The sequence below is a fragment of the Oreochromis niloticus genome, linkage group LG20 (genome assembly GCF_001858045.2).
Source record: "Oreochromis niloticus isolate F11D_XX linkage group LG20, O_niloticus_UMD_NMBU, whole genome shotgun sequence".
Taxonomy (NCBI): domain Eukaryota; kingdom Metazoa; phylum Chordata; class Actinopteri; order Cichliformes; family Cichlidae; genus Oreochromis; species Oreochromis niloticus.
Genome location: NC_031984.2, coordinates 19,867,674 through 19,979,381, shown reverse-complemented (window position 1 = coordinate 19,979,381; position 111,708 = coordinate 19,867,674). Strand labels below are relative to the sequence as shown.

Genomic DNA, 111,708 nt, shown 5'->3' with positions numbered 1-111,708 from the left:
TCTGAGAATACCCTATACGTCTGCTTTGAAATAGATTATCAACCATACATGCTGTAATTAGTAAATTGAAATATTGTCCTTTTGTGTTTTCCAGGTGTCTGTGTATACTTATGAAATTAATTTTCTAAATAATTGGGGGGAAAAAAAAACACTACCATCATCGGTTTCTTTATTTTCCACTTTGCGTTGATTGTTGTGAAAGCAGATTCAATTACTTCAACTTAAAGGAAATGTTTCAACAGATCCTCTGAGCTGCCCCAATTGTCTAATGAAATTATGGCACTTCTACCTAATGTCATTCAAAGTCCCCCGCCTGCTACAGCAAATCTCCACACCACCTGATTTATTTTTAATGATATTACACCCCTCGGTCGCCTGTGTCATGGTAATAATCGGGGCTGCTCCAGCTGCCTCTAGATCACATTAGCCAGGCTTAATATTGACAGTGCCGGGCCCACTGAACAATGAAGCTATGGGGATAGAGGGAGCTTAGAGGCTGCCTAGCCAGTGGGTATTCTGCAGGAGGTAGTGGAGATGCAGGCCAGGATGCTCCAGTTCCCTATGCCCCGGAGGACTAGCACCATCATTAGGCAGCATCTTCTATAGTCCTGTGGAGATTTAAACCCACCACTACCAAATCCAGACCCCACCCAGGCCCAAGACATCAAAACCATACTGACAGGGAACAATGAAACTAGTGGCAACTTGATTCCCTGCTATTTCTTCACTGGAAGGAGAGACCTGCCAGGACAGCAGCTCAGCAGCTGCACCTTGTAGGTTCCTGCTGTGACAGAGTATTTGGATAAGGTTCAAGGAGAAGCAATCTGCAGGGCTCACCTTATAACATCATAAAATAGGCCGTTAGAAGTTCACCCTAATGGACATACAAACCTTTTTTATCTAAAAGAAAAGAAAAGAAAGAAGTATAAATAATTACATAATATCATGGCTAATGCATATATTATTTTGATTTATTAACTGATTTTCCTTTTTTTTTTTAACTAAATGTATTATAAGAAAAAGAAAAACCTTTTGCATCCAGATCTGATTAGAAAAGTGCTTTTATCCGTTAGACAAATTTATGTTGTAGGCTTGTCTAGTTGCTGTATTTGCATAATGGTCACACTGGGATTCAGACTAGGCCACTTGTGGGACACTTGCACCTGATCACAGAGACACTATGGCTCTTTGCCAATCACACCTTCGCAGTTGATTCTCCCAATTAAAAAATCACCTGAATTTGTCATCACGTTTATCAGGTTGTTCAATGTCAGTTGAATGTCTGTATACTCCGATTTTATCGTCTATCCTAAATTGTTGTTTGGATCGAAGGGGATTTTGTATTGGGGGCCCACAGATTACTGCCGTTGATTAGTGGTTGGGTGTAATCCTTTCAGACCCTCTCTCTCCAAAACACCCCTGGGATATGCCCATCTCCCAGAGGACCGGCAGCATGGCAGATGGACCCCCCCCTCCCCCTTCGGCCCCCTCTAACAGCACAACCAAAAACACTGTTGATGTCCTGGGACGGAGGTTGTAAAGTATCCTGAATATGAAACCACAGGCACCTTTGTTTAATGGCTCTCTCCCCACTTAGTGAGAATTGCCCTCAGGCCCGATTCCCATTCTGTAGGCACATTTCTGCTCGATTGGAATGTTTTCCAAATCCATTAGCCCAAAGGAAGAGGAATAAGCTGCAAACAATCTACTCATATTTTGGAGATGAAATGCTGCCTGATCTTATCTAAATGCCCTTTGTGATCCAGGAGACTCTAATTTATTGGCACCATATGGATATGACAAGGGATTTTCCAGAAAAAAAAAAGGTATCAAGTTGAACATGGAATTATGTTCAGACACAACAGGATAAATAAACCGTACACTTTTCTGTGGAGCATCACTGCACATACACCTTTATTCAGTCTGCCATGCTGAATGTCAGCAGTATGAAGTTCATCTAAATGGGCCACAGTCGCCAAAGTGTGAAAACTTAACATTTGAGCTCTGAGCTCTTTACATTTAATTTGCACAATTTAATTTGGGAGAAACACTTCATTTAAAGATCTTTCCAGTTTCACCAAAAACAACTGAGCTTAAAAGTCTACAATAAAAAATTCTGAGAAGTCTGCTGTGTAATTGTATTTAGCCACGATGAACAGCAAATGGAAGGAAGACCAAGACTTCTTAACACGCAACATAAAATAACTTGAAATCAGTTGGATTAAGTGCATGTAAAATAGATGCTGACAGTCTTAGAGAGAAAACTGCATCATACACAGTAAAAATGGGCTCAGGACACTAAACTTTGAACAGTGAAGTTTCATCTCTCTCTAGCCTAACCACCCTGTGCCACATCACCCCGACTCCTTAGCATGCCAGCTCCTCTCACAAATCCAAGCTTGCTGCATCTTTTAATGCGTACAAGGGGGCTCAGCTTTCAGGAGCGAGCCAGGGAGCATGTGTGTGGAGCTTTAATTCCTATTGTATTCGTGCAGTCTTGGTGTGTGTGAGTGTGTCTGTGTTTTAGCAAAAGAGGGAGCGGGAGATAGAGATGAAGAAAAAGACAGGAACAAGGACCCATCTGTCAGCACAGTGCACCAATCCCTCCCATTCCACTCGGAGTCCCAGGGGACAAGAGCGCGAGACAACTCACTTGTGGCAGTGGTTTTTTGTAAGGAATGGGGTTGCCCCCATTAATACCAACAACAGCACTTAAAAAGCTAAAGTGGGGCTGGTACTCTTTTAGTCGTGAACATAAACTTGTCTTGGACAGCTCATGCCAAAGCTGACTATGCATTTCTTTTTTGGCCAACCAGTCAAACCAAAGCATACGTTAAAATCTGATTTATGTTCACAAAATCTTCATTTTTAAAATCCATCCTTTACATCTCTTTGAAACACAGTACGTCAGTTCAGTAGACTGTGTAACTTTACTTGTTGCAAAGTTAAATATGTAGAACTATCCCAAGTTCAAATCATGCAAACTCATCAAAAGTTGGTTCAGATCATCTGTGTTCACCATGACCTCTTCCGGAAGGTTGGCTTTCTATGTTATTGCTTAAATGGGAGCAGGGCAATTCCCTTTCCGTTAGTCAGTCAGTCATTTGGGAAACCGATGGGGATTGTCAGAGACTGCTAGGCTCCAATTCCCCATGCAGGCTGCAGGTGTGGCGTGGCCATACTCACACTCCTGGGACAGAAGGAGAGTGTATGTGTTTGGGGGTGTAGAAGTGCATCCACCAGGGGAGCTTTGGGCACATCATATTAGCCACATACACAAAGGACAAGGCTTATCTTTCTGTCCACATACCTTTATGGCCAGTGCAATGACCAGGAGTGATTAGAGAGGTGGATAAATACTGTTTCAAGCACAAGACATCTTCTCGCGAGTGACGCCTGAGCATCCAAGCAACAGATGCCCCCACCCCCCAGTGCCTCCCATGTTCAGCCATCTGTTAGCCTGTGTCTAATAAATCGTTTGATAAGTGCCTGTTTTCAAGCGCTTCTTGTCGATTAATCGCGTGATTATATCTTTTCCCCCGGAAATACTGCATATCGCTCTTAAAAATGTAGCCGAGTGGTAAATTAATAATAATATTTTCCATTTAAGGTTCAAAAAGGGGTCTTAAAATGTTGTTTCTTTGTTTCCATGTATGGTAAGACCAGAATGTTATTGAGTAATTTAATGTTATTGCTTGTGCTATTTCTTTTGTTATCTGCATGTTGTGTGTACTTGAAACTGTTAATTTTATAGGTTGGTGTAGTTGCATATTGTGGTCACTGGGGGGTGGCAGTGCTTAAGGGTTAACTGCAGTTTTCCAAAAAAAAAGGGACTTAACAAGAAATGCATCTTGGGACTTCCTGTTTACTGTTTTGTTGTGGATGTGTAACGGGAGTGTTGTGAAGGAGTTAAATTGTTGGTAAGGAATTGTTAAATATGCACGTAACTCATTGAAACATACTGGTATAATTGTAGTGCAGTGGTAAAACGTCTGTATTTTAACAAGATGATGTATTTCGGGAATGTATGATGCAAAGGACCTGTATGTGCAGCGTGGAGCGGCCATTTTCTCCATGCAAGGAAGAAGTTGCGAGATTGTCTGTGTGCTCCAGTATTCCAAGTGAGCTGAGATTTCTGTGGAATGTAAGTGGTTATAAAAATGTATGTAACACTTCCACATTTTCTAAAGGAGCCTTGTGTGACTTAGCTCTTTGTATTTTGTTCTGCACAGACAGAGGCCACTGCCGTATTTTTGTGTTTTGTATTTCATTTCATTTCCTTTATTCCTGGTATTGTATTGGCGCATTTTTGTTCAATCGGTTATTCTGTTACTTCGCCACGTTACCTCTCGTGCTGTCGATGTTCAGTACAAGTCCATATGGCCGCCGTTTGACAAAAGTAAAGGTCAAAGGACATTTTTTTTTGTTTATTTTATTGTCATTGATAATAAAACTGCACATTAAGAACCCCAGCAATTGTGTCCTGTGTGGCTAACCATTTCCCAGGCTACACAATTTTGGTACCAGGAGTGGGGTGTGCATCAGAAGGAGAGTTTTAGTTCACTTCACTAACTTACATCTGGCGGCACAGTAGCATGTTATTTCCTTTTTACTAAAAATACGAAAAATACGGCAGTGGTGAAGACTACAGGGACCAACTATCAATGCAGGAGGACGTGTGGAGGTGGTGATCCTGCAGAGTTCCTGGTGCGGCGCTTGAAACAGAACCCATCTGGACCTGGCAATCTGATAGCAGCGAATAAGATTTATCTTGTTCCCTGAACTGGACTTTTTCCATAGTATCCTTATTATAGCTAAACTATACTTAAGCTTGGACTGTGGACTGAATTAGAAGCGCCATGTCAAGTGCTCCAGATGCTGGGGATAATGCCAGTGGTGGGGATTTATCCAGTCAGGGCCCATTAGAGCCGGCAGGACCAAGTAGGGCTCCAGATGATGAGATACAAAGCCAGCTTCAGGAGCTGACGAGGTTGAGGGATGACCTTATTAGATTAACTGATGAAACAAGGGCTCAAAGGGACAGTGCTAGTCGTGCCCTTAACCGTTCATACATTTGTGTTCCACGTGAACGCCAGGTCCAAGTCTTTACGGGGGAATGGGGAAAGGATGGGAGGTCTGTTGAAGAATTTATTGAAGAGGTTGAAAGAGTGACAAGGTCCAGAGAACAGAGCACAGAGGAACAGTGTGATTTTATAATTTCATTGTTGCGTGGGCCAGCACTTGAGGAAGTGAGGTTATGTATGAGGGGTCAATCAGTTGGGCCAAGTGATCTATTCACCTATCTAAGAAATGCGTTTGGTGAGAGGCGTAGTGTCACACAGCTCCTGCAGTCTTTTTACAACCGTAAGCAGGCAGATGGAGAAGATCTCCGTGATTATTCCCATGCACTTTCTCAGATACTGAGCTCTGTAGTAAAACAGTCCACAAATGCAATATCTGATGAGAACACTGTCCTAAGGGATCAGTTTATTGAAGGGTTAAAGAATGCCACTCTGAGGCGTGAACTAAGGAAAATGGTCAGGGAGAGACCACACTCTAGTTTGCTAGAGGTGAGGGATGAAGCTCTCCTTTGGGAAATGGAGGATTACCGATCTCATTCCACTAAAGGGTTGAGAAGCCATATGGTTCAATCAGAAGCCTTAGAGGCCCAGTGCTCGGTAACTAAAACCGCTCCAAACAACGATCCCCCTTCAGTGTTAGAGGAAGTGCAACGGGCTGTTGCCCACCAGGGAGAGCAGTTAGCAGAATTAGGAAAAGCACTGACTGCACTATCAACTGCTGTAGGGGAACTGTGTAGACGTGCCCCACAGACTCCCCCAGACCCCAAGCCAAGAGTTAAACCACAGCCTGCATTTACACCTGATGGTCAGCCGATTTGTTTTAAGTGTAGAGGGGTTGGGCATATTGCCAGGAAATGTCCACAAATCAAACTCGGGTCTAGTGATGCTGCCCCTGTGTCTCCTATAGGGCAGGAAAACTGGAGCCCTCGGTTGTCATGAGCCAAACAATTCGAGGGGAGGCAACTGGCTCACAAACTAAAACACTGAACAAAGATGTAGTTTTAGAGAGGGCCGTTGGGGAATGTAGGACTGTAGAAATCAAACTACAGGGAGTGGAGGTATCATGTCTCCTCGACACTGGCAGTCAAGTGAGTACCATCTCAGAGGGGTTTTTCAACAAACACTGGTCAGCAGAAGACACAAATATCCATTCTACCTTTGAATGGCTGAAGATCACGGCAGCTAATGGACTGGAGATACCTTATTTAGGCTATGTGGAGCTGGAAGTAGAGGCGATGGGGCTGACAATCCCAGAAAGGGGGTTTCTTATAGTCAGAGATTCAGCACAGTCTTGCTCTGTGCCTTGTCTCCTTGGAATGAATGTAATTAAAAAGTGCCAAGAATTAGTACATGGAGAGTTTGAAACCACAATGAAGGGTAGCCTTGACAGTAACTGGAGACAGGCTTTTCAGCGAGTACAAACGGTTTGTGTAGCAAACAGACTTTCATGTGCCAGGCTCGCTGGGAAAGATGCTGTCCATGTCCCAGCCTCATCTGCGGCTACCATCATGGCCAAAGGGCTCAAAACTGTCAGTGAAACAGGTCCTTTAATGCTACTTGAACCTGGCAATGCCCCTTTACCTGGAGGTTTGGTAGTTGTGCCAACCTTGATAACATCAGAGAGGCATATTTTTCCTGTTCAGGTCATGAACTTGTCTGATGAAGACATCTGGTTGCAACCCAGGACTAGACTTGGACTTTTGACTGAGGTTGACACTGTAGACAATGACCAGTTGTGTAAAGTTCAGTTTCAGAGAATTTCGGCAGATACAGATGAAGTGAGCGTAAGCACGCAGCCTGAACCACCCACAGATGTTCAGTCCATTCTACATAAAGTTAAGGTTGGTGGCACTACAGACCAGCAGGCACAACTAGCTTTGCTGTTGGGAAAATACTCATTTGTATTTGCAACAGAAGATGAAGACCTAGGGTACACAGACAAAGTGCAACATGAAATACACCTCACAGATGACATACCTGTGACACAGCCCTACAGACGGATTCCCCCCACACAATACAATGAAGTGAGAGAACACATTGGCAAGTTGTTACGGAGGGGAGTAATCAAAGCGAGTTCTAGCCCATATGCTTCCCCAATAGTGCTAGTCAGAAAGGTTGATGGTAGTCTGAGGCTGTGTGTTGACTACAGGAAGCTCAACTCAAAAACCAGGCGTGATGCTTTTCCCCTCCCAAGAATCGATGAGAGCTTTGATGCGCTGAGGGGTGCTAAGTTCTTCTCCACAATAGATTTAGCAAGTGGGTATCACCAGGTAGCCATGCACGAACGTGATAGGCCCAAAACAGCATTCACAACCCCTTTTGGCCTTTATGAGTACGTAAGGATGCCCTTCGGTGTGTGTAACGGACCCGCAACATTTCAGCGACTCATGCAGGCTACAATGAGTGACCTCATTTTCCAGATGCTTCTTGTGTATCTTGATGACATTTTAGTTTTTTCTGAAACATTTGATGAACATCTCCAAAGACTTGAAACTGTACTCAGACGCTTGGCTGAAACTGGTCTTAAGGTGAAGCTCGAAAAATGTGCCTTTCTTCAGGACACAGTGAAGTTCCTGGGACACCAAGTGTCAGCTGAGGGGGTGGGGACGGACCCATCAAAAGTGTCTGCTGTTAAAGACTGGAAGGTCCCAACCACTGCCAAAGAGCTCCAGTCTTTTTTAGGGTTCTGTAGTTATTACCGGAGGTTTATCAGAGGCTTCTCACAGACTGCAGGGCCACTACATGACCTGGTGAACAAATGCTTAAGTGCAAAGAGATCTGGATGGGCAGCACGCCATTTTGATGCAATGTGGACTCCCACGTGTAGTTCAGCTTTTGAGGGGTTGAAGGAAAAACTTACCTCTGCCCCTATTCTTGGTTTTGCTGATTTCACACAGCCTTTCATACTGGAAACAGATGCCAGTCAAAATGGTTTAGGGGCGGTATTGTATCAGCAACAGGGTGACACAAAGCGAGTCATAGCCTATGCCAGTCGCCGGCTACGCCAGGCTGAGAGGAATGACCGTAATTACAGCAGCATGAAGCTAGAGTTACTAGCTATGAAGTGGGCTGTTGCTGAGAAATTTAGGGGATACTTACTCGGTTCGAAGTTTGTTGTGCTCACTGACAACAATCCCCTTTGCCATCTTAAAACGGCTAAGTTGGGCGCAGTAGAGCAGAGATGGGTCGCCCAGTTGTCAGTTTTCGATTTTGAAGTGAAGTATCGACCTGGGAGTTCTAATGCTGCTGCAGATGCCCTCTCAAGGCAGAAGTTTGCAGGGGAGCCGGAGGCTGATCCAGATTCAGAATTTGATGACTGTGTCCCTGTCTGCAGCCTGGTAAGGCGAGGGACTGCTCTGGAACCAGATCTTGTAGCTAAAGGTCTTGAATGCTGTAAGGTGAGACAGATACGTGCCTGGGAGTCAGGCTCAGGAGTGGTGGCAGAGCAAGGAAATACTCCTACACTCCCAGGCTATACCAGAGAGGAATTATTAGCATTTCAGGGCAGTGATCCTACCATCACAGGGTTCAGAACCTTTTGGGATCGTGGAAAGAAACCTAGTTACAAGGAAAGAGCAGCCTTATCCAACCTGGTGAGACGACTTTTAAAACAGTGGAACCTTATTCAGGAAAGGGAAGGTTTGTTGTACAGGGTTGTTCCAGAGTCCCCCCATGGGCCAGTATGGCAGTTGCTTTTACCTGTTTGCCTCAAAGGTCAGGTCCTAGAGAGTGTCCACAACAAGATGGGGCACCAAGGGATTGAGCGCACGGTGAACCTGCTAAGGGGAAGGTGTTTTTGGGTAGGTTACTATGAGGATGTGGAGAACTGGGTAAAGAACTGTGAAAGATGTGTCTTGTCTAAGATGCCGCAGCCAAAGATTAATGCCCCCATGCAGGCATTTCTGGCATCCAGGCCATTGGAGGTAGTAGCTGTGGACTTTACTGTCCTTGAACCAGCATCAGATGGTCGGGAAAGTGTGCTGGTTGTGACTGACGTGTTCACAAAGTTCACACAGGCGTTTCCGACTAAAGATCAGAAAGCCGACACTACAGCTAAGGTTTTGCTCAGGGAATGGTTTATGAAGTATGGAGTGCCAGAAAGACTCCACTCAGATCAAGGACGAAATTTTGAGAGCGAGATTATAGCAGAACTTTGCAAGTTGTATGGTGTTAAAAAGACCAGGACGACTCCATACAGACCACAAGGAAATGCTCAGTGTGAAAGATATAACAGGACTCTTCATGATTTACTGAGAACGCTTCCACCTGAAAAGAAAAGAAAGTGGCCAGAATATCTACCTGAGCTTGTGTATGCTTATAATGCTACTCCTCATTCAACAACAGGGTACTCACCCTACTATCTTCTTTTTGGTTTTGAGCCTCGCCTTCCAGTTGATGCACTGTTAGGCCGTGAGTGTATATCAGACAACGGTCAGAACTGGCTCTCTGTTCACCAAGAGAGACTTAAGCAGGCCCACACGCGAGCCAGAGACTATTCGGAGCAAAAAGCAGCAGAACGGATTTCATTTCAAAACAAGAAAGTCCATTGTCCCCCCGTTTACATTGGGCAGTTTGTTTTTCTTCGCCATCGGCCCTTGGGGAGGCATAAAATCCAGGATGCTTGGGGGCCCACTATTTACAAAGTAGTGGATGTCCAAGGCACCACACACACTGTGGAACCTTTTGAAGGAGGGCCAACGAAGAATGTTCATAGGTCAGAGCTGCGACCCTGTGCAGCCCCGGTTCAGAAGCCCAGAACTCAAACCGAACTACAAACCAATGCTCACCCAGTGGTTGGAGAGGAACCAGTGGTATCTGAACCAGACTTTGTCATTGTTGAGGAAGTTGATCGTCTACCTTGGTTAGATGTGCCACAAGTGTCCTTATGGTCAGAGAGCGACATTTTTCCAGTGTCAGCACAAGCAGATGGTCTCGGGTCAGAGGGACCTGAAACAAGTTTTACTGACATGACTAGGAGAGAGAGAGACTTGGGGACTTGTTCCGATGGTGGAGGCAGTGACTTCCCTGATTCCGACTACACTGGGCCAGAATTCAGGCCCAGGATTGACGTTGAGTGTAGCAAGGGCTCTAAGCCTGTTCCCGCTGTCAGGAAAAGTGAGCGGAGCACTGCAGGGTCACATTCGAACCCATTTCATTTGCCCAAATCTGCCTGCAATGCTGTAGCAATTAGCACTGACATGGAATCTCAGATTTGAACAATTCTAGGGGCAGTTCTGTTTGGAAAAGAACAAAACAAACGACACTGCAGGGAGTTTTCCATTCAGTCGAGGTTTAGTAGTCACCGAGGGCGTTGACTGATTGCAGGGGAGAATGTAGCCGAGTGGTAAATTAATAATAATATTTTCCATTTAAGGTTCAAAAAGGGGTCTTAAAATGTTGTTTCTTTGTTTCCATGTATGGTAAGACCAGAATGTTATTGAGTAATTTAATGTTATTGCTTGTGCTATTTCTTTTGTTATCTGCATGTTGTGTGTACTTGAAACTGTTAATTTTATAGGTTGGTGTAGTTGCATATTGTGGTCACTGGGGGGTGGCAGTGCTTAAGGGTTAACTGCAGTTTTCCAAAAAAAAAGGGACTTAACAAGAAATGCATCTTGGGACTTCCTGTTTACTGTTTTGTTGTGGATGTGTAACGGGAGTGTTGTGAAGGAGTTAAATTGTTGGTAAGGAATTGTTAAATATGCACGTAACTCATTGAAACATACTGGTATAATTGTAGTGCAGTGGTAAAACGTCTGTATTTTAACAAGATGATGTATTTCGGGAATGTATGATGCAAAGGACCTGTATGTGCAGCGTGGAGCGGCCATTTTCTCCATGCAAGGAAGAAGTTGCGAGATTGTCTGTGTGCTCCAGTATTCCAAGTGAGCTGAGATTTCTGTGGAATGTAAGTGGTTATAAAAATGTATGTAACACTTCCACATTTTCTAAAGGAGCCTTGTGTGACTTAGCTCTTTGTATTTTGTTCTGCACAGACAGAGGCCACTGCCGTATTTTTGTGTTTTGTATTTCATTTCATTTCCTTTATTCCTGGTATTGTATTGGCGCATTTTTGTTCAATCGGTTATTCTGTTACTTCGCCACGTTACCTCTCGTGCTGTCGATGTTCAGTACAAGTCCATATGGCCGCCGTTTGACAAAAGTAAAGGTCAAAGGACATTTTTTTTTGTTTATTTTATTGTCATTGATAATAAAACTGCACATTAAGAACCCCAGCAATTGTGTCCTGTGTGGCTAACCATTTCCCAGGCTACAAAAACAAGGAAACTCCACCGGATAGTCGAAAAAGTTCAGTCACGAGCACAGCTGTGTGCAATCGCGCGCACAATTGGGATCAATGCGGGGGCACGTGCGACTCGCGAGACCCCGTCTGTCAGTGGCCGGTCGTAACAATAGACCCCCACTGAGCTGCGGCTCGCCACGCACGACGACTGGCGGGCGTTTCTCGTGCTGTGGCATTTGTACTGAAAAGTGTGCAAAATGACCAATATTTACATTAGATTTGTGAAGCCTAATAAAAGATCACGTGGTCTACGCTTTTGATTCAAAGGCTCTACTGAAAAGTTAAGTTGTACGTGTTTAAAGTTTAAACAAAAGACGAACAAACAAACAAAAAACGGCATAGAAAGCAAAGCGTAAAAGCAATTAGTCATAAGCCAAATGTATCATTGGTAATCTAGTAACTAGATGGTGTAGCTGATTACATTTACAAATTGTTTCTCATAAGGATAAGATAACTGATCTAAATGTGTCTCGATCGCTGGACCAATCGACTCAGTAATCAGATTGCTAACTCCTTTGGGCCAAATATGACGCTAAAAATTGAAGGAAACAATTGAATGAGTGGTTGAACAGCGCACACACCTGCTCTCCGCACACCACGCTGTCAAAATCACTTAAATACGCACACAAGGAAGAGCGTCTCTTAACTCATTGAAGATCAAGCCCACACTGCGTTTAATGAAGTGGAAAATGTATAATCCAACCGACTAATGAAGAGATAGACAATCGATTACGATGGTTAACACACTCACGCAGTAGCAAAACAGTCCAGTGGATTTTACGATTTCTGTGTTTTCAGATTTGAGGGCAACAACAAGAGATCTTCATTCAAGTCAGATCTAATTGGAAATCTAACAGTAAACTCCTGCGTAATGCTGAAATCTGTGATGGGAAATTATTGAGATTATTATCGAGTTTGAGTTTTTTTTTCTTCTTTTATTAAAAAAATAGCTTTAACATATATTTAAATTTGCGCGCAATCGTGGTACGTGTAGGCCTATAGGGGCATTAATTTTGCAACACAACTTAAAATTAGAAAAAAAGTAGGATAAGGCGTGATTAGCAGAAGGTTAGAAAATGATTAGTTGTGTTTTAGACATAAATATATTTTTAGATGGTGGTATTCTAAGCAAAGTCACATTTGGGGAAAGAGTATTATGAAATCTGACCGCTGGAAGGATGTGTATAGGCTATAAGATGCAAAATAACATTGCATATGCTCCTTAAACTGCTACCAAGTGTTTTCAAGTTCCTCTTTGTTGGCCGCTGTGCATTTCTGACCTCCTATACACCCATCCTTTCGTAGTTCACGGACTTCATGATTTAAAAAAAAATTGTTACGCATGTACCCTGTCGCACTCTCTCGCTCGCTGCACATTTGCCAAAACTTCTGGTCACGAGCGCGCCACGCGCGTTTGGATAAGTTGACGGTGGGTGGGGCGGCAGAGGGAGGGACTTACCCGGATAAGGCAAAAAGAATATCAGCCCGATCGTGTCATTTGGAGATGAAAGTTCCAAGTGTACTCATGGCCATCTGAGGGAGCAGAAGATTAAGGGACACTGGCCGGTGCGCGAAGAAAGAAACACAGCAGTTGTGGACTTATCACTCTTTTATTAGTCTGTTAAACATTTAAAAATCTGTTGTGAACGAAGCGAAAACGGATCCCAAACAGGTGAGTTGACATTTTATGTCCAAGTCTTGCGAAATAAATAGAAAAAAACCCCATATAGCTATTATTCTAAATATGAATCACATTAGAGCAAATACATTTAACACATGCGATTTTTGCAGAAAAAACCTCTTAAGCTTATTTACAGCTGTGAAAACTTTTCAAATCACCCAAGCATCATCCTATTATTTACAGTTCTATCTTTTTTTATGTTCAGTGGGATGTACAGTAAAGACAGAATTACGAGCCCAAAGTTCACTCTACAAGTTACTTTAAACTGTCTCACAAAGTAGGACTTTTTTTGCACAACAAAAGCAAATATTCTTCGTTTGACTTAACATTAAAGTAAAAAATAACATTTAAAATATGATTTGGGGGCAATATAGATTGCTCTGCAAAAAGTATACTACTACTACTACTACTAATAATAATAATAATAATGATAATAATAATAATAAAGGTATTCTAACAGAGAAATGTGTGTGTGTGTGTTGGGGGGGTTGCATGTTTGTTGATTTGTATGTTGCCTGTTTAATCTTTGAGCTTTATATACTGAGTAAATCCTGTGGTGTCCCAGATTGACAGCGTCTCTGAAAGACTGGAGAATAACAGCAGGGAACCATTCATCCATCTCATTCTGAAAACAGCCATGTATTCATTAATATCCAAATTTCACAGTGAGATTGGTTTTAAATAATTACTGGATTTATTTCAGAACTGTTATGCGACAGAGGTGCTTGCACTTCATATAAGTGATCTGTCCATACTGTCCTGCTGAAATGAGAGCACTCTCAGTCAGTGTGTGCTTCTTCTGGTGCCCATCAGTATGAAATAATAATACAATTTTATCACGTTTTGGGGGAATAGCCTCAAGGATTTACATTCACAGACACTGAATCCTGAAGTATTGAATTTGTTGTGTGGGCTCTTTTTCTTTAGATCAAAATGATGACCAAATCATTTGGGAATAGTGGGGATGTGAGTGAGCTGGTGAGCTCCCTCAGCTGGCTCGATGATGACGGCAGCTCACAGGATGGAGATGAAAGCCCAGAATTGACGGGGCGCCATGGCCTGACTGTAGGGGGCCGCCTCCGCTCCTGCACAGAACTGGGTAGTGAGGATATGGAGGAAGAGGAGGAAGAGGAAGAGGACGAAGAGGCTGGACCAAATGCAGAAAATGCTCCCAAAAGGAGAGGCCCTAAAAAGAAGAAGATGACCAAAGCTAGACAGGAGAGGTTTCGTGCACGGCGATTAAAGGCCAATGCCAGAGAACGTTCTCGTATGCATGGGCTAAACGATGCTCTGGATAATCTGCGCAGAGTGATGCCTTGCTACTCTAAGACACAAAAGCTGTCGAAGATTGAGACTCTGCGGCTGGCCCGCAATTACATCTGGGCTCTATCGGAGGTGCTTGAAAGTGGCCAGTCCCCAGAGAGTCATGGATTTGTGGAGATGCTGTGTAAAGGTTTGTCCCAGCCTACCAGCAACCTTGTGGCTGGGTGCCTGCAGCTGGGACCCACTCCGATGATTCTTAATAAGCTGGAAGACAAGTGTGGAGGTCCAGGAATGGGTAGTATGGTGGCTGGCCATCCCCTCAGCTACCCATCCCCAGGCCTTCCCAGCCCACCCTACGGCTCCCTCGAGGCATCGCACCTCCTCCAAATGAAAGGATTCAAGGGGCCCGTATATGACAACCCCTCCCCTAACGAGTGCAGCAGCAGCACTCCACCATACGATGGGCCCCTCACTCCCCCTCTCAGCATCAGTGGCAACTTTGCCCTGAAGCAGGAGCCTTCTCCGCATGAGTCAGAGAGGAACTACACACCCCACCATGCTCACTACCTCTCATCCCACCATTACTCCACTTCCACGACAGGCAGCCTACCAGGGGGGCCTCAGGCCCACCCACTCTTACAGGCTTCTCGCTACGAGCTGCCCCTGGATGTGGCCTTTGACTCCTTTGCTCCGCCTCACCTCATCACCTCTCAGATGGGTACCATCTGAAATGTGATAGTACCAGTGAATGACTGTTATGAATAGCCAGAGCAGAAGCACTGCTCCTGTATAAACTGCTGTAAAAAAGGATGACTGTGGTACTGAGTGTATAGAGAAAAATGTTTGCTTTTATGTTGTCTAGTACTCTGGGAGAGCACTGAATGCTCAGAGAGAAGACTCATCACCTCAACTCAATCTACCTGATACAAACATGCACCCATGACATTTATTATTTTATTTATTTCACTTTTGTTTATATGTTAATCTTCTCTTGAACACGTCGTTCTGTCAGTTGTTAAAAAGTTGAAGTAAAAATTAGTTTACCAAATCAGATGTCCTTGCTGAAGCATTATGTTTGAACAAATACTTTATTATTTACACGTCTACATATAAAAATAAATTGATCAAAAAGTCACCCAATGTGCACTGAGGCCTACAGCCAATTTCCTTCTGAATTTAAGAAAAGCAATGCATTTATTTATATCTGTATTTAATATTTATTTTGATAATGTCTTGTCTGTTTTATATTTTTCTCAGCACAGTTTCTGTTTCACTGTCTTGGTTTGATGCCAGCCACTGGTAGCTGTACTGTATTTAATTTATTTATTTTAAGTCTTTCAGGTACTTGTTCATTTGGTGTCACAATTTTTGTCATACTGTACTGTTAATATTTTGCTGTTTCGCACTTAATTAAATAAATATTCTTATATTATATGCTATTTCCATAGTAACACGTGTGCCATGTCTTTTTGTGATGTTATGCTGTCATCCATTTCTTACATTTTAGTTTAACAGAAAGACATACGTATGCACTAATTGGCTGTAAACACAAGCTTGGTACGTTGATGTTTTCATTAATTTAGATTTCTTTTTGCGTTTTGTATTGCACTTATATTATAAAGCGCAGTGGATAATACAGAGGTTATTCTTTTTGCTAAGACCTCACATCAGAAGACGAATTCTTTTCATTAACTCGATTACAATTTCAGTTAAATTACAAGTTCCGGCTTTAAAAAAAAAATTAAATATGAGTCAGCGACAGCTGTTACATAACTCTCAGTAGCTTTGTGCATCGTTTTCAGAATATCCCTGTAATCTGGTCATGATTAGCAGCAGGTGTAGTATTGGACATTTTTCTGTACTCATAAGTGCATTTTTACATGCAAAATACGTATATAGTTAATTAGTATATTCTGATTTCTGTGGCTCTAAATCATTTTACATTAGAAGAGTGTGCCAACTAAAAAAAAAAAGGAAAATCGGCAAGACTGGATGAAGGAGTACTTTGTGGCTGGGAAATAGAGATCTGTTGCAGGATATGAGTGAGTGCATGTGTGTGTGAGAGAGAAAGAGTCTGTGCATGATGTCATTCAAAGGCTTGCTCCGGGGTTTCTATCGGGTCAGGCGGGAGGCTGTTGTGGGCCATGGGAAAACAGCTCCGGGGAACAGGTGAATGTGTCACAGCTCTGAGCCTCTGTCGTTGGCTTTCTCTTCCATGTGTCCCATTTTCCCATCTAGCTCATGCCAAAACACTGAAGGGCAAGAACTCATTTTCCAATAATTCATCCAGTTTTACTGAATGATAAATAACCTGGGTTTTCTTTGAGACACAGCACATGTGTATGAAGGATGCTATATAGTAGCTAAGAAGATTAGCTTTTACGAATATTAAAATAACGCAGTCTCAACATATTATTGCCGTAAATGGGTAAAAGTTCAGCAAAGCAGCAATAAGGATACATCAATCCAGAGATAATGTAAAGCTGGCAAAGTTCCTAAAACATTTATATCACTCAACTAATGACCGGAGTATCAGTTTTGACTTTCATGATTGTGCTGAGGGACATGATGGCTCTTGAAATAAACAAAGAACAGGGCGACAGAGTGCAAAGATGAAGTGCATGAGTGTATTTATCCTTGTGGTCCTTTGGCCAATTGTAAAAAAAAAAAAGAAAAAACAAAAAAAAGGGGAAGGTGCTTTTGGATGCTGTTCTCTAAGAGGACTCCCCCTTTGTTTCCTTCAGCTACCCCTCCAAAGATTTGTCATTTCCAGTCCTGGCAACAGTGGAGAAGGGCTGGAAAAGAAAAGGGAATGATTGTTTTAGTGGGCGCCACTGGTCTATTGTGAACGCAGCCTGTTCTTTCTCTTGACCTGTGACCTGTATTGTTGTTGGGCTCCTCGTTTGGGGAGGTCAGACAGCTGGGGGAACGGCGGGGGGGCTGATGGACAGCTGGGCCAATTTGGGGAGAAAGAGCAGAGAGTGAGAGCATAAAAGAGAGAGATGGGAGAGGCAAAGGGAAGTAAGTGTGTTGTGGAAGAGTGGAGAAGAGCAGAGAGGAGGAGAGGGCAGCAGAGGTGACCGAGGTCCTTGCTCCTCAATTGTAAGTTTGTCCCCTCTGCTCCTGTGTGTCAGCCGTGGTGAAGGAATGACACATAGCTCTACACGCAGGCAGACACAGTGTGAGAAAGTACTCGCAGAGTAGCTGATGCATGCTCTTTGTGTCCTTGCTATTTGGCTACAGCAAAAGCTGTGTGTGTGTGTGTATGAGAGAGAATGTAGTGGTTCTTTTTTTGGTGGGTGGGTGGGTGGGTGGGGGTTACGACTTATCCTCCATAGTCCAAATAATACATGAGTGGGTGGATATGGAAATAATCCCTATAAATTGACTTTGGATACAAGATTAGAAAACACAGGACAGTCCTGCGCATTGGAGCATGGTGGAGATTTTCATGCAGCAATTTCAGAAGATTTAGAAATATTTATATATATATATATATATATATATATATATATATATATATATATATATATATAATATAAGCTTTTAAAATGTCATTTTTTTCTTGCTAGTTTGCGCAAAGAACCTAAATTATTTTAAAATGAAAAAACAACAACAACAATAATTATTGCGATAAAATACTTGAAAAATAGTAGAAAGGTTCATAACTTTACAGTACCATATAACACAGGCGTCACACACACATCAAGTGGCTCTTGTCTATAATAAGGGCATGATGATGAGGGTCTCGTAATGGGAAGGGAACACATGCTCTGTGATGCCATCTTGGCTGAGGCGACAGGCAAGGGAACACAACCTGTAGCTCAACCCCCTGGGAGAGTGAGGTCATGTCAGATATCAGCACACAGGGGTTATGGGAGCTGCACTTCAGCTAATGATTTCTCAACTTTAGTACTTTTTATTGATATATAAATATAGCCCAGTAGTTGCTGACAACATGAGCCTATGTGGCAATATAAGGTGATAACCTTGAGGTTAATTATCTTTTCCAGAGGAATCCAACATTGCAGACGCCCCCCCCAACCCCCCCCAAGTACCATGTCTGAGCTGAGTTTGTGAAGTGCACTATAAAGCACAGTTTTCCCTCTAATTCACTTCTCTGCTTATATTTTGTAGTTTTCGTGTACAGCATGCCTAATCCGCTGGCTAAACAAGAGTCGCTCACAGTAAAATGAAAAGGTCCTGATCCATAGGAGGTAGATGGAGGGATAAAGCATTGTGATTAAGACTGTATTAATGGGGCCATAGGACACTGGAAGGCTTTAATCAATGTCTGTGTGCCGATAATCCCTCTGCCTTTAAGCTGAGGGTGAACACAGTGATTTCCCCTCCTCTTGGGCCTCAGCGCACATGCATAAACACACATGCTTGCTTCTGTGGGGTGCATAAGGCAATGGGTGGCTTGGTTGAGATGTGGAGCACCCCCAAAACAGAGACACCCTACACTCAGGAGCAGCTGGTAGGAGGAGGACCAAGATGATGGCTGGAGAAAAAAAGGTGTGGGCAAAGACAGAAAGAGAAAATGGAGCAGGGTGTGATTGAATAAAATAATTAAAAAAAATGTACTGAGCCAGAGGTTTAACTTCATTTATTTATTAACTACATTCTAAGTAAGGTGTTTTTAAAATGGCAGCTTTCAGTCATAAAAAGTCAATGTTTTTTCCCTCTGATAAAACACTAAAACATCAACTGAAAGTTTAAATATCTATATCAATGTCAGCAAAATAATAAAGTAGAATTTAAGGGCTCATTCTAAAATGTGAAACGTGAACTCAGAAATGGAGACATGCACAGGAGGAGAAGAAAGAGGGTAGCTCCCAGGTTCATTACCTATGGAAGTGGGTGTAAAGGTGACATTGTGTGCATGTGGATGAGGGGTGGACCTTCCCCTCCCAGACTTCTCTCCGAGCATTAGGGTGTTAGAGTTAAAGAGCTTCTAATGGGATCTGGATGCTGTCGTGTTTACCCTGGCCCCCCTGCACACGCCCACTGCATTGTGGAAGTTTCTGGGCTTAGGGACACCACAATGGGCTGAGTGTGGGGACAGATGGAGGTCCCTTTGGAACAGGGCACAAAACACAGCCAAGGTAGAGGGACTGCGGTGTCTTAGAGGAGAAGCAGCCGGCATGCCGTAGAGCCAGAAATGAGAGAAAATTTGATGGAAAATGAAATGAATGTTTATTTTTTTCCCCCCTTTGTAATACAATGAACAGTGCAACTCATTGTCCTTAACCTGGCAGTCTATCAGCAAATTCATCATTTAAACACACTCACAGACTGTGGTCCACAATCACAATGGAGTCTAAGCTTCTGTGTCAGCTGGCTTCTTTACATGCCAGTCATTTATCCTTTTTATAATATTCCCATCAGAACTTTTCAGACTGAGACAAGAGCGTGAGACTATAAAAGTTACATTAACATCACCCTGCCTTTCTCAGTGTATCTATTGCGCTCATGACATCTTTTGATTTGCTCTTTGTTTATGAGGGGTTAAACCAGGTCATATGAGGGGGTAAATGCTGATGTCATTCATTTTGGGCACTATGGAGAATCGAAGATTCAGTGATAGATGCTGATGAGAAGCATTGGAGGGTAGAGGGAGGCACTGGTTGCAGGAGCAACAGATGGGGCCGGACTGGAAAGCCCAGGTTGTAAAGTTTCTGTTAGTAACATCTGTCAATTTGTCCATCTGCTACACTTGCCGCTTACAGTTTATTAAGAGAAACCCATTCATGACAAATCCTTTCCACAGTTATTAATAAGTTTAGAATTAGATCTGCATGTGTCATAGTGCTCTGCGGACTCCCATTTTATACTGTAATTTGTGAGGTGTATTCAGGTCTTAAATAACAGGGTGGGAAAAAGTGAAAGGGCATCTTCCCAGCTCAGTTATGATGCAGTAATTTAAAATATTTCACTCCATTCCCACAGATAAGCTCATCTGTTACATCTGTGCCACTTGAGGACAGAAGTCATACCAAGCTATTCTCTTTGTTCATTTTCTGGAGCACACATAAATAAGTGGATTGACACAGAATGTGGGTATAAGCCCTGATTAGAGTTACATTAGCAATTATTGCACACATCCCCCGTATGATCCATGTATTCACGCAAAGCCACACCACTTACCCAAGCACCTCATCAGTAAAAAGCCTGGATCTTTCCCCATACTAACCCAACATACACCTTCATATCCTTTAACTTTTTAAAAATGAATGCATTTAGCTTCAAGAACAAAATATAGTTTGAGGAAATATTTTACAACAGCACTGCAAGAGACCAGAGGAAATGATAGAAGCAGAACAGTTTTATTAGAAATGTTACATAACCTATGGGCATTTTACTTTAGTTTTGTCTAAAAATATTCTCTTCAATTTGCTCTGCAGTGAGCGGATAAGAGAGAATTAAGCATCTGATCCGGGCTCAGTGGCCAGAGTGTTACATTAGACATTAATCCAGAACAGTGGAAGGTTGGGGAAGGGATAGCATCTCTTAATCCTTCGCGTCATCCAACCAAGCCTTCCATAAAACACAGTGAGAAACAAACAGAGCCCTGCATCATGTTTCTCTTGCATAAAGACAGGAGGGAAAAAAAAGTCAAATGATTTTAAGAGTTAAACTGTTGTTCTTCAAGTGCAAAACAAACCCAGTTAAGTGCTTATCATGCAACAATCGTTCCCACACCTTCTACTGTCAGCTGCAGCATCTCTTGAACTTCAGTCCCCCTCAGAGTTAGAGAAGTATCCTGGCAAGCCCTCAGTGCACTGTCCCCCTGTATGTAACAGATGTTACTGGGGCAACAGTTGGTATTGAAAAGGAGGGGCTTCAGGCCATCTGTCCAGGGTCAAGGTTTGAAAAGGGGTGGTAGGGATGGTGGCACGTTCAGGGAAACGTTAAGTAAGTGTTTGAAAAGAAGGAATATAGCCCGCATTGTAATCCAGCTCAATGTGCGCTTTCATTTCAGAGTGAGGTGCATTTGTTAAGGTTTTGATGAGAGATCGGGAATTTCAGAAAGTGTATCGGCGTTATAGGAAAACTGCAGCTTTAACACAAGAGCACCATCTTGTGGTCAAAGACGGTACTGTAAACAAAGTGTCGCATTCGCCTAAGGCTGAATTTTATGAACTGCTATCCAATCCGACCAGTGAGTCAGGCTGCAGGTTCTTGTTGAACACTTAAGACTGGTATTGAAATAAAATAAGATGCAATAAATAAATGCATAGAATCAAATTTAGTCCAGCTGAGATTTAAGCGCCTCAAGCGTATGGTCTATGGCATCCCTCAAAAAAGCCATCTTCTTGTGACAGACCTTTTTCTAAAGGGAGAATGTTGGGAAAAGAAAAAGGGTAAGAATTGAGGAAGAGTTAGTGTCTTTGCACACAGCCTACTGAAGGGCACTTACATAGTAAATCTTTAGCCTTTTTTCTTCCAGGTGACAGAATTCAGCCATTGTTAGCTTGGTGAAGTCTTTCTTCATGGTTAAGAAGCCACAATTAGAACGTCTCTCATGTTCCAACCTTGTCAGATGTACATAATAAGCAAAAACACCATTAAAAACAAAAACAATGCTGATTAAGCAAAAATCAGGAGCCATGACTTATCAACTTCATGTAGCAGTCAATCGTCTGCTAACACGTCTGAGTATTCTAGATAAGAATTAAATGTAACTACCGGACCCCAGGTAGTATATAAGTGTACATACACATATATACATATACACACACACACACTTTTTTTTTTTTTTTTAAATATCCCCCCCCCCCACACAAATGTTTTTCTTACCAGGGATCATCATCTGGTTCCCAGCCCTCAAGCTCGAGCAGACAGAAGAAGCAGCAGGCAACATCTGGCTCATTCTCAGTGGGGCAGTGGACAAACCCAGCTTTGGCCATCTGCAAATGTAAAAAGCAAGACACCATAATGTCTGAAACCTTTTGTTGCCAGGCAGACCAAGAATTAAGAAGTTTTTCTGCAAAGGAATAAGTTTCATTGAAAATGAAACCTGACGATGGTCTCCTTTTGACTTAAGAGGGTAACACGGCACATGGTGTTGCTCATAAAGCAAGATGTCAGCAGCCCATTTATCATGACAAGACTAGAAGGTAACGGGACGAGTCCGTGCACTGGACACTTGATGAAACTGAATCTGGCACCTGCCTAACCATAAATCTCACGCTGCCAGTCTTTCATAAAAGTTTGTAGTGGAATACCAATGATTATATTCATCAGTTACAATTATGATTCATGGAGATGAGTGTAAATACTCCTGTGTACATGCACAGTTTGAACCATCTACACTTAGACTTAATTGCATATTCCCTTTAAATACTTTGTGTCAATACAAAACAGAGTCATATTTGGAAAGCAGCTCAACTATTTAAATTAAAAAATAAAAAATAAAATTATTTTCCTAAGAAGTACCGGTTAAACCGACCTGCTAGAAAATAGATTTGACCAAAGGTAACAGCCATGCAAATCCATAACATGTTGTAGATACAACAGATATGATGGAAACAAGCTAGGTAATCATGTTCCAAAGCATCAGGATTTCAGCTACTTGCAATGGGTGTCATACCTTATCAGGCGTGCAGTTGCATTCCTCTCTAAATGGCCAGTCTACAAAACTTTGCTCACGTAAATCATGACTGTACAGTTTGCCAAATGAGTAAAACCGTTTTGCCAGCACATCAATGCTCGCCATAATTTTACCAAGAACGGACTCAGCCTGACATGTGCTTAAATCACTGCCATGCACACTTCTGCAGCTGTTTTCACTTTTCACTGATTAAACTCTCCCCAGGTTCAAGGCTGTGAAGATCTGTTTAAACTTGCTTTTGTTATTATGTTCTACCGTTTGTTTTGTTGTGAATATCTTTATTATATTAAGCTTGAAAGTTGTTATACAAGTAAAATTTTACTTACTTACAACTGTGGGCAAAATTAGGTAGCAGGCCCTGCTAGTAAAGAAGAACCACTGCAGATATACATTGAGGGAAAAGCAGTGAATGGGAATGAGTCAAAAGTTCTATTAAAAATCATTTAGGTAAAGAGAAAAACACCAAAACAAAACAAAAATTTAACTTCTGAATTGAGGTTTTCCACACCGACACCTAATGTTTTTCATTGTTTGTCTTTGTCTTTATTGTTGCAATAAAATTGGCAACCTAACCCGCCTTGCCTTCTCTCCTTCCCTCTGGCTTTGAACCAGCTTACAGTATTAACCACAAATATGATCAAGCATTCTTACTGAGAAATTATTAATATGGTTGAGTTTTTTCCCCCCACATGTGCATGTGTCAGAAACCTAACAGTAAATAGAGACACACTAGCCATTAATGGTTTTTGGTGCTACTTTTAATGGCATGTTTATTGCTGAGAGAGACGGGGACAGTTTTTGTCCGCAGTGAGTCTCTGTTACTCTGTAACGCTACCCCTGAGGCCCCTGGGTGCTAAAAAATGCTTACATCTGTAAACTGCTGTCCTTTTCCCCTTCTAACCTTATCTTTCTGCAGAATGCATGGGGCGGTGGGGGCTGCAGTGCCTGCTTATAAGGCTGTGAGTGTGTGACTTTAATACTGCATGCATGTCACACTGTGTACACACTCGCACTCGCACACTAATCACTGGAGTCACTCTAGGAAGTGATGCTGTGTAAGGACATATCAAACAGTAGGTTTTGAATGAGTTGGACATTCACTGTACAGCTGATGTCACATTAAGCTAGCTTCAGTTGGCCTATGTGGTGGATGACTGCTTACTGCAGAATAGAATTTACCTCTAAATTTCTGCATGTGAGTGTTATGTTGTCACTCTGCTTTTATTTATATCTGAATTTTTGCTTTTTTTTTCATCAGCTGCTTTAGCTTTTATTCAACACTGCTTTTGGTTTGAGGTACAGCAACTGTGCTGTGATCCAGTGGGACCACAGGGTTTATTTAGAGGTTGAAGAATTTGCAGATGTATAAAGGCTTGTGTGCTTAAAAATGTTGGAGAATTCACTCCACATGCTGTACCAAAAATCCTTTCACGGGTGGGTAATTCTCATCTGTTGGTATTGGACCTGACTTATTATTCCTCACGCCTTCACTGACATTTGACTCCCCTTTCTGCCCTCTTTCCTGCTGACGAGTCCCCGCTACAGCATTCGGCAAACGGCTCGCTCCTTCCCCGACACGACTGCTCTCACCAGGTCTGTCAAGATTAGCTGCTGTACTCTCCTGCTCTCGCTTTGTTTTCACACAGGGCGGACAGTAAGAGGGAGGGAGGAGGTATGATGTAGAGAGGTGGAGAGGAGGTGACAGAGGCAATGTGTATGTATGCGGTCTCTATGTCCACATGTCCTTCATATTACTCTAGTATATGCTGTTTCCTTTCACTGATCTTGGGAATCTTTTCAAAATAATGAGAATTTAATCATTTTTCTTCTACTTGCAAAAACCCAGATCAGTTTAATTGTACAAGGATTCGACAAAGGAAAAAGTTGTTTCTCATTTTACCTAGCTAGTGTTAGAGACTGGACCCAGTCATTAAGAGCAGGAGTAGCTGAAGTCAATGTGGAGCACAGGTAAGAACTGAACCTAATATCATCTGTCTTCTGCAATGTGTCTTCTTCCATTTAAAATGATAGAGTATGCTTGACTTTTATTTTTCTTCCATTTTAATTCAATATTGCAGCTGTGTGGTGCAGTTTTTGGTTTTATAAATATGCCTTGGTTATCTCAAATTAGATTATATTTGGCAAATATGTGAACAGGTGTGCTTGAAGGTCACTGCTTGAAGGTCTTTCCTTTTCTCAAGTATACATCTGTGGAGATGAGCTCTGTCCTGACAGCTCCACCTGTTTCCTGCTGCTCTCACATCCAGACTGAGCTCCACATGAGTTTGCTCAAATTTCACACAAACATTATTCAAGGAATACATATTTGAGTGAAACGTGTCCCCGTTAACGAGTAACACCACTTCTGTTTAACTGTTAGAAAAAAGCTAACTAAAGAATCATTTGCACACTTTCTTCATGATGATGTATGATGTATGCTAGATTTGAGATGTTATCTGGTTGACCCATGTTGAGCTTTAATAATAGAGGACTGGCTGGAGAGATGATAATTAGTCTAAATAACAAACACTGCTTATAATGTGTTGGCTTAGAGCAGAATAATGCTAATCATCATAGTAAAATTTCAGTAAATAAGGAGTTGTGATGCAAGTGTGTGATCTGAATATGGCCGGAAAGAGAGGCGCCCTGTGCTCCTGTGGTGCTGGTGTAAAAGTGTCAGGAAAGTGTGAGAGTGTGACAGTCAACAGCGACATTCTCCACCTCCGCAGGCAAGTGTGGATTCACAGGACAGGCACACCCACCTGTGTACACACATCCACATACAGTGTTCTCACAGACAGTAAGTCTCTCTTTCTCTTTCTGTAGGAGAGAGTCATTGAAACTTTATTAACTTTCTTTATGAAAACAAATCATAACAATCATCTTGATAGTTTGATCAAAAACATGTTGCTAAAAGGTAAAGAAATAAAGGTTGTAAAAACAAGGCTACATGGTGAATAAGTAAAATAAAAACAAGCTTAAAACATTTTTATATTTATAGAAATACTCTAAAACACTTCATAGTTTAATTCAAAATTAAGGGAGAAAATTTGTACACAAGGGCACATGTGTATTCTTCTCTAATAGTGTGTCTGATCAACTGTTGGAGTCCAGCTTAAAGGGAAAAAAATGGATTTCATGCTGGTAAATTATTTTTTTCGTACTGTATCTGGAGTGACAGGAAAACATTTTTCTGTTCTTCTGATCTGTGTTTTCTGAAGGGGGACAAAGAATTCAAGCAACATGGCCACATTTCCTGCACATATCCACACCTGATCAATAGTCTAAATTTAGTGGGATGATTATCCCTCACATTTGGAAAGTGATATGCCCGTCAGACTTGCAGGCTCAGGCCGATTCAAGGGGAATGCAGAGGTCCTTGTGCTCCTTCTCAGCTCCACTTACTCACCAGACAGATTGTGTCCCATGACAAACTCATTATTTGGTTAAAAAGAGAAAGATTGCTGTTTTCCTTTGACATGGTGACTTATTTGTCACATTCTAAGGCAAAGCCAAAGTACGCTGATGGCACCTGCCTGGCCGGCTCACTTTTGACCTTCATAGGCAGCCTCTAAATTCACCACCGCAGTGACGAGAGGCACCCAAAGCCGAATATATGAGCGAAGTTGGGCCTGTATATCAGCATCACCATGCAAAAAAACACACTTTAGGAGAAGAAAAGAGAAAACTAACATGTCTGGAGAGTCACATACTGTAGTGCCTGCAGGACCTGGAGATGAAATATGACTTGAATTTATGATCAAAAGAAGCTGCATTTTGACTGCGCTTGAGCTCTTGAAGAGAAGTGAGTTACAGTCAATCTTGCAAATTTCAGTGAGTGTAGATTTATTGTGTGTTCCCCCAGTAGGATAGGAAGAGGAAGACTTATCTTGGCATTATTTGAAGGGTTGAGTTAGATGTGCACTCGCTTCCTCAGGTTTGATATACAGTATTTCTCACAGGCTGTTGCTGAACATCATTGGACGAGTATTTATAAGCCTTTCACACTCAGCAGTCATTCCTTTTGTATCTGACACTGGCCTCAACAGCTTTGTCTGTTCAACAAATCTGTTGTATATATTTTTTCCACTTGAGTAAGGTGTACCTGTCTCAGTTTGACAGGCTTTAAGACCATAACCAGTTGTGTCGGCTTTCTGTTTGGTTCCCCTATTTACTTCTATGTGCGCTGATGTGGCTCTGGGAACATATTAGCCTTTCACTTTACATGAGATCATTTTACATTTTGGAAGTTTTCCAAATGCTTGTCTAGTACCAGAGCGGATATTCTGCTCAAACAGAAGCAAGGCACCCTGTATTAACAGGCTTACACCAATAGAGGGTAGCATAGATTAAACATGAACTAGAATTCAGATTTACTTCTGCACACTCTGGGACTGCACCTTCAGACCTCGAAGGAAAGCAGGTCTTCAAATGTTAGCCTTATATTTTAGGGTAAGGGTTTCTATGGTTACTGTTAGGCTCACTTTAAAGTGATGATGAAGTTCAGTATTAGTCTATTCTGTGTTAGCACTTTAAAAAACACATACCGCTTAAAAAATAGAGTTATGTATAAAAGTCAAAGTTAGCGTAAGCCTACTTTAGATTCAGCACAGCGTCCTCAGAGGTAAGTGAAAGCTAACTGATAGAAACGGCTCAAGAAACAGAGTAAAAACAAAGTATGTTAAATATTTTGTAAACAAGTTGCAGGATTGTTGATATCGTCCTTCAAAACATGGTATATCAAAGTAAATGTTCTATTAATCATAACAAATCTCAAGAGTAATAAAAATGATAATCTTAAGAAGCATTTCTATATTATATGAAGTTAACTGTCTTCTAGACTACTTAAATTATTGTACTCTTCTTTAATCCTGCCTTATCTCAGCTATTGCACTGACCTATGGGGTAAATTATACAACATTCAACATACAACGCACAACATATGTATTATGATAATTTACATTACCTTATTATAAATTATTAGTTTGTACAAAAGGCAGGTGTACGACTTTCTTCTTCCTGCACCTTTTAGTTGACCTATAGTCATTGTGATTTTATAACTTTTGAAATAAAATCAGAAATAATGATAATAATATTTTTAATCATTGAAGGTACAGATGCATTTTTTACACATACATTTTACACTTTCTTGCAATACTTGCAATACTCTATGTAGTGTGACCTAAAGGTTTGTAGCAGTAAAGCACAACTTTCAAACTTGGGAAATCTGACAATCTCAGGGACACGTTTGAATGCAAGCAAATTCCTTTAAATGCTTGCTAAAAATGACTAGGCACTTTAAAGTTGAAAAACAAAAGCAGTGTCTAGCAGTTAATACTCTGCCAATTAAATCATTATAATTAATTGCTTGTGTAGCGAACAGATGTTTCAGCTGAATGCAACATTGTGTCTGTTTATATACACGGAGCTAATTTTTAGGAAATTCCCCTCCTCTACGATTTAGTTTCTGTAATCGGATCACATTGTTCGTAGTAACATTTTTAGAAAATAGTTTTGTAACTATAGAGATGTAAATTAAATATGACCATATTTGTCATTTCCTCCGCTGATTGTGAAGCAACATTAGTGAGTGAAACACCTCTAGCAACACAAGTGGATGGGAGGTGAAATGATGTCAGTTCATTATTCATTATTATCATTCATTATAACAAGTCCCTGGTGGACAACAGAGGCATAAGTGTCTCTCTCATCGAGAGGTGACAGAGATTAGCTTTAGAAGGCTCTATGAACAAATAGAGGAACCAATCATAGTAGAGCAGCTTCCTCCCTTCTTGCTCTCTTTACATTGTGTTTCTCTACATCACCTTTCTCCAAGCACACCAGTCCAATAATACCATCTGTCCTCTCCCCAGTGGCCTTCACCTTATCCCTGAGCTTCTTACCCCTGTCCCCCTCTCCTGCCGTCTGCTTTGGCCTCCCTTCTTCTTCTTCTTGTCTTTGGACGATACAGGATCTCCACGCTCCAATTTCACCCTCTCATCATGACATCCATTAAAGTGGCGCTGGGCCCTGGGCCCCCGTTGGCCCGACAGCACATTAGCTCTCGGCCCATTGAACACCAACAAGGACCGGCTCTGAATTATTGATACCAACACAACTAATGAGGAAACACTATCTCAGCTCTTTTGCTGACACACAAAAACACACACACACAAATGTTGACAGAACAACTTGCAAGCACAACTATATTAATAACAACTATTGTTCCAGCTGCTAGTGTCCCATTTTCGAAAACTAATATTTTCTGTACTCAGTCCATTTCCTGCAGACGTAATGTATGTCTGCGTGGTTTGTCCAAGGAGCCAGAGGCTAAAATTCTTCTTCTAACCTGTCTGTTCCTTTGCACTTAAAAAAATGCTTGTTCCACATCAGTAAAGTCCATTATTCTCTCTGCTGGATGTGTAAGATCTTGCTTGCAGTTATGAAAGAGGGAAATTTTCTGTGTCTTTAAGAGCTACCATATGTTCCATAATACCAGCAGTTTTTAGTCACTGGATTTTATCCAAACTTAGAGTCTGTAAGAATTTGCGTGGGTGTTTGTGGCACCTTTGACTGCCAGTGTTTACATACAGTAGCCTAAACGTATGCAGTGGAGCTGCTGTGAAGAGAGGTATTGGAGGTGTCAGCCAGCCTCCTTAGTATTCACTCCAACACCCTGTGACTCACAGCCTCAGCCTGAGAGCGTGAGAAGGGTAGTGGTGGGGCTAGAGATAGAAGAGAAAGAGGGAAAGAGAGAGCAGGACAAGAGGAGGCACTATGAACATCAGGCAGCATTTTTTGTAGCCCCAGGCTCACGTGTTTATATCTGTATGTGTTTGCAAGCATGCCCGCCCAAGGGGATTAATTTTTTGACAGCTTTGTTAAGCCTTCTCTTAAGCGCTGAGCTTCTCAATAACATCGTGGCTGTGTGATTTTCAGAACGTCTCTCTGTGATTCCTCTTCACAAGGGAAGCTGGAGAGAGAGACAGAAAGAGAGAGGCAAAGACTAGTGCTCAACATGACAGCAGGCATTCTTTGAGTGGCTCCTCGGTGTGGAGGAAGTGGACCATAAGAAGCTGGCTGTGAAGCTCCTCTTCATTCACTGACTGCATTGCTATGGTCGATAGTTAGATTTTTCCGCAGCCCATTTTCTGTGTCCGACTCTGTCTGTCATTGTCTCAATATTCAATCCTTCTGGTTGTCTCTTCTTGTCACTCAGCGTCTCTTCATTCCTCTGTCAGTTTGTATTTAGTTTAATCTCTGCCCCTCCTTCTTCTGCTTCCTCCGCTCTGTCGCTTTCTATTTAATCTCTCCTTTTTGCTTGCTCCCCCCTCACTCCCACTCCCAGTCTCAAGTCCATCCCCTTTGATGAAACCGCAGATGTTGATAAGAATGTGTAACTTTGTCTGGGTAGGTTGAAAAGATGGAGGGAGGAAAGGAGAGAAGCACAAACGCGCACAGCTAAAAGGTTAATCCCCTTACAAGTCCACACACACATGGAGTCAAAGGGTAGCGAGGCGGAGGTAATAAACAGCGAATGCAACAGACAGACGCAAAAACCAGGCTCACTGTGAGGGGGAGATGGGTGAGGAGTGTGTGGCAAATAAAAGTGAGAAATTGGTTTTGGGAGACAGCATTTTCAGTCAAGCTCTGTCTCCCCTTCATGACTTCCACTCTGCATGATGACAAGTGCCTGCTGCTGTTCCCATTGGTCGAACCTGCCACCAATCAGAGCAGAGGCATGTAAGGTGCCTTTAGGTTATATCCAATCCCTAAAAAACAAGGAGCAGAGAGAGGGAGAGAAAGCCAGAATGGGAAAGGGAGTTGTGTGCTTCATAGAGAGAGACCAAAGCAGATGTTGACTTTAAAGTAGATCGAACTGCTTTCCTTTTGAAGCTGTGAAGTGATACAGTAGAGAGGAAACTGGTTGTCAGCTGTTTGTTGGAGACCACACCACAATTCCTCCTGGCTGCTGTGGAGAAGAAGATCTTGGCTCTGTAGTCTCCCCCCCTGCCAGCGTGATTGGCTGTCACACTTTAGGCTCCCCCTTCTCTCTTTTTCTTTTTCACTCTCTCTCTCTCTCTCTCTGTCTCTGTCTCCTCTGTACTGTCCTGAGGCTTACCTGAGCCACCACTGCAGAAAAAGAGGACCCCCCTCCTCATACACACACACACACACTCGCACTGTTTCTCTCTCACACACTCAGTTTTTCACCTGGAGAGAGCAGGCGCAAGGGACGGCATGTGCAGCAGCAGCAGTCTCTCCTCACATCTAGCCCTACCTCTCTGAGTTGCCTCTTTCTGGAGAGTGGAGAGCAACTCTGAAAAGACATTTTGGAGCCATTGTACCCTTGGAGAAAACAGGAGAGACGGGGGGCAGTGAGGGAACACTTGTCAACCCAGGGACACCAAAGGCAACGCATAGCAATGATTTTGGGTGAGTTGTCGCTTTTTGGTGCATCGGATTTTAGAAGACATCAGTCAGGCTGTTGTATCACTAATCCCTGCTTAAACTTGGCCACCAGCAGCTCTGTTTTATTTATTTTTTTAATAGTCTGCTTGGTTTTGATTGCACAGAGACATCTGTCAATACCAAGCGCCTGGATCAACCTTTAAATTACGGATAGTGTGTGTAATTACGCTAATAGTGTGCCATTTATATGGCAGGTGTGAGTGATGACATGGAAGGTCAAAGCATTTGCCGCTGGACTGTATCATTATGGTCTGTTTGGTCACATGACCAGACTCCACCACTCTCATGTTCTGTCAGAAGGGGCTAAGTGACAAAGATGGTTTCACCTGAACTTGGTGATAACTGAGGCATGCAGTTTTATACAAACAGTCAGTGCAGAATTCATGACTTTCTTTTGATGATGTGTTACTGTGGCACTCAATTTCTCCTCAACCTTGCATTGCTGCCATCCTGACTAATGATAAGCATCCAAGTCATCAAACACATAGCATTTTAAAAAGAAGATTTAGTCCTTAGCATGCAGGAGAGTATAGATTCCAGTTACTAGACATTGTTGTGTTCTGAGTCAGCCAGCACTTTCTTCTTTAGTATGCTGGTCTCATAGTGGCCATGTCTAGGAGAGGGGATTCTGTGTGGTCTGTGTGCGCTTCACATTCGGCTTGTAGATTCATACAGAGGAAGGGGAGCTTGCCACTATCAAAAAGTCCAGTGATATGACCAATCCATGGCGTGCTGCCCTGTGGATATACAAGGAATGTCAGCTTGTGAAAATGTTCTAGAGTCTTCTTATTTGTATATGGCCATGACTGTGAGGCCGTGTGTGCTTATTGCCCATGTATTACTCCGAAATGTGTGTGCGCGTTGCCGTACGCTCTCCCGGAGAGGCCACTTTGTTTTAACGCATGCCTGGGCTGATTCAGGCGCAGTTCTGCTTCTCTGCTCTCCCGGCAGGCATGTTTTTCAAGCAGATAACTTTAATGATTATGGGGAGTCATGCAGTCTGAGGTGTGGGAGCTCAAAGTGTGCGTGTACCTGTGAGCTAAAGGTTTTCAACCAGTCACTCAAGTTTTTTAGAACAGCCATCAAAGAGATAACTTTTTCACTTTGTCAAGGTTTTTATTTTTATTTATTTTTTTGTTAAATAACATTAAAATGTATCTCTATTTTAAGGGTTATATTTTGCGCTTCTGAAGCTAGTTAAAAATGAACAATTACTCGACTTGAGCCTCATGTAACAGACAAGTACTGTCTTGATCAGGTTGCAGGTGGTAGCAGCTCCCGTAAATGATATTTGGGTAGGATATCTTAACACCAACATTCCCCCCCTCAACTACAACTCTACCGATTGAGACTAAACTTTAGGGTAGTTATTGGAGTGTGTGTGTATTTGAATTTTGGTGGAAGCAATATCACATGGAACATAACTTCTGTTGTGCAGTAACATAAACTTGGCCTTTGCGTAAAGACTAATATCAGTGTTAACTGCTTACACAGATCTTTTTTTTTTTTACAGAAACGGTGATAATGAACTGTAGCTCTAACGTTCAAAATCTGTGTTTCTCATTGCATCTAATGATTTGTCAAACCTTTCCACTTCACACCTGCTGAAAACGCTGACCCAAGGCTTCTGCTTATTAAGTTGTCACTCAGATAGGCATCTTTCATTATTTCTGTCTGAACACTGAGATTTTCCCGTGCCTAACATTCTGCTCCATTTGCATGATGATGTGGCTACTGAGTGATTTGACATTTCTAGCTTTCTTCTTCTGAAAAGGGTAATGTCATTGTAATGACCTTTACAATTCTGGCACTGGTTGATGTCGACCTCCAATCAGCAAATTTCCTGATTAAGCTCCCTGATATTAATCTGCAACGTTGTGATAACATATCTCAATTGGAAATGTGTGTCGTTATAAAAATGCAGTTAAAGAAAGAAATGTGTTTTTGAGTATGCCTGCGAGAACCGCATGCTCCAGCAATTGTGTCTGCATGGCTACTGGTGTTTTTCTCTTTCCACTGTTTTCTGTGACCTTGAGCAAACAACCTTTACCAGTGCGGCTCTGTCCCTGATGCTGTACACAATTCTTTTGTAATTAGCTTTGTCGGCATTCTGGAGGCCTGACAGAGGCTTTTGGCTGCTGTAATCGTAATGACAATTCTGAAGTTGATCATTGCAATGGCAGTGTGCTTATATACAAAGCTGCAGGCAGCCAGCATAGCTGTCTGTCTGCTGTCTGTCTGTCTGGCATGGGCTCTGCACCGAGGTATTGGTATGAGACTCCTGCTGGTCAGTACATGCGTGTGTGCGCATGTGTGTGTGCGTGCGTGTGTGTGTGTGTGTGCATGTCTGTGCATGCGTGTGTTTGTAGATAAAAAAGAGAGAGAAACAGCAAGAGAAGAATGGCGAGCTAATAACGAACATGATCACTGGGCTCCTGTTAGTGTAGAGCTTCTCAGTTGACTGTGGCGTCATGGTGATCAGCCGCCATGATGTCTAGCACAAACCATCTACGCCTGGAGTGAGCTCCTGGTGTGGAGTCCACATTTAGACAGGAACTGTCTGTATTGCCCTCTTACTGTCACCAGATATTGCATGGTGACTGTCTGACAAGCATTCCTGGTAAAATCGACTTTGTTAGCATCATCGCAAAGTTTTTGGGGGAGGACCTGTCATGTCATGAGCAGTTCATGTTTAAACGTTGCTTCACGTCTCATCTGTCTTGTCTGTTTGAGTCAGATCTGACCTCCCGAGCTCAGGGCCATGCAGCCAATCTGTCTCTTTGTTTTTGTGTTTGAGCGTCCACTCCTACCTCATCTGTCTCCATAAAGTTTATCTTTCTGTTGCCCTGTCTGCATAGCTATTGCTCATTCCATTCACCGAGCTCTGCAACCCCCGTCTTTTAATTGACTGCACAACTCACCTGGTTCCAGAGGTCAAGTCAAAGACATCATAAAAAATTGTGTTTGAGCAGATCAGCAGTGCCCCCTCATCCCCATTTTCTCCATGACTGCGCTGCTCTCTTTGTTTATGTCAAAGTGACATAGTAATTATAACTCATTAATGAGCCAGATATTTGGTATTCATGCCCCAGTTTTTTTCCTCTATGCTTCTTTGCATATCCATGATATAAGGGGAATACTTGAGAGCCGCTGGAACTGCAGGAATTCTGCAACCCCATTTTCTACCTTTCTGCAAAGTGGACCTCTGGTTTCACCAGTTTGTTTTGTAGAATATCATGATGCCTTTTAGCAGGAAGAGGTAAGACTATGGCATTGTGCTGTGTGATCTGTGTGATGAGTAGCTCAGTGTGCTTGACCCACTTCACCTTTATAGCTGCTCTGCGTACCAAGGCACAGAATAAAAAAGACTTATTCCCATGACAGTAATTACAATATGCCACAAAGGTCAGGGCTGACCTAGCATGTAAGATAAATGTGGCACTCATTTGTAGGGAGACTGTATAATCTGTGTGCGAGGGATATTAGGTGGATATATGTGTGAGCAGGAGCAAGTGGGAGGCTTGCCACTTCTTTCTTTAAGTCTAGCTCACCCCTGGTTTGTGGAGATCCCTCTTCCATCAAAAAGCTGCTAGGTCTCTTCCCCTCCCTGCCTGGCTTTTCTCTGTTGCTCCATTTGTTTATGCTGGAGTGACTGTGTGTCAGCAGGTTGTCAATACTGTCTGTAAGAGACTCTAATGAATAGGCCTGTTATTGGACTGGTGGGATGGAAACCCATTGTGTTTGTTTTTGTGTGTGTGTGTGTGCGTGTGTGTGTGGGGCACACTGCAGAGCCGCAAAAGGTAAAGGTGTGTGATTTTCTGACTCCCATGTTTCCACTGGTCTCACTGCAGCGCCCTGTATTAAAGGTTTCCTTTTTAGTAAAAATTAGAATGATCCTGGAGTAAACATGGTATTTTTTGTACGTTATAGTCATACAGTTTTAAAACAATTGAAAATAAAACTGATTTGTGCCGTTTATGCAGCACCCACTAGGGCCCACGGCACCTGCCACCACCACTAAAAAAACCTGGCGCTTTGCTGCTGCGCTGTGAAGCACAGAAATGCACCTGTGCGTGATTATGGTGTCACATTAGTGCATTCACCAAGGCAAGCTGGCTGACTACTTACTGGGAATCCTGGGGCTACAAGACACCTGGGAGTTGAAGCCTGGAAAATGTTCTGTATGCTTCAACAGTCTGTCTGATCACAAAGTGGAAAGAGGCACAGATGATTCTTCACACTGCAGCTCTCTAGTGTTTTCAAAGAGACAGTGTTGCCTTTATCATGTAGAGGTGTAATATTTTTTGTCATCTATTTTTTCTGAAGTCTTTGCTTAATTATGCTCTTTTTTTCATGACAAAGCTTACTAATAACTTTATTGCAGATTGTCTTTTATTTCATTTATGTTCGTGAACTGTGACTTTCTCTTCTGTAGGATTTCCTGTGTGCAACACTAAATTGTTAATAAGTTTATCCACATTCCCTATGTGTGGTTGCTTAGCATTGCACAGGTGTTCTCTTTTGCCCATACTGGTATCGAATTACCTTGTGTCATACAGCTGCTTTGATGAAAGACTGGAGATCAAAAGCTTTGCTTCCTGTTTAACACTGAACTGCCACTGGTTAAATATTTAAGCAATCAGTGTTTTTACATTACATGAAAATATAAAAATTCACATTTTCAGCTCTCTCTTTTAAGATACATAGATATATATTTATATATAAGGGTTAGTGAATCATAACTGAGTTATAAGTTCAAAACAACTCCTGTGAAAATGCTGAGCACTTACATGGCACTCTGTTATGCAATGGTTTATTTTATTCTTCTCTAACATAATTTGAAATACTTGGACTATTAGGACAGTGCAGTGACATAAATCTATAATAAGACCATTTTTATATTCACTGCTTGTTGAATTTTTGATTTAATTGCACACGAATTCTGCAAATTAAATTGAAGAGATCTGAGTATGGACCGGAGACATTCAGTGTATACTGTTATTATCTGATTCAGCAGTTTGTATGTCATATATGAAATTGTGAAAAAATTCCTATACTCAAATGTTCATTTGATCTCTTATTCCTTTTGTTTTCTCTTTACTGATCACGCTCATGTATAGAAAGAGTCAAGCATTTATGATGATGTGATGATCTGATAATTCACTTGCAGTGTTGTAAGGTTCAAATGGCAGCCAAGCGTAAGAAGGTTGAGCAAAGCTAACGTTTGGCTGCGATAGATGTTGCATTAATCATGCCTGTTCTATTTCTGTGTGCTCAAACGAGAAGAGAGTAGAAGTGGAGGGGGAAGAGAAAGAGGAAAGCGCATAGATAAAATGGAGTGAAAAGTGTCCTCATGAAAGAGAATTAGCTCTTTCCAGCTCTGGGGGGGAAGAGGAAATTCCTCAGAGTGCTGTTGAGATAGGGTTTCACACAAAGACAGAAGAGAAATCAATTGAGTTGCAGCAAGGTCATTTCATAGGAGCATGGCTAGCAAGGAGGAAGCTAAAGGGTAGAAGGAGGATCTCCATGGAGCAAGCACAGAATGAGAAGCGGGATTGAGTGAGTAGTGTAGGAGGACTGGGACCTAAGGGATAAAGAAGGAAATGAGGAAACAGTGAGATGAGGAAGACTGGATGTGGGGTGGAGTGACAATTCTTTGGTTACAGCTAGGCTAAAGGGTGAAATCCATGCTTTCTTGTGACAGCAAACATGGAGCACTTCTGTCTCTGTATCATCTGACTCATACCGAGAGGAAATATGAGCAGTATATCTAACATACTGCCGTCCTAAAGCTCTGCCTGAACTTCACTTATAACCACAAGGACATGTCCTCACTATGGTACCTCAGTCATCCAAACGAATCTTACTTTGCTCTACTACTTTACTACTGGGCACACAGACTGAATGAATGCTACCAGCGTTTGGTTCCAAGAAGCCTTAAGCTAGCTTTTAATCCTTAATGTTACATGAACAGCTCAAAATAGCTTAAATCTCCACCCCTAACGCCTTCCCTCTGCCAACTAAATCTCTTCCAGCATGTTTAAATGTATGTATGATGCTTGATGATGAGTAGCAGAAAAGGCTGGGTGACAAAAAGGCGTCAGTAGGTTGAGCTCCGACCTGCCCTCTGTGGAGTCTTGCCCATTGACAGCTAGTGTAGCTAGAGCTATCAGAAGGGTTTAGCGCAGTCTTGGATGAGTGCCGGGGAAGCCTCACTAGCAGGTAGTTATGGAAACCGCATGGCGTAGGTCTTAACACAGGCGTCTGGTATGCACACCTGTCTTTGAACAAGTTCTCCCCTGAACATGCGGCCCTACCCCTAAGTAGGAAAGCTGGAGGGATGATGAGGGACTCTGCCGGGACCTGCACCACAGCTCCCTGCCCCTGCCTTGGGGGTGCACAGGGAAGGTAAAGAGAGGTGTGGATTAGAAGGCTGTAAGGGACACAGGGGTGAAGAGGTACCTGAGGTCATTCATGTGTGTTTTTATCTGCTGGAGTCGTGTATCTCATAGAAAAAAACACCTTTTTGCATTTATGCATGTAAAGATTTTCCACTGGGCAGCTTTGCCTAATGCAACAGCAGCACACACTGTTGTGGGATGCACAGATGGAGGAATGGTTGCTTATATATTTAACATAACCTTCAGCTAACATGCAGTGGCAGTAAATGTAGTTCAAAAGAGCACTGATAAAATGTAACAAATGGAACCGAAGAGGAAGGATGGAAACAAACATTTCCATAAAATTAGCATAGTCAGGATTGGTGCACTTGTCCCAGTGAGACAGGAATTACCGCATGAACATAAGCGACTTCACATTGCATTTTTCAAATCTGAATAATGGTGGTTAATGTTTGGGCTTGTAGTGGTTTTGCTTATTAACTGTAGCATGAGACGTTTGACAGTACAGCAAAGCAAAACATTTGCCAGCCCATACGCTATAAAAGCAACATTTCTGCCTCCAGCCTAAATTTTCTCATTTTCACCTGCAATGGTTTGTGTAAATGCGAGGTTTTATTTACAGTAGCAAAAAAGATGGCTTTTGTGTTCGTTCTAGGCCAATAATCACCAGGCAGCCACTGCCACAAATCTTCATTAGAAGATTAGCCTGCAGAGAGACAGCTTTTGTGTATTGTTTATTTACTTTGGGGGTTTTTGCTGTTATTAGTGGTGCTGCATACACCAACATCAGCCTTGGTTTCAGACTGCTGCCAGTTAAAATTTGTGAATATGAGCAAAGTTCACCTGAGACTCGCAGTCTTCAAAACACATGCACGACATGCACACCAACAGTCTGTCCTTGTGGTGTTTTATTTTTCAAATCTTTACCCTCCCCTGTCTGTCTTCATCTTTCCCATGCGTATGCTCAAAACAATACATATATAATGCTGTCAGCTTGCTCCCTTAAGGTGCATCAGCTGCCCAGTAGGTACTCATACTCAAGACAGAACAAATTAAGGTCACAGCAGGGAGAGGACAATGCCATGTGTGTCTGTGTGTGGGTATATATATATATATATATATATATTTTTTTTTTTTTTGTCTTTTCCGACCTCCAAACAGTGGCATGACTCCAGAGAGTGGTGTTGTCAAATGGCTCCTGTCCCACTCAGAGGACACTGACCCTCACTGCACCATTTTGCAGGATAAAAGGTGCCATCCCCCACATTTGACTTGAGACTAGGAAACAGAGTGACGACTGAAGACCGTGGTATTAAATTTCCCTTTTGTGCCTGCGATTGTTGTTTCTCATCCTCAGCTATTAGTTTCATTGTACCTCTACTAAGAAAACCTATTGTGTTTAATGTTTAAATTTAATAACACTTTCAAAGCGGTGCCAGTTTCAGCAGCACCTGCTAAAAACAGAAAAATAAAACCTTTTCTTGAAATTGCTTTTTCTTTTTTCTAAATTCACACACCATACCAGATAAAAGAAAAAGGTAAGAAAGAAGTAAAAGAAGGACAAGCTGGAAACTGAAGCATCTTCTATCATCTGCAATCGGTTTTATTCTCCTTCACTAAAAAAAAATAGTCATATTGTCCATATATGTCTGGGTCCTAACTACCACATTGTGGACCTCGACCCTTAGCTGCTAACTGGTTAGTTTAAGTCTTTTCACATCACACAGCTGAACGCTAAAATTATGACACTTTAACAACTAAATTCCTCTCTAAAAAAAACAAAAGAAAACCCTTTTGATTCCACTGTTTTATCCTTTATCCACTGGCAGTTTTTCACCCGGCCCTAAGCATGAAATACTTGACCCATTTCACTAGAAACCAAAGATGACTATTGATTTTAATCATTTTAGACCAGCCTTGTATTCTTCAGAGCGCTGAAACAGGGCTGGTCAAAGTAACTAATGACCTTAACAACAGCCAACTGTTCACTGCTAATTTTCCTCAACTTTCGCCCAGTTTTCAGTCAGTCTGAATCAAGCAGAGTTATTGGACAGACTTTTTTTTCGGCAAATGGGACTCATTTGTTAATGATAAATGTTTTTTTCTTCACCTATGCCGCCCACGTGATATGTTCCAAAAGCCTCTATCCATAGCCATTTCCCCCCCTCTGTTTATATGCTTCCACTGGAGCATATTATTAGAAAGCACAGTATTGATTTTTCTTTTCTATTTGTATGTACTGCATCTTCTACTGTAGCTTCCATTTAAAATGACTATACAAAGCAACCAAAAACAACCAAATCTGTCATCTTGTCTCTTTGATTACTGCCATTCTGCACACTAGCTGGACTATTCAGCTTTATTGCTCCATTGTTATGTTGATCTTCATGCTGATCTTCAAAAGGTCTTAGTTGCTTTTTTTTATATTGTCACATCTTGATTATTGCAACTCATTATATTGGATTGTAAGATTTTGATGTTGTTGATCATTATAAAGCACTTTGCTGCAGCTTTACAACCATGTGTGAAGCCTTAACTCCTCAGACAGGGTTCTTATTTCTATCCATACCTTTTTTCTGTTTGCTTCTTCTCTTATTAATATTCTTATTAATGTTTTAAGTAGCTTCTATTCTTTTATGTAATGGTGGGTTTAATGCAAAATCATTGTTATTCCTACAGTATTTGTATATATAGTTGTATATTTATTTAATTCTTTCCCACCACTGAATGGACTAATGGATGAATGTATGAAGTGATAGACTTCTTGTGGTTTTAATCTATTTATTTTGCTCCTTTCTATCCACCTACCAACTCTTGACATGAGGTTGCTGGGTTATCACACTGGCTGGTCCTGGTGGGTCCATAAGTTCCAGAGGGCTTGTCTCTGCCAACCAAAGCCTCAGACCTCCCCTCAAGGGCAGTATCGTATTCTGCCTGACTGTGCGTGCCTGTGTAATCCATAGCTGCAGGGAGAGTGACCTTCACAGCAGGCAGCCTCGCAGTAGGCTGCGTCGCATGGGCTCAGGAAAGAGGACAGGCTGGACAAAAAGGGTGCTGAGGGCAGGACACAGCAGTTCTTAGATAATTAGCCTTTCATATTACATTTTTCTACATGTTGGTTCCTCTTTTCCTAAAGGAGCAGATATATATTTTAGAACATTAAATTTCAGGGGGATATGTTTTGGTGTTTCCTTTAAATACATTTCCTTTAATTGCTCTAAATTACAGCGAGTGTCACTTGCTTTCGGTCCTTTAAAAAGTCTTTTGTATCATTCACTTTGTGCCACAGATATTAGATCCCATGGGTTTAAATAGTGAAATGCTCAATCTTGAACATTATGAGGAAATGGATTCATCACCACCTCGTCTGTCTTAAAGCAGCTTTCTGCAGTTTGCGCTGTCTCTAGGACAAAATGCTATTTATGATGTAAAATTTGCTGCCGGCGTCCAGTGCACCCTCCTGAAGTAAAGGTGAAGCCACAGCCGGGAAAAAGTTATTGACAGTTATGGGAGGAGATGACGCAGCCAAATAAGTCTCTGCTCATGAATGATGCATGTCCTCACTGGCCCTGACGGAGAAAGAGAGTGAAGCTGGATGACAGCTGGGGTGCTGTGTGTGCATGGTGCAGAACAAGGTGAGACGCTTTACTGTACAGCCCAGCGCCCTCCCTTCCTGTCTGTTCCCTCTTTCCTTCCTTTAGTTTCTCTTATCCAACTACACACAAATATATACAAAATCAGGAGGCGGAGCTGTTACTCTCCACAGTCTTCGGTGTTCCTGTATAACCAAGCAGTGACCTTTACAATGCTCTGATTTCCTGCGTTCTCCTACCCCTTGCTCTGTCACTCTTAGAGACCGCTCTCTTTTGGAGTGTCCCTCTCACGGAGCCCCTCTTGTTCATCAGAAACAATCATTGTGTTTTTCTTCTCACTGCCCTGCTCTGCCGCAGTCTGAGCCTCCAATAGCAGGATGGAGAGAGATGAGAGTAAAGGGGGTGGGTGTGGGAGGTATGCAGCATGCAGGGTACAAACGGGAAAGTCTACATAATGGTTTGTTGTCGTCATCACTGTAGCGTCACAGCTGTCTATCCTTTTAGCAGCAGCTAGAACACAAACGCACTCTGCATCATCGGCGTGCCATGGAAACTCAGTATAAGAACAGAACCAGACATGAGAAAATGACACCTCTGATTTAAGAACTGTGTAAAGCTGTGGTCAAACCTTTAGAAACTGCAATAGCAGCCTTTGATAGACACATGACATTTGGCCACAGTGCAGATTTTCAACAGAGCACGTTTGCATAAAATGGGGAATCAAATCGAACTGAAGAGAGTTGTGTTATTTGGTTGTGTTGTAAACCATTGTGTCATTTGGTTCTCTTGGTCCTCTTCTTTAGACAAATGCACCTGCATACATATGTCAGCATTGACCTTAGGGGTTGCATCAATTGTCACAGAATCTGAAAATCTGACGTGTCCTGTTTGCTATGTTTGAGACAGTTGAGAAAGGGTATTACTTGGAGGATAATTGCTGGTGACAAACTACCTCTTCAGACATGGCTACATTGACTTGGATAGAGTATTTGTGCAAGGGAACCTAACAGTGATAGATCTAAACACTTTACGAACGGACCCAGCGAGCATCTGAATAAAACATTGTGCATGGGAACCACATCACTGGGGAAAGCCATTAATTCTCAGATTAGTAGCAAGTGGCTAATGTAGTCCATCACTGTGTAAAGCCGCGTAGCCCTGCACCACCCAAACAAACACATCAATCTGACTAACAGTGTGTGTCAACATGCTCCTTGATTACCATGCTAATCCCAGAGCAACCCACAGGAGCCCAAAGGAGATCATTAAAATCTGACATGCACACTTGAATATAGCTTCAACTCAAATTTCATTTTTTACACACACACACACACACACGTTCTCTAATATTCGAAGTTTACAGGCCATAGGTAAAGTGGTGTTCATGACAATGAGTTCGATTTAAATGAGTGCTCCTGTTGTGCGTTGCTATTGCACAGATTCCTCCGTACGCAGAAACAAATGATGCATCTCAACAGTTGATATTCAGGCACAGATTTTATAGCACTTCAGCGGTAATGTCATGTAAATGTGTTGTGAGTGTCAGAGATTTCGTGTTGTGTTAGTGGAGCAGAGTATGCCTGGAGGGTGCAGCAGGATGAGGGTGTGCGTATGTGTGTGCACGATTGAGTGTCTCTGTTGAGTGCCTAGTCTTTAGGTGTTCAGTGTTTTAGGCTCGAGTTAAGATCATTTGGAAAATGTAAAGTTTTAGGGTAATAAATAGCTGAAATGTTGGTTTCATGTATAACAAGAAAAAGGGAGGCACATATAGTGCAGGGTAGGTATTTGACCTGGTTCAAAATACTATTTAATATCAAACCACAGTGTTCCTGTGAAATAATGTTGCAACTTAGCTTTCCTACCTGATAAAAAACACGTTCTGTCAAGAGCAATGTGTTTTTATTGGAGGAATGCAGACCCTGTCTGCACTCTGTATTCCCTGTCTCCTAAAAAGTTTTCATATAACTAAAGAAACTAAAGTTCTCAATTAACTTGGAAGAAACACAATTTTTTATCTAGACCTACATTTGTAATCAACACATCCTTTCCATTTATGGTCTTGTTTTCCTGCTGCTGCTGCTCCTTTTTAGATAACTAAACATACATCAAATGGAGCTGCATTCTTGTCTCACATAACTCAGAAAATGGAGGAAAAGCTTCAAATGTGACTAGCTTTATAAATAGCTCTATTTTATTTTGAGCCATGATCTTTTACTAAGCTCACCTAACTAGTTTCCGTGCCTAAGTCTAACTGAAGAGTGTGTGAAAATAAAACTTGAAAGTATTTATGAGGACCCAAAAGAATTGGTGAAATAGATACTGATGTTATCTATAGTAAATATACTATAATCGCAATGGGATGTGATGAGGAAAGCAATGTTGCAATGTTGTGCATTTTTGTGTTGTGCATCCTCCTTTGCTTGCTTGACATCTTTCATTGTCACCTGGCTTCCTTAGGATTGGAAATATGCTGCCACTGCACATGGTAATCTCACACATACACACACATGCACACTCACTCACCATGGTACCATTGGGCTGTCTTCCAACGTTAATACACAGGGCTGACGATGCTGTGGGACTGCGTGCACGTCACACTGTCACAGCATAGCAAAGGAATAGAGAGCGAGGGAGAAATGGAAGGAGGAGGATTAATTTTGGATGCATGGCATGTGGAGTTAAGATAACCATCTTTTTCTGCGGCTCTTCTCCAACACATGGTTTGTTCAATTACCATTTACTGCAGAGACAGAGAAGGGCAGATAGAAAGAGATGGAGAGAGGAGAACAGTGAAAGGGAATAGCGGGAGCCGTGGAGGAGGTGGAGGGGAGGCGCTCAGTGATGCAGGGGATGAGGAAGTAGACGTGAAAGAGTTGGAGAGAAGGGAGTGAGTGCAAAAATAGAGGAAGACAAGGAAAAAAATAAAACCATTCTGTAAAGGGGTAAGGAGAGAGCATAGGACACGGAGAGGGACGTGTGGTGTGCACAAACGCGTCAGAGAGAGTGTCACGTCCTTACCTGACACCACTCTACCAGCGGTAAACATAACATTTCTGCATCATGGTTTGATTGTGTAACAGCTTCGTAAAAGCAGGGCTTCTGTTATGAAACGCTGCCGCTGTTTTTGCTTTGATAAGTGTCAAAAGCTGCGAGTGTAGCTTAAAAAAAATTACTTATTCAAACAGACTATTCCCACTGCTCTGCATGGGGTACCAACTGTACCAAATTGAGATATTCTGAGATGGAGCTCGATCCACCAGCCCCTCTCATCTCCCCCTTCTTTCCAGCATCCCCACTTTTAAATCCTAATCCCTCCCTCCTTATCTTTCTTCAACCCTCCCCCCCCCACAACTATTTTCTCCCCCCTCTCTCTCTCTTTCTCTCTGTCTCTCTGGCTTTCTCTGGGTCCAGTATATGGAGCAATTACAGAGATGATATCCACTGTCAGTCAGCGGCTCACAGATGAAGCTGGGCCTCTTTAACATGCTAATGGAACGCCAGATTCAATCAGGGCTTTGTGTGGCAGAGGGGAGGGCAGAGCCGCTCATTAAAAAATAAATCATAATAACAAAGAGGCCCAGGCAGCAAAGGCAAGCAGCACCTACACTGCAGCATCGGACTTGGTTTTCCTCTCTGCTTTCTCAGAACCCTCTCCTTGACTACTGTCCCTCTCTTTATGAGATTATGTCAAATCAGCACTTTGTCCTATCAGGCTTTGTTAATCTTTCTCCCGCTCTTGTCACTGTGTTGGATATGTAAATTTTGGAAAATTTTACATGAAGCCAGTGAAGCCAACATCTCTTCCTCCCATTTTCAGTCTTTGTGACAAGATGAGCAAAACTGGAGCTTCTCCATATGGAAAAGAAACTGAAAGAAGAAAAAAGGAGTTTATTATTTATTTGTATTTTATCTCTGAACATCTCTTTGGCTATATACCACAGTTAGCTCAGGAACGTGGCTCCTTTTGTCATTTTGCACATACAACATTAACTCCGGTTTCTTTTTTAGTTAAACCTTTTGGATGAGTTGGACTCCCATTTGCCTTCAGAACTGCCTAAATTCTTTGTGGCTTAGATTCAACAGTGCTGGAAACATTTCCCACAGATTTTGGTCCATATCAACATGATAGCATCACACAGTTACTGCAGATTTGTAGACTGCACATCCATGATTTGAATTATCCACACACATTTTAAAGGTGCTCGACTGGTTTGAAATCTGATGACTGTGGAGGCCATTTGTGTGCAGCCAACTCATTGTCATGTCCGCAAAATCAGTTTGAGATGATTTAAGCTTTGTGACATGATGTGTTATCCTGCTGGAAGCAGCTGTCAGAAGACGGGTACACTGTGATCATAAAGGAATAGACATGGTCAGCAACAATACTTAAGGTAAGCTGTGGCATTTAAATGATGCTCAGTTGGCTGACGGGCCCAAAATGTGCCAAGAAACATCATTACACCACTACTAGCAGCCTGAACCACTGATACATGATGGATGTATCCATGGTTTATGTTGTTTATACCAACATTTGTTATCACAGTAGACAAAGCAACATTTCATCTAATGTGCTGTTTTAATTTTAGTGAGTCTGTGCAGACTGTGCCTAAATGGACAGAGTTAGTGTCATGTGATTTCCTGATTAGAGTAAATATATGCATCAATGAGCAGTTGAACAGGTGTACCTAATGATGTGCTTGATAAGCATGAGCTTAAAAGAAATAACTTGAAAAAAGAAAGAGGGGCCACATGTATAAGTCATACAGAACATGCAAGCCTTACATGAAACCTAAGTATTTACTATTAGACAGCATGATAAATGATTTTTATTTCTATTCCTTTTGCATATTGATAAAGACATTTATTGACCTTTTTGGATAGATCTCTCCTAAAAAGCAAAAAGGTGTACTTTCCTGCTTGATAAATTGATGTGTATGTTGGCAAAAATATAATTCTACCAAACTGAAGGTAAAACCTCTTAAGCACCTTACAAAGTCAAAGAGGATATTGTACAACTGATGAGCAAATTGATTTAGATGCATAAGCACTGGCAGGTTACCCTTTAGTATCTTATGGCTCTCCAATTGGAAGCCGGTGTTGCTCATCTCCAGGTGTCCCTGCTACCCTGTTGTAGATTATGATTGAACACAGCTACAGTAAGGTGTCGTCAAATGTCAGCATGAATGTTTGCTTCACAAGTCTTTTGCTTCACAGGGACGAAGCTCTGATGTAATTCAGCTGTCACATTTAACAAGCATATTGCACCACATTCAGTGTCTGATATCCTCATTACTCTCATTACCATACTGCTTTGGATTGCTTCTCAAAAGCCAAGCACTCCTTTTATCCATAATGCGCTTTGTTTAAGATCTCTCCATGGAGGTGTGATTCATGGATGCTCAGTTCCTCTTTATTCATCATGCATCAACACTAAAAAAAGAGAGGCAAGTTTGTGTGTGTGAGAGTGTGTGTGCCTGTATGCCTTTTGTGCTTCATATTTCTATAGACCAAAGATTTATTATAGCCAAGATCAACCTGAGCTCACTGAATAATGCATCACCTGCTATCATGGAAAAATATGCTGAATATGTCTCAGCTGAGCTTAAAGGTGTGGAAGTGGGAATGAAAAGTGTAAAGCTCGCTCTCGACTTAGCTTGTAAGTACGAGACAACCAAAGGAAAGCGTTCCTCTCAGCTTTGACAAACGAGCTTGGGTCTGGTTCACAGAGGTTTCCCTTTTTCATAAACGGAGCACCGCCATGGGAATTAGCATCCATGCGGGGAGTTTTTGTGTGGCCAAATTTATATTAAAAATCTCTTCAAGAACTTTTTCAGCTCAGCATTTTGAATTTGAGAATTTCAATTTTATGCCTAAAATTCCTTTGTGGCTTGCCTTCCATATCTGACTGTAGTTCTCATAAAAAAATGAGGTGATGAGTTCTGATTTAAACGAAATTGTCATTTCTCGACCCCAATGACAAATGACATTACAGCAGAGACCCCAGAGCACTTAAAGAGATTGAGCCGTGGTAGGATTGCTCAGAACTGGACAGAGAGGCGCGTGTTAGAGGACATGCTCGTTAGTTATCATATTCATAGAAATGGCACTGCAGGCCTGAAATGAAAGCAGCGCTTGTCAACCTCATAAAGTATCCTCCCCCACTCTATTAGGCTGATAGCATATTGCCCTCCATCCTCCTTGGGGAATGGAAGTCAGTGAAATAGAGTGGCAAACACAAGCAGGGGCACATTATGGTTGCTGCTCCTCAAACACTGCAGCTATATAGTGTTTAACTCCCAGCCTCCTCCTTCCTCCAAGTCATCATGCCTCCTTCCTTTCTCTTCCTTTGGGGTGGGGGTCTAATCTCAGAGAGAATCTCATGCTTTTGTCGATCTCCTCCGAAGTGTATTTGGGTTGATCCACCTGTTTATTGTTGAGTGATAGAATTCCATACCTGAGGGCACTAGTCTCTGAGCGGTGCATGGGAATGAAGTCACAGGCTATTGTTCCACCTGGGTGTGTGACTTGAGCCCTGAACAAGGGAATAAAGGGAGGAGATGGGGTGGGGGCGGTGGGTGGGGCTGGGTGGCATGGAATAAATGGGAAAATGGGAGCAAGGAGGAAAACAGCAAACAGCCAAGGACAGGTAGAGAGAAGGGAGATAGAGGAGGTACATGCTCCAGTGTGCTTCCTTCCCAGAAGAAGAACGTCATCTTGTCATCCTGCCTTCTGTCCCTCCTCTCCCTTTCTGCATAGGTGTAAGCGGCTGTTAATACGGTAAATCAGTCTTTTTCAACAGACACAACAAAGCAATGCCCCCTCTCCCCCTCATCATCCAGCATTCCAACAGTCCATCCATCACTGACTCAGACTTTGCCTGCAGCTAGTGATACTCAGATGCATCTCCTCTGGACAGCAACTGTGATCATCTTACTAACCTGACTTTTGGCAAGGGGAGGAGCATTCATTACAAAAGAAAACTATATGAAAAAGGTAGAAACCTGAGAAAGAATGAGAACAGACAGCAGACAACTTGAAGGGAAGCATGGCGGAATATAGAATTTGCTCTGAAGGTTCTTTTAGCTTTTATAAAAGTGTTAAAAATGTTAAGGTTTGATCCCTGTAAGTGCTCACATTCATGTCATAGTTGTCAGTTACAACTGACCAAATACAAAATGCAACTGCACAGTATTTTTCTTTGTCTCTTTTAGCTCCACGACAAATATCTTTTGATGATCAAATGTGACTCAAACGATGGCAGCTTATAACATCAGTATAAATTCACAACAGCTGCAGTGTATTATAATGGAGGGTTACATCTCAAAGAGTGAAAACCCCTTAGGAGCTTCATATAGTGCATATAAAACAGCACTCTTTGTAAAGCTAATGTTCATGTATACAGGCAGAAATTATTTAAGACTGACATTTGGTGGCTTTTTATGAGAGTTACAGCAACATAAAATATTTTTGGCTTATTTGTAGAAGCCTCAGTTCTACAAAAAAAGACTGAAACTGAAATTAGTGGATGCAAATTGCTGTGCTTTGCATTTGCCATTAAAGGTGCTGAAGCATTTAGAGTTTAGTTTAACTGCCCTTATTTGCATCACCACAGGTGATTCTATACTTGTGCTTGGTTTTTGTGTTTATATCTTTGACACTAAGCAAACTTCCCAATCATTACTCACAATTAAGTGATGATACTTTCATTTTAAGTGAGGCTGCAAAATATTGCACCAAGCATGCATTGTATGCTTTTGTATCCATGTTGAACTGGGCCTATGGCTTAAAGTTAGAAAATAAATTCAAACTGATTCCCTGACGAGGGCAGCCACACAGAGAGTGTGTGTTTGCACATAGAGTGTTTGTGTGTTTGCTTTATGCTCTCATTTTGACCCTGTGTGCCTTGTCTCTAGCTTCTGCCTGTGTTGAATTGCACAGCAGTGTTCGCTCTGTGTTCTCATCATCCCTGGCTGTCCCCTCCCATTAACCCTGACAGCTATTCGTCTGTCATTATTGACCTCAAAACAGCACAAACGCTCACTGTCATCGCAGACACTCGCATACACACACACACATAGACAGACATGCACAGACTACACACTTGCTAAGCCTTGCCCTGAAAAATCATTTTACGCTTGTGCTATAGTTCAAGTTAAATTACATAGCACTTTTTATGACTGTCGAGATAAATATCACACTGGAATGCAATGAGTCTCAGGCCAATTCAGACTTATTTTCATTAAGTCAGTTCCTCCTCCTGCCCTGAATGGTTTGGTGCAGGTTGTAACATGAGAACCAGCAAGTGGCTACCCCACCAAAGTGTCTCATTTTAAGTGCCATCATTGATTTAAGGTGGAACCACACAAAAACTGTATATTAATCATGTCAAAAGTAACAGAGAAACATCATTTTATTGGACCACCTTTACTGGGAATTTTTTTGGGAGATTTGAATTTCTAAAGCTGATGAAAGCCCTAAAATATATACATTTAAAGTCCGTGTAGATAGACCATCCCACTTGATCTTTGTTCATGCATGTCTATATCAGTGTGTGAGTGCCTCTATCTACACATACCCTACAAAAAAACAAAAGCCAGTAGCCTCCAAAAGTTCCGTTGCCAGCAGGAGATTTATCTGAAGGATTAAAAGGGTGTGCATCTGCTTCTGTGGATCAAGCACGTGCACTGACCCTCGTATGTATTGGCCTTCAGTGTTACCCAGTGTCCAGAATTGGACACTGGGTAACACTGAGTTGTAGATTGGCAGCAGGGGGTAGGTAGGCAGGGATCTCAAATGCAGGCTGTCTTCACCTCATTCCATGCCATTATTTTTGCATTATACCTCCTCCCCTAGTGCCCATCTTTCTTCTCTCCATGACTCTTGGAATCCCCAGTCAGCTCCTCTGCGTCTAACGAAGAGACAGACTGGCAATTAAATCCTCCCAGCCTTGATTCAGCTACTTAGAAGAGATCAACGTGGGATCTTTTGGGGGGCTTTTTAAGGCCTGCCACTGTCATATTATCTCAATAGGGTGTCATTACCATCCCATCCAGGCTATCATTAAGCACAATATTCCCCTCTGGGAGAGACGGAAGGTTTACCTAGCTGTATATCAAGTATGTCTAGTGCATGTGGGATTTTTTTTTTTCTGAGGAGGAATAATGTGCCCGATTTTATTTGTAATATTTTAAAGGAAAGCTTGGCTTTTAGTAGATCTTGAGTTCCCTGATCAGATTGGAAAAGACAAGACTTTCTGGTGTGCATTTGTGTGATCAGGATGTGGATGATGAATTCATGTTTGTTTGTTTGTTTGTAAAACTGCATGTAAAGCATGGATCACTCACTGAAAGCTAGTTTAACTTTGTTTGACCTTCAAGTTGCTGGCATTTTTATTTTTATTTTTTAAATTTGAGCCACTCAAAATAAAACCATTACTGCTGTAGCATGTACTTTTCTTGTACTTTGCAGTACAATTACAGTAAAAATGTGAAATAGCTCTTCTCCAAATTGGTAGGTTTGGTTAAAAAAAAAAATCTAACAGACCTACAATTAGCAGAGAAAATTTAAGCTTCTGCGACCAATGCAGAAAAATGTACACAAATATGTGTGAGTCCCTGCATGTGTGTGTGTCTGTGTGCTCATAACTCTCTTTCCAGTGTATTTTGTATTCAAGACTGAGGCATGTCCTAACTGATACCTAACATTAAAGTCTTGGAGAGCAACCACTGTATCCCCTTTGCAGAAACTAATGTCTCAGATTGTTTTTATACGACCTAACAGGGAAGCACACATCTTTCTTGTCAAAGACAAACACACACAAACATACCTTATATGCAACGCGAACACAAACAGAGAAGCCAACTCTCATTTGTGGCAGTGAAACAAGTTTCAGCTTCCCCAGCTTTCCCCCTGCATAATCCTCCTATTAAAGCGTAGCATAACACCAGCAGTTCCAGGCAGCAAATCAAACAGATCTTAATCTCCATCCACCTATCTTGTGTGAATGTATTAACCTTCACAGGAAGCTAGAAATTAGCATTCCATGATTATAAAAGATGGCAGAGATAAGGTTTGATGCAAACTTGCAGCTTTTATACTTCATAATCATTTTAGGTGCTAAACTAGGAGCTTGATGTGACTGCTTTGAAATATTCAGATGCACTCAGCAGCACACTCTTGTGGTTGCTTGCTATCAAAACTGCTCATGTTTTCCAAGATTTTGCATTGTGACACGTGGACCCCTATACGAGCCTTGCTGCATTCGGTGCTGTGTCCGATGAACCACATCGCTACCTGTCATTCACACTGTGCGAATCCATAATTCATTCCTAGCGCCAGCTGTGGCAGCTATCTGAAGGACGGATTCTGCTGGCACAGCTGTCTGTGAAGAGAGCATTGACAGGTAGACAGAACAGGATACAGTCTGTAGCAAGTCACTTGGGGCTAATGACCTGTACAGTGCCCATTGCTGCAAGGATTTTGAGGTGACAGTTGACATATCAAGACAAACCTGTGTTACAGGTTGCGGAAACATCGCCTGTTGGTGTATGTATGTGGACGTAAACGTAAAGGTTCCCTTCTCTATGAAGGACACAGCTTTAAACTCACGGACACAGGTGACTCAAGGGGAATTATGCCCTTCATGAACCCGACAGGACAGTCTTCTACTTGTGTAAAAGTGGGTGTTAGAGAAAAACTGCATTCAGTCTTTTAGAAAACTGTATGTGCGCACATGCTTGTTTCTTTGATGTGCATTGGTTTGTCTCCTGTGTGTGTATGAATCAGCCATCTGTAGAGTGTGAGTGACTTTTTTTTTTCTTTATGCATTTGTTCAGGGCTTTTGGCCAAGCCTGTGATCCTGCTGATTGCGCTTGTGGTCAAGTGAAAGCCAGCCACAGTGTCCTGTTGGGGCTGAGACTGGAACAGGAATGGATAAGGGTCAAAATTTCATTCTTTCTCCCCTTCTTATACCCTGTGCCCACTCTCTATCATGCTGCCTCCATGGCCTGTAATGAATTGGCTATTCTTCCAGACCTGGGCACAGCTGTGTACAGCACAAAATTCACACTGAGCTGATCATAAGGCAAACAAGGAAGGAATAAGAGTAAGAAATTTAGAAAACAAATGGAGACAGATGACCGGCTGCTGGTTGCACGCTTTAGCCCGTGTGGAATATGGAATTGTAAACTAGCCTTGATCCCACATCAGCTCACAAATAGTTAAATAATAATGAGATTTTTATTAAGGTCACTATACTCTCCTGTTTACTGGTTGTGAAGACAGTTGTCCATCTGCAGTACTTAAATCTGCTGTAAGCGTGTCCATTTTCAGGCAGAAATCATCTTCTGAGTGTCAGACTGGACTGACGAGCATTTATGGTCTGTTGTGAACTCCTTTTTAAGAATCAGAATACTTTATTAATCCCTGATGAAATTTTGTGGCCACAGTTGCTCTAAGACAATAAGAACAGTTACTGACCAAACTTAATTAAATAATACAATGTACTACAAGGTTACAAAATACAACAAAATAGCTCAATTATAAATATCCCAGTATATAGCAGAAATTAAATATATATGGGTTGAAGCTGAGGTGCCTCTCTTATTAAACTTTTGGAGCTCTGGTCTCTTTAAATGATGTCGCTGAATCAGAGATCTTTAATCTGAGAACTCAATGGACCACATGCATACAGGCGGTAAATAAAATCACAGTTCATTATTGAATTTACTTCTTCACATAAAATGTTGAAATCCCAAATTATTTTTCTTAGTTGTCATGGCACGCCATTGATTTCAGTCAGGTGCTATGCATCCAGACTTACCAACACATCTGTTGCTTATATTCCTGCATCAAACATATCTGCGGCACTGATTATAAGTTCTGATGTCTCTGTTCCCTCTGGGCAATGAGGAGGACAGGTGCCAGCTTCAGAGCCCAGCAGAAGGGCAAGTTGGCATCCTCACCGTTTCCACCTCCTTCTCCCTGCCCCCACTGCCAACAACCCTGGCACATCTGTGGCCGTCCAGCATGGCTGGTGCCAACTACCCTGCGCCCATTGTTCTCCCCTGAATGCATCCAACGCCCATGGGAAAGAAGGCTGAACACAGTGTGGCGCAATCTACACGGCCTGTTAGATAATCTCAAGACATGAAAAGATTCTCTTAGCCTAGATTCTAGAAACAGCTCTTTGTCTAGCAGAACGGGGGAAGGAAAACACACGATGGTGTTTTCTCCAAAGATTCTTACCAAATCAGCTCTATTTCTTTTCTCTTTTTCCCCCACATTCACTGGAGTAAACAAAGCCTTGTATGAGCTTAGTATTACGTTTTACGTTTGCATTTTAAATTTTATTATATGTAAAACACTGGTTATCGTATGAAAAGCATCACCCTTAAACATGTTTTCCTTTTTGATTCACCGATTGATTGAACTGATTTTGAAATAGCTTCTGTTCTTTTCACTATCTTCACATTAGTGCATGGTATCATCATTTTGGGTGGGGTGGGGGAGGCAGGATCAGGAAATACAAAAGAAAGACAGTAACCACATTAATTTGCTCTGACCAACCATCAGTTATGTGTACTTGAATTTTCAGTTTTGCCTCCACTTGTTCAACCCCAAACAGAAACAGCTTTAGGGATTAAATGTGTCACATGGTGAAGCAGGACTGAGGGTCATTTATTAGTGCGTATGCATAAATGGAATGGTAAATAGACTGGTATTTACATAGCACTTTTCTGCTCTAACTGAGCACTCAAAGCTTTTTTTTTGCTGCAAGCCACATTGACCCATTCATACAAACATTCATATAATGCTTTTTTCTATGCATTTAAGCATTTCTCTAAATAGCATGCATAAACTCACATCTAATGTATGAATGGGGGGCAGTTCAATATCTTGGCCAAGAACACTGACATTCAGCTACAGGAGGAGTCGGCGTTACCTGCTGTTGTATTTATACAGTGAAAGCATGGGTGTGTTTTTTAAGTTTTGGCACATATAACTACTTGGAGTGGTGCTTCTTTTCATGCTGTCTCTTGCCCTCAGTAAAGTTCATAACCTAGACCTAACTCGATATTCTGACTAAGGTCCTCACAACAAGTGAATAATAAAGGCTCATATGAAGACACACACTTCAAAAAAGCCTGCAACACCAAGCCTTCTGGCAGCGTCCCGCAGGCTGTTTATGAGCTCTGATTATGGCCCCTGTTAGCCTGGTAGGATTCCTGGCATGTCAGAGGGTTTAACAACATCCAAATCACTGTCTGAGTTCTCTCAGCTCTTCCAGGCTGCCCTGTCTGTCAATTTCTACCGCACATACACTCACACAGAACAGGCTCCAACAGCCACAAGGGAGTACTGAGGAAGGGAATATCAGAATACAGTGAGCAAAGATCCTGTTTTGTCATCACTTACTTTTGCATGCTGTAATTAGTTTTACTAATAACAGTACACATAACAGTTCTTTGATGAACTGTCAAGGACTTTTGCGATTTAAAGTAAATTGATTTGTTTTTATTTTAGTCATTTAAAGGGTAGAAAACGCTGTAAAATGGCAGTCACAGACAGCCAAGTTGCTTACTCTGTTTGTCCTCCGGTCTACAACAAAACAATTATAGTTATTTTCGTCAAAGAGAGAAAAGCAAAAAAAAACCAAAAAATTAATATATGTGTAGTATTTGCACAGAAGCCATTAGAGGAGACTTCTTGTTATTACTCATTTACAATTTATTGTTTTATCAGCTCTGACTTCACTGAAGTCTGGTCCTTAAAAGCCAAGTGGGAGCACTTAAACACATGCACTTGTTTACACACTGCACATAAAATGCCCATATGTTTGCGAAAATGCATTTGTGCACTTGTCATACTCCTGCACCATACAACAATTTGTTCAGTTAACATTGTAAGGAGATCCCCAGAGAGAGATTAATTTAATAGGATAAATATATGGTGCAGCGACGCTCTGATTTATACACGCTGACAAACACACATATGTCCTGGGCTCAAGGGACGACTGCTCTTCTCGCTCCTGTCTGGTCCTCAGCTCCATTCACTTCCTCGGATTTCAGCTCCTTGTGCTGCTGCAGAGACACGTTTTGCCCTCCACTCAGCCAATCTCTCTGTAAGCCTGCCAGACACTGCCTGACCCGCTGCCAGTAACGGTCTCAGTGTTCAAGGACAGACTCACTGGGGAGCTGCAAACATTACTGCTGTGCAATTTCAGCTAACAGTGTCACTCCATACAAGCAAAACACACATTCACACATGAACTTGTACAAAGATGCTAAAGGAGACGATGTATCGAGACATGGCACGGCGCCATGATAAATGCAGTGAAGAATCATTGTATTAGTGGTGCAGCCCTGATAAAGGACAAACTGGCATCATCAGTTACTTCTAATCTTCTCTCATCAGAAGAAACTACATTTACGAGGAGTTTAGATTAAAGGGTGATCTCTGCATATTTACAAGTGTACATATTTAATTAGGAAAACTAAAAAACCTGTCACTTTTTTTAAGCCTAAGTTAAAATGAAAGAGCTTAAGATTGCTGAGTCAGACTGCACCAGCTGGAAAACCAGCAGGCAAGAAGCCTCAAACTTGTTTCACATGTTGTAAGAATAATTGTGTGGTTTTGTGCTTTCATACACGTGTTTGCATGTGTATATGTTTGGTTTGTTTAGACTAGAAAATTTAAATGCTTAACTAGAGGTAATGATGCAGTCCTCTGCACCTCGAGGCCTACAGATGCGTAGCAGAAGGCAGCTGAGACAGCACTTTCACTCCAGCCCGACAAAGTCAATCCCCCCCACTCTCCTCTCTCTCTCTCTTTCTTATCCCTTTCTCTCCCACTCCCTCTAATCCAAACTTCGGCGACTCCATCTGGCAACATAGTCTTCAAAGCAGCAGTCATAATATTTTCTCTGTTTACATTCAGTTGACATAAAGCTTGATGAAATCGCAGAGGTGTCAAATAATGCCCAAATTAGCATGTGAAAGTGTGGAGGAAGGTAGAAAAGCACTGCTGTGGGAACCACGGTGAGGGATGGCAAGTAACAGAGCAAAAAAAGTAGCTTAGAGCAATCCCGAAAAGGAGAGCAGCAGAGCTTTAAGTCTCGGAGGAATTTGAAAGCCATAGAAATCCAGCTGCGGATATTAAGAGGCTTAATCTAAGAGCTTGCTGAGGCTGAGTTTTGCTGTTTGGGCCCCATCACTATCATCCTTGACAGAGGTTAGAGAGGAGACGAGAGGGAATAAGGAGGAAAAGGAAGAGAAGCCAGATGGGAGCAATGGGGAGAATAGGAAGCTGCGTATCATTAAGGCAGCCTCACATGTTTCTTATACGCGAATTAAATATTGGCTTAGTGCACATTGTGTGTGTGTGTGTGTGTGTGTGGGTGGGTGGGTGTGTATCTCTCTGTGTGCAAAGGTACCCTTGCAGTAGTTTTCTTAAGTGACTGCATTTTTCAATTTCTTTAGAAATCCAGCCAAATGAAGTATGTGGTACTTCTTCTTTCATTCATACTATAATTAGACTCAACTAAGTGATCCAGCTGTAGTGCACAACACAGGATGACATAAAGCAGCGCTGCCTGAGATGGAACTCATTATCATCAAGCTGCAGATGTCTCCCAGGAGAGGAGAGAAGAAGAGAGCACACTGGCAGACAGGTGGATAAGAGGAATCCCCTCTGCCTCTGTGGCATCCTTTTCTTCTTCATGGCATTCCTGTTTCGGGGATGTGAATTATACAAAGTCAACAAAACCCTCAACATCACTCCATATTTATTAAAGCAATGTCACACTTTGTAGATTCAGTCTTGCCAACACGTCTGGTAAACCAGAGCATCTGTGCAGCAATCAATGAAAAGCCCTTAACTGACCAAATGCATCTTTTTTCCTCACTGTGTAGAAACTGTATGCTTCTCTGGGGCGTCACATAGCTTTGTTCTGTCCACAGAGAGATAATTGCTTTTGCAGTGAAATTATGCTTTATTGTGCATTTTGGAATTCAGCTGCACATTCCAGGAAACAACTGTACACAGTCTGTTATAAAAAGCACATGTTTTTGTTGTTTTTTTCCTCCACTCTCTCTGTGTCGTGCTTTAATTTGTATTCTTTAGGTATACTATATCACCTAAAGACGCTGTTTAAATTCTCTGTCACACATTTGAGTAAACACAGCCCAGAGCCTGGGCTCATGAATGCTGGAAAATACCGTGCATACTTATGTATCTCTGTGTCTTTCTGTGTTTAGGAGGCATCAATCGGGCTGGGGCAGCAGTGCCGACATTCTTACGGACCCCCACAGTGATCCAACCCCACTTGGACATGAAGCCCTTCCTGCAGTTCCCAGTGGAGACCCCCCCTCCTCCACACAGCATGAGCCTCTTCCACAACTTCAATACGGTAAGAGTTGATGCAGACAACAAGCACAAACACTGCAGTCTTTTAAGTCATCGACTGCAGCGAGGAAACGCACGACACAAAATTGTAAATGTTGTAGTGGGTGCAGGAGGTTACCACCTTTATGCTTTAAATTGCAGTCTTCTCTGCGTACAGTTTTGAATGCAATAGTAGCTTTAAAATATGTCTAAAATTTTAGGTTGTGCTGCCACATCTAGATTAACAATGTATGTTGAGACACACTGGACTGTATATTAAGGAACCAGGACTATTTTCAAAGGCGTAAAATGGTAGCCGTATAATTAAAGAACAGTTTTAAGGCCATCCTTATAACTAACAACATCAAACACCGCAGTTTGTTTGATGTAATATCTTTTTATTTTAAAGGAGAGGAGTCTTCCTGTTTCTTCTACCTCAGGCATTTAGATTAGACCATAGAGACATTTACCATTTCACCAACTCAGCATAATGTGGCACCTGCTCTTCCAGACTCCGCTGAACAATGTCAACACATTTCTCATCAGCAATATGTAAATTCACTGAACTGTATATGTACTCTACTGGGGCAATGCTATTTACGGACCATGGCTTCAACAGGGTTATGTGTCACCCTGGTATATTTAGCTGCAGTCTGCAACAAGACAACATAATAACCTTTCACTAATTGGAAATATCTGGCATGAGGTTTGACTGTGCATGGCCCTACAGGGATAGTAACAGGAGTCCAGACACTCTTAAACACATTTTAACAATATAGTCATTTTAATAGGCCTCAATGGACCATGACATAAGTGGAAGCATTTTCACTACCAAACTGCACTACACCCAGCAGACATGCATTAATAGAGATACTGAAATTATGCAGGCACTCGGTTTCCATTCTGGCCTCTGTTAGCGTAGCCTTAAAATCATTCTTGCTTGATTTTATTTCCTGTCTTGCTGCCTCTGCAACACTCCCTCTGGACTTCCTCTCACCTATTCTGTAACGTCCATCCGCTCACCATCCTCCTCTTCAAAGCCTCAACTAGGTAGGAAGGCCCACAGGGACGCTGTGAATGTTAATAGGTGTTGCTGCTGATGACTGCGAGGTAACCCTGAGTGCTGTTTTACAGCTCTGTGGCCAGGAGATGGGGCCATAAGAGAAGCTGTAAGGGCATTCTGACCTTACAGCGTACTCATAGTATACGCAGCGCATTCAAAAGCGTGAAGAAATGACTCACTAATATATCACTGTTGGTGTTTGCAAGGAGAGCTTCTGTTGCCTGAAATGTATGACATAATCTCAGATTTTATTAGATATGTGGCATTATGTTCAATGTAGTGCTGTGAAGATGAGTAAATTTATACAGGAAGATCTAGAATAAGAGAGTAAGTGTCCACAGCTCCATTTACATCTCATACTGTTTTGTTTTGGAGGTTTTTATATGGATTGTTAGGCTGAACTGGGGCTATTTCACATAACATTTCAAGTGCTTTAGATGTTTCCTGGTGTTTTTCTGCACCATTGCACAGTAACACATTCTGATCGACAAAATATCTCAATGAAGGTACAGCACTGTAGCAGCAAAAACACTGAAAAACGTCCCTGCAGTGAGCTGGCAGCTAGTTGTTCCATCATTCTGCCTTAATAAGTGATCTGCGCTGAGTTTGTACAGCCTTAATGAGGCCCTACTTCACATTGAGGGTCCTAAAGCCATATACAGCTTTTAATAGTCCTTTAATGTGATTTGTCCTCCACCTGCCTGTCTCGTGCAATGTGCCTGTAGACAATGATGAGGCTGAATTATTTATCTGCATCAGCTGGTGCTGATACAGACACATGCTCATAAAACTCAGAGTAAAACTCAGAGTTGTGTTGCCTGCACTGTTTGCTGAAGCTACACAATCACAAGACTTCTTGGTGCAGTATAATCATGTGCACTTGTTGAATCTTAACTACCATATATATCTTTTCTCACTCTCCCCCTAACAAAAATAATTGTAGTACAGCAAGACATGACTAATAGCTCATTATCTAAACAGTACACATTTATGTTTTGTCCAGCACCACATGTGGCCCTGTCATCACTTTGGTGTGAATATGTCACATCCAATAAATATTTGTCTTGCCAGAGTTTCATGCAAGTGTGAGTTCTGGGTTTGTGGGGGAGATGCAGGCTACAGTGGTGGATGACGACATTCGATAGATGGTGTGAATTAAAGATGGGAATTGCTCTGCCTCCTCCAGTTCATCAGGACTGTAGACCTTCCAGTTTATCATTTCCCTTTAGCAGTGCTAGCATGTTTTTCTAGCAGCTGGAAAGAACACGGCTGTGGAGCTCTTGTACACCTTAGTCACATGTGAACCTCAGCTCTGGCTCATAGGTAGTAAAAACAAAGGTGAACTTGCACTGAAAACCTAAAGAAAGCCTAAACAGCAAAGTCAGGAATCAAGAAGTTGATTAGTTAAGAACCTGACCTATGAGCATGATTGATAAAAACACTGTTATCAGTAAATTGTTACCAATATCCATACCAAGGCTATTCAGCACTCCTAGAAGAGTGAGAGTTTGGCAGGAGGAGAGTAGGACACATAATCCTGGGTGCACATGGGCAGACTGACAGACCATGGGGAAGAGTGAGAGAGGGAGAGGGAGAGAGGGAGGAGAAAACTGGAAAACAGAGAAGGAAGTGCATTATAGTGGAGTGTGAGGCAGAGAGGGAATGTAGTTGAGAATAGAGGAGGAGGAGGAGACTGAAAAAAGGGACAGGCACTTGTTAGGTCATGTGTTGAAAAAAGAAGTAAGGGAGAGATTTCTCTTAAAGCATCTCAAAAGAGAAGCAGACAGTGTGCTGAAAGGAGAAGAAACAAAGATATCGTAGCTACCGATGCTTCACTAGGCATAAGCTCTGTTTCTGTGAGCTAGTCTGTATTCAGCATTGACTACCTACCAAGCAGGCTGAATGAGTAAGGATAGTGCACCACACACTCTGAGCCTTGCACATGCTGAGACCCAAACACATACCTCAGCCAGCAGCACACACACAGGAGGACCAATGCAGCTCCAAGCTTCTACAGACAAAGAGGAGATGAAGGTAAGTACCTAAAATTCAAAGAGCTTGTCACATTTTTGTCTGTCCAACTTAAACTGGGCCAGCTTAAACGTAATGCAGAATTTGTGCTTCAAAGGCTGTTTTCGTCTGGCACAGTGTGGACCTCACTGTGACTGTCACAATGGCTCTACTGAGAGTCACGCTGTAGTGCACTCTCCCCTGGTGGGTTTTAGCTGTTTCAAACAGTTTGATTCTGAGAGTTGATCAAACAAACTGAAGAAAGAGTAACTAAGAAAGAATGAAAACACAGTAAAGAACGGGAAGAAAATAAGAACTGTAGAAAATGAAAGATGAAAAGAAACTCTAGAACAGAGGATGTTGGTGAGTTAGGACGTGTGCCATTGTGCGGTGTTGGGTGATGCTTGGGTGATATTTGAGTGTTTGGAGTTTTTAGGCTGCTTGGAGATGTTGACATGACTGCAGAGTGATGCTGAAGTCAGCGGTCTGCGGTCTGTGTGCTTTGCTTACCTCTGCCAGATTGCTCACCACATTCACACAGCTCCACTATTACATGAAATTTCCATTATTTTCCCAGATAAATGTAAACTTTGTAATATGTTTCTAGATTTCTAAGTTTTTAATGAGAATGTACAGTTACGAGCTATAAGAACAAGTTTTGGAAAATCCCTCTGCGGTTACATCATAGTGCTCTCCTCCTATTTCATGAGAACATGTTTTGGAGAGCGTTTGGAGAAGAGGCCATGCGAGCAACATTCCAAAGACATTTGCTGGCAGCTGGACTGTGTTTTCAACAGCTGAATTAACTGGATGGGTCATAACTGCCCCACACCCAGACTGGTGGAATGACTGCGGAGAAGCCCATGATTCATACGGTTACGCCACCAGGCAGGTTCAAACTCTTGCTAAACTCTATCTAGTCTGGGTCACATTATGGACACGGAGAGAAAGAATTTTTTTTTACACTTTGGAAAGATAAAACACAGTGTCACTTTTTAAAAATCAATAGGAAGCTTAATGCAGTCCTGGTGTAGAAGTTTGTGCTGGCTAAAGCTTAGTTCTTGTTGTTTAGATGTTCACACAGTAAACATTTGTAATTTTTCAATATATCTTCCACCCCCACCCCAGCCCTCCCCATTAATCTGTCCTCACAGCCAGAGCAGCAGAGCTTTCTTTATACGGTTTCTTGGGAGAGAAACAGAAACAGTCTTGGAACGTGGAAAAGAGATAAGCATGCATGATGTGAGGATGTCCGGCCTGGGCCTCTTTCTCTTTCCCTCTAACTCTCTGCTCTTCTTTCTCTAATTCGCTCACTCATTTTCTCCTCCAGATGGTATGTTTCTCTGCCTTCCGGCCACAGCTGGGTGGCCGAAATGTCTTGAGGCTCCTCCCCTTAATCTTTTATTTTTCTTTATTTTTGCTTCTTTTTGTTGGGAGTTGCCAAGCAACGAGCACGGTGGGAAAAAAAAGTTATTTGAGTCTAAGTAACAACAATATTTGTTTAAGCCCCTTCTATCCTCTCCGTCACTCCTCGGGATGTTGAGCTGCTTCTATATTGGATGAGCCTGTGCCTCTCAGTGTAACAAGGCTTAAAGAAAAGCTTAGTAAATAGTCCAAAATACAGTAATGAATCAAAAGTGAGTTATTTTGCATCTGCCTGGCACTGCATTATGCTTTCATTACTCTTGGTGGACACACTCGAACGTTTCCTCGCTGTCTTTTGAATTCAAAACACAAAGTGTTGTATCCTTTTGTTCTTCAGGCCGCAGATTGCTTTGCTTCATTCTTTTGCATACCCGCGCACTGCTACATCAGTCTTTGTTTATCATTGTTGCTTACTTTAGCTGTAGACAGTTGTCTGAGGTCGAAATGTAAGCCAGCCACTGAATCCAGAGTAATGCTAAGGTCAACCAACAGTGATTGCTTGATAAATTCGGCTTCAAACACAAACAGTCCAGTACGGACCGGGTCTTTTGTGTCTGGGACAGAATTTATACGGGCAGCTTAACTGCTGAGGGCTGCTAAGCAAGTTAGTTAAATTTATACAAGGTGCTTAACACCACAGAGATGATGGATGTCCCAGCTGAAGCAATTAGCAGAGGGACAGTATTATGCTACAATGTAGTGAGGATCCAGAACCATCAGATTCCTAATCGTGGGGATGCAACAGGTGTCTCGGTTGTAGCAACAAACTGTCAACACTGCTGACCGCTGTTTGCTGAAGTGAATTACAGATATCACCGAACAGACTCTGTAACCACTCTTTAACTGTGAACCTTATGCATTCTGCATGTGGTCATTTTGGTCTAGTCTATTGCACGTTATGACAGCTTGGCCCATTGAGCTGTGGCACCAGTGTGAATTATACCTGACAGATTTCTGCTCCTTTCCTCTCTGTTTTCACTCCTGCAGATGGACCCGGTGCAAAAGGCTGTGATCAACCACACCTTTGGAGTTCCTCTGATCAAGACCAAGCGACCAGTCATCTCCTGCAACGTCTGCCAGATCCGCTTCAACTCAGAGGCAAATAAATAAATGACAACACACACACAACATCACTGCCTCTCATCTTGTTTTCATTTTCTTTATGGCTTTGAAAATATTTTATTTTTCTCTAAGTAAGAATCAACCTTTTATTTCAAAAAGTTTTGAAGGACTGTTTGTCCTGGTTTGCTCCCCTGGAAGCTGGAACTGACAAAGCGGATGTGGTGCATTTGTTTGGGTTATGTTTTGGCCGTTGCGACCTGACTGGAATTTAATTTGTTTTAAGGCAGCGTAGACTAAAGTAGTGCACTGCAGCACAGAGGCTTAAGCGATCCTGATGAATGTGTGAACGAGGAATAAAATTCTGGATTTTGGATTTTCCTGTTGTTCATCAGTACTGATAAGTTTGAGCTTAAATTTGTATATGAGTACATTTCCATTTCTCTCTATAGAAAATATAAACTTTAAACAGCTTAATTAATATCGAACTCCTAATTAGAATTTATTTGCACGTTATACCCTCGGGCAATTTGCAGACATGGCTGATGACAAATTAATGAAAGCAAAAAATCATATGGAAGTATTTTATGAGTTGTGATGGCAAATATCTTGTCTGTTTTTTCTTTTTTGTGTCAACAAATAGGATAGACTCATGACAAAATCAGTACCAAATGTCATATGTGTAGTGTATAATTTGGCTGCAATACTCCCTATTCAGTGTTGCAGACTTCAGGGCCAGGGCGTTCATCCATTCACAATACACAACATTAAGGAGTGGGTCAGGGCTATATATACACATCAGATCTACAATCATGGTTTCCGTGTGGTCAGGGAGCTGCAAGGCTGTAATCATGAAGCTTCTCTTAGCCGAGATCTGTCCTGTATATCTTCACAAGCAACAGGAAACAGTTAACTCAAGATGTTTATATAATGGAATACTTTAAGACCCAAGGATGGAGAGTCAATACTGGCTCTTCAGTTAAGATGTGTCCTTTTGTATGAAGTTACAATCACTAAAGAATCTGAAGACTTTGAATATTAGATTTTATGGTTAAAATGTTGCCTAAAGAAAAAGAAAGAAGATACTTGCTGTGCAGAACCTAACCTGTTGTACTTTTGAACTAATGGAGGTTAAAATTTAACCAAAGCAAGCACAATTATTTAGAAGTATGCAAGAAGGAGCATTTCTGCTTGGAAGCAATGTGCATGTGTGAATGATCTTTACACCAGCACCCTGCAGTTTACCTGTCAGAGATTCATTTCTTCTCTTTGTCATTCACTGACGTCAGCTTGAGAGTGATATCTGGCCATGATCTTCTCTGCTCAGGGAAAGATGACTCTTTTTCCCTTAGTACTGTATCAGTGTTTAGTGCAGTGGTGTGTGTTGCCAAGTTTGGGAGATATCAGGCTGTAGAGATCTCTGCTTTCTCTTGAATGTAATAAAACAGATGGGCATTTGGTGGCCAGAGAATCAAAGAAATACTTTTCTTTTCAAATCCAGCATCAATATGCTTCTCGTTCTGGATAGGTGGATGCAGGGCCTGTGTGGTGGCTGTAGTTTGGGAAAAGAGCTCCTACATTAAGCTCCTCACAACAAAGTTTTTTTGATGGCTACTAGAAAAAGATGTTACTGTCAAAAATATGCAAAGCAAATGTCAAAAATATTTTTTTAACTGACATTGCCAAAACTCAGCCGCTCACCCCAAAATAACTTAAATCTATAAATAACACTACAAGCCAAGTAAAATATGTGTTACGACCCGATTCAAAAGCCACAAGTGAAAACTGACAGAGTTTGTAGAAACATTGCCTTTTTAAAAATGGCTTGAAAGTCTCAGCTTAAGCTTACAGCCCACAGTGAGGTCTGGCAAAAAGTGGAGTCCAAGTGGGCCTCGGGGATGCCTATGTCCACACCTCATCAAATATACAATAAGCAATAAGCAATTAAGCCATCTTGCAGTATTACTGCAAGGAAAGTAGATAGCAGAGGGATGTAACAGGTAAATTAATTCGGCTATATACTGTCCCTTTAATCGAGTAAAAGTCTTGTTAATAAGTTAGTGTTTTTCCAGATGAGCATGTGGTCTCCCCTTTGACTCCCATTACCTGGACACAGGTAAAATCATACTGCAGTACATCATCAATGTCAGACTTGCAGAACTGCCCCACTTGTGACTCCCTATCCACACTTTTTGCGCCTCAGGCGTACAAGACTGATGGGGTACTGTCATCACCGAGTGGGCCGCGTGGACAAGTTTGTGAATGCGATCACTTGAGAATGAGGCAATGTCGGAGCTTTAAATTAAAAACATAGGTGTATCTACTAATATCTTTAATAAGTTTGAATCTTAGCGATCTCGTTCCCAAGGTCAGAGGTCAAATTTTCTTAAAATCTTGTGTTTGGGATAAGTCCAGAATGTGGCTATTTAGAACTTTTAAATTGATACCATTTATGTGAGAATGAGAGGTAGTACAGGCGGGTGCCAGTATTTTTGTTTTTATATCAAATTCAAGTGAATATTTGATGGATGAAGATAATACAGTGAGAAATACTTCAGGAGAATCTGATGTTGCATTCTCAGCTTCATTTTCAAGCTCGGGCACTGACCTTCATGTAGACATTCTTCTCCTTTATCTGCCATATGTGAGCTGAAAACATTTTGGGGTCAAAGAAGAAAGCAAGTGGGCTTTTTATGGAATGTCATGGCTACTGTATTTGTCTTGCTTTACCTTCTGTCTCCCACCCACGTTCCCTTCATTTCCCACATCATTTTGCCATCATTTTTTTCTTCCCATATGATCATTCTCTACTGTCTCTCTCTCTTCTTTTGCCTGTCTCTCTCTCTCTAAGGAACCTTTTTTTCCTTCTTGCTGGCTGTCTCCCTCTCTCATGCTGCATTATTTACTGTGTGGAAATGCCCAAAATTGCCTGCCACTACTTATTATAAGATGCATTCGTCAAGGGCATGGATTAGTGTCTGGCTCTGACAGCCCCAGTGCATCTTGGGAAAGTGGTAGAGAGGAGACTTGAAGGGGAGGGACAGGAGGAAAGGATAAGGGGGGAGGCAGTTTGTGCCCCATTGTCTCTGCATTGTGTGTGTCCGTGTAAAGAACTAAATGGTGGTTTATGCAGAGTAACCTTGATGCCACGCTGCATTAGTGACATCACAGGCTCCGTGGAGCTGCATTGACCAGCGTCACAACTGCTGCAGTATGCTGATATGCATCTCTTATTTTCATCCGCTTCCTCTCTGCTCACGTCACATTTATTTTTTTTCCGCCAACCATATTCACTTCGCTTCTTGCTTGCTTTTTGTCTCCCTTTTCTTTTTCTCCCTCTCTTCCGATTTCTTCCTTTGGAACTGCAGCTCTGCAGTAGCTCTGCTTTAATAACACAACTCCCCCCTCAGAATGATGATCATGTAGGAGAGCAGTTGTTCACTTCAAACTCTCTGCATAATGAAACACATGCATCACAAACTGGTGTGGTGCAGTTTTTCTTCTCTCTGAGATTTGTGTTTCTTTATATCCTTTCCATTCTCAGTGCAGCATGTTTTTCGTTTACCTTCTCTGACTTTCAGTTCCCTTTGCTTCCTTTTCCCTTCATTCTCCCCCCTCCTCTCCGCCCAGGACCTCACAGTGACACTCAGCTGCTTGGTAGTTGATCCCTTTGACTTGCTGGGAGAAGTCAAGAAAACCTCTGTGCCCTCTTTGCCACGCACTGCCATATACCTTTTAATCTCCCCACATTCCCCTCTTCATCATGAGAGATTACTTCTCTTTCAGCAGTCTACACCTCCACCCCTTTCTGCCTGCATGCAGCTCTCTCCACCTTGATCTGTAGGCTTTGCAAGTACACGTCCTTAAGACCCCTTTGACAGGGTACAGTTACAGCCTGATGTGTCATCCTGGTTTAAAAGACACATGTGATCTTCTTACTTGCTTCAGCCAGTGCTCAATGTTTGCCATGCCAGCTCGTGTGATAGATGCTGCCAGGCGCAGGGACACACTCACACACACACACACACACACACACACAAAGCAAATATAGACAACAGGGCTCGGTAACATTACTCATCACCCCCTGCCTGCTTTGCCCAGCCAGTCTATCGCCACACTTGAGCCTCTGGTCAGCACGATGTCCGAAGTGTCAGTCAAATTCCTGAGGCAGCTGTCAGCGACTCATCCCTGGTAACCAACTGTAATCCTGCTACTTAATAAATATCTTCATCATTGGTCCCTTGATGCAATCATTTGGCCGACACAGCACGTGCCATGGCACATCAGTTCACTTGACTTACAAGTCCAGTACTGACTGAATATGTCTGTATCAGCAAGTAGCTACTTATTTTTTGATAGTTGGACACATACTGTGAGAGAGGGGTGATGAAAAAAAAGGGGCCATAACCCTATATTTGTGTGAGTGTGAGTGTGTGTGAGTCAGTGAGCCAGTGAAGTGACGTGTGTTTCTGTTTTATAGTCACCATACTGTGAAGCCAGACAGCTATGTATAGCAACCCTGCATCACATCCGCCGCATTGTTCCCGACTTACAAACATCTGTGCAGTAACACACAGGCTAGAAACAGACTCCCATAATGTCCCATATTCTCTTCACAAATAACTCTCTTGTTTACTCAGTGAGCAAACACATTAGGAAGTAGAGAGCATGTCATCAGGAGATTAGACACAGTGACTTCCATAATAAATCTCTGCAGCATTTTTTGTCTTTGCTGGAATGCCGGCTGAGCGTGCGGATCCTCATTTTATCTTTCCTGCCAGATATTACAGACAACAACGCTGATGCCATGTAGTAGGTAGATGATGTATATTCACCAAGACTATGCATATTCTATTAGGGAGGGAAGGGTTAGAAATGGACTAATGAGCCCTCCGGGCTTATATGGCAGTTTCCTGATTCTTAGGTTAACAGGCATGGCAACTTCAGCCAAGTGCCAATCCTCCATATAACGTATACTGTTAATGTTTCAACACACACCTTCATAATTTATTCTTAATTCAAATAAGGGGACAAGGAGGGCAGGCAGTTTTCAGGATGTCTGTGTCACTTCATCATTGCATCTCTCTTAATATCTAGCATGTAATCTATCTCTCTGTTCACTGCCTGCTGCTCATCATGACTTTAGTCCCCAGAGTATATTAAATATCATGCTGTCATAATGGCATGCATGCATGCCAGGTGTCACACCGAGTCTAATTCCACCCTGTTGCCTACCTGGGCACCTTGGCATCGGTGTTCACTAATGAAATAACCTTGTTTTCCTTTCCATGCTCTTCTTTAGAGCCAGGCAGAAGCCCACTACAAAGGGAACCGCCATGCCAGGAGAGTCAAAGGCATCGAGACCTCTAAGAGTCGTCCTCAAGAAGGAGACAAACCTCACACCCTGCCCCCCACCTCCTCCCCATCTCCGCCTGGAGCTCCTGGCACAGCCCCAGACAGCGAGCCCAGCAAAGCAGGTGAGAGAACAGAAAACTACTGCCACGAGCAAAAACTGGAAAAAGGCTTGGGAGAACCTTGTTGAAATAATCATTTCAGTCCACGCAGGATGTTCGGCAGCTTATGGTCTTTGTCAGAAAATGAATTGGAAAATATGCAAGAATAACAAAGGCATCTAATCACAGTGGCTCCGCAGCGTATTGCTGTTTTTATGAGCATCTCATCTCTATTTGTCGTCGGATTTAGCCGCAGCACATCTTATAGTAGACAGTGCGGTTCCACAGACTGCTGAGACTGGTAATGAATCTCCCACCTAAAATCTAAAAAATAAACATTTAATTTAGCAGATTTATAGCTGAACACATTTTTTAGTTGCCAGTGCCATGGGAGTCTTTTAAGTATAATTGTAATGAGAGTTCAAAGAAAAATGTTGAAATGCAGAATATCGGGAAAGTTGCTTTGACCTATAGGAGTTGGAAATAGCTGAAGCAATAAGTTCAAATTGCCTTTACTGCCTAGTCACAGAAACATATATTATTAAACCTAATTGAGCCTTCAAGCTCAAGTAGGCAGAATTATACAAAAGGAAAAACAACCCCAACAAAATTTGAAAATAGACTGCCCTCCTCCTGCAGCTCTCCACTCTCTTTCCCAATACCCCGCCTAATAAATGCTAAAAGCATGTCCAGTCTGATAAAAGACAGACTTTTGGCTTCGTGTGGGATTCAAGCTCTGCTTTTCCTCACCTGATCAGGTCTGAATTTGATTGGCCAGACTCTTTCATAGTGGATTAGTTTTTTCAGACAAGAGGATATTCAGGAGTCTATTTCCCATTCAAAACAATTACAATATGCCACAAAGTTTGTATGAATTTTCTTTTTTCCATTGACATCCAGACTATTTTGGCTTTTCCCAGCTATGATTCAAAATTTTTGGTCATTTAAAAAAATCATTTTCAGTCACAGTAGGGTGTAGTGGAAGTAGACCTCTTACACTGAAATCAAACATGACATGAAAGGCTGATCGAGTTAATCTTCTGTATTAGTCAAGATAAACAGCAAGACTTTATTTAGTCGTTCAATCTAAATCTGGTTTGTGTCAATCCATTTAGTCTATGAGCAGGAGAACATGGTATGACAACATGGCAATTTCTCTGCATCAACCCCTCTGTGGTGTGTCTTTGTACACTCTGGAGTAAGCTACTGGGAGGTACCACACCATCTAGACCACATTCAAAATAGAATACGTTGCCTGACCCTACACTTGTCAGTAAAGAGTCCTAAGACTGATTAAGACAAATGAATAAACAAAAATCTCATCCAGCCTTTAAAAGGACAGAAACAGCAGCTTATCTGACTTTAATGAAAAGTAATTAACTGTAAGCAGATTAATTTATTAGCTAATATGATGCAAGACATGATCAAAGCAGTGCAAGATCTTTCTTTAGCAAAGGATCTTTAACTTTGTTCCCGTTGTCTTAGTTTTTCCTTTATCCCTCTGGCTCATCTTTGCATTTCACAGTATAATTTAGAGGCTGGGCTCTGTGCACATCTGCCCTTCTTCTCTGTCCACCAAACATTTTCCATTCCCTTAGTGCCACCACTCTGGTCTCGGATCAAACGCCAGCCAGTGAACAGACCAGTCGTGTTTTGGTGACATTTACAAAGGTTTCTGTAGCTGACTGTTTACCAGACATTTCCACCTTATTGATGGGAGGGCACAGAGCAAACACGATAAATTAAAAGATGAAACTCAGGTCCAGTAAAGGCCTCAATGCAGCATGCCAGAGCGAAGAAGCAAAGGTTTTCACATTTCAGTGTCTGTTTCTGTCCATGAACATAACACTTAAGGTTTTCTTATAGTTAGTCCCAGGCAAGTACGAAGGCCAGTCCTTTGTGCTGTCTTCTCTCATGGGGGATCTAAGGTCAACTTCAGATAAGTCCTCATTAGTGAAGCTTCCTGCAGTGAAGTCCAAGATCATGAGAAGCCAAACAAGCCTGCAATGATCGAGCTCTGAAAGTAGCAACATGTGAAAAATGCCTTTTTCCAACCAAGGGTCTTTCTTGTGACCTTGGAACCTTGCCTCTTCCTGATTTTTTTGCATGCTTGCTTGTGTGTATATATGTGTGTGTATGCATGCCCTGAGTGTGATCTCAGTGGTTGGGGGTGGGACGGGTCTCTAGGAGGAGAGCCAGATGTCCATATCAAAAACTGGGAAACTAGTGTCTGGGGGACAGACATTTATTTGCGCTGTGGAGTTTTGGTGGAAATCACCTCACAACATAGAGCAGTATTTGTCTTTGACGCTGAGCAACATTTCTTATCAACAGCCTCTTTGTTGCTCTCAGATTTCATGCAATATCAATATCATTTTAGACATTCAGATAGGGTGGGCTAATATCAGATATATCTTTTGTGAAAAATAATTCACAATAATTTGTGATTAACATATCAAAAACGGAGTATATATACAAACTTGCTGAGGGCTGAAACAGTGATAGGTTATCCAGTATTGTTTAAAGACTGCTTCTTGAACCTTAAAGATTTTCAGAGCAGGTCGTGAGCTTTACACCAGTCAAAGGATATGTGGTTAGCGTTGTCCCCAAAAAAGGAGGCACTTGGCTCTGAGAAATTTGGACTGGCGAGCTGAGGTTTGGCTAAGCCTGCAAGTGATGGAGAGCCAGCTGTTGTACTGGAGAGAAACTCTGGTCTTCCCTCCTTCCTTCCTTTCCTCCTTCTCCCTCTGCTGTCTGACACTCCCATCCTAATGAGGGGCTCTGTTAAAACCACCCTGATATTATAGCACTCTTTGGTCCACACAAACATTCACAGGCGCACACACCCAAGGTCAATTAAACAGATGACTTTCATGTGAGGGTTCAAATTGCATGGCTATGAGGTGACTGTAGTATTGAGTTACACTGAGCTAATGTTTGCTCCATCCTCTGTCTGTTTATTGTTAGCATTTGAGTATAATTGAGGAAATCGGGGAATTCACCAGATTTTTGCCTCCTTTCTGGACTATTTGATGAAACTGCCTGAAATAACAGTACCTGATACGGGATGACTGTGGATGTGTGGGTGTGTTTATGTGTGTGTGTCCGTGTGTGTATGACTCAGGGTTTGGATGCAGGCCAGACAAGGAAAAGGAACCCAAATGCATTATGAATGTGGCTCAGCTCTTGTAAGGCCAGCATTGAGTTTCGTAGCTCGTTAATCATTGAGAATGGGCATGATGGGGGCAGTGGTGACACTCAGAGTCATCCTGCCTAATCCTGGCACACATATAACACACACACACAAAGAGACAAACCGCTCACACTTAAAGTCAGTACACTAGTCCTGCGGTAAACCTCCTGGAAGTTTTGCCTGACAAGTAAGATGATGACTTATAACTCTAAATACTGGAAGCATCTTTTTATGGGGGTGGGGGAACATTGGATCCAGGAGGGTGGAGGGTGGGGATTATATTACATTAGTTTCTTTTGGCATTTAAAGTAAACAAAGCAAAACTATCCCTGTGTAATTTTCCACCTACACACAATAGAATCATACCAACAATAACTCTTGTTTCAGTAAATAGACTGGTTCTTATATAATGCTTTTCTACTCTAAGTAAGCAGTCAAATGCTTTTTTACAGCTTGGCTCATTCACCCACTCACACAAACACTTTTTCCTCTGCAAGTTGTTCTCTGATGGATGCATCAGAGAACAACTTGGGGTTAGTATCTTGCCCAAAGATACAGTCTGGAGACTGTGCCAGGGATCGAACCACAGACCACCAACCTTCCGATTAGTAGGTGACCTGCACTACCTCCCAAGCCACAGCCACATACATACAGTTTATGTGCTTTATATGTCGTGTGTAAACATCATGCTGTATCAAATAATATTATATCAGACAAAATAAATGTTCACACTTCAGGAATAGGGATTAAGGATAGGGATTGAAGGAAACACTGTATTAAATCCTGCAGCTTAAACAACATGGACTGCATACCATACTAGCTTTAATTTCCTGAAGTGGATCAAGGCAATAGAGGCATACTAGGCCACAGTGTGAAACATCTGGATTGAGTTATCCTTTTGTTGACCTCTCCCCATGAATAATATTGTCTTCTGTTGTAATTTGAGGTCAGCTAAGAGAGAGAATGGTCAGTTAGCCAATAGAGAGCCAAGTTTCATTAGAGAGTATGCTGTACTCTTAAACAATGGAGTAACTGACAGTGGGAATCTTGGGGTAAAAAAAAAAAAATAGCGCTTTGTATTGCTACCCTGAGAGAATGTTTCATGATTTAAATTTTAGTCAGTAAAAATTACAAAAGAAACATTATTATATGAAAAAGGTTGATTTTCAGTGGATTGTTTTGGCCCAAAAGCCTAAAAGGGTTAGCCTTGAGCTGAACTTGTTCTAAAGGGGAAAAGTGCATGACACATTTACTGTAGTGCTGTATAAGGTGCAATAGTGACTGGATGTTGGTTTGGTGTGGCAGAACTCCAGGCCATCATGGATCATGAAGTCCCTCATTACTATTTGGCCAGCCAACACCATTCCTACTTGATTTTAACTGAAACCAAATGTTATAGATGTGGATTTGGGGTTTGTTTCTTAGCATTTCTTTGCACCTTGAAAAAGGCACAGACACGTGCCGAAGTGTACACAAAGCTCATAACAGTGCGGAGAACTACTTTGGTTTTTCTGTTATGCTGCCTTTTTGCACTTACAGGTACAAGCTCTGTACTCAGCTTAACAAGTTCAGTCAGTGCTGTGAAAAAGTGGGCATATTATGAGTCATAAACCTCAAACAGCACTTTGATCCAAGACTGCTTTATGGGGTCCTCAATGCCACATAGAGCTAGAGATAGTCTTTTTTCTTCTTCTTTCTAATGGAACATCTGTTTGAGAAATGCTCTGTGCAGCCAGCAGCTCTGCAGCTGGAAACTTCCAATCTGGAAAGAGAGGGAATTCTAATCTTGGAAAGTAGTGGAATGGAAAGCACTTACAATGGCATCTTCATGAGAGATGATGCAATGGAGTAGCCAGGCCAGAATATACCAAACAATATAAAGTCATAAGACTAAAAGTGGAACAATAGATAAACATATCATGGTCTCTGTCATGTGAAAAAATCACATGCTCTGTGAATGCATGATAGAATCTATAAAAGGAAGTTAAGCAATTAGAGTGAATTTTTGTTTTCTTCCCAGAAAATATCATATATCATCCCTTTAATACCCTAATCCATAGAAACCTGGTTTTGGCGCTATATCCTGTGAAGTGGAGTTAGGAGAAAGGCCTTATAGTCCCTGCTAATGAGGGTAGCTCTGAATACTCCATCCAAATTTAGATGTCTTGTTTGAGCCAACACTGAGTGCTTAGTGAATAGCGAAAGCTCAAAGGTATGTGGGTGGCTAGTCCGAAACGTATACTGTGTATAAACATGTTGTGCGGTAAATACAGAAAATGTAACCATGAACAGCAGTGAGGAAGCATTAGAAAGAAAATCAGAGGGCATGGAAAAGAAAAAGTGAGAGGAGTGCTCACTTAAAGATATTTTCTTTGGATTGCATGTATTGCTCGTTGACAAAGCAAATGCCATTATTACTTCTACCCCAGCCAAAAATAACGGGGGTGGGACAGAGGGGAAAAGTCAAAACATGCTCAGGTTCAATTATCTGCTTCCTTGGAAGCATTTCAATAAGATGAGCCCACATCACTGACAAATTGACTTGAAAACTTCAAAAAGCTTGGAAACATTAAACGCTTGCCCATCCGTTCGTATATTTGGGTCATATGGTTTCCTCCTCTGATCTACTTTATGTGTTACTCAAATTAAAAGGAACTCTTTTGACCAATTATGGGTTGCAGTATAGGAAATAAAAAGCACTTCTAAATGTGCCTTATGTGCTTTAAGTTGGTTGTTCTAATCTATGGAGCAGACTTTGGTTTCCATATTCAGCTGGGAGTGGTAGGGATGTGGTTACACAGAGTTTCCGTGTTTTTTTATTGCTGTTTGACTTGTGAACTTTTTGTTCTTCGTAATCATCTTCATTTAGTTATTTAGTTTTACATTTAATATGTTACTTTCAAGTTGGGATAGGCTCCAGCCGTGGTAAGGACAAGCGGAAGACAATGGATGGATGGACTGATGGATGGATGTGACTTTCATTATTTTTTCCTTTGTTTGTCTGTTTTGTTTTTCTTTGTTTTGTTTTGTTTTTTTAGATGAAACACGGCCTATGTCACGGATAAATGGACCCCTACTGGCACCGGGGCCCCTTCCACCTCTTCAAACCCCACCTACCCCACCCATGGACTCCCCTGTGCCATCAGTGTGCCCTCTCATTCCCACCCCTACTCCTCCGCTGGTCCCCCGACCTCCTCTTCCCCAGGCTGCGGGAGCGGCAGCACCAACTCAGAGCAGGTTGGATCAGGAACCCCGGTTTCAGGAACCGTTGGCATTTCGGCTTCAAACAGCCCATCCAATCCAGAGACTGAGGAGGACAAGGCCAAGAAGCTGTTGTACTGCTCACTGTGCAAGGTGGCTGTGAATTCCTTGTCACAACTGGAGGCGCACAACAAAGGTAAGTAATCTCCGAGCAATGATATGTTGAAATAGTTGAGCTTTCCTGAATTTAGCTTGGAATAAAGCCATCTGGAATTAACTGTGGTGCCTTTCTTGTTCTGATGAAGTTTTTCCCAGATCTTTAACGGTTGGCTTGGATTCCTCTCTGTTTGCACAAGCCACAGTGTTTTTGATGGAAACAAAATGTATCACATCCTGCCTGGACTTTTGCCAAGAAATACACATGCAAACACTTGCAGAGATGTTGTTTTGAATTCCTAAAGAAGAATTTAAAAATCACAAAAAGTATCAATTCTAAACAATTTTTTTTTTTTTTGGTTTTCCAGATAATCAACTGAAGGAATTGCTCACTTTATTGAAACCCCAATTTGAATTTCACTGAGGCTGTTGTGCACTTGCAATTAAATTGGCAACTATAGTTTTGTATATTTTTACAGCGTATGAGAGTTGTCTTTTAAACAACTCCCAAAGGATCTACTGAGTTCCAGGAATTCAAAAACAATGAAAATGATGATTAATAACACATTACTGAGTTGTTATAGCATCTCATAGGTATTAAAACAGAAGGTTTTCTGTCTAAAACAATGTAAAAGTTGATTTTTGAAGACTTTATGTTATAAATTTACACTGGGCTTCATCAAACCTTACCACATTTAGTGTATTTAAAGACTGAAAAAATGGCACTGGTAAGTTTCTTTGGTTTCATTAATTTAGTAGAGAGCATTAAAAGTATACTAATTAGCAGATGAATCACTTTAACATTGACATGCTTGGTCCCTGTGCGCAAGCCTTTCTTGTTTTCAAGGGTCATCTGTACCTCACCTGTGTCAGTCCAGTCTTTAATGCTGGAATCCTGCCTGTGGTCAAGCCTACGTTCTTATTTTACACTTGGCACAATTAGTGTAAATATATTCCCCGGTGAAAGATTCGATTTTAGGAGCAGAGAGCATGACAAATATTCCCGGGAGCCATCCAGAAGAAAAAGAAATTGCAAAGGAGGATGTTTAAGGTGTTAAAACCACAGCGTGAACGGGAAAATAAAAGGAAATGTTGGTTATTGTGTGGGTGAACTCACCACAATATGGGTTTAAATATTCTGTCAGACGGCTTTAACACACGACAACACTTTCATGGTTACATATACCCAGAGGAACTGGGTGCATCCTATAATCCTTTCTGCACTGCGTATTTGGATAGCTGCTGCATGTCTCACAGGACAATATGTATGTGCTGGCCTTCCTATCTGTCTTTTGGGAGTATAGTATATGCACATGCACATGCATGAAGTACACTTCAACTTCACCACAGACAGAGGCCTCTAATACACCTTATAAAGGACTGACTCCCACAACAGTATGACTGTATCCTCTCTGCTTAGAGTACTCTTAGCCTGAGCCAGCTGAGTCAGACATGAAAGCAGCTAATAAATGCTGCATTTATAACATTCACTAATATGTATATATTACCCTTTGTAGGTTTTGGAAATTCATATTTTTTGACCCTCTGATTGGTAGTTTATCAATTTCCCAAAAACACATCAGTACTTTTGTGTTGTACCTGTCTCCAAGAAAACATTTGCACATTTACTGTGTTTATAGTATTTAAAAAAGATCATAGACAGCTTAAACATGATCCTGGGTCAAAGCCTGCTGGCACCCAGTGGGCTCCGGAGTTCAAACCCTGAATGACTACAAGTTGAAATAGCTGAAACTGCATGAGGAAAGCCATCTGGAAACAATCAAGTTCACTCATTCTAAAAATCAGAGCTGTGTGTATTAGCAGGGTTCAAAAATGGAAGCATATGTCACACAGACACCCAGACATGAACAGTATGCGTGGCACACCATGAACTGCCCAAGACCAGAAAAACAGGAATAAAGATTTGTAAGTCATGTTACTTCATGTAACGTTCATGCAACAGTTTAATTTCAGTACTGTTGTGTGCTTTTGTGTTTACAAATGTTGTCCCCTTTTGTTTGGTTTACACCCTGAGTCAACTTTGCAAAGACAAAAAAAAAAAAAAAAAAAAAATCCACTGGGCCAGCCATTGCCAGACCAAAATAGAACAAAAGCGAAAACAGGCACCCAAGAGCACATTTTTGGCCACAAGCAAACCTTTCTCCACACTGAAGCCCACAGCCTCCGCGCTCCCCACATCCACCCCACCCTGATGACTTGTCCAACTTCTGTAACCTTAACACTGTTCAAAGGGATTTTAGGGAGTGGGGCAAATTAGTATTTCAAAGTCAGAGCCAAAGACAGTGGAATGCTGTTTTTTCAGTGTAGAGGAGCATTGCAGTAAAATGGAGTGGGAGGTTTCATCCAAGTACAAAATGTGTGATTATTTAATGAGAGACTATTTTAGCACACACTTAATAATATGCAGTATGCAAAAACATATTCCTCTATGGTGTCCTTTTTGCAGCTGCAGCTAGTCAAGGACTTGTCCAAATAAAGAAAATATTGTAAATAGGAAATTTGCTTTTTATTTATTTATTTATTTTCATTTTTTGACTCATGACTGAGTAGATAACGTCATGCCAAATGGGCTCTGTCGATCAGACATCTAACGGGGCTAATCTGTTTTTATGTCAAATGGCTTCATTTCCGAGAAACGGCTCTAGGAGTTACAGTAATATATGTCTAGTGCTACAATCTGCTATGTAGCCTGCCCTGTTTCTTTACTCAGCAGTGTTAATGTTTGGAATAATACTGATCTCTTCAAACGGTAAAAAGCAGGGTGCCATGCTCTTACAGCATAGCAAATGTCTGATTGAAGAGCCATTTAAAGACCAGACCAAGCCTGCATCTCATAAAAATGTGCTCCTAAATTTCCAAACACTGACATTTATTGTCAGTTTTTTTTTAATGTGATATTAAAGGCTCAGTGATTCACATTTTCATTGATAATGCCAGATGTGGATTATGGATAATGGTTATAATATTGTACAGTACACACTCTTTGGCCTTATCCTAAGCACTCCACTGAGTCAAACATCATGAATCACTTATATTATTAGGTTATTATTAGAAAGGCTTTGAGTTGACCTTCCAGATCACTAACTGCACAGATGGGTGACTGCTGCCCTCCTGTGGTGAAAGCTTTGCTATACAACTTCAGGCAGAATTCATTCTTTCTGTTGTGCTGTGCTATGTGGTTATTCAAGCCAGTGGATTGTAGTTTGGTTGTTTTTTTCTGCCATGATGTGACGTTTTTCACTGTCTTTGTTCTGCGGCAACAATTTTAACTACAGAAAAAATTCTGTCCAGTCTCATTTTACTTCAGACAGGTGGAAGCAGTATGACTAATTAACATGTCATCGCTGGCACCGTATTATTTCATTTTATTATATTCGCTTTTAAATGTGTAGATTCACCTGGGCTGGTGACATTGCTGAACTGTGTTTTACTTAGGTAAAAGTGTATTTCTTTCTGTGCAGGTACGAAACACAAAACTATCCTGGAGGCACGGAGCGGGCTGGGCCCTATAAAGGCATATCCTCGCCTGGGCCCCAAGCCCAGTGGAGAACAGGGAGGGGGGCCGGTGGACCCCAACACTCAGGAACGAACCTTCCACTGTGAGATCTGCAACGTGCGGGTCAACTCTGAACTGCAACTAAAACAGGTAAGGTAGCAGTGGATGTATTTCTGTACCTAAAATCTAAAGATTAGACTGCCATTTAGATTTAGATTTTTAAAGCACAAGATCAATTCAGTGGTCAATATTCTAAATTTTAAATTATGTTGTTTTATTAATGTTTAATTAAACAACTGTGTAATTACATAGCTGTATTTTTCATTATGTTTTCTCCAGTTAGTGTCCATGGTGTAAGGCAATAGGAAAAGTAATGCAGTTTGCTGTGATCTTTATTTTTAGCACATATCAAGTCGAAGGCACCGGGATGGCATGGCGGGCAAGCCTAACCCTCTCCTCAGCCGACACAAGAAGCACAGGGGAGCCGATCTAACGGTAACATTTTACTGCTGGTTTTTAGCTCCTATGACAAAGCACACCTGAACTCCAGAGATCAGATAGCCAGTGATATTTAAGGTTGTGAAGCGTTGGAGTTGGTTTGATCTCCACAAAAGCCCATCAGGTGTTCTGTCCTCAACCTCCTACCTCAACCTAACTGAACTTTCTGAATTACAACAGTTCCAAAGAGTCTGAAGTGAACGGTGTTTGTTTCACTTACATGTTTTGACCTTCTGAAACTAATCATTGTTACCCTCTCTGTCTCTCTCTCCTTTCTCTCTTGTCTTGTACTGTTTTTTATTCTGTTTTTAGTCTTCTTTGACCTTCTCCAAGGATCTCACCAAAGCTTTGGGTGCCGGGCTGTTGCCCAACCCTTGGCGGTTGCGGCAGCAATGGCCGCCGCAGCGTCCTCAAACCCACTGGCTCTCCGCGCGGCTGCTCCCGCACACCATCCACCTCATCACATCTTGCAAGGCCCGCCTCTCAGTCACGCAATCCTGAGACCTGCCCCGGGGCCCATCCGCACCACCCACGGGCCAATCCTCTTCTCTCCTTACTGACACATAACCATCTGACTTCAGCCAGTCAGGAACATCCACTCCAAAAGCACACTGTGAAGCTACAAACATGATCAACTAACAGCAATTGATAAGGGGGGAAAAAATCTGATAATATAAATATCTGACTGAGAGAATAGCAAGGGAACAGTGGAAAGGAGTACAAGCATATGTCTCTATTTTTCCCTTTACCTGAAACTCTCCATTCACTCTTCCTCCATTTCAAAAGACTTTTTGAGTGATCTGCAGATGGAATTATCAGAGAGGGATAGTCATTATGCATCAAACTCCCTTGTACATTTCTCACCTCCTGGTCCCTCCCTTGCACTGTGGCCCTCTCGTGGCCACCTCAATAGCTACAGAAGAAACACATGCAGACCTTTCTAGAAACGTTCAACCACATGTAGTGTTACATAATTATTCCGGGACAGGTTGTTTTTTCCACCTGTCATCATGGCTAAATGTGTTCTTCTCATCCTATGCACCTCAAAAACAAAGACAATAATGTTATGTCAGTAGGGTAGCTGCTTCCATCAGTCTTTGCTGTGTGCGCCACATGTAGCTGTACAGGCTTCAGCGGCACTGTACATGTCCTGCTCCGTGCCGGAGGTCAGCAGCTCTCCAATTTGTGACATTAGGTCTCCGCTAGATACAACATGACTTTGGCTGACAGGCAGGTGGTAGCCACATCCGAACATGTCTGATGGTTGGGGGGATGAGTGGAGCAGAAAAGTGACTGTGGGGGATTGTTCTTTGCTGTCATTTCCTGAGAGGGTGAGGTGAGAGGAAGGCTGGCACGGGTCACTGGATGGATTCACCACAGGCAACTTGCAGACATACACAGGCCTGGACAAATATGTGTTTTAAAATAGATTGTACCAACAAAAATTGCTACAGGGCACATCTGCCAACCTCCATAACAGTCAGAGAATAGGCTCACCAAAGGGGAGAGGAGACGAAAGAAGCAGCAGAAATCACACATTAATACATAGTTGTACTGCCGGGTTTAAACACTCGATCACCATCTTTAGCTTTGATTGCATTTTATGGAAAGAATTCTGCAGTTTTACGAACAGCAGTTTGAAATAAAGTACTTGAGAGAGAGAAAAAGAGGATAGGTGTTATGCTTCAGCTTGGATTATTTCAAAGCCAATCATCATCCTCACATCTTGCTGGTCTTCGTTCGCAGGCCGACTGTGTAGGTGGCCAAGTATGACTTGCGTACGACCCTTTGTCCGAATTTTTTTCTGCATGCCACCTCACAGCAGGATGCTACACAGCATTCTGCATCACTCTGTTGACCTCTCCCATTTCTGCACTATCCTTCTCCTCAACTCCCTATTATCCAAAGGTTCATATGAGTTCATATGTGGGAGACACATCAACACTGGCAACCATGATGCTGAAAGGCAACAAATTAAATAGAGGAAGTTGAAAGCCAAATACATTCTTTGACAAATGATCTTGAGCTGAAGCGACAACCAAGCCAGAAGCCCAGAGAAGCCGCCCGGAGCGGGAGCCGAGACGTCCAGCCCAAGGCATCTATTGATACTTCCTGTCTTACAACTGAAAGCCATGAAACACACCATGATTTGTTTTCTTTTACAAAGACTGGTGAGCACTTTGTTTTTCTTGTTTGGTTTGGACTGTTGGTTTACATTTATATCACACATTTAAAAAAAAAAGAGCAAAATAGAAAACATGATAAAAAAAATATTTTTGTAGGTAGGAAATGTTATTAACGTCATCAAGGGAAACAAGGAAAAGGGTGAAATTATCAGAGAGTGAATTATATAAGGGACTCAGCCAGAATGATATAAACAGGCAGATCAATTGACTCAGTGGGGAGCCACAAACACTAGCTAAGCAGCAGCAGCAGACTTATCTTGCCTGACAGCTTGAAACTAACACCCTTTTCTGAACGAGATGTACACTGTGCCCTTTCATTGAGAAGCAATGAGCTCTAATGTCTTACCTTTGTCTGAATATTGCAATGCAATGAGCAATTTTTATCAGAGTGACTTGTTATCATTGTGACATGTTGTGACATATTGTCTGGAGTCATGTGTAAAGTGGGAGCACGCCAGCTGACTGACTTTTCTGTTCTTCCATGAGGAGTGCAACTTCTTGAGGGGATTGAGGTGGTGACGGAGAGACAGAGGTGTAGCTAGAGATAGGGACTGACCCTTCATATTAAAGGGCCTTTTTACTATGGTAATCTCTGCTTGGGGAACAGGGTACAACACCAGGTATCAAGGGATTAAAGCTAGATCTGTTCAACGGGTTTTTGTTTTATTTGGACTTAACGAATTGCATTATGTTGTTGTTTTTGGGGGTTTTTTTCTGTGTGTGAGAAATATGTCTAAGTGAAAATCTAGAGGAACATTATCAATGCCATTACTTAAAAAGAGAAGCTGGCTCTGTGTCGGCTTCCACCATTGTGCTCTTTTTGTTGCTGAACGTAATCTTCAAGTTCATTTTGTGAGTGAAATGCTATTCCAGGATCCTTCTTTTCTTCCTGTTGGTGTGTGTACTATAAGTATTCTAGTGTGTGTTGGGACCTGCTCTCTCCCCACTCCCCACCAATCAGAGACAGAGGCAGCCTGGATCTATAAAGTGGCCTAACACAACTATGGGGACAAAAACCTGCGTGTGTTTGGTACGGTGAGATTCATCAGTCGTTCTGGATTCAAGTCACAGAGTTGACCAATAACCGAGCCTTATCAAAGTACTGCAAAGATGTCCCTGGTAGGTCAGTCAAGTAGCACCACATGTTCATATTGTCCTTGATATGTTCATAAAGTGGTAAATACCAGAGAGTCATTTTCATCATTCACATGTGGGAAATAAATGGTATTCCTATTTTCTGGGCAGGTATTTCATGTTAGCTGTGTTTAGGCTACTAGCCTTAGCCTTATTCTGCCCTCAGTCTTTCTCAGAGCAGAGAGAGAGAGATGGAGAGGCTATGGTGTAATTTTGTCTTGCCAATAAATTTATTTTTGAATTTCATTATTAGAGGGACAAAGAGTTTGTATGGCGAATTGTAGCAATACCTGACTCATTCTGGCTACTCTTGTTTATTGCAATAAGAAAATTAAACAATAAATGTGTATGTGAGTAAAACATTATAAATGTAATTTAAATGAAAAAGAAACTTTATGGTAAGTACTACTGGTATCAAGAGAAACCATGGTGGAAAAAAGTAAATGTCAATAAATCATTAAATGATACTGTCTGTGGAGTTTTTATGAATCAAACAGCGTGGTGCTTTCTAATGCCATCCATCCAACTGCATGACCCTATCTGACATTGGGGGAGTGTCCAGTCAGAGAGCTAGAATTAAAATGAGTGAACTGCTTAAAATCAGGGGTGGGGAACTCCAGGGCTCAAGGGCCGGTGTCCTGCAGGTTTTAGATATCACCCTCGGTCAACACACCTGAATCAAATAATTAGTTAATTACCAGGCCTCTGGAGAACTTTAAGACATATTGAGGAGGTAATTTAGTCATTTAAATCATCTAAAACTTGCAGGACACCAGCCCTCGAGGCCTGGAGTTCCCCACTCCTGTTATAAATATCTAATCAGCCAATCACACTTAATGAATTTAGGCATGTAGACATGGTCAAGCCAACCTGGCGAAGTTCAAACCGGGCATCAGAATGGGGAAGAAAAGCGATTTAAGAGACTTGAAACGTGACATGGTTGTTGGTGCCAGCTTGGCTGGTCTAAGAAACTGCTGAACTACTGGGATTTTTCCACACAACCATGTCTAGGGTTGAAAGAGAACTGTCCAAATTAAAGAATACATCCAGTTTGCAGCAGTTCTCTGGGTGAAAATGTGCTGTTATACCAATACCCAATTGCTTCAGGGTGAAAGGAAAGCATCAGTAAACTGAACAACCACTTGATACAACTAAAGTATGCAGAAGAGTACTTCTGCAGGTACAACAGCAGAGGGGCTATAGCAGCAGAAGACCACACTAGGTACCACTCCAGTCAGCTAAGAGGAAAACTGAGGCTACAATTTGTACCCACTCACCTAAACGACAACAGAAGACTGGACAACTGTTGCCTGTGTCAACATAGAAAATAAATGTTTTAACAGTCACAAGAACACAAAGAGAACAGTAAAGACAATAAATGGCTCTGTGACACAAATTCTTTTTGTCTTTCTTTTCTATCTAGTTTGTTAGGAAAGGTGATTATTATGAAACATATTATGAATCTATTAAAACAAAGCTCATGTCTCACTGATATGTCGAACCTGTCAGAAAGGGTTACAATCATAAAGTGACTTATTTTAAATAGGTCACAAGTAAAAATGGCTGCAAATCCCTGCATGAAGGTGTCATTTAGCTAGACAAATAAAACAGTTTTAAAAACATAGCCCACCAACTCTATGAGCTCAGTGGTCAAATATATATTAAAAGATAGCTGAGGTCATGAAATTAACATTTTAGTCATAGGAAAACTAGACAATGGGAGGACAGTTGGTGACACTGGTGTTTGTTAAAGCTTTGGGACCTTAATAAAAAAAAAAAAATCTAATGGTTGAAAACTGCTGAAGATTTGTTCCACAAGAGCATACAGAAGAGCAATATCCTTTGTGACAGCAGATGCAACTATGAGAAGAAGTAGCTGACTGGTCCTGCATTGAATCTTCTAATGAAAAGCAGCATTGTACTGCCTGGAGACTATTGCTGATTTCTTGTGATACACAGCCCTCAAGCTGTGTATCACAGCCCATGTGCCCATGAGACTTCTTTTGAGCATTACCAAACAGATCGACTGCTTGGCAGTAGCTGTGTGATTCTTATATCAATACACAATTTGGCCACTAGATGGTCCTGCTGTGATTACTGAGAAGCAAGTCTCACAATGCAAGCACGTCAGACTTGTGTAACACTGCAGTTCTTCAGTTAAAATTATGAAGACTGATAATCACGTACATTCAGTATTGAATGTACACCACGTATAAATATCTATTGTTTGACTGCCTGTCAGCAACGTACAGATGCAATGCATTGCCATATGGCAGAGACAGGCTAAAGGGAAATTGTACAGATGGCTCCTATGCTACACTGTCTTTAGTTTCAAAAGAGAATTTTACAAGTTTGGGTCCTTCCATGTTGTTATTTTATGTGCTGAAGCCTCGTAAGAAGTACAAGTGTGGGAATAAAAAACACTAATAAAAATAAAATATATTGCTTTTTAAGATATTCATTTGATTATTACATTTTAAGGAAAATATATTTGTTTAAAATTATAGTTGCACGACTTCTTCTTTTTGTTTTTTTGCCTATAAGAGGCAGACATGACAAGTTCTTTCTCGAGAGGTCCATGCATTGAGACGTGGAAATAAAACAGTGAGGTGGTCAGAAAAAGGTTTTCAAATGGAATCTGAAGAGGCAGAGATGCACTTTTCTCTTAATGGAAGTCTGCTTTTGAGTGGAGAGGGTGTGTTTCAGGTCTACTTTTCTTTCTTCCTGACCCTCTTCTTATTTCTAAGAGGTTTTTTTTCTTTTAATAGTTTTGTATGTTGCAGGAAAAAGAAAGGTATGTAGGGAGCCCTCCTGGTGACATAGTTGGAAAAAGTATAAGATATCGTTGCATCCCATGAGATGGGATGGTGGGACAATGTATACCCTAAACATCAGTAACTCATAGTTTCAAGTTATCAATACATGGCTATTAGTTAAAAATACAGGCTATGACAATGTGATAAATGCATTACAGTCATATTGGCACACTAAGTGGGGGTATTATCACTCATAGAGCTTTATATTGATTCTAACATTTCACCTTATCATACCATCCCAAATAAGATATGTTGATTTAACTCACATCCTATCTGTGTAAATAAGGAGGCACACAACATGCAGAGTTTGCTGTTTCAGTTTATGTGTTCATGAAGTCACGCAATGCAATAAAGTGCAGAGTACCTGGAGCACTTTGGGCAATAGGTGCAGCTGTTCAAGCAACAGCAACCAAAATCTACCATCAAAAACAAAAGCGTTCAAATACATTCACAAAAGTCACTCAACAAAAATGTTGCATATAAAGAGCTCCTTCTATGTAATTGTAGATGGAGCCGTTTGTGTGCTAACAGAGGGACAAATCAGAGAAAGGTGATTTCTACACCTGTTTTTAGTCCTAAACATACACACATGAGACACACATCTTCTCTTTAGCAGGTTTCACTGCATAATTTGCCATACAGCTGCTTCTTCAGCACTTCAGCAAGTTTAAACTCTATAAAGTCATCTGGGCCAGTTGCATGCTGTGCAATCTTCTTCCAACTTAAACATCTTTTTAAGTTGGAATTTAAAAAAGAAAAAAATAGAAGAAAGGCATTTTGTGGAAGAACCTTTTCAAAATCTGTAGAAATTCAAAGAAATGTTTTCACAGTGACTCTAAATACAGTAGAGAAAATATGAAGACTAAATATATAACCAGTGGAAAATTCTTGGAGGAAAAACGAATTGTAACATGCACAAAAAAAAGTCATTAATTTGACATATTCTGAGTATTAATCCACTTTCTGTATGCAAGAAATGAAAGTAGATATTAGTATAAACTGTAAAAGTTTCTGAATTATTGAAAGTCATGGGAGCCCACTGAGATATTTTTTGAGCAAATAGTTGCCAGTGTAACGACTCAGTGTGTTACAAAGCCTGTGTTGCATTTCAACTACAGAATGAGCAAGCTGAGTCGCAAATCAAATTGTAATCACAGTTCAAACCCCACGGATAATTAATATCATATCAGATACAGAGCTAATGGAACCACCAGCATGAAAAGACATCACTCTCTCACTCTTACGGCTAAGGTTAATTTAACCGCATGCTGCCTCCACCAACATGACATGGCAGGGTCAGGTACATCAGAACAGATAATTAGACCAGACTCTGCAGATAGCCTGGAAGGAGACAGAGAAGACGCAATGGAGCAAATGATTCCATAATGCAATTTCTTTAACTAGTTGCAATATCGTGTTGACGCCAAATGTAGCTCTTTCTTTTTTCAGTTCAACTTGTCATCTTTTTTTTTTCAAATGTCTAAAGTCTTTCAGTTCAGTGCAGTGTTTGTGCAACATCGTTTACCAGAGTTACACTATAGCATAGGCTCCTCGTTTCAGATAAAAAAAATAACTGTTTGTCATTACTTTTAATTTTGGACTTCCTTCCTTCATTTGAAACATGTCTCTCATTTGTTTCATTCATGTTCTTTCTATTTTTTTCTTAACTACAAAGAACAGTCTTAATAAAAATTAAGAAACCTTTAGACACCCAACAGGCATCCGACGAAGACATGAAATTAAGCGATCAATCCTCTGACTAATATGTTGTTCTCCTTAGGGAAATTAAGTCAGTCCTCAACAATAACCAAACTGCAGCTCGGGGTCACTCACAAAAAAATGGTCCCAGAGGAAATGTGTGGCTACAAAGAGCCCCTGTAACATAACAATAATGTAAGTGCATTGCAGCAGACCTTGAGTCTACTATGCTGGTCATTATGATCTCTTGAGAGACAGTTGCCCAATGTGCTTTCACGTAGCATCTCTGCAGTTTCAAGGCTGCGCTGTTGGTGACCGGATCTCATAACACAAATGTGAAAGAATGATCTTCAGTCCTTCGTGCAGGAGTAGGCGGGCCAGTCAAATTGGCCTTCTGCTCTATCACAGCATGGGTCATGGAAGGAGTGAATTGAATTAACTATTACAAAGAAGTGAATTGAAACCCATGAATAAAATCCACTGCCTGCACTGATTTTTGCGACAAATGTGATAGGAAAAAAATGCACAGTGCATTTAAATAAAATATATTAAATATCTTTTAAATGCTTGAGAATTTGAGCCCTCTGCCTATTTATTTTCCCACAATGCACTGAGCATTTCTTCTTTACTCACCTATTTTTGCCCTCTACGGTGCATCTGGAAAGTATTCACAGCACTTCACTTGTTTCACATTATGTCATGTTACAGCTTGTTAACAAAATACGTTTTCACCTGTAAATTCTACACACAATACCCCAAAATGACAAAGTGAAAAAGTTTGTTCACAGCCTTTGCTCAATACTTTGTTGAAAAATCTTTGGCAGCAATTACAGCCTCAAGTCTTTTTAAGTATTAAGTTACAAGCTAGAAACACCTATTTTTCTTTGCAGAACCTCTCGAGCTCCATCAGATTGGATGGGAAGCATTGATGCACAGGTATTTTAAGATCTCTCCAGAGTTGTTCAATCAGGTTCAAGTCTGGACTCTGGCTGGCCCACTCAAGTACATTCACAGAGTGGACCCAAAGCCACTCCTTTCTTATCCTGGCTGTGTGCTTAGGGTTATTGTGCTGTTAGAAGATGAACCTTTGCCTCTATTATTCTGGCATAATTACTTCTATCCACAACAAATAAATCAAACAAATAAAAGCTCTTAGACAGCACCTCGCGTTTACGCCGGGCTGTGAGCTGTCCTACCTTTAGGTTCATACCACCCCCTTTTTAACCAGAATCCCAGTTTAATTTATTTCTTAACACCTCTTATCTCCAAGGAGGTCTCTGTACATTGCTGCATTCAGCAGTTTCCCTTAACCCAGGATAGTCTTCGAGTTCTTGCTGCCGAAAAAAATCCCCACAGCATGATGTTTCCACCTCTGTGCTTCACTGTTGGTAAAGGTATGGTACGGGCCAGGTGATGAGTGGTCCCTGGTTTCTTGCAGTCATGATGCTTGGCATTCAGGCCAAAGAGTTCAATCTTCCATCAAGTTTCATCAGACTAGAGAATTTTGTTTCTCATGATCTGTAGTTTCATCTTTTGCAAAACTACAGCAGGGGTGTCATGTGCCTTTTATTGAGGAGTGACGTCTGTCTGGCCACTCTACCATAAAGGCCTGAATGGTTGACTGCTGCAGAGATCCTTCTGGACGGTTCTCTGCTCTCAGAGTGACCATCAGGTCCTTGGTCACCTCTTTGACTAAGGCCCTTCTTCCTCAATCACATAGATTTTCCCAGTCGCCCAGCTCCAGAAAGAGTCCTGGTGGTACCAAACCATCCATTTAGAGATGATGGAGGTGCTCATTGGGACCCTCAGTGCTGCAGATGTTTTCCCATATCTGTGGCTTGATATTTAGTCTTCCAGCAATGAGAGAAGTTCCTGCACCATATAGCAGTATATGGACATCTACACTTAAATAAAAATTTTAAAAAAGCCGAATTTGTAACAGAACCTTATTTTTCTTTAGTGCATCCATTACAGCAGTGTGTAGAAAACATAACAGAGAAGCAGCTGCAACTCCAAAAGTAACTTTACTAGTATTCATTTTTAAAATTTTTGTGATTACTTCTTCAAGGTTAAAAAAACAATATGACTGTAATAGTATCATTTTAACATACTGCCCCTCAAGTATTTAGAAGCAAATATACTACTGTCAGTACTGTACACCTCCTTGCTGTTGTGATTACCTAAAAGGCACAGCGAGACACAGATGTTCTTCCAAGAATTTTCTATTTAAAGCTTCCATAATGCATGAGCGTACACCCTGAAGCATTTCAGGAAATGATGGTGATGAAAACTATGGTGGGGAGAGCAGCGGATGAGAGAAATGGTGACACTGAAGCTTGATGGTCAGACACTGGATGCAATGTGAAAGATAGGGTGTCACTTTTAATTAGAAGATGAGTTACTGACGAGAGGAAACAAATAATGTTGTCATTCAGCTGTATCCTGTTGTGACAGCCACTCACTAATTATCTTTCTGTCCTGTCATGCATCTGTTTTCCTTTTCTTAGCTGTTAAAGCCAAATATCATAAATGTGTCTTGGTGTCTAGTGTAGCATATAAATAAACAAGCGGATGATTAATAAATCCTGCCAAAAACTGTCAGTGGAAAAATGTATAGTTTTTTGATATAAAGCCACAAAAAGCTGCAACCTAAACATCTAGAAGTTAGTTTCCTGATTGTTCACATGAATTGCTACATCCTATATAATCCACTGTATATTACAGACTGACATGACTCTGAAACGTGCCATAAATGTGGATTCTTTCAATCTGACAACTGCCAGCAAGGGGCAACTCCTACAGTGAAGTTTCTGGAAATGCCCACCTCTGACGAATGACCATTGAGCAGTTAGGCTACAATGACTGCAGGCAGATGTAAGATTTGGTGCAAAGCTACTTTTGTTATTTTTTATTCATCAACCGTTTATTTAAAATGGCACCTCTGGTGAGCACTTATGACCTCTACCAGCAGCAACACCTAATTGGGCAGGCAGCTACTGATGAGCTACACTTAGCTCTAAGGTGTCAGCAGTGTTTCCATGCTTCCCAAAAGGCAAATGAGCCATGTAACAATTTTTGTATATTATAGCCTTTAATGAAAACTATCACCAACAGCACCCACAAATGCTTTATTATTACATTACATTAAAAATGACCTAAAAAACCCCAATCAGCTCCCCCAGTTTAATCTCAATCTTGATTTCTTTGTGAATCTTTAAATTATGCTCAAACTCGTGGGGAAGCTTGGCCTGAACAACATGGAGAGAACAAACAGTTGACTGAAATCAGCACTGGTAGCACTGTTTACAATCATTACACAAATACATGTGCTCAGATAGTAATCAGTTATATTTGTGGCTAATATTATATTTTTATCTTGCAGCATCTCACCATACACAAAGTAGCTGCTCAAGAGCCTTGAAGCCAGAATCACAAAAATCATCAAAAATATTTATGAGTTCTCATTTGCCGGTTGTAAATGTTTTTCCTAAATTTTTCCTAGAAAATTTTCCACTATTACCTGAAACAGCCTTGAGACAACAGTGGTAGTGATTTGGCACTATATCAGTAAAACTGAATTGAATGAAAACAAGTTGCTCTGAACCAGTAACTTGACTTATAACATCAATAAAAGCTCAGTTTCAAGTTTTATTTAGGATAACATGATGATTTTCCAAATTATATTCATATTTATATAAAATTAAGGATAAATTGTGGGTGTCTCATGATTCAAAAGTCAACACCATGAGTGCACAGAGTTTCTCAGTCAAATCCACTACTGGCTCTTCGCCGTCCTGTCCATTTTTAGAAAGTTGTCCACAACCTAATTGGTGACATCAGTCTTTTATATACAGCCTGTGAGCTAAAACCAAAACCCAGCATCAAAGAATTGAAGTTGACTTCACTAAATCAGCATGTCAGTTAAATAAATCACAAATTCCACATTAAAGGCAGATGTCGTCCTTCTTTCCATTTTGTTCCAGCATCCTTCCCACACAGGTGTTTAAAGTTATTCTGGATGACTGGGCCACTTTTCAGACTGAAGGTTGGCCAATGTTTTAATTGAAAATACTTTTTTCACAGCAATTTGATAGAAAATGATGTTTAACACATTAGAATATACATCTCTCTATAAATATATGTATATACACACGCCGAGCTGGCACGACTTCGCATTTATCTCTAGCTCTCATGCATGCAGTAGGCTCACTTAGCATGTGGGGGGGTCTAGCCTTAGGACTGGATACAGACGACCCAGGCGGGAATTGAACTGGTGTCCCTCCTGTCGAAAGGTGTGTAATCTCACCGCTATGCTACCCAGGTGCAAGAAACTTGACAAATACCAAGGGCTCAGAGAAGAGCTCAAGAAGATGTGGCGGGTGAAGGTGACAGTGGTCCCAGTGGTAATCGGAGCACTAGGAACAACATCGGAGATCTCGGTCCACAATAGCGCAGTCCTAGGAACAGCTAAGATACTGCACAGGACCCTCAAGCTCCCAGGCCTCTGGTAGAGGACCTGAGCTTGAAGGATAGACCCCCCGCAAGGGCGAGAGGGGAATTTGTGTATATATAAATAAATATATATTTGTATATATATATATATATATATAAAGAGAGAGAGAGAGACATATAGACATATAGATACATATTCCATTAACTGTCCCACATACTGACAATGTGTGTACCAGGATTTAGGATTTATTTGTATACTTCAGAACTTTGTATTTTATCTAGTGCTGCATAACAGTCAGATCAAACAAACAAATTAAAAAGATTTATTGAGAACAAAAAAAGATGGAATATTGACATGACAACAGCAAAAAAACCCTTTAAAATCAGGTTCTTATAAGTCAACAAGCAATAAATAAATATATGTCTACAAATTACAATTGAAAATACATGTTTACTGTCCTTTGACTAAATATTTCCCAGTGAATATTAATATGCAATTTAAAATATAACCTTATCAGTTGTTGTTGGGGGTTTTTGTGCTTGTGTTTTGAGTATTTAGTATTTGAATGAAAACAATCAGCTATCAGATTCTTTAATGTCTTTTTATTTCAGGAAATAAAGATTTGGAAAAACATTTTTGTCATTTGCTTTATCATGTTGGCCCTTTTAGATCGCTTATGGATCTGTTTCACTTGTGAAGCATTAGATTACACCAATAATATTTATTTCCCTTTCTTATATGTTGCAAAATTGCTAACCAGCATTTAAGTGTTGCTCACTTTGTTCACTTCCCTTTGACCATGTATTTATGGACAGTGTATTATCATAAGCAAACCACACTACAATCATTCTAATCAGAAGATGAAACTGACAGATAAAAATCACATTATATAGTGCTGCCATATTTCTAATGAATTATAATGCATGTGAGTATCAGATAGTGATGCCTAATGAGTTTTTAATGTGCACTCCATGCTCACAATAGACTTGAAGTCTCCTCCTCTTGGCATATTATCAGGTTTTATCATAGTAGGCTTTCTCTGACATCCTCTCGTTTAAACAGTCAGCTTCTCCAGTAAGTGAGGTGGAATAAAGGTGTAGTCCATCTGCCATGTCAATGACAACCCTCTCTTAAGACAAACCTAAAACACAATCAGTAATTCTACATGGACTGAGCGATTGGCTCTCATGTCTAGCCTGACAGACGTGGTGCCAGCTGTGTTTACCAGGACATTGTGTGTTATGAACATAATCACTTTACCAACCCCTGCCTACCCGTTATGGATGGCACTTGTCATTTACAGAGGAGAGCCCTGGGCCATCAGTCATCTCTATGTGTGAGTGTGTTCCTGCACAAGTGTTTCATTGTGTTTTGTGAGGGTGGGGCTGGTTGGGCTTTTTTGCACGTTCTGTGTGTCTGTGGAAAGCAACAAAACAAGATTTACTCAAATACAATCACTGAACAGAAACATTTAAATGCCGTACTGTGAGCATTCAAAAATTACACTTGCAAGCTCACATAGCTAATCAGCCATTACATTCAGAGCAGACACTGGGCATTTATAACTCAGTCCTGCTGCCCAAATATTAGTAACAGCCATGGCATTTTTGTGAACTGTGGTATGACTTTATTTAGAACTCCACTTGCCCGCCAGCTGTTTTGATACACTTCATTACAACGACATTAAAAGTCTATTCACTTGTATTCACTTTTTTTTAAAGATATTAAAAATAACATTAGAACACACACATTGTACATATTTTTTAGAAACTGAACATGTTTGAAGGAGGAAAGCAACACGTATAATTCAGTTATTCAAAGTATAAACAAAATTTAGAAATGAGTGAACTAAAGGCAAAAGGCACCCTTTGTCTTCACACGGTGCACACAGACGTTAAACGTGCTGTATGCTCTAAACTGGCAGTTTCAGTTCTAATCTTTAACAAAGTGCCAACTTAATGATATTACAATTATTTTCCAATCCCAGTACAGCATAATCTAATACTTCATACTGCAGCAATTTGATTGTAGAGACGCTGATTTGAAGATCAAAAACACAGACTGTTTTTTGGGGTTTGCCAAAAGGATTACATTTATACTACTGATACTGGGTGATAAGCTCACAAGTGAGCCGAGCCACAATAGCAACTACCCAGCAATCTTAAAACTTACAGTGTACTTATTTTATTGAGTTTTTATCTGCAGGTTTCTATCCAGCATCCTGAAATTGGTCAATTTAGAGTAAATTTAGAGTAAAATCTACATTAATATTGTTTTCAATAATCAGATGATAAGAGCATATTTTTATTATTGAGCTTGTGTAAGGAAATATATAAGAAAGAAGAGATGATTCACTGAGAGTGTGAGGTCAGCATTTGCAATATGGCATCCAGAAAAATAGGAAAAGTTTTATGTAAAACTTTTTATTACAGTATGCATACGCAAAGAATTTAATAGTTCAACACAAAGAATTAAATAGTTGAAACAATACAGAATCAAACAGAACAGAGAAGCTTGAACAGATGTGTTTTAAGACTGGCTTTAAAATAGAGAGGGAATCAATATTGCAAGTGCGGTACAGGAAAGAGTTGGAATATCCATGGTGGTCAGTCGATCAGGTGGTATAATGAAAGTAACAGCGCAGGATGATCTCAGAGTATGGGAAGGAGCGGCAATGTGCAGAATATCAAAGAAATATGGAGCTTTATAGGGATACTTGAAAGTAAGATGCAGAAACTTAAAATTAATGTGATATTTTACAGTTAGCCAATAAGGCTATTGGAGGACAGGAGTAACATCTTCTACAGATGGGGTTCTCGTAATGACAAGAACAGCCCCATTTTGAACCAGTTGAAGTGTATGGAAAATTTTGTTTGATAAGTCAGAGAGGATCGTATTACAATAATCAATACGAGATGGAACCAGAGCATGTACAAGTATAGCAGTACTGTTAGCTGTAAAGGAGGGGCTTCGCTGACTAATATTGTGTAAGTTGAAATATGCAGACCAAGGGATATTATTGCTAAATTGTTTTTCAGTATTTGAGGAGCTATTGAAAACGACATCTAAACTCTTAACCTTGGAGCAACCACAGAATTGGCAATACATAGAGAGAATTTATCACAATTATCCAAAACAGTTTTGCTTCCAATTAGGACTTCTGTTTTGTTTAATTTGAGAAAATTAGCAAACCACCACAATTTAATGTCACATAAGCAGTCATGTGACCTTGAGGCAAAAGATAAATAATAAATAGAAGAGGGCCTAAGACAGAGCCCTGGAGAACACCAATGACAACTGGGCAAACTTGTTATCTGAAATGTTTAAATTGTACATACTGATTACAATCTGAGAGATATAATTTAAACCAGGCACATGAAGTGCCAACAATATTGATAGATTCTAATCTCTTTAAAAGAATATCAGAGAATATGAGAGATTGTATCAAAGGCAGCAAGCAGATCGAGAAGCACAAGAATAGTTAACAACCCAGAATCAGCTACCATCTGTGATTTTGACCAAGGCTGCTGTTTTATTGTGGAGTGGCAGAAACTGGACTGAAATTGTTTAAACAGATGATTGTTAGAAATGTTAAACTAAATCTGTATACCAACAGATTTTTTTTTTCAATAGTGTTTGACAGTAAAGGTGAATTAGCAATTGGATTACAATTATTTAGGTTTAAACTGTCTGCACCAGGTTTCTTAAGAGGTAAAGGAATAACGCCAGATATTGGGTCAATGTGACAAGTACTCAAAATTCATGAGTTTGACACTAGAAGGGGAAGAAAAGTGGGAATCATACAGTGTACTATATGTAGAATTATGCAGAGACAGCTGCTGATGAATATTACTGACCTTAGTATTGAAAAAGGCCAGAAAAGTATTACACTGCTCATTGCAGTAAAACTGTGGTGGAAAATTGGTGGCTGAAGGGTGTTGTACAATAAAACAAGGAAAACAGCGACAGTATTCCTTTCACTAGACCTAATTAGTGCCGCATAATATTCCATATTCTTTGATTGCAGTTTTAAGTTGGTGTGATTCCAGTGCGAAACAGGGAGCAGAGTGAATGAGAAAGTCAGAGTTCTCAAAGCAACAAAAGTATTCAGAAAACTGTGTAGTGCATCATTGTAAAAAAAACCAAAAAACAACAAAAACACTTGTTCATCAGGAGAAGATCAGATGTTATACAGTTCTGCGGAACAACACCAACAGATAAGATCAAGAATATAGCCCTTAAAGTGAGTTGGAAAATCAATAAATTAGTAGTTACAAAACTACAAAGACCAAATGAGAAGTCACTCATAAGAGGATTAGTGACGGTGTTCATATGTATATTAAAATCTCCGGGTAAAATAGCATTAGAGGATATGGAACAAACTAAATTTGCAAAGTAATTTACAAAGACCTCATTTAGCTTGGGCATTCAGTACACTGTAGTAAGTGTCTACTGGGAGTAGGCCCGCTGATTTGTAAGACAATAGCCTTAAATGAGGGATAATGAGGAATAGTTTTAGAGGATACTTTCCACTTCTTGTTGTAGAATTAGACTGCCACTACAACCAAGTGTACAGGCCAGCCAGAGGTAAACAATCCCAGGAGAAATACCTCGATTCAGCTGTCCAAAATTATTGTCAAGTAAAACTCACAGCACTCAGCAAATCACAAAATAGAGGAGAGATGCTGGTGAGTGACTGAATGTTAAATAGCCAGAACGACAGTTTGTTCATCTCAACTGTGGCATTAGTCAACCTTGATAGGTTAGCCAGCAAACTGTGGTCAACAGTCCATCCAGATCTGAGGATGGTAGAGGGTAGAGTGTAGACTACAATGATAACACTGGATTTTTATCATGACAGTTGAAGTTCTGTTAAGAGCCACAAATTGTTTTGTATTTTTGATGAAAATGACAGAAAATATCCAGGTGATGATACAGTGGTGGCTCAGAAGAATGAAGTCAAAGCTGAAGAAGCTCGGCTTTCATGTAATGAAATGGATCACAGTGATGGTTTCAGTTTGCAGTCCATCAATCAGTCATCTGACCTGCTGATGACCATAGATGGTACAAAATAACATTATTAAAATCAGAGTCGTTCCTGACCTAGTTTGTCACTACAACATTCACATTAGTTTATCAATTGTTAATATTAAATTAAATTAAATTAAATATTGATTAGTGCATCTTTCGTGAATGTGTCTAATCTATATTTTATTTTTAGTCATTATTACTTTTATAAAATCAATAACAATTACTACCACCTTAAATCAATCCAACAGAGCCAGGAGAATTCTCTTTGGGTTCACAACATGAGCTAACACAAACAAATTGCCAATAGCTGCTACAGGTTTCCTTTCAAGTGAAACACAGATATCCTGGTGTGTCAGTTTGATCAATAGCTGACCCTCACTCCATAAAAGCAATAACAGCTGTTTCTTGCAGATAAAACAGGAGCAACATATTAAGAGAGTGTTCCATGAATAATGTGTTTCATTGACTTGGTCTCCTGTGAAGAGACCACATGAAACAAACAAATGCCAGAGGTTTGTTCATAGGCAAGTAATTTTATTGTCTGAAGTTACTGCTATGCAGGATTCATGTTTGGTCTAGACTTGTCATTCCTTGACTATTTTGAACTTTGGCAAGGATGGTCAAAGCAGCCATCGGTCTGCAGAGGATCACACACCTCAAAGCTTTTTATGCGTGTTATTTTTGAAGCAGCTGACCCCATAAGCAAATTAAGAACAAAGGACTAATTCAGGAAATGACTGTGGTGATTGCTGTGGTGATTGCTACAGAAAAGAGCTGAGATCAATGAGTCCAGATTATTTCCGACACTGTCCTGGGAAATTTCCCAGTGTCTCAAGGGTCTCTGTCAAATCCCAAGTGGAAAAAAAGGGCAGTTTATTTGCTAATTGTGCATTCATACACTCTGTCTTTATGCTGCCATTACTCCAAATATGGACATGAAACTTTGCTCAAATAGATAAACAAACATCCACCATCAATAAAACACTTAATAACAAAATTTCTGAATCAGAGGGTGAATAATGCATGAACTGCTTCATGATTTCCAATTTCTGCCTCAGTCAGTATGTTGCTCGCTTGATCTTGTATTTCCGTAATTGCTCTTGACACAATTTTATGAGCAGGCCACGGACAAAATAAAATAAGCTCCAGAGAGAGGTCACATCAAAACACACTCACTCACTTTTATACGCAGGTGTGATGGAAGCTCTGTTGCATTGTGGGTGCTCAGAGGCATCATGGTAATGACCTGTGAACTACATTTTACATCACCATCATCTACCCACATGCCCCAAAAGACACACCTCCCAGTCCAAAATAGTGGTTTAAGAGCCTGTTCTCTTAACCTCTTCATTGGTTGGTTTGGCAACTCGTCTATTTTCTAGCCAGTCTGAACACTGAATAGAGACTGCATGGAGCGAGATGCAGATGAAAACAGAAAAACAGAACGGTAAAACAGAGGTGGACATTAAAAATTGTGTTTCAATCAAATTGTTCGGTTCAGCTTAGAGATTTTAATAAAAAAGATGATGTTTAGCACATGACATTACTTCAAGTTATTGCTTCTTCAGCCTGGTTTCAAGCTTATATAATAGGTATAAAGTCAGTTTTAAAGCTAAGGTTAACAGAATGAATGGTGATTTCAGTCACCACTGGGTGGGTGTTGTATGCATAGAGTGCTCAGATATTTAGAGCCAGTTCTGTTTTTGTGTCAAAGAATACACATGTAGTTGAGGTCTAAGTGAATATTCAGTCAGCTAGGTTTCTTACTTGTTGCAGCTCTTTGCTGTTATTACAGTAAATATAGCCTTGCTCTTTTGCACTTTCTTTACCCAATAACACAAAAGCCAAATGTAAAAAAAAAAGTGGGGAAAAAGAAAGAAAAGAAAATTTGTGAGTGGTAATAGGAGCAGTTAAAAGGTTTGGAAAGTTGGCAGCGGCATAAATCATGAAGCAAAAACATCTAACCCTAACAGAGGAAGAGAGGCATTCATCACGGCAGTGAAAATGAAAAATCATCCTAGGTTTGATAAGACTGTGCTTAATAATCCACTGTAAGTTTAAAAAGTAAACCCCCTTTGGCAAAAAACAAACCACATCATCAATAACAAACTTTCTATGTTCCTGATGTGTTTGATTTAAAACACATTTCTAAAACTAGAGCGTCTGATGTCACACATTTTATTAACTAAAAAAAGGGGGGTAGGCATGAGACGTGAGAGACGGCGATTGTGTCTGTGATGAACAGGATGTGAATGTGTCTTCGAGAGTATTCTCACTCCATGATCAATACAAAATACTGTTTTGAGTCAGAAGGAAAAGTTCACCAATCTAAAAAAGAGTGATTCAAGAGGCTAAACAGCACCAGAGCGTCTTATTTTCTCCCGAAGGCCAGTGCCAACCACTGTCACTGAAAGAAGATTAAAGAGGACAAAGAAGAAAAAAAAAACCTGTTGACAAGAAGACAGCAGAAAAACACTTTTGGAAAACACTGAGAAAAAAAACTGATTTTTGGTTTCGAGACACCACAGCTCACAATCTCACATACCCGGTATGGTCTTATGCTAATAGTATTTCAAGGCATATCAACATCCATGTCAGTTTTAAACAAGCAGCCTTCAAATTAACATTTAGATGGAAGTGACACTTCAGGACCTCGCGAGTCAGAGATCAGGAAAGAGTGGGTGCAAAAAAACAGGGTCCATCAAAATCATTTTGCACGCCTCAAGGAGATGTATAAAGTGCAGTCTGAGTTAAAATCACCCACTGGATTAAAAGCCCATTAACTCAATTATTGACAGGTGTGTCTTATGATCTACCGTGGAGAAGAGACTAGATCTGCTTATTTTCGTCTATACGTCGCCACAAGCAACAGTGATCAGCAGGGATGGCTGCTGAGTGTGTGAAGGCGTTCACACTTGTAGAATACCCTTTGGACTCAATGGACACAGACTCTAATCTGTAAATCCGGCCCCAGCATACACGCAGTAATTTGTAGCTAAATGTACACCCTGCAATTTCTCACACTTACAGTCTCACTCCTTCTTCTCAGCCTCACACAATAAGCTCCTCTGTACCCATCTGATCCCGTATTTTTTCACAACATCACTCCCATATAAGGGCTGTGGCGTCACTGTGAACCTCTTCCCTTTCAGGCCATGAAAGCCTGCACAAACAGATGATTGGCAGCTCCATTAAAGAGAAAGGCGAGCAAAAGGAGTGTGACTGTACTCCACGCTCTATGTGCTGCTCTCCTCTGCCAAGTACGCAGCTACACAGATGTATGAATCTCTATCCTCATGTCCTTACGTGGACCTCCAAACAAAATGAGCTGCCAAACAGGTTGGAATTTTGAACCAAAGAAACCCACACATAGTAACGCACACATGGAAATTATTATCCCATCTCTGTCTGCGTGTGTTTTAAACATTTTTCCTTCTCTCATTCTCTTTTTCTATGTGTTCCACAGCAAGGTTACCTCTATCTATTCAGCCTGTTAATTCAATAAGCATTGCAGAAAAAGCAGGATCAATTGGCAAAATGGGGTTTTTTTAAATTATCGAGGATATTTTAGGTGGGCAAGGATGTCCCACACTTTATACTCAGATAAATATCTGTGAGATATAGAAGAACATGATTACATGAGAGGTTTATTCAACTTTAACAACACTTAACTGCTGCAAAAAGAGTTTTAAATGAATTTAGTTGGCCAAATGATTAGTCACTATAATAAAAACACAGAAATTTGGCATGCATGGAAACACTGTTTCAAATGCATTCACATAAAATGATCTCATCATGGTGTTGGTCTGTGTTTTTGTTTTTCTTTTATATACTGCTTCACCTATAGCCACCATGGTCTACCTGCTGTTACTGAGCCAGCTGTGAAGGTCCAGCTGACCTGTCAGGACTAGAGATTATCCAGCTGTCTGCAGCTCTGAGGGAAGCTCATACATAATGACAGTGCAACAGGTTTGGTATTGAGTAGGATGGCAGGATTGGATGACTTCCAAATGTTATAAAGCAGAAAGATACAAGACATTATTGTTCAGCACTATGCAAGATATGTGCCTGTAATGTCATCTGTAGCAGGATGTCAGTGTTGGCTAACATAATCGATACAATATATCTACTCACCTTATCATTAAATGAGAAGCTTTCCCTGCAATTGCATGCTGTGGAAAAACAGCCACTGGCACTCTTTCCCTGTGTTACTGAGTTGCTTTGATTACCAGGGGAGATAAGAAAGAAACACTCATCAATAATGCAAAAACGCAATTAATGACTTCCCCACTTCTGACTGATCTCCCATCCCGGACCCCTGCACTGCTGCAATCCCCACCCCAATCCATCCCCGCACAATTAGAGACAGGAACAAGACAAATATGGAAATGGGAAGCCATTTCTTAACATGTGAAAGGCACAATCTGGATTCCAGCTTAATGCGTTGTTGTCAGCGTCACACCCTCTCACATCGGTCCTAAATCTCCAGACCACAGTAATTGATGTGCATTACTTCCCTTTGCCTGCACTACAGTTTGAATCTCAAACTTTGCTTTACTGAAAAATTATGCTTGTTTGCATTCTGAATGCGGAAACAAACACCAAAACAAGTCTAATTGCTTGTGTAATTGCAAGAAAAATTATAGGTTTGGTACTTGCACTAATTTTGAGCCTTTTTCAGAGGCTGGTGAAAACATGTTTAAACATGTTTAAACACGTTTCAGGATTTCTGTGAATACTGACAGTATATACTAAATTTCCAGGCTATGTCGAATTAATTTGAAAAAGTAGCACATTGCAGTTCTTGAGCATTTTACCCATGCAGTTTTTCACTCACAAAAAATTTATAAAAAGTCCCTCAGTGGTTGTCAGGTGATGACATTTCATCTCACCACCTGTCAAACACCATTTAACAGAGAATTTAGCAAGCATGAAAACAATTTCAAATGATGTCTGAATAACATGTTACTCATTGTGTCAGGACTGGTATGAAGATGTGTCTATCCAAGCTCAGCTCACCGTGTATAGGCTCTAAAAATGGTTGTGCTGATAATATTTCTACCCAGTGATATTAAACATATATAAGTCTTGCTTTCAAACCATGGCAGAGATCAGTTATATATGTTATATTTTATATTCTGTCTCCTAAAAAAATTCCATGTTGATGTAAAATTAAAAGCCATTAAAATTGTAAAATTAATTGACTTCTATATCTTTTCCCCCCCAAACCAACTGCAGGTATAGCCTCATCTTTTTCCAAATATGTTCAGTGGTGTGCTTCAGTCCACGAAAACAAACATGTGTCCTCGTCACGAATACTAAACTTTTCCCTATTTTTTTTCTTTTTAAAAGGGTGTGTGCGTGTTTTGTGTGCAGTGAGGAGTTGCGGGGGCCGGGGGGCAGACGCTCTCATCATCATCATCATCATCATGACCATCAATGAGTAGGCTCTGTAGCCTTCAGTGCAACGTGATAAAAGAGTACTCCACCTACGCTGCTGATTGGCGTTACGCAGGTATCCAGCTATTATTTATTACCGCAAAGCCTAGACGCTTCATTTATCCTGACTGGCTCTCACAGCGGGATCTAGCCGATTCCACTCTACTTTGTACTTGGGCGCACTCAGCTGACTTGCCAACCGCATTATCTGCTCGACAGAAAACAGGTAAAAGCTAAAAATCATGTCTTAATGCTTAAAAATGATCTTTAAAATAACATTTAAACTGTTATCTTGTTTTAGAAAGAAGACAGTTTAAGGTTTACTTTAACTCTTTGGTAAAGGAACAGAAAGAAACACTGCGTAAAACTACTCTATTCATATTTTTCTGTCTTTGATCAATATGAATCTGTTATTTACTGATTTTGAAAATTTATCTTCAATCTAACTTTGCGAACAGTAAATTGTGCGTTTTTACGCACCGATTGCATCGTGCCTTGTGCGCAGTGGGTTTCTTAATGAAAATGCAATGAATTTTCCCATTACGAAAAGACCTTATAAAACGAATTGTTTTTGCACAGGCGATACCGACAAGATGAGAAGAGGTTTGCTACTGGTGACTTTTTTCCTCGTCATGGAATTTCGCTACAGCCGGTGCAGATGCGACGAGCCCGGATCGCGCAGATCAACTTCAGACGTAGGTTCCCGGGCGCGTAATGCAGAGTCTGAGAACATCTTTTAGAATAATCTGATTTTTCTTTTCCTTCTCATTATTGCAGCAGACCATAGGCTTAGAGAACTTTAAGCGGAACATCCTGAAGAGATATAATGACTTGGATTATGACAGCTTTGTGGGTCTGATGGGGAGAAGAAGTGCAGGTGAGTGTTTTGAACAGGCGAACATGCCCAGTTTAATACATATATATATATATATATATATATATATATATATATATATATATATATATATATATATATATATATATATGATGACAGTAATGCTGAAGCGATAAACTAAAGAATGAAATATTTGATGCAATGTTTCTGAAAATCTCACCGGTCTTCTGTTTTTGCTTTATTTTCTTCATCAGAGGCTGACGCTGAACAACCACCCCAAAAAAGTAAGATTTTGTAATTTACTTATGGCGTAAAAACGACTGTTTAAAATTGTCATAAAATATTGCATTTTGCTTTTTATATATAAGGGGAGATGGATGACATTTTTATTGGACTTATGGGACGGAGAAACGCAGAGACTGGTGAGTGTATGACAAATGTCTAATATCCATGTCCTTTTAGCTTTGTCGCCTTTCATATTCATGTTTTCTATGTATATGTTACAGATAATGGTCCCTGGAGGAGAGAGTATCCAGAGAGGAGGGGCATTTTTCTCAACAAGTGCAGGCTGAGGTGAGCGCTTCTTCCTTATTCTTCAACAGACATCACCAAATGTCAGCTGTTTAGAAAAATAAGATAATGATCATCCTGCATAATCAAGGATAAAACTGATTTCAGACATAGAAGTACGGAAGACTTGTGGCGTTTTAAAAGGGAGTGGTTTATGCACACCAGCTGTATGCTTTTCATTTCTTAAAGTAAATCTCTACTTGTAGTTCTCACAGTGTATTTGGAGTACTTATGTCCATGTATGTGTTTTGTTTTGTTTTTCTGCAGGTTACTTCAGGGACTGTAGACACTGAGAGTTACTTTCATTTGGCTACAATGACAGAATATCACCGAGAACATCAACAGCAAACCAAATGTCTGATGGAAACGAAAAAACACATGTGATTCCCACTGTACCCGGCTTATGAAAGTGACAATGTACCAAGCATAATGTACGGTTTTATCTGGAGACAAAGCATAATTAGAAGTAATAAATTCTATTTCTTTATCATGTCATTCTTTTTCTTAAACTTCAAAATAAATGTAATTTTTTATACATAATTCATTCATTTAAATGTTGGTGCATTTTCCCTCGTTGTTTAGGTGATTCTTCAAGCTGTTGTCTCATGTTGAGACAATAATGTTCAATCACAGTGTTGGGTTAAATAAAATCAGGTGCTCAAACAGTTCGACAGGGGGTTTCAAATATACTCTGAAAGGTGAAAAGAAAACACTTTATTTTGCATTTCTGAAACAAACATCATTTCAAACATCCTGACTCTGGTTTTAAAGCGTGTGTTAATTAGCTTGAGTTACAAACGTAATTTAAAAAAAAATTAATTTATTAACTTGAAGTATTTTATGCCAAATTAATTAATTACTCACAATTAATAATAAATGTCATACATCTATTGCTTTTTCCTGCATAACTCCAAGCACATTGGCTGTGACAATAAATTCAAACACTGATGACATCAAATATAATTAAGGCTAAACCAGATGTTCATATTGGTTGAACACAGCTGAGACGTATGTAGCCTCCACTCAAACATCTCTTATCTTTAACAACTCACGCATGTTGTCATACTCAGTGGAATATAATGTAAGCTTTGTCAGAAGAAAAGAGTTTAGTTAGTGCACAGTAAAAGGGTTTTCTGAGAAAGTCATACTTTTCACCACAGTTCTTCTTGACTAATCACAGAAGGAAAGTAGCCACAGGTGCTCCTGATGTAGTTTCTGATAGCGATCAGACGCACTGCAGTTAAAACACATTCAGTACCATCTAAAACACAACACAGCTAATACAATACAGTGTTTTATTCGACTGCAGTCCTGTTCACAGTGAGATGGGAGTTTAAATTCTCTGTCTCCTTTTCCTCTGTCACCGTATCCTCTTTGGTTTGGTTTCCACTGAGAGAAAAGGCAACAGTCGTGCGATTCTTTCCGTCCTTCACCCCCTGAACTGCCTTAAGTCCCGCTGTTACAGCCGTCTGCGAGTGTGGGCTGACATTCAAACCATGACGTAAAGAGGGCTGGTAGCGTGGAATATAACCATATGCTCTTAGGTGGTAGGTGTAGTACTCCATCACATACATCAGCTCTGCTTCAACATAATGAAACGATACAGCCAGGTCTGAGCAGCACTGCGGACCCTAAGGAAGAATAGCACGCAGGTTAAAAACATAAACCACACACAGAACAATAAAAAGCAACTTACTTAAATTATATTAACACTGAAGTATTCATATTTTTACTATATAAGTAGCAGTCACCATCCATAATCACATTGATAGTCATTGCTTTGTAAACCATTGAGTTTTGCTTTAATGCCCACACCTGAGAACATGATCAGTAATCGTCCTTGTACAAAGTGTACAACGCTCTCTGCTTTAGATCTCTGAACTGAAATGTAATTTTCAACAAAATATTGGATTTAATTAAGATAAATAACCACATACAGTCCAAAGAAAAGAGAGAGTGCTACGCAGGAACCTTTTTTTCATGCAAAAAGGATTTTGTTGAGATTACTGCTATCAATTCAGTGTACAAATCCAACGTCAGACCAATAGACAAGCAGCCAAACGTGGAGACAGGCAGGGTGAAAGACAGATTGCCATCTGCACAGGCAGCAAGCAGTACATTGGAATTCTTGGATGTTAGCTTTTTCACAGCTAGCTTTTTTTCTTTTTAGAGTTAAAATTGGAGCACAGTTAGTAATAAATACACAATATAAATACAGACTATATAAAACAATACAAAAATATTACTTTAAATTAGTTTGTTTCCTCCAAACTGTTATACTGGCTTCTAAGCCTGCATCTCAGCAAAATGACTCAGGAAGATATTTGCACTATTTCAAGCTGTCTAACCATACAAGAGTAGTGAGCACAGTATTCAAAAACAGGGCAGCATATATATGATTTAATAAGAAAAGAACTACACTATTCGGATATTTATTTTATAAATGCTATGCTTTGGAACAATATGAATAAAATGAATAAAATACTAGAACAAGGGAATATACTTTTCATAAACGGTCACACGTCATCACAGTTTTTCCTTTTCATTGTCTGAGGAAAAAATAATAATTGTGGCTTAAAAATATTAAAAGTGCATTTATGTTCTTATTACCCTTTTTTTTAAAAAACAGGAATAAAGCAGCTCCATACTCAGGCAGACAGCAGTTGACAGCATCAGTAATGAACCTGCCTCATTTTAATTGCAAAGTACAATAGATTAGTTGCATCATCAGCAACAAATTGACCAATTTTCCCCTCTGTTGACAGGACATTGTCTGTGCTGCAATCATCTACTTTAAAATGAACACTTTCTTTTTTCCAATTCAATTATTGTTTGCAAGGGTCAGGCACACAACTTGAATGTGTTAGATACTCACATATTCATTTATTTTAGTCGGTACTCTTCTGATGATTCATTTAAATCAATGCCTATATTTCTAATTCAAAGTAAAACATACAAAACATAAGGCAACAGTTTTTAAATTCGATTCTAAATAAATATATATGAGATATAAATTGGTCAGGGTTATTGATTATTCCTTGACATGTTCAGAGAAGCTGTTGGGCGTGATTAAATCAGTTACTTGGTTAACTGACTAATCCTGCTTGGGGTGATAACCCTAGATGAACTGTAGGTTTGGAAAGGCTTATGTTTCACTCATACATTTGGTCTGGAAATCAAAGCAAACTTTCCACTGAATAGCTGGATAATTTATTTACTTATTTATCAGTTTCTTTAAGTATCACCTATGAACAAGTGGTCACGTTTTGCAACACTCTTTGAGCCAAGTAGTTTTAACCACTTTACTCTTTAATTTATCATATTAGATTTGTGCCAAGCGTAGCTTTTCGTTATTCAACCTTTTTAAGCATGGCGTCACCTGTAATTTGTAAAACTGTGCTTTCAAAGTAGTTTCCTCAACCCTTGATAACTTGGATTACTGTGAAGGTAGCATTAATGCTCAACAATATACATCCATTAGCCACTTCATTAGATTTACCTTGCTAGTGGCATTCAGACCTGCCTTAAGGGATTTTTCTCAATATGAAGCTGACAGCATCATGCATTTGCTGCAGATTCATGGGCTCCACATCCATGATTTGAATCTCCTGTTTCACCACATTACAACGGTGTTGTAATGTGGTGAAACAGTGGTGATAAAGGGATGCAAATGGTCAAAAAATAATAGTAACGTAGGCTCTGGCATTTAAACAATGCTCAGTTGGTGCTGTGCCAAGTGTGCCAAGAGAATATTCCTGCGAGACAGGCAGGATGGGATCATACCTTCATGTTGTTATGGCAATTTCTGACCGGACCACCCGATTGTTTTAATGAGCCTGTGCGAGACTCATTTTTCTGTTCTTAGCTGACAGTAGTGGCAACCAGTGTGGTTTTCTGCTGCTCTAGTACATCTGCTTCAAGGCTCAAGATGTTGTGCGTTGAGAGATGTTCTTCTGCATATCTTGGTTGTAACAAGTGTTATTTGAGTTACTATCTGGCTATTCTTCGTTGACTTCCACATCAACAAGGCATTTTCACCCAGTGAACTGCCTCCCACTAGATATTTTCTCCTTTCTATGTGAGCTGTACAGATGTTTATGTAGGAAAATTCCAGTAGGGCAGCAGTTTCTGAAATACTTAGGCCAGTCCATCTGAAACCGTCTTCCCCATTCTGATAGTCAGTTTGAAAGTCTCTAGGTCATCATGATCAGGCCTACATACCTACATTCACTGAGTTCCTGCCATGTGATTGGCTAATTGGCTGCTACAGTATGTGTGTCCAATGAGTCCACAAATTTTGGAGCAAATTATGTTGCCATCCAAAGGAAGGTTTTTTTTTTTGTTTTTAAAGAAAAAGCCTTCCTGGTTTCAGTCAGAATATTGCCAATATTCTGATTTCATGTCTCCATATTTAAAATGTTAAACTGGGTAGCTTACAAGTCCAGATACGCCTTCGACTGAAAAAGTTTGGCATGGTATGACACTAAAATTCAAAGAAGGGCTTGAACTGTTGATCATTTTTCTATATCAAACAAAATGGTAAAACCTATCACTTTCAAAGCCAAAGAAGCTGACCTCCTTAGTCCTCAAACAGTTTTGTTAAATGAAAACATGATACCACACAGCAGCAAACACGTTCCTGATCCAACTTTTTTTGAAAGTTGTATGTGTCTGACATCAAATTCAAAATTTGATTATTTTTCTAAATTAGGAACTTTTTAGTGTTAGCACTTAATATACAGTCTTTGAACTACTTTCAGTTAAAGACTGTAAACAGTATTGCCTATGTGACAATAAGTGTAACTTTCACTAATAAAAAAAGTGTATACACTTTTTTAAATGAAAGACCTCTGTCACTTGAATGGAAGACATAAGCTAATGACATTAAAGGATTTCTAATTTGAGGTTCAGTCTGTCATCAGCATGACGTCCTAACCTAACTTGCCCCTTTCTAACAAGGTTAATCCACTCACTGTTTGTCTGCTTTATCTAAGCGCTGTCTGTGAACTGGATTTTAGAAATAACCTTTGTATGAAAATGTTGATTTCTTTGTTTTTTACCACCACTATGTGTAAGCCCATTTCACTATTACTCGCTCAAAAATAAAACTAATGTAAGGGGACTTGCCTCAACAATTGGGTAGTAGCAATAGCTCCAGTACCAGAAGCTCTTGGAGAACTTGCCAGTAAGATGGTGCTCTGGCACAAATGGGTGAAAAGTTTCTCGTTGCAAAGTGTCTCTGGAATCTCCTGCCAGAACACCCATCTTCTCCAAACACTGACCGAGCGCTAGGTCTTCCACAGGGGTCGTGTGTGTGCAAACCTTGGTTCGAAAGCCTTCCACAAATCTTTTAAGGGCTTCTTTACTGAGTACATAACCTGCTCCCCCACTCATGTAACCTTGTTTGGTATAAGGTTTGAAGCGCTTGCCAAAATAGATTGGTTCTTCGGAGGAGTGGTTGGACAGAATCCAGCGCAGGTTGTCCACCACCACATAGGTGTCATCATCTGCTTTTAAGAACCAGTCTGCTTCATTCCCGTGGTGTTCGTAGACATAATGGAACGCTCGAATGGTCTTCCAGTAGAGCTGGTCACGGCCCTCCTTTGTCCCCAGGCCCACAGTGGGGAAGTCAGGGTCGTCCACAGAGCTCATGAACACGACGATGTTGCAGTGCCGACTCCAGGTAGCCCTGACATGTTGGGCCCTGCTCTGTAGGTTATACGGCCCCGTCATCACCCAACAGAGAACACGTACTTTCTGATACAACATATCTGCCACCTGGCTGTCTTCATCTGGAGGGACACACGACAGTATATAGCAGTGTTAACTGGTATGCAGTTGACCTGTTGCATTTGTCATTCTACAAGTCACACCACTCTACTTAACACATTTGGATACATATGCAGTTAGTTCCCTTCCACATTCTTTCAGCTGTCATCATTTTGGCCTTGCCAATTGGAAGTACCATGAAAGCAATAGTGGAAAAATTCCACATGTGCATCACAGTCCAAAACACAATAGGTATTATCATCATTATACAGTCTAAAGTAGACTTTCTGCTATTTCAAGTCTGTTGTGTCTGTAAACCAATCTCTAAACTTTAAGGCAAAGTTCAATCATGAGTTTATAATGTTTCCTGCACTGTAAATATGTGAAAGCTATTATTAAATTAGAAAAAAAAACTTTTATTCATAGAGCTAAATGAGTGTAACGCACCTGTACGGTGAGGAAGGTGCAGATTGATGAGAGCAGCTCCCTCTTTCCTCCAGCTGGTTTGCCTCTCCCTTACAGCAGTGACTTTTTCCTGAGCTCCTGACAGAACAGGATAACTTCTCTCAAACCACACCTGGTGAAGGAAGAAGTACGTACTGCAGGCCCCCAAAATGAAGCCCAGCGAAAAGCCCAATCTGGAGCTGAAGCCTTTCATGGCGATAATGTCTCCACAGCTGCGAGGTCCAAGTTAGAGCATGTCTACATGAAACAGCACCACACTCAGTCAATTTGATGCACAGCCAAACCACAAAGGCCAAAAAACATCAGACATTAAACTTCTTTTGTGTTACATGTGTAAGGTGCTCGATAGCAGACTGACTGCATGTAGTTCTACAATTAATTTTGCCATCATTGTTTTGTTTTATATATATATATTATTTATTTATATTATAATACTTTGCCTCAGGATTTTTGTCTTTAAAACCATTTCAATGTTTATGAAGTCATAGTGCACTGACACTGCAGTAGACATGCGTTTAATGTATAATGTGCACAAATGGTGACGCTCGTGCCTAGATAAGCCGTTTGATTTATTATGGTGACGTCACGTCAAGACCTCCTCCTTTTGTTTAGTTTAAAGACGGGATTATTAAAACTAATATCAGATGCATTGCAACACTTAAATTCAGTTTGTCGCTAGAGCAAAAAAAGACTGTAGTGAAGTGCTTTTGACACGCACTACATAACAAACTGTCAGCGGGCCGCTGGCAGTGTTTTTCATTGCGTCTGATGAGGTTAAAGACCCCAAATCCGAGACAGATGTTAACGATTAACGCGACGAGAAATGTTTATGGCAAAGCAGCTTCTCTCCTGTATGCTGCTCTTCTACTTTATCCAGACGATAAATAAAATGACGTGACAATCTGGTTACAATAATCGGGGATTCGTCCGTTAAGACAATAAATGAATAAACATGACAGAAACTGGTTTGGCAGCAAAATGAGGCCAAAGGGAACCCAGATCGCTTTCCAACTGAAATAAATGAATACCAAAAGTTTCGTGTATGTCCACTGAGTAAATAAATGAGAAATAAATAAAATCCTTTAAGAGACTCCCTCCCTCCTGTATGTTATTTACCTTTGCTGGGGATCAGTCATTTGTGAGCACGATGTGCTTGTCACCCCAAGCAGCAGCTAAAATATTTCCTGAAAAACAGCACAAGGACGCTACACCTGTCGAGCACACGGCTACATGCAGGTCTCATTCATCCGAAATACTGTTTCTCAGTGAAGTCCTCCCTGCACTGTGTCGCCAAATAAGATGATTACCAGCAAAGAAAAGCCTCTGTGCAGATTTACATTCTTCTACCTCGCGGTGGGTAAGCTCTGAAAATGAACGCTGCCATTGGTCGCCTGTCGGTGACGTATGAGGAAGCGCTCGTCCGCGTCCTGAGAAATAATAAAGACATTTTATCGTTAGATTGTTTCAGATGATCAAGATTTGTTTGTCACAAGTGAAAATGGTTATTCGGAGACGCCAGTGAGACAGCTACAGGGTAATGGTAAATGATGGCGACGACTTGTTGTCTGCAAATAATCGCCACTAGGTGTCACCCTTACAACGGCTCTAAAAGGCTTCAAGCCAGCTCCAGCAGTCATAAGCACTTTACGTTAATGCAAGCCCTTTCAAACAGATCTTGAAGTGCATTCCGAGTCACCTGTTGCCATGGATCCCCATTTCGTCTCTTGTAGTTAAAGCCAACCTAGCAATAACTACCCTCTCAGCTCCCCAGTTAGTAAAGACTTTTTAATGCTACCTTACAACAGCTCTAACCAATAAAACAGTGGCTAAGATCCTGTTTTGATCTCTGTTCTACAGCTGGGCTCTCAGCTTGCTCCAGATAAGCAAATGTAATATATACACAAGTGTGACTGAATGTAAAGCTTAAAAAATTTAATGTATT

General features: G+C 40.9%; 5 protein-coding genes and 1 long non-coding RNA gene across 7 annotated transcripts; 3 read left to right on the top strand and 3 right to left on the bottom strand.

Moving 5' to 3' along the window:
• Nucleotides 1-2,920: 2,920 nt before the first annotated feature.
• On the bottom strand, nt 2,921-3,562 carry LOC112843225 (uncharacterized). Its single transcript, XR_003215417.1, has 2 exons — nt 3,311-3,562; nt 2,921-3,190 (listed from the first exon to the last, which is right to left on the bottom strand). It is a non-coding gene; the product is annotated as an uncharacterized LOC112843225 (long non-coding RNA).
• Nucleotides 3,563-12,867: 9,305 nt separating this feature from the next.
• On the top strand, nt 12,868-15,768 carry neurod4 (neuronal differentiation 4). Its single transcript, XM_005478087.4, has 2 exons — nt 12,868-13,057; nt 13,994-15,768. The coding sequence occupies exon 2, from the start codon at nt 14,000-14,002 to the stop codon at nt 15,056-15,058; it is 1,059 nt and encodes a 352-aa protein (XP_005478144.1). The 5' UTR covers nt 12,868-13,057; nt 13,994-13,999; the 3' UTR covers nt 15,059-15,768.
• A 4,868-nt stretch (nt 15,769-20,636) lies between these two features.
• Nucleotides 20,637-23,100, bottom strand: birc5b (baculoviral IAP repeat containing 5b). Its single transcript, XM_003448170.5, has 4 exons — nt 22,926-23,100; nt 22,133-22,242; nt 21,753-21,867; nt 20,637-21,665 (listed from the first exon to the last, which is right to left on the bottom strand). The coding sequence occupies exons 1-4, from the start codon at nt 23,049-23,051 to the stop codon at nt 21,582-21,584; spliced, it is 435 nt and encodes a 144-aa protein (XP_003448218.1). The 5' UTR covers nt 23,052-23,100; the 3' UTR covers nt 20,637-21,581.
• A 6,474-nt stretch (nt 23,101-29,574) lies between these two features.
• znf385a (zinc finger protein 385A) lies at nt 29,575-83,157 on the top strand. Its single transcript, XM_019350168.2, is given in 8 exon segments — nt 29,575-31,382; nt 57,669-57,820; nt 63,281-63,391; nt 68,655-68,829; nt 78,838-79,022; nt 79,275-79,367; nt 79,683-79,737; nt 79,740-83,157. Coding segments are annotated over 8 exon segments (972 nt in total). The 5' UTR covers nt 29,575-31,372; the 3' UTR covers nt 79,931-83,157.
• An 18,938-nt stretch (nt 83,158-102,095) lies between these two features.
• tac3a (tachykinin precursor 3a) lies at nt 102,096-104,691 on the top strand. 2 transcript variants are annotated; one of them, XM_005478084.4, is made up of 7 exons: nt 102,096-102,353; nt 102,707-102,822; nt 102,905-103,004; nt 103,217-103,246; nt 103,331-103,384; nt 103,469-103,535; nt 103,800-104,691. In XM_005478084.4, the coding sequence occupies exons 1-7, from the start codon at nt 102,128-102,130 to the stop codon at nt 103,816-103,818; spliced, it is 612 nt and encodes a 203-aa protein (XP_005478141.3). In that variant the 5' UTR covers nt 102,096-102,127; the 3' UTR covers nt 103,819-104,691. The 2 variants fall into 2 exon arrangements, with proteins under 2 accessions (XP_005478141.3, NP_001298271.1); NM_001311342.1 differs by lacking the exons at nt 102,096-102,353; nt 103,800-104,691 and having other exon boundaries at nt 102,721-102,822; nt 103,469-103,539.
• c1galt1la (core 1 synthase, glycoprotein-N-acetylgalactosamine 3-beta-galactosyltransferase 1, like a) lies at nt 104,369-111,328 on the bottom strand. The gene is made up of 4 exons (XM_013273122.3): nt 110,883-111,328; nt 109,749-110,003; nt 108,660-109,324; nt 104,369-105,163 (listed from the first exon to the last, which is right to left on the bottom strand). Exons 2-4 carry the CDS (start codon nt 109,957-109,959, stop codon nt 104,828-104,830), a joined length of 1,212 nt encoding a protein of 403 aa, XP_013128576.1. The 5' UTR covers nt 109,960-110,003; nt 110,883-111,328; the 3' UTR covers nt 104,369-104,827.
• Between the last annotated feature and the right edge of the window lie 380 nt (nt 111,329-111,708).

Excerpts from the sequence above, each read along its gene's own strand:
- c1galt1la (XM_013273122.3), bottom strand. The coding sequence starts at position 109,959 with ATGAAAGGCTTCAGCTCCAGATTGGGCTTTTCGCTGGGCTTCATTTTG. Across the intron at positions 109,325-109,748 it reads GCACCTTCCTCACCGTACAG|ATGAAGACAGCCAGGTGGCA; the intron begins GTGCGTTACACT and ends GTGTCCCTCCAG. Across the intron at positions 105,164-108,659 it reads GCTACTACCCAATTGTTGAG|GGTCCGCAGTGCTGCTCAGA; the intron begins GCAAGTCCCCTT and ends ATTCTTCCTTAG.
- birc5b (XM_003448170.5), bottom strand. The coding sequence starts at position 23,051 with ATGGCGAGCATTGATGTGCTGGCAAAACGGTTTTACTCATTTGGCAAA. Across the intron at positions 22,243-22,925 it reads GCAACTGCACGCCTGATAAG|ATGGCCAAAGCTGGGTTTGT; the intron begins GTATGACACCCA and ends TTACATTTGCAG. Across the intron at positions 21,666-21,752 it reads AAAGGCTAAAGATTTACTAT|AAAAAGGTCTGTCACAAGAA; the intron begins GTAAGTGCCCTT and ends TTCTCCCTTTAG.
- tac3a (XM_005478084.4), top strand. The coding sequence starts at position 102,128 with ATGAGTAGGCTCTGTAGCCTTCAGTGCAACGTGATAAAAGAGTACTCC. Across the intron at positions 102,354-102,706 it reads ATCTGCTCGACAGAAAACAG|GCGATACCGACAAGATGAGA; the intron begins GTAAAAGCTAAA and ends GTTTTTGCACAG. Across the intron at positions 103,385-103,468 it reads ACGGAGAAACGCAGAGACTG|ATAATGGTCCCTGGAGGAGA; the intron begins GTGAGTGTATGA and ends TATATGTTACAG.
- neurod4 (XM_005478087.4), top strand. The coding sequence starts at position 14,000 with ATGATGACCAAATCATTTGGGAATAGTGGGGATGTGAGTGAGCTGGTG.